Here is a 144,179-nt window from a genome sequence, read left to right on the forward strand (position 1 = left end):
CAAATGGCATCACAAGCCATTCATAAAGACCATTAGTAGTCTTAAATGTTGTCTTAAATGAATGTTATTGTAGTTTCTACAGAAGGTGCAATGTTTTTTGAAATTGTGGATTGTGAAAGAGAGGTAAAGGACAATCCTTTCATTGCAAACATTCTCATCCAAGCCATTGAGCAAGTTGGCCCTTTACATCTACTTGCCTTTGCATTGAGCCTCAAGTTCTATGTGAATCGATCCTCAAGGGGGGTATGACAAGAGTTGCCCCACTTAAGAGATTCTGAAGTTGCTAAAAGGTACAAGGGAGCCCTTCAAAGACTCTTTCCCAAGCTCCTATGACATGCAATGAGGTCTAAATTGAAGATTTTCGAGAGCACTGATGATTGTGGTCTTGAAGCTCTTAAAGCCAAGAACAATGTTGATGCTCATAAATGGGGGTGCTTCCATGGACAAATATACCAGAACTTGCAACCTATTGCCATCAAAATTTTCTCACAAGTTCTTTAATCTTAAAATTATAATTTCTAATTTCTTGTTGATAAATATTCAAAACTCGCCATGCTATACTTTCAAATTTGTAAATCTTGATAGGTTGTTAGTTCATCATCATCCGAGAGGAATTGGAACACATACTCCTCCATCCACTCAATAAAATGCAACCAATTAAAATCCAATAAGATAGATAACTTGGTCTTTGTGCATTCAAACTTGAAGCTCACAACTCACAAAGAGAATACCTACAAAAAAGGGGAGGCAAAACATTGGGATGTTAAAACCTAGACTGCAGAGTTGTTAATCCACTTTGATGCACTTGCAATTGATGATGGTGCTCATGAGATACTTAATGATGTTGAAGCTGATCATGAACCTATAGAAGTGATATTTAAGTTGATCCTGAGGCTGCAGATGAGAATACTAATGCTAGTGACACAATTGTGCTTGTAACCAGCAACTACCTAATGATGATGATTTCGTTTATGATTTTTGATAATATTTGATTGCATGACTGATTAATAATGTTGGCATTATTTTTTTTACACTAAAACATTGATATGGTGTATTCTGACATTTTGTCATGCCATTCCAATTAAATCATTAATATATGTGGCGGTGTATTTTGCTAAGTTGCATTAATATTAGCATAGTGGTGTATGAACTTATTTGCTACAACATATATATATTATTAAAAAAGAAAAAAAATCTTGGACAATCGAACCCAAAAAAAATTAAGTGAATTTCGAAGCCGAATATCGAACTCGCATTAGAACCGGAATCCGAACCAGCAGCTTAGTATTATTTCACTTAACACATAAAGTTACATCACTGGGCATCTAAATGTTACTTCTAGACTCCATCTTTGTCTCACTAACTTTGCAAAGAGGAATTTCTGTTTGTTGGTTGCATTCTTGACATAGTGATGGTTATGAAAGCTGCTCATTGTTGCAGAGTTAGTTTGGGGCTATTTTGTTGAGTGGCAACTTTGACAATGGTGTAGAAGCTCAACAAAGAGAAATAACCTCGAATCCATTTCTTTCCTATGTATTTTGATAACTTTGCTCTCTGAATAATGGTGGTCAATTCATATAATTAGCTTGTCACCTTGATTTTATGTTATTTTAAAAAAAATTAATACATTCATTTTGAAAATGTTTTGATTGTCTTTCTAATATTAACATTTAATATTTTTAAATACTTGATTTAGATTTAAATCATTTTTCACCAAATTTTGGGACAGGGGAATGAGGGGACAAGATGGGGGGGCAAAAGGCCTAAATTTGGGGATGGCAAGATGATTGATGGGGCTTGGAGCAGAGCTAATATAGATATAGTACTTCAAAAACTAGTTATTAAGAATGTATAAGAATCACATTTCAAATGAAACTGTGGTAAATTAGTAAAATAACAAAATTGAAAATACTAAATAGTAAATAGTAAAATACTAAGATATGAATTGTATGTGTCAAATATGACTGCTGATCATGACTGATATTTTATGAATAGTGATAGAGTCATTTACCACTGTTTATATGAAACCCTTATACACTGAGATTAACCATATATGAAAATGGAATTGGATAATCTGATAATCAACTCTTGAGCAAGTTTTTTTTTCTATTTTGCATTCTCTCATCCTGATGATGGATCATGGAGTGTGATCCGAAACGTTGATGCTAAAAATACTTACACAATAAAATCCATATATAAATTCACACATTTCAAATGAACTGTGGAAATCTAATAATGGTAACCAACTGTTGGATAAATATGACAGTAGCAATAAAAATGGAAACACCAACATAGAAACCCCAGTTCTGATTTTTATTTAGGGTAGCTAGTGTAATCACTAATCAGCAATAATGTATGCAAGACCAGCTGCAAACCTTCATAAAGCTAAAAGTGCTTTTCAGAAATGTGAAATTTCAAGTCTGGGGGCTTGCCAAGGGATGTAACAGTTTGACTAAACTTCTTTATCGATAACTTAACAGTAGAGTGAATCTCATTTAAAGCAAAATACTAACTAATAATTTTACAGACTATCATATAAGTTTTGAAAGGGTAGAAGTAGAAATCTTGATATTATTCACATCCCATTACACTGCAAATGTTTTCAGTTTTCACTAGTTTTCCGTCCTTTTAGATTAAGCTAAACACCAAAGATTCACTAGTATGGTTTTTAAAGTTCCCAAACAATGGGTGTAGAAAGTACAGTTCTTTTCATTTGGGGTTTGGATTAAGAGAAACCACTATCAATATCTCAATAAAGTTTCCAGGTTTCACAGCCATCAAGAGCTTTTAGGTTCCATTTCACAACCAAAGAAATATCCTTAATATACAAAATTTGTAGGGTATATTCTCCCTTGAATTCTAGGTTTGCAACTTCACTCTCAACTAACTGCAAGCCTCCTACCTAGGTTACCATCTAATCGAAGGAAAGCTCTAACCATTTTTTTTTAAACTACTTCATATGTGAAGAACAATACCAACCTTAAGGCAAACTTGAAATTTTCAGCAATAGACATGAAATTATTATGCCACTTATTCATTTGTTTAACCATCTTCTTCATCACAAGTGACCACATGTCCCTTTAGTGAGAACATAAGAAATTTGGATTTAAAGGTACACCACTTGTTTGGTCAAAGAACTACCCTATCTAATAAATCTTTGAAGCTCAAAAGGTGAGGACAACATGTAATATTTCTTAGGGTAAAATAAAGAACCCCCAAGGATAGTGAATAGAAACTGGTTAGGGTTCCACTCAGGTACGTATGGGTTTTCTTCTTTAAACCAGCAACTAGAAGTATGCAGATCTGCCAGTTATATGCCAGCAACGATTGTAAATGCAGTGGTAGCACCTTGTTATGTGCTTCATGTTGTGAAATCCAAGAATATCTTTCTTCAGTTTTTCATAGGTTGCCTCATGCTCTATGAAATCAGGATCTGGTTTAAAAACATCCAGACCAAATTCTTGATCAAGTTCATCTTCTAGGAAAACTTCATGTGTTAACTGATCCTCTTGCTCTACAAGATCCAATTCTGGATGCACAACTGGATGACCCTCAAACTTTGTTTTGCGAATTGCAAAAAGACCTTCAATTAAAAACTGCACTCGTTTGTTAATTTCCCCCTCATGGAGAATACCTCTAAATCTTTCAAAAATCCCATAGAGACCCTTGGGTGAAAGGTCTTGCAACAAAGATCCACATTCTTTAACAAACCCAATAGCAACCTCTACACTATCATCTGTAGAATTCTCAAGTAAAAGAGTAAGCAGTTCCAAGGCAATGATCTCATGTGCAACTTATTGATTCACTAAATGAGCTATGAATTTTGTTGCTACTATCAACAGGTGCTTGTCATTGCGCTTGTATGCCCTTTTAAGCTGTAATATAGTCCTTCGCAAGAGCAGATTACCAACTTCAAGAAACTTGGTGTTAACTACAGCAACCAAGGCAGAAAAAACATCTGTGAATCCAAGGGATGTCATTTGAGATTTCATACAGGACCTACAAAATAGACCCCTTCCACGGACCAGATTCTCTGCAAACAATTCTGGAATGATGGTCTTGATGTTGGATGCATTTACCTTATTTACCAACCCATTGATACTCTTTCGAAGGGCATCCCATGTCATCCGCTGGTATTCCACACTATTCTTATCTTCGACATCGGGCATCATTTGCGCCAGCTTGAATGGGGGAATGTAAACCCCCCCACTTCTTCCAGTACCTTTCTCCGTTCCTCTTACAGGACCCTCGCCATTCCCATTATGAGATGGAGCGGGCACACCAGAAATTTTCATTTCCACTGCCTGTTTGTCCTGCTTGTTTGTATTGCATGTCTCCTTATGAGACCTAGTTTTCTCATAACCATATTTTTCTTCAGGCTTCTCTTTTATGTGACTCCTCGTTTCTCTATATTTGTCAGGATCTTCGTGTCTTCTCTTGTTTATGTCCCTGTCCTTGTCCATCTCCCTACTTCTATGCAAGAGCTGCCGGTTGATCTTTTCTTCGCTGGAATCGACAAGCTTTTCTTTTTTGCGAGATTTTCTTTCATCTGATCGGTGCCTTCTGCCGCGATCCCTTTCATTCCTGCGTTCCTCGGGAGAAACCCTAATTCTAGAATTATCTTCCACGATCTTCTGCTTATTTCTCCTGCCTGTTCCAAACTTCTCATCCTCTCTATCCTCTCCCTTTCTGTCTTCTTCCACGGAAATTTCACCCTCTGAGAACTGCTTCCCTCATTCACCGTGTCTGCTCATGTTTGATGTCTCAGTTTGAATGGCCAATTCAGATTCTTGCCTACAAAAAAATTTAAAATACTTAATCACTAAATTTTCAAGCGTTTACAATAGAAGATTCAATTTTTTTCCAGATTTCACACAAACCAGGGAAGATGCTGTGAACTTACCTGGCAAGGAGAGCCTCAATCAAACAAACAAATCAAGAAAACTGGCTTTCGAACCCCTGCAGCTCAACTTGAAACTATAAAAAAAAACTCGTCTCGAAGATATACAACTGGCCACACGTCAAAGTACTTTTAATTCGGAAAAAATAGACATGCATATTCTTAAAACACCGTAATACGCAATACATTTTTTCCTCTAACTTTAAAATTTCAGAATTGTACAAATAAAATTAAACTAGCTTATATATACTTCTATATATATTATGCTGAGAGTAATCATTCTCGAGGAGCCTATTTTCATTTTCATAAATTCCAACTGTGATTAAAATAACATACAAGCCTCTTTGTTCTTTTGGGCCGAGTGAATCATCTCTTGAATGATTAGAATTCCATCCATAATAGATTTTCCTAGAACAAAATTTGTTTGTTCTTCAGAGATAATTTTTAGAAGAATTAAAAATTAATTAAAATTGAAATCTAAATCAAAGTAGAATATTATAACTAATTTTGAATTTCAATTTACATCTACATTTAAATCTAAATGAAAATGTAAATAAAAAATAGAAATCTCACCTGCAAAAATATTACTCCAAAATTTCAATTTACTCCTATTCAAAAACTCCAATCTAATCTTCTAATAACCTCCACCTCTTCCTTTGTGCAAAAACATAAAATGAAAATGAAATGAGGAGCCTTGGTTTTATAACTTCTGAGAGGCTCCTCATATCCCCAAACAGACGTCTCTTCACATTCCACGAATTTGTTTCAAATTCCCCAACTCCCCACAAAAAAAAAACATGAATGTGCATGCAAAATTATATTTAACAAAAAAAAAAACCATATTGAAATTATTTCCCCCTATTTTTTTGGGCCCTACTTTTTCGAGTCCTACTTTTTCGGGCCCTACTTTTTTGGGCCTATTATTTTGGCCTCATTTGGCTACCTATTATTTCGGCCAGCTATTATTTCAAGAATTCTTTTTTAATATTTAATTTGGAAATTTGTAACCACTCCCAATTCTTTTTTATTGACAAAGAATCTTGACATATTCCCGTGCTGGGCATTTTTGCTGCCATTGTATATAACGCCTCTCAGCGTAATAATAAAACAAGTCTCATAGAGTGGCTTAATATCTTTAGTTTTTATAAATCTAATTTTAACTTAATAAATTAATTATAATATTATAATATATTGAAAAAATTATATATAAATATAATTATTTATATATTATAAATAAATTATAATATGAAAGCAGTAATATTTTCATAATAATAATATTAAATAATATTTCTTAAATAATTATATAATATAATTTTTTAATTTTTTGAGCAACAAAAATTATATTATAATAAAATATAATATTAAAATATTAAAATTTAAATCAACTCACTTACATTTAAAAAACTTGCATATATAATATGCAATGTAATAGTTTGATAAGAAAATTTAAACAATGATTATTTGGAACACTAGAAAAAAAACTAAAATTCAAAAACTATTTAATAATAACATACATTATAAGAGAGCATATGTCGACTGTGGTATTTAGTTCAATATCTAAATATAGATAATATCTTTCTATTTGAATATTTAAGAATGATGTAAAAAAAATTAATTAATTGAAATAGACAATACATAATTAATATTTAAATGGTATATTTTGAGTTAAATTATTTTTGAATAAAAATTAAATAAATAGTTATATAAAAAATAAAATTTAACATTAAGAATATACTATTTTTAATTATTATAATTTAACAAATAAATCTATAATATATTTACATTTTGTAATTATTTCAATTTTATTCATGACTTTATATGTTAAATAATTATATTATTAAAATTATAATGCATTACATATACTTTTAATAGAAATAAAAATTCAATAAATCATAAATCATATCCAAGTGTAATTACAAATAAAAGTTATAGAATATTTTTCAATATTTTTATTAAAAACTATATTGACAGTTTTACTTATTTAATATCGTATAGTATACTAGCAGTCGCATGCTTTTGTACATGCAATAGTGGGCCAATAGGAAATGGGATTTAAGAGAAAAATGTAGAATGAACATTAAATAATGTAAATATAGGTTTTTTTTAAATAAAAATAAAAAAATTTAAAGATTAAAACATAGATATAAAATTTACAATATTTAAGAAATTTGAATATTGCTTAAGAAATGTGTTCAATAATTTCAATATTTTACAATTAAATTCAATTTATCAAATATGAAAAAAAAAAAAAAAAAAAAATTATTACAAAAAATTAATATGAAAAATACAAAACTAATAATATGAAAAATAGCGACATCTCTGACGAATATTCTATTAACTAAATAAATTATAGAAATTGAAAAAATAATATTTAACCAAAAAATTAAATTACTTAAAAAATAATAATTCAAAAACTAAAACTTAAATTAATTTAAAAAAATGAACAGTTTAATAAATAGAGATCACAACATAATCTAATGTGAGATAACAAGCAATTATTTCTTAAAAAACAAGTGTCATAGAGTGGCTTAATATCTTTAGTTTTTATAAATCTAATTTTAACTTAATAAATTAATTATAATATTATAATATATTGAAAAAATTATATATAAATATAATTATTTATATATTATAAATAAATTATAATATGAAAGCAGTAATATTTTCATAATAATAATATTAAATAATATTTCTTAAATAATTATATAATATAATTTTTTAATTTTTTGAGCAACAAAAATTATATTATAATAAAATATAATATTAAAATATTAAAATTTAAATCAACTCACTTACATTTAAAAAACTTGCATATATAATATGCAATGTAATAGTTTGATAAGAAAATTTAAAGAATGATTATTTGGAACACTAGAAAAAAAACTAAAATTCAAAAACTATTTAATAATAACATACATTATAAGAGAGCATATGTTGACTGTGGTATTTAGTTCAATATCTAAATATAGATAATATCTTTCTATTTGAATATTTAAGAATGATGTAAAAAAAATTAATTAATTGAAATAGACAATACATAATTAATATTTAAATGGTATATTTTGAGTTAAATTATTTTTGAATAAAAATTAAATAAATAGTTATATAAAAAATAAAATTTAACATTAAGAATATACTATTTTTAATTATTATAATTTAACAAATAAATCTATAATATATTTACATTTTGTAATTATTTCAATTTTATTCATGACTTTATATGTTAAATAATTATATTATTAAAATTATAATGCATTACATATACTTTTAATAGAAATAAAAATTCAATAAATCATAAATCATATCCAAGTGTAATTACAAATAAAAGTTATAGAATATTTTTCAATATTTTTATTAAAAACTATATTGAAAGTTTTACTTATTTAATATCGTATAGTATACTAGCAGTCGCATGCTTTTGTACATGCAATAGTGGGCCGATAGGAAATGGGATTTAAGAGAAAAATGTAGAATGAACATTAAATAATGTAAATATAGGTTTTTTTTAAATAAAAATAAAAAAATTTAAAGATTAAAACATAGATATAAAATTTACAATATTTAAGAAATTTGAATATTGCTTAAGAAATGTGTTCAATAATTTCAATATTTTACAATTAAATTCAATTTATCAAATATGAAAAAAAAAAAAAAAAAAAAAATTATTACAAAAAATTAATATGAAAAATACAAAACTAATAATATGAAAAATAGCGACATCTCTGACGAATATTCTATTAACTAAATAAATTATAGAAATTGAAAAAATAATATTTAACCAAAAAATTAAATTAATTAAAAAATAATAATTCAAAAACTAAAACTTAAATTAATTTAAAAAAATGAACAGTTTAATAAATAGAGATCACAACATAATCTAATGTGAGATAACAAGTAATTATTTCTTAAATAAATAAGAAAAAAAATACTTAAAAGTGGATATTTAAATCATAATCTTATGTGAACAAATTAGATTATTATTAATTTTTAATTTAAATAACAAAATGTTTACTAAAATATTTTAAATAGATTAATAAATATTATTTATTTAAATTAAATTTATTAAATATGAAAAAAAAATCATTTAAAAAACCCATCAAAAACTTTATTATGAAAAATTAATAAGAGAAATACCAAAAAAAGTCTAATAAATATTCTATTAACTAAATAAATTATAGAAACTAAAAAATAATATTTAAAAAAAAAATTAAACTAATATAAAAAAAAATTAAATTTTAAAAACTAAAATCTAAATCAATTTTAAAAATCAAAAGTTAATTGAATAGATCACAACATGAGCTAATGTGAAGATCACAACTAATAAATAGAAAAAAAGAAAAACAATAGTTAAAACTGGAGATAACAACTAATAAATATCAAAAAACTGGCTGATAAATAATTAACGGGAAGGATTTTCAATTTTTCAGTCAAACTCTTGCAAAATTTTCATCAAAAATTTAATTTCCGGGAACAAAGTTCCCACAAATAGCCTATCGGCTAAAATATATTAGAATAATATAATTATAAATATCATATTCATACTTATTTAATGGTTAACTTTAATTATATAATTAATTAAAGTTTCAATTTTATATGAAAATCTAATTATAATCTTAGTAAAATATCAACTACTATTTCTTTTCAATCTTAATCTTGATTTTAATCAAATATAATTGAATTGATTATTGTTGCCATGGATCTTTTACCTGCTAAATTGTAATAATTCCATCTATATTTTGAGTGAAAACAAGTTTGAACATATCAAACTTCAAGCTTTGAAAGGGCCAATTATCTATTGTATTTTTAATGACTTCCTGAACTTGATGCATCTGTTTTGTCTACGGCTTGTCCAACACTTTGAATTTTTTAAATCTGGTTCCCGAGTCTTAAGTTATCAAAGGTTAATGACGCCTTCCAAAACACGAATTTCATCTCAAAATCTTAACCTCTCCATCAAAAAAATGTTAAGATAAGTTTCCAAAATACGTGTTTTTAAACAAATTTTCAACCATTGACATCATCTAAAAAGGTTAAGGTTTGGGATCCAAAACATGTGTTTCATCTTAAAATCTTAACCTCTCCATCAAAAAGGGGTTAAGATAAATTTCCAAAACACGTATTTTGAACCATTAACCTTAACCTCTCATCCAAAAAGGTTAAGGCTAGAGGCTCAAAACACGTATTTCAAAAACAATTATTAACCTCATTTTTCTGAATGTTGAAAGATAAGATTTGAAAGAGGAGTCATCTCAAAGGCTTCTCTCTGATAGAAAATACATCTCAATCGTGAAAGAACGAAGATATTTCTTCAAGGTATTCGATAGAGGCTTCAAAAATCTAAAAGCAAGATAATGTGCAAAGAAATCATTGGGGAGAGAAATGTTGAAATCCTAAGAGCTCTCTTGGAAATAGATTTCCTCCTCAAGAAAAATTAGTAGGTGAAGATTATTGATTTACAAGGGAAAGTGATATTACTTCTCCATACAAAACCCATGATGTGCATCATTCCAAGTTATTTGGCATTAGATGACATGTACACAAAGATGCAAGGTAGCCATGAAGATCATGAAGAAGTGGTTTGGGTTGCGTTGTGTGATGAAGGAGAAAGAACAATGTTTGAAAGAGTTGTTGCAGATACTCCTTGGCCTGTGCTCCCTAATCCATGATTGATTAAATAGTCATTGGAACATTTTTTTTTTACTTCACTAAATTTACCATCATGGTGTGCAAGGGTGATGGTGGTGGATGGCAAAGGAAGAATATCCAACAAGGATGCTTTGGAGATGATAGAAAGGTGGCAGGTTCAATGGTAAGAAATAGTTGTGAGAGAACCTCAAGGAGGAAGCTCAAGTAGGAGTTAGGATGTAGCCCGATATGTAGGAGGCATGATAGTAAAGTGTGAAGTTGGTTATTGAAGAGTCAGCTATGAAAATCAATGAAGGAGACTAGAATTGGGTGCTTATGTATAGGAAGTCGGTTATTATTAACCTTTGATAATAAGAGAAGGGTGGTGGCTTTCTTTTCTATGTAGAAAGGTTGTATGGAAACCAAACCCCATACTTTTTATTTGATTGAAAATATCAACATGAGAAAAACATGGTGAAGCCATATGTTGGTCTAAGGAAAGCACTGGCCAAAGTATGAAGTTTATGACCTACTTGACAAAATACACTAGGATACAGAATTTCTACTCGTGATCGGGCACTCCACGTGACATGCTAATTATGTGGAAACATAAAGAGGACATGGAAACTAGTTGATTGATTGTCTAAAAATGATGTTATCCTTGCAGCTTGGGCAGTATAAACAAGGCAGGTGAATTGTGTGACCAAATTCCACACTAAAGAGTGTTCATCATGATTACAAATTTTGTATACATTTGGCAAAATAGATGCAACTGCAAGTATTCAGATGGATTTCATGATCAATAGTTGTCAAGATTCTACTAAGCAAAGCTACTAACTTGTTTGATAAAGTACCAAGGCAATATACATCATTACACCAATGCAATGGATGTTTCTTGATGTTGATAGGTTATTGTTAATCTAAGAATGTAATCTATTTGACATAATGACCATGCCCATATGATAGACTCCATAAGACATCTTTAGTAGATAATGGAAACATGGAGGTGTTTGATGTGGAGTTCATTATTACGACTAACAAGTTGATGGGTGTCGAGAAAGAATCATTTGACAGTGGTAGACCAAGCTTCAACTAGATTCATCAAGAGTTATAAATTGGGTATGGTGGGTCACGGTTACAAATCTTCATAAGAAGACCGACACTATACATACACATCGGGAGGTGCAGGATAGAAACAAATATAAAAGTATATACCAATCTCCCTTTTCTTGTAGCTGAGTCTCTACATAGCATTTCTAGAGCACCACGATATCAATCTTCATATACAGTTGAGGGATTACTTGATTTACAAAGTGATTCAACATTCGTCTCACAAATTTGTGAGAAGACAAATGTAGAGTAGATATAAGCACAATTGGAGAGATCATTAACCTAAAGTCAGTATTCGGTGCACTCATGTATGCCTCATGCTCTTGATCTCTTCATGAAAAGAGGATATATATTCATTAATAAAGTGATATAACTCAAGAATAAATCATTCAAATATCAAAAGGAGATCTATAAGGATTGATTATTCAATCTTCCTCTCGAAAGATGTAAGATTTTAGTTTTAGGTTATATTGGGTTAATTTTGTAGAGGTTAATTAACCTCACCCAAATCACGTATTTGGGAAGTAGTCCCTCTAGACACAAAGGAAGGCTGCATATCAACAGACTATCCAACTACTGTGAACAATTTACCACATACACTCCGTTGGGCTATTTTCAAGTGACAAATCTATTTATCAACAATTATAAAATGAATAGGTATGTTTAATATAGTTATAATTGTAATAAAATTAAATTTAAACTTTTTTTTTTAGCTTAAATGTATCTTAAGGTACATTTTTTAATATATATGTGATTAGTAATATTATATATTTTATATCATGGTAAATTTCATATTATATAAATTATAATTTTTTATATAATACTTGTTTTCAAATATGACACAATTATATATTATTTTTTGATCTAAAAATATAATTGCATACAAAAATTAAATTTAAAATAAAATAACAGAATCTAAAGTTTTAATTACAATAAGATAAAACTACAATGAAGAATAGTTTTAGGGAACTATACTAGTTAAAAATTGTAATTTTATAGTGTTTCCTATACAAGGTTAAATGGTTTAGTAAAAGTAGTAAAAACAAAAATGTTATTAAATGATGCAATAATACTAGCATAGGGAAAGTATGAATAAGACCTAAATAAATTAATAAAACTAAATAAAAGATATTTCTGCATGTAATCCTAAATTGTTGAATAGAAAATTTGAATCTATAATTTTTTATTTGTATATTTAAAAATGACATTTTAGAAAATATTTAAACCTATCCTTTTGAAAATAAAAGCCACAATTAGTTACTCTCTCCCCAAACTAATTCTCACTCTCTCTCCCCCGTACTCAAACCTTTTTAAAAAGTTAGGTTAGAGAGTTAGAGTTGGAGTTAAGTTGGAGAGTTTGAGTTAATGATCAGCCTTCTCACTCTCTCTCCTTGAACCCATACTCACTCTCTCTCCCCAAACCTTAACTTTTCAAAAGTTTGAGTTAAGATTTGAATTTCACCCCAATTTTTTTTTTGCCACCTCTCAATATTTCCAACAATCCCAACTCAAACTTTATTTTAGAGTATTTACCTCTCAACTTCTCTTCTGGAGTAGAATACACAAATGACAATGAGCTATTGACAAATATTTTGGAGAGAGAGTTGTGTGGCCTCATGAAACAAAAGCACAAGGAGTTTGACAAATAACTCCCATAAAGGTTCATATGCTTTCATATTCTTAATGTTAAACCACAATATGAAATGATGTAAAATGTGCAATTCAAAGTTCATTAAAATTTTGTAGATAATGGTTAAGCAATTCCAAATGTGAGTGTGAATGCCCTGAATTTGACAAAAAAATAGGCACATAGAGAGAGTGGTCCCCTCAAGATCTGATAATGGTGAGAAAATGACCCTAGGAGAATTCCAAATTTGAATAGGAAATACATATGCAACAATGATGGATTTGGTGGGTTATTGAGAATGAAAGAGAGACACATTGTATGGTAAGATAATAATGGTGAACATGCTCAAAGGAAAAATCAAATGGAATGCTCACTATTTGATGGCCTCCATTAATAGAAAGTTTGACACCTAGAATGCATAGTGGAAAAATAATAAAAGAAGCATCAACCTGTATGGTGAAATGCCCAAAGATAGTTTGGTATACCAAACTGATATGTATGCAACATATGGAATCATAGGCACAACATCAACCATATGTTTGACATAATGCATGCAAAGAATATGACGGGTATGGGGTTCTACGCATGAGGGAAATGTTTAAAATCCCCATGGAGGTGCTCGGTTAGATCAAGATATAGTTCTAGACATTTCCCTACTCTTGCAACAATCCCACAAGTAGTTGTCAGCAATTTATCCATACATGCAATCAAGAAACTCAAAAATTTGTCCACTATGACACATTCACGATGTCTAGGCATGATTTATCCACTATGACCCATAGGGAAATGTCCACTATGAACCTGGGGACTTCCAAATCTATCCACTATGACCCAGTCATGATGTCTAGGCATGATTTATCCTTTACAAAATCATTTCACATAAGTTTGACCATTTTTAACCTGTTTGGCAACTTTTGCACAATTGACATCTTTTTGACATCGTTTCCTAACTTTTTCCAATTGACAAGGTATACTCTTCAACCTATGCACAACGATGTAAAAATGTCATACAGGACAAGATAACTCAAAAACACACCTTTCTTGGTTTGCCATGGTATAAGACCCAAAACCCCTAACACCCAAAACATAAACAACCTAAAGCAAGAAAAAAAACCACCTGGAGTGAGTTGAACCTAGTCAAATCCACCTAGGAGCAAACCCAACAATGACCTTTTGAGGCAAAAACACACCAAATTGACTTGGCTAGGGTCAATGCAAGCCAAAAACCCAAAGGGTAGAGTTAGGACTACAAGTTAGCCTAGGTGCTCCTCCACCATACTCCCCTAAAAACAAAAAGTTCAATCCCCCCTTAGATTAAGCAAGTTGGAGTCTATGCCCAACCTTTTAAAGTCTACTTCCTTGATCCAAGTAACCTCTACATCTGCTTGGCCATGCCGCTTGACAAGATGTTCCCAATAAGTTGTGGTCCTAGTCTTCTTCTAGACCTTTGAATCAAGTGCTATGTCAGTTATTTATGGTGGGGGAGGAGTTAAATTTAGGTCTTCAACTACTTAGGTGACTTCCTTAAGTCTTTGATCAGCATCTGGAGCTGGACCTTTATACAAAATTAGGTCTACCACATTGAAGATAGGTGACAACCCATCTTCCTCGAGAAGTTATGCCTTGTAGGCATTGTTGCCATATTTGGCCAATATCTTGCATGGTCCGAACCTCCTCATTTGAGAGCTTGTGAGGGACCCCCTTCTGCAACTTGGCTTTCTATAAATGGACCATCACAAGGTGCCCAACTATGAACTATATTTCCCTCTTACTATCATCCATTTTATGTTTAAGTTTCTTAGTGTTCTTAATGAGAGTCTTCCTCACTGTTTCATGGAGCTCCCTCATGGAATGTGTAAAGTCTTCAACATAACCATTGCCTTGTCTCCCATCCTTCAACTCTCTTAATTCACACACACCTCTAGGGTGTAACCCATAAATGGTTTCAAAAGGGCCTTTACGATTCGACCTATTGAATGTGTCATTATATGAATACTCTGCTTGTCCAATGAGTTGGTCCCTAGACTGTCCATATTCCTTAGTAAGAGACCTCAGTAGGTTTCCAATAATCCTATTGATAACCTCATTTTGTACATCTATATGAATATGGTAGGCAGATCCAAAGCACAAATTTGAGCCTAACTTGTGCCACAAGGCCTTCCAAAAATGACTCATGAATTTGTTTCCCTATTTGAAAAAATACTTAAGGGTAGGCCATGGATCCTTGCCACCTCTTTAAAGAATGAGTATGCAATTTGGCAAGCATCATGTACTATCCTACAAGGAAAAACGTGTGTCATTTTACTAAATCCATCTACCACGATATAAATTTTATCAAATTCGTGCTTGGTCCTTGGTAATCCTACTACAAAATCCATGCTTAAACACTCCCATGGTCTGCTAGGAATTGGTAAGGACTGCTAGGAATTGGTAAAGACCTGCATTGAAAGATGTACCTTTTGCCTTTTGACACACCAGACAACACTCCACATATTGTCTAATATCCCTGTTCATTTTAGGCCAAAAGTAAAACATAGCAACTAGTTCTTGTGTCCTATTGACCCCAAAGTGACCACTAAGTGCCCCATTATGCTTTTATTGAATCAAGTTTCCCCTCATTGATCTCATAGGAACACATAATTATTAGAAATAGGGATTACTGGGAGGGAGGTGAATCAGTAATCTATAAACTTTAGTCACCAACTAGATATTATTTCTTACTTTAAACCATACATAACAAAGTAATAAAGTAATGTTGAATAGTAATAGTAACCATGCACAAAGATAACTCATAACACCATATTTTGTTAACTAGGGAAACCCTGGCCAAGGGAAAACCCCAGTGGGGATGATACCCACTAGATAATATACTGATATATAAGTTCCTTGTTAGAGGATGGACCCAGTTAGGAGTCAATGAGAAAATTTAGTATAAGGAGTCCTTGTTAGGATACTATGAATCCCTGTTAGAAGATTGTAACCCTATTAGGAGTTATGCCAACCCTGTTAGGAGTTGTAGTACAATAAATGCAAGATGAGCCCACTGCCCAAACATGCACTTCCAATTACAAGAAGAGTGCACTGGCCAAATGAGTAATCAGACTTCTGGAATAGGTATTGTAACTTCTTTTCAACTGATCTTTGATCTTCAGCTCGATCCAAGATCATGAAATAGCTTTTACAAAACTTTGCATATATCGCTTTCAAAAAGGTTCTCATCCAATTACTCAACATAACAATTACAAGATAACACATACAATCACACTTTCATCGCGAGATGTCCTTTACATAAATGCCATGCCCTTACACAAATTTTTTCCAGGTTGGCTAAGACCACAATACACTTTTGCAACTTAGATTAAACATCTAGGATGTTGACCGTAATTGGACAAGTAATTATTTTGTAAACAAAATAATCCTTTCCTTCAATTCTATTGTTTTGTTTCGCTAAAACATAAATATCTCTTTTTCATACAGTTTGTATTGACTTCCAAGGTTATACACATCACCGTCAACATGTATACAATTTTCATCTAATTTTGCTAGTCATAATTTGACATTAACAACAAGTTATAAATAAAACAATACACTATTGTATACCAAATTCATACTTAGAAAATTTTTTGAGTCCTAAAAGCTAAGTATCTTTATTTATGAGGTTTCATGTAATCACATACATCATCTATTGCCATAAATGATAATAATTACATATCTCCATTAGCCAATTGTCAACAATCTCCCCCTTTGGCATTGATGGCAACACTAATAACAAACCTCATTGATATGTCAACAATCTCCCCTTTTGGCATTAGTGACAAAAACACTTATTAGCCAAAACTAAATACCTTGTATTCATCACCACGTGATACTAACTTAGAAGAGTATACTATATTTTTTGAGATTTTTCAAAATTGATTTTGTAAGGTATGTATAATATACTATACATCCTTTTTTATATACATGTCTTACTAATCATTTCACACTTGTTACAAGTTCTCCCCCATAGCATATTTCTCCCCCATACTGTCTCCTGTCTTTCTCCTCATATTATGTGTCTCTCCCCCTTTTTGACAGTAATGCCAAAGAATTATTCTAACTTATTTACATAGAAACACCAAAATGGGATAAGAATTCAGAATGTATCTCGAGAATGATTGCCAAGGTTTTATCCCAATTTTCTTGCACAACTTTACATGTATGAAGTGTAATTTGTACCTTTGCTAATAGTTCAATAATATGGTCCACAATAGAGAAGCTATTATCATGGATTAGAGTTTTTGAAGGTACAATATGTTTTTGCATTGTATCCATGTTTGGAAGGATCATATTTTGTATGTCAATCAATGTTGATCTAATCCTTGCTTCTTCTCTTAGCAATTCAACTTGCATGTCTAACAAGAATCTTACTTTCTTGAAATGTGTAGAGCTTGAACTAGGGTCAAGTTGCAACTATTGAGCACTAGCCTTTACATCTATATCTATTTTGGACAATTTGTCCTTTATTTCCTTTGTAAACTTAGAGACATCACATAGTTTCCCAAAAAGTGATGACACATTTGAACATAATGATTCAAGATTGACCAAAATTATAGAAAGCTCTACTTGCTGAATGGCTATTTTCTGAGCAATGTGCTGCAACACTTTATTATTAAATTTATTTTCAGCCTTTTCCACTAGCTTATCTTGTCCATTAGTGTTCTCATTGAATTTTTGGACTACTTCTGCTAGCTGATACAAAATAGGTTGAGAAGAATCAATCTCAATTCCTATTGCCTCTGTCAAAATCTTCTTAGCATCTTCAATTATCTTATACTCTTTATCTCTCTCCTCTCTTGGTCTTTTTTGTTTAGCATTTTCCTTGAGGAGTTAACCAAATATCTGCATTTAGTCTAGAGTAAGCTTGTAAATATCCCAATTGGGGATTATTATTTCCTCATCTAAATTGATGTCTTCCTCTATCTCCTTTCCTTTCCCCAAAAATTTTGTGCTCGATTGACCCTTAGGCTCAACTATCCTTACACTTATTGCCTTCATATCCAAAATGGAAACAATAGTAGACATACTTGGGCTTGCAATAAAAATTGATAGTATATTAACTAAAGGAATACTTACATAAATACTTGAAGAATCCAAAATTGATGAAGCCAAAATTTTAGAACCCAAAACTAAAGTAGTCAAAGCTAGTGTGCTTAGCACTAAAATACTCAAAATTGAAGTAGCCAATGCATCCATAGTTGATGATGCCAACTTAGTTGATGAAGAAGGAGTCTATAGCTCAGTAGATGAAGTAGAAGTTACTTCTATCAATGATGTGTTGAGCTGAGTAGGGGCAAAGAGTGATTGGACATTTGATACATCACTAGTGGTCACAATCAAACTTGCTAAAGTTGTCTCCATACTTGATGTAGTCAATGGTTTTATTAGGGAGTGAGGAAGAGAGGCAATGACTCTTGTAGCTATTTTGACTGGGTTAGTCTCCTCATCATTTTGTTTTTCTTCCTCAGTATCCTCTTGCTCCTTGTATTCTTCGTAATCAACTGTAACAAAATGATTTGATCCTTCATCATCCTCTTCATCCTTGTCTTCAACATCATCATCATCATCCTTTACTTCAACTATAAATTCACTTGGTTTGTGAAGATGATAGTCATTTTTCAAAGTGTTTGTTTCATTACTAACAACATGCTCAATGTCCTTGATCAAAACTAGACAAGTATTTTTAACTTTAGAGTCAAATTTTCTTCATTTTTCTTTAATTAATCTTTCACCTTAGCATCTAATATGCTCGGTAATAACTGCCTCAAGGTTTGTGCATATATGTCTTTAACTATTTGCATAGCAAAATCCCATCTTGGCTTTATCTTTTCTAATAATTCACTAGGGACTTGAGAAGCGATCTGATCTAGTGAGTATTTCCACTTACAATTTGTCCTTTATTGTCCTAATCTCATATTTCAATGATTTAAAATTTGTTATCCCTACTCCTTCTTCCAATTGCTTTAACCTATCCTAGAAGTTGGGTGGAGATCTATTGAATATAATGTCACCTCCTTCCTTGTTAGCTTTCTTTTGTGATCTCCTTGTGAAGACAACAGTGGATGACTTTATTGGCTTGGTGATGATCACCTTGCCCTTTTTCTTCAAAGGCTCTTCTTTCTCAAATTATTCCCCATCCTCTGCTTCCTCCACATCCTCTACTTTCTCAGATTCTTTTCCCTCGGTTAACAAGAGAGGTGCACTTGATTTTAGCTTTGCTATCCTTCTCTTTCCTTTGTTGACCACCTATGGGAGTTTTATTTCAAGTTCAATCCTGGCCTTTGCTTCATCACATTTTCCAATGTAAGAGGCCTTAGGATCAACTGGTTCATTGACAATAGCTTCAATGATATCCTTTGTCTCATCAATATTCACCTCATAGCCAAGAGGTTTCACCCACACAATTCTAGGCTTAACTACCTAGATATACACCTTGTCACTATTTACCATGAAGCATACATCATCCTTGTAGTCTTCAACTAACTTGTTTAGAATTTTGAACCTATTGTTCACTTTCTCTTTGAATACATCAAAGTAGTTGTCCATGATATTGTTGTAGTTTTCACCCATCTCAACAATAGACTCATTTATTTGGTAGAGCACAGGCAAATCTTTTCTCCAAACTATAGTTCCTTTAGAAGGGAAAAACTTCTATACATAAAAGAATAGGCAGTTTAACAATGAACCAAACTTGTACCGGTTATTCGTTGATGTTCTTATGCTTTCCATGTTTTTGTTGAACTATCTAACAATAGTGGCAAGGTCATATGATAAGTTGTTCTTAACCACCTTGTATGCAAATCCATGGCTTCACATGACACACAGTTTAGTCAACTTGAACTGTATATCTTGTGTGCAATTACATGAATTCAAAATTTTAATTTTGCATTAGTGACACTACTGATTTTTATTCCTCTACCATACCAAATGACTACTGGTATTATGGTAAAATAGGGCATAAGAAGAAAGACTACTAGTCTCGAATGAAAAATGAAGGAGAAAAGCAAGATGGAGACAAGGAGGCAAATGTGGTAAGTAACACATCCAAAGAGGATGCTTTGCATTTGTCTTTAGAAAGTGTTCATGATTCATGGGTTTTAGATTCTAGTGCTTCATTTCATGCCACACTTCATAGAGGTTATTTCATTTATTATGTCCAAGGTGATTTTGGGCTTATTTATTTGGAAGATAATGAACCCTGTCAGATTGTTGGGAAAGGAAAAGTCAAGATTAAGTTGCAGAATAAGAATCATTGGCTACTACATGATATAAGACATGTTCCAAGGCTGAGTAGGAATTTAATTTTAGTAGGGAAACTCAATGATGAGGGTTGTGTAGTTACTGTTAATGATAAAAATTGGAAGGTTTCAAAAGGCTCCCTTGTAGTGGAAAAATGTGTGAAAGTAGGCACCTTATATCTTTATACATATCATATTATTCCTTCTACTTTAATTATTTCAAAGAAACAAAAATGTTCAGGAACAGTTGTTGTAGTTGAGCGAGGAGAACAAATAGCTACTCTAGATTTTGATACAGCATTGTGGCACAACAGACTTGGGCACATGAGTGAGAAAGCTATGAAAGTAATTCATTTAAAGAAAGTTTTACCAGGTCTAAAATGTGTTAATATGGATTTTTGTGAAAGTTGTGTGTATGAAAAATAAAAGAGAGTGAATTTTGTGAAGACTGGGAAGGAAAATAAAAGGGAGAAATTAGAGCTTGTGCATATAGATGTATGGGAAGCGGCTTGGGTATCTTCCCTTGGTGACTCTCATTATTATGTTACATTTATTAATGATGCAACTAGAAAAGTATTGGTTTATTTCCTTAGACAGAAATTTGATGTATTTAAAACTTTTAAGAAATGAAAATGCTTGGTTGAAAATAAGATTGGTAAGAAATTAAAATGTCTTAGATCTGATAATGGTGGTGAGTATTGCAGTCATGAATTTGAATATTATTGATCCACTAATGGTATTCATAGACAAAAAACTATTCCAAGGACTCCACAGAAAAATGAAGTGGTTGAACACATGAACATGACTATAATGGAGCATGCAAGGAGCATGAGGTTTCACGTTGGGCTGCCCTTACACATGATGGTGGAGGTTTTCAATACTATTGTATATTTGATTAATAGAGGTCCCTCTAGTTCATTGCGTTGTAGTATTCTAGAGGAAGCATGGACTGGTAAGAAGGTGAGTTAATCTTTTCACAAAACCTTCGGTTGTGAAGCGTTTGCTCATATATATTTTGAAAATAGAACCAAGTTGGAAGCTAAGTCAAAGAAATGTGTATTTGTTGGATATGGCATTAAAGAATTTGGTTAAAGACTTTGGGATTTTGAAAATTGTAAAATTGTAAGAAGCAGGGATGTCATATTCAATAAGAAAGTATTGTACAAAGATCTGTTGTAGAAACACGAGAAGAAAGAAGATGATTATGTAGTGCTAGATAATACTCCAAAAGATGATGTTCTAACAATTCCTCATGATGTGCAACAACTACAACAATAAATACCATAGACACTAGTGAGTGTTAGATGATCAACAAGGCTAATTAGACCTCCAGAAAGATTTTCTCTCTCTTTGTATTCTATTTTACTAACTGATGTTGGTGAACTTGAATGTTATGATGAAGCTATGTAGGTGGATACTAAGATTCAAAGGGAGTCTAGAATGAAAGATGAAATGGACTCTTTGTTGAAAAATAAGAAATGGGATTTATTCAAGTTGCCTACAGGTAAAAGGGCTTTACAAAATAAGTGGGTTTACAGGTTGAAAGAAGAGGATGGAGGTAAGAAAAACATCCTTTTACCTGTAAACCCACTTATCTCCATCCTCTTCTTTCAACCTATAAACTCACTTATTTTTTAAAGCCCTTTTACCTACCAGAAACTTGCATAAATCCCATGTCTTATTTTTCAACAAAGAGTCCATTTCACCAAGTTAGTTGTAAAAGGATTTGCATACAAAAAGGGCACTGATTTTGATGAGATATTCTCTGCTGTTGTTAAAATGACTTCTATTCACACTATTTTAAATATTGTAGCTATTGAAGATTTTCATTTGGAGTAGTTTGATGTTAAAATAACCTTTCTTCATGATGATTTGGATGAAGAGATATATATATATATATATATATATATATATATATATATATATATATATATATATATATATATATATATATATATATATATATATATATATATATATATATATATATATATATATATATATATATATATATATATATATATATATATATATATATGGCATAGCCATATGGATTTGAGGTCAAAGGTATGGAGACCTTAGTTTGTAGATTGAAGAAAAGTTTATATAGCTTGAACAAAGAACCTCGAAAATGGTATCTAAAATTTGATAGTTTTATGCATGAGCATGGATATAGTAGGTGTCATTTAGATCATTGTGTTTATTTTAAGAGATTGAATGATGATAGCTACATTGTGTTTATGTAAACTTCCATCCTCTTCTTTCAACCTGTAAACCACTTGTTTTGTAAAGCCCTTTTACCTGCAGGCAACTTCCATAAATCCCGTGTCTTATTTTTCAACAAAGAGTCCATTTCACCAAGTTAGTTATAAAAGGATTTGCATAGAAAAAGGGTATTGATTTTGATGAGATATTCTCTCCTATTGTTAAAATGACTTCTATTCACACTATTTTAAGTATTGTGGCTATTGAAGATTTGCATTTGGAGTAGTTTGATGTTAAAATAACCTTCCTTCATGATGATTTGGATGAAGAGATATATATTTCATAGCCATATGGATTTGAGGTCAAAGGTATGGAGAACTTAGTGTGCAAATTGAAGAAAAGTTTATATAGCTTAAACAAAGCACCTCGGCAATGGTATCTGAAGTTTGACAATTTTATGGATGAGCATGGATATAGTAGGTGTCATTCAGATCATTGTGTTTATTTTAAGAGGTTGAATGATGATAGCTACATTACTTTATGTTTATATGTTGACGATATTCTTGTAGCTGATCTGATGGACAGATCTAGACTAATTGCAGTATTGAATATTTAATTAAAAATAAAACTTAGCGGAAGTCTTAATACATTTAAAGTAAATGAAATTAAGCATCACTAACTCAAAAGATTGAAGTGAAATAAATAGAATTGAGAGAGAGAAGAAGATAGAAAGTGCAAACAAAGTTTGATTTCAGAGTTCGCCACAAATGTGACTACGTCTCTGGGTCGGCTCCAATAGAGTGCAACCGATCTGATTAATCTCCAAAAATCAATTACAAATGCACCAAGTCCATTCCTTCGAGCACTTCAGCAACAAAAAAACTCTAATGTACAAGAGTGGCTCAAAAATTTCCTTACAAGACCTCTCTATTCTTTCAAAACTTCACCAAAACCAATTTCTCTACAAGTCTCCTTCAAGAATTACAATAATTCTCCAACTTTGATTGCCTTCCAAAATGACATCCTACCCCCCTTTTTTATACAAAATAATTTTCCTAAATTGTCTCAAAACCAATTAAGGATATAAAACAAAACACCCCCTTCGAATAACCCCTTTGCCATTTTTATATTTTTTCATTTATATAATTTTGGGGGTTTATTATTAATAAAATAACAAATATATCCTATTCAAAGAGTAGGCGGTTTGTTTGTTTTAAACTCAAATAAAAATTATGCCCCACATATAACTAAAAGCAACACGTGGAACAATGGCCACATAGCTTTTACACCAGCGACAAGGTCGGGGGTTCAAATCTGCGAGTTGTTTAAACTAAACTTGGCGGCAAGAACAATTTAAATAGCAAATTTGACATTTTATGTTGAATGCTCCGTGTGGCCCAACAACCAAGTCTTATTTTGGTAAAGAGGTGGTTGGGGGTTCGATCCCCACCAGCCCAAGTCTTCCATCCACTTGCCAATGATGTGTAAATGCCACCATGATGTCATCATAATTCAACATGATATTTTTTTACCTCCAAAATTCAAATTCTCGTAACTTTCACATATGAAGTCCGTTTTTGACAAAACAAACGTTGTTGGAAAGCTTGTGATGAGATATTCATTTTGAAATCCACTTGTTGACCACTTTTGAGATGGTCTGATTTCAACCCTTATCTAGCCCTCTGGTCTTCCTGTTGACCAGAAGTTTGATCGAGCATAACTTGCACAAACGGACTCCTTTTTGCTCTGTTCAAGTTATGTTGGAATCAAGACGTTGAGATCCTTTTGATGGTGCAAAAATCAAGATATTTGAAGACACTTCAATTTTCACTAAAATTATCCACCAAATTAGGCCTCCCCACAGAAGACCTTTTGGACCTCCAAAAGTGACATTTACTCTGACATATAGTGAGGACTTGGCCTCCCCACTTGTCCTGTATCATCTGTACATCTGAATACCTGGCTCAAAAGCACAATAAAGACTGCAAAAATATTGTTGAACATAAACATTATTCTATCACTTCCATAAGTATCTACATCAATTGTCATAGCCACTAACCAACAAACATTGACTAGCATCAAGCTGAACAATAATGCAGAAATGAAAGAGAATAAATCAACAACATATCGATCCTTCACAATAGGAACATTTTTACCCAAGGAACCATCAATGCTTTCAATCATCATTCCCTCATGCTATACTGTGGGTACATCCTGCAACATCTGACCTTGGTTAGCTACTCCAAGTTCAAGTGTAGAGCCACCTGTACTGACAAACATAAGAGTTAACTCTTTACTTGCATTAATTACCCTCTTTAACTACCCTATGTTTGCAAAAGAATGATTAGTCTTAAACCTGTGAGAATGTACAATATACTAAATGCCATCTTTAAACAAGTGATAATGATTCTTTTCCCTGTAGAAAATTTCTTTTCTATCATAAAGATAAGGGCTACCAAGCACTATCGCACAGATATTCAGTGGAACCACATCAGACTGTACTTCATCCACAAACTTACTAGTGATTGTGAATCTTAAGGTGCATTGTCTTGTTACTTGCAACTTATCATTTTCACAAATCTAGCCTAGTGGATAAGGTTTCTTATGTAATGTGGTTTTCAATCCCAAGTTTCTCACAATACTCTCAGAAATCAAGTTCACTTGAGAACCACTATGTATGAGTGGATCAATTTTAGTGTTCTTAGCAAAAATCCTTAAATGAAAAGGCTCATTCCTTTTCTTATCCTCAAAAAATCATTTACTGTAGAAGTAGGAGCACAACTAGCAATAGAAATAATAGAAATAGGAGCTTTACCATTCAAACCCATAGCTGTTATCTTAGTCTCATCATCTGAATCTGAACCAAGATTCATAACAACATTTGCTGCTTTCTCCTTACCTTTCTATTTCTGATCAAATTTCTGAGCCCACTTAGGCTTCAATTCAGGATGCAACTTCCAACAATTTTCTTCATCATGACCTTTCCTGTCACAATGAGTGCAAGAAAGTTTCTCATACTTCTTAGCTATAGTTTCCTTCTTTCCTTCCTTTGTCTCTACATTCTTAGAAGATTTATTTACATCATTATCAAAAATATCAACAAAAGATCCTTTACCCCTTGACTCTAAGTGTGTAGCTTGAATAGACACTTCATCCAAATTACAAGGGTTCAATACCAAAATAGAATGTCTAAGGTAGGAATGAAGACCTCCTATGTACTTCAACAAGGTATCCTGGGTGTACAAAGGAACATTCAAAGCAATAGCGCTATTCCTGAATTAATGGGTGTACTCTTGGACAGTTTGACCTTTCCCTTGCCTAAACATTTGACAATCCATCATTAACTGTTGCATATGTCCTAGGGGATAAAACTACTTATTAAGAGCATTAACAAACTCTGCCCAAGTTAAAATAATTGTACCATGTTGTGAAACTTCTACCTTAGTCTTACTCTCCCACCAAGTTAAATTTGTACCTCCTAACTAAAGAGTTTAGACTTACAAATGCAATAATAGTCAACTGGGCTCTGATACCACTTGATCTGATGGACAGGTTTAGACTAATTGCAGTATTGAATATTTAATTAAAAATATAACTCAATGAAAGTCTTAATACACTTAACGTAAATGAAATTAAGCATCACAAACTCAAAAGCTTGAAGTGAAATAAACAGAATTGAGAGAGAGAAGAAGATAGAAAGTGCAAACAAAGTTTGATTTCAGAGTTCGCCACAAACGTGACTATGTCTTCGGGTCGGCTCCAATAGAGTGCGACCAATCCGATTAAACTCCAAAAATTAATTACAAATGCACCAAATCCATTCCTTCAAGTACTTCAGTAGCAAAAAAACTTTGATGTACAAGAATGGCTCAAAAATCTCCTAACAAGATCTCTCTATTCTTTCAAAACTTTACCAAAACCAATTTCTCTACAAGTCTCCTTCAAGAATTACAATAATTCTCCAACTTTGATTGCCTTCCAAAATGACATCCTACACCGCTTTTTTATACAAAATAATTTGCCTAAATTTGCTCAAAACCAATTAAGGATATAAAACAAAACACCCCCTTCGAATAACCCCTTTGCCATTTTTATATTTTGGCATTTATACAATTTTGGGGGTTAATTATTAATAAAAATAACAAATATATCCTATTTAAAGAGTAGGCGGTTTGTTTGTTTTAAACTCAAATAAAAATTATGCCCCACGTATAACTAAAAGCAATGCGTGGTGTAATGGCCACATAGCTTTTACACCCGCCGCGAGGTCGGGGGTTCAAATCCATGGGTTTTTAAAACTAAACTTTGTAGCAGGAACAATTTAAATAGCAAATTTGACATTTGTATGTTGAATGCTTCATGTGGCCCAAAGACCAAGTCTTATTTTGGTAAAGAGGTGGTTGGGGGTTCGACCCCCACCAGCCCAAGTCTTCCACCCACTTGCCAATGATGTGTAAATGCCACCATGATGTCATCAGAATTCAAAACAATATTTTTTTACCTCCAAAATTCAAATTCTCATAACTTTCACATATGAAGTCCGTTTTTGACAAAACGAACATCATTGAAAAGCTTGTGACGAGATCTTCATTTTTAAATCTATTGTTGACCACTTTTGAGATGGTCTGATTTTGCCCCTTATCTAGCCCTTTGGTCTGCCTATTGACCAAAACTTTGACCGAGCGTAACTTGCACGAATGGTCTCCCTTTTGATCCATTCAAGTTACCTTGGAATCAGGATGCTAAGATATTTTTGATGGTGCAAAAATCTGGAGATTTGAAGACACTTCAATTTTTAGTAAAATTATCCATCAGATCAGTAGCTGGGTCTAACATGGATCACATTAAGGGGCTAAAATATCAGTTATCACATGCATTTACATAGAGAATTTGGGGCCAACAAAACAAATCCTTGGTATGAAGATTTTTAGAGATAGGAAGAATAGGACATTGACACTATCTCAGGTTGATTATATTGAGAAGGTGTCACAATATTTCTTTATGGAGCATACTAAAGCTATCAGCACACCTTGACCTAGTCATATGAAGTTGATTAAGGAAATGTGTCTAAAGACATAAGAAGAGGAGGATAAGATGTCCAAGGTACCCTATGCTTTAGTTGTAGGAAGCATGATGTATGCTATGGTATGTACGAGGCTAGATATTGAACATATAGTGGGAGTCGTTAGTAGGTATATGAGTCATCCAAGAATTGAGCATTGGAATGCAATCAAATGGATTCTTATATATTTGAGAGGAGGATCTAATAAGTGTTTACACTTTGGAGGCTCTACTACTGATTTACAAGGATATGTTGACTCAAATTTGGTAGGGGATATTGATACTAGGAGGAATACTCCAGGTTATGTATTTACTATCGGTGGGGTAGTTATGAGTTGGGTTTCTAGGTTGTAGAAGTTCAATGATTTATCCATTATAGAGGCAGAGTATGTTGCTGCTAATGAGGAAACCAAGGAGATGATATGGTTTAAGTTCTTCCTAAAAGAATTGGGACACCCTTAGAGGGATAATTATTTGTTTATAGATAGCGAGAATTCCATTCATCTTGCAAAGAATTTAGCTCTGCATTGAAAGACAAAATACATTCAATTGTGGTACCATTTTATTCGATCAGTTTTGGATGATGGAGAGTTAAAGTTGGATAAGATATATATAGATGACAATCCAACATATATGTTTACAAAGATCATGACAAGGGAGAAGTTGAATTCCTCTTTAGCTTTGGTTGGTCTTCTAGATTGAACATAAATAAAAGAACAAAAAAGTTTAGGATGGTTTGATCTAGTGGGAGCCCCATGTGGTAGCAATATTGCTATAAGATCAATCTCCAAGGGGGAGATTGTTGTCTAGTGTGGAGTCTGATTAGTCCCCAAGTGGAAGATTGTTACTTTGTGGTGACTAATAAGAGAATTATTGTACATACTTCATAAATTCTTTGGGTTAGAAAAAAATTGGGGTACTATTCACCAATGGCACAAAATTTTGGGCTACTATTCGCCATTCACCAATGGCATAAAATTTTGGGCTAGTATTTGCCAATTGGCTATTGTTTATATTCACCAATTTATGGTTGACATGTTGTAACTAGTTTTAACCCTAAAGTAGAAAAAATACTTGTAAAAGGGTTTAGGGTTACGGATTGTAAGATAAGGTGTGATGCAAAAATTGGTTCTTGCAATGGATTGTACTTAGGTTGTGATCATTGGATCGTAATAACATTGGACTTGCTATTTGGTGGACATAGCCCAGGGTTTGGGTGAACCACATTAAATCTTGGTGTCTTGTGTTCTTTTTTGTGTGATCTATTATTTTTCTAATATTATTTATATTTGCATGTAATTTTTATTTCTGTTTGTGGTTAAATCCTAATAGTACAATATCTCCTATCATAAACTTTTGTTGTATAATCTTCTTATCAAACAGTTGTTTCACATGCATCTAATATTGTGTGATGTGATCCACAATTTCTTTCATTCTTCTTCAAGCTTTCTTAGATATAGGATCCTCTTCTCCAATCCATCTTTATAGATGTCATATTCAATTACTATCCTTAATTTGTTTGTAGCCAATTCTAGAGGTAAGGGAAGACTATCCTTCATTCCATAGACTAGTTCAAAAGGGGAAATTCCAATCGCTCTCTTTGGGGTCACTCTATCTGGCCAAAGGGCCTAATGAATCTTCTTGTGCTAGGACCTTTGATTATCTAATTCCATCTTTCTCACAATGTTCACCAAGTTCTTGCTACTAAATTTGGCTTGACCATTCCCTTGCGAAAAATAGTTAGACGAGTGGCTAACTGTTATGCCATATTCAAAACAAAACTTGGTGATTTCAATGGAAGAGAAATATGTTGCATTATCCATTACCAATTTAATAGGTATACCAAACCTAACTAGTTTATTTTTTTTTATGAATTCATAGACTACTTCGGAAGTGGTTTTTTTGTGGCCTTTGCTTCCACCCATCTTGTGAAGTAATTGGTTGTAGTGATGATGTAGGCGTGACTAGCACTAGATGTTGGGTTAATAGGGCCAATGAAATCAAGACCCCATTGTTGGAAAGGACCTTCAATTACCATGGGTCTGAGAGGTAGTGTGGCTAATTGGGGCGTACCTATGAACATTTTAAATTTCTTTGCATTTGGACACCCAGTAGTAGGCATCTTTAAACATTTTGGGCCAATAATAACACTATCGCAATATCTTAAAAGCAGTAACTGAGGATGAGAAATGCCCACTACATGCTTCATCATGAAATGGTTTCAACAATCTTTCTTGTTGTTGTTTATCTACACACCTCAGGAAAGTTTCATCTAAGGATCTTTTGAAAAGTTTATCATCCCAAATCACATACTTAGAATCCTTTAATTTTAGGTCTCTTCTTTGCTTTTTTTTCAACCTTTTAGGACGTTCATCATATGTTAGGAGGTATGTAATATTTTTGAACTAAGGGTCTTGTAGACTTACCACCAAAAACCAACTATTTCTCATCCTCTTCTTCAACATTTTTGTTCTCTGCTATAGCCTTGCATAAGGTGTTACCTCTCACTAACTTTGTAGGCTTAATTTTAATGTCATACTCTTGTGTTTTATATACCCATGTCCCTTTGGTATTGCACACTACATCTTGTTGAGTCAACACACTTTTTATTGCTATATCAAGTACATGAAGCACAAAATGAGAGTGTAGGATATAAAATCCAAAAAATTCAATGCTATGAACACAACATAAGCATGTTTTTCAATTTGAGAATATTTCAACTCATGGTTCTTTAGGGGTATACTCATGAAGGAAATAGGAGCTTTTATTCCTTCTTTATTATCCTACATGAGGATAGCTAACAAGGTGTGTTCAGAGGCATAACAATAGATCATGAAGTCTAGTTTGTAGTCAGGATGACATAAAACAAGAGCATTAGCAATGGTAGTCTTTATACTTTAAAAGGCTTATTTTTCAGCATCATTCCATTTAAAGCTTGAATTCCCTTTCATCATGTCTAAAATACACTTAATGGTTTCGAAAAAATTAGATACAAACCTTATAAGGAAATTCACTTGTCCAAAAAATGACTTAACTCCTATCTTGCTCACAGGTAGACTTAATCTTTGGATGGCCTCAATTCATTCAGAATCAATTCAGATGCCTTCTTGTGATACTAGATGACCAAGTAATTTTCCTTTTTTCATGTTGAAAATAGACTTCTTAGGATTCAAAGAGATTATGTGTTCTCGACACATTTGTAACACCTTCTTCAGATCTTCTACGTGATTTTTTCTCTTCTTTGAGAATACAATAAGGTCAACCAAGTATATAATGATGATTCTATCCTTCAAGTTGTATGCCTAAAATGTGAGCACACTTCTATGAATCATTATATTCAAGATTACTCAAGAATGAGGTCTCAAATGGCGACTCATAGCTCTCTAGTCATGGAGTGCAAGGGTTTTGCAATGGAGGCCCTCAGTTTGACCTAGTTCATGCCCACGCAAGTACACCATGAAATGAGAGATTCAAAGATCCAAAATGCATGCAAATGGAGATGAAAACTAATCTATATGATAACAATGCAAGAACAATGCAAAATCTAATCTATGAAAGCAAGATCTAATCTTATGAAAGAAAATATGACTCTAAACTAACATGCAAATGCAATGATAAAAGCCCATGATGAAAGCCATGGGTGCAAGAGAGAATGAGACAAGAAGATAGAAGTTCTCCACAAAAAGCTTTAGCATTCAAAAACTCCTTCAAAAATTGCTCTCCAAACCTACAGCATAACAATAACATTATCCGTGTCTAAAATGAGGAGAGGGCTCTCCCTTATAAAGGAATTTATGGAGGTGAGAGGCTTCTCACAACCAATATGGGATAATAGAGTTTGATCCATGTGAGACGAAATTCCACCAATGAGAAAAGAGAAGTAGTTGAGAAGAAAGTGAAAAGATAAGTCCCACTTAGAAATATGTGCTTTTAAGTGTAGAGATTAAATAAAAGAATTTATTTTATTTCCCTTTCATCAACAAGAGATATTTAAGTGGGATTTTTATTTAATTAAAAGGGAGCAAGTTCTTTTAATTAAATAGGAGATATTTAATTAAATTAAAAGAGGGATTTTTTTCTTAATTAATTAAATGCGGATGAATTATTTAATTAAAAGAGAGGTTTCCTTTTATTTAAATTGGGACTTCTTTTATTTAATTAAAAGAGGAGATTTTCTTTTAATTAAATAAGACTTAGGATAAAATGATCACCCTTAGAAATAAAATAATCAAATTTGATCAAGGAAATTGATTTTAATTGATTTAATAAAATATTGCAAACCATTAATTCAAGAAATTTGATAAATTGATAAATTGAATAATGGGGGCCCATAGTCTAGGCGACCATTTTAGGGTGTATACATTTGCCCCTCTTTGACTAATGTGTAATAGATTTGGGAACACATGTAGTCAAAGAAAGAAATTGAATCAAAGATTGAAATTAATAATTATTGCCCCCTCATGATCGAAATCGAAATGAGATAGAGGAGAGACAAAAAATTGATAAATTTGATCAAATCGAACAAAAGATAAGGTTCTTCATGTAAGATGAAAGATATAAGAATCATTGAACCAAGGTAGATCATCAAGCATGAAATATTTTGCCCCAAAGGTGATTTTAGAAGAAAAGAAGTGGGGGATAAAGAAAATGGAAGATAGGAGTTTGAAAGATATGGAAAGAAACTAGAAAGAAGAAAAGAAAATGCCCAAAAATCAATCAACTATTTAAGATAAAAATTTTGATTGAAATCATGAAAGAAGATAAGGAAATGAAGATCAAAACATGACCATAGTTGATTAAAAGTCCACAATAATGATGAAGGGAGAACCCTCTCAAACTCATAATGTAGCCTAAAAATGCAAACTAACATGAAGTCTAATAATGCAAGCTACATGAAAATGCAATGGTGTACTTGTAAAAGAGCAACTATAACATAGGATTTTGTGTTCATCATTCATTAAATAATCTAAAGAACTTATTTTCATCATTGGGCCATTATTAACGGACATCAAAAAAATCACACAATCATCACTAGTCACAAGTGCAACTATGAAGATACCTTTCTCATTTAATTAAATAATTACATTTAATTAATCAAGATAGGTGTATTTATTAAAAGTGATTTAATTCAAGGATTGGTTTAAAAGTGTATGATACGAAGAACAATTGCTAAGCTTTTAAGGACTATCTCTAGAACAGAGCTTAATCCCAAGGAATCCAGGCAGAGCACGTAGATACCTAAGATTGAAAGAATTTAGAAGATTATCTCCAAAATGGAGCTTAACCTTCAAGGATCTAGATAGAACACCTAGATACCTGAGATTGAAAGCATTTAGAAGATTATCTTCAGAGCAGAGCTTAACCTTCAAGGATCCAGATAGAACACCTAGATACCTGAGATTGAAAGCATTTAGAAGATTATCTTCAGAATGGAGCTTAACCTTCAAGGATCCAGATAGAACACCTAGATACCTGAGATTGAAAGCATTTAGAATATTATCTCCAGAATGGAGCTTAACCTTCAAGGATCTAGATAGAATACCTAGATACCTGAGATTGAAAGCATTTAGAAGATTATCTCCAGAACAGAGCTTAACCTTAAAGGATCCAGATAGAACACCTAGATACCTAAGATTGAAAGCATTTAGAAGATTATCTCTAGAACAGAGCTTAACCTTCAAGGATCTAGATAGAACACCTAGATACTTGAGATTGAAAGCATTTAGAAGATTATCTCTAGAATGGAGCTTAACCTTCAAGGATCTAGATAGAACACCTAGATACCTGCGATTGATAAAAGATAACAAGGTCCAATCATGAGTTGTAGAATCATCCCCAAAATGAGGTTTGATATTTAGGAGTCGAGGTTTAGACTATCCCAATACCTATCCATCGAACTCTAAGAATAATTTTTGACGAAGGTGGAGTAGAAGGTTTTGAAACCTTTTTAGGAAGATGTTCGGAAGAAGATGGAGTGGAAGCCTTTGGAAGCTTGAATGTCAACTTTTATTTGTTTTCAATATTCAAGTCCTTCATAAGAGACTTGGGAATCCATATAGATTTTGATTTTCATTAGATGCTTTGGAAGACATTTCTTCAAGAACATATTTAAGAACCCACATTATTTTTGGTTGAGCTCTTTGAATAGTGGACCTTTGTGGTCTCTTTTTTGTTTTTTCCTTCTTGACGTTCACATGTCAATTAGAGGAGACATAGTGAACTGTTGAGGATGGATTCATGCACTTCTCTTTGAGTTGATCATCCAAATTGCTTCCAAAGGACTTGGGACTTGTGGAGGAATGAGGCCAATATGACTGGTTTAGATGGAAAGGTGAATGTGAAGAGTTCAAGTATGTGTATCTTTGTTGATCTTGGGGTAGGGTAGGAGGAATGTGTAATGAGCTAGTAGTGGCAATATGAGATAGAGGAACATAAGGTCCCAATATGGATGGAAGACTTGAATGTTTTAGCTTGGATGGGTAGGGACCAAGGATAGATTTAGAAGATGTGAATGGACCATGAGTAGGGATATCAGCATCTTTAGAGTGAGCAATATGACCAAAGTCATCAATAGATTTATGAATAACTGTTATAGGAGCAATATCTTTGACGGGAGTATTTAAAGCTTGAGCATAGTTTGGAAGTGAATGTAGCGAGGTAGATTAAGAGAGCGAGGGAAAACTTTTCTCTTCAAAAGGAATTTTAGGTAACATAGGAAAAGTATCCTTCTCTTGGTCTTTTATAATCTCCTTAAGGATGGTGGAAGGAATATCTTGATCTTGCTTAGTAGAGGTGCATGACATGGGAGATGGAGGACTATGTGGCTTTTGAGATGGAGGAACGAGATCTTGGAAGACTTGAAAGGGGATGAAGGAATCTTGGTCTTGATCAACATTTGTTTCTTCATCATTTAAGTTGTCCTCTTGACATGAAACCAAATCCAAGGATGAGGAAGTATCTGAATCTATATTCGAATATATTTCTAGAGTCTCCATAATAGGCTCTTGAAGGGACAATGGAGGAATAGTTGGATTGGGGATAATAGGAGGAGCAACACATGGAGGTTTTGGATCTTTGCTTTGTGTAGTATGGGAGAGGTTTGCAGCTAAGTTAAGATTAGCTTGAGTTTCCTTTAAAGGTAGTCCTTGAGGGTACACATAGTCAACTAGGGGAGTAGTGAGTTCTTTTGGTGAATATGTGTTGGAAAGATTGGACAATTGAGAAAGTGGATGTATGTTGGAGGAAGTAGAAGTTGTGTTTGAACCGTTATTAGACATGGTTTCATGAGGTTGATCCTTCTTGAGAGTATAATCATTAGTAGTTGAGAGCTTAGATTTTTGAATTATACCATTGTCAAAGAGATCTTGGTTCTTGTTTTTCAGCTCCTTACAATGGGAAGTTTTATGTAAATTATGTCTATGATAGACACAATAGTTACTCATAAAGGAAACTCCTGCCAAAGTGAGCTTAGGTAAAGTAATGATGTTTTCTTCAAGAAGTTCTTCCAAGATTAATTCATAAGATTTTCTCAAAGGTGTGAAATCACACTTTGGTTTAGGTTCCCAAGGTTTGTTTTCAAAGATATTCCTAGATTTCTTGGGTGTATGTGAGGTCTTCTCAGATGTCTTGGATTCAAGATCACAAGAATGTGATTTTTGGTTGTCATAGGAAAAAGGGAAAATTTCTCTCAAAGAGAATTTGTTCGATGATATGTTTTCCTCTTCTTTTAGTATTTGAAGTTGAGCACTTATCATTTCAATTTGTTTCTTCATGTTTGTAATTAGAATCCCTTCTTCCTCACTAGGAATATTCGATTTAGCACATTTGTTGTTAGCCATTTTGATGTACTATGTTTCAAGTAGTGACAGCCAAGTTTTAGAACATAAGTCAAGTTGCCATAGTCATAGACAATGACAAAAAGCAAAAGCTTAGACAATGACCACACTAGAACTTAGTCTCAAAAAGGGTGAGATAATAACAAGAATGTTGTCCACTTAGGCACAAATGGTCTGATTTAAAGGCTAGAACAGCCACAGATTATGACCAACGTGACACAAGGTATGACAAACATTAAGAAATGAAGACCAAAGGTAACTTAAGAGACGAGACTAGTCAAATTTCAAGATGAAAGTCTTCAGCTAAGTGAAGTGCCACTATTTTAGGACTCTTTATAGATAGAGGGTAGATTTCAATCATTTTGAGTAAGCAAGTAGATAAACTAGCATGTAGAACAACAAGCAAGTGATATCAAGCACGTCTAAAAACAATGAGCAAGGGAAAAGCAACCTTGCGCATGAACAATCAAGTGACTTAGTTTGTGCTAATCACTAAGAGAGCTAATTATGTATATTTTCAAAGAGTTTTGCAATCATTGCACACATTCCTAGAAAATGAAAAAGTTTGGCCTCTCTAAAGTTTTTAGTAATGGTTTGACTCTACAACTTTTATGACTCACAGGGGTGACCTCCAATCTTGATGCACCAAGGTTTTGACACAGTCTGAGAACTTAATCTTCAAGAGCTGCTGGGGAGATCTAACAACCTACAATGAACCACATTCGTGGAGATTTCTTCCACAAGGACATTTATATAGCGATTGTCACTACCATGGCGAAAATGGCTATTACTACTTGAGGTTTTGTTAACGTAGTTTTCCCTGTAGAGGGATTGTCTGCTATGGTTAACCCTCTCTAAAGGTGACCAACTCACAATAGTGTACCATAAGGGGACTTAGCTTTTAGATCTTAATTTTTGACACCTTTTCACTTTTAGCCCAATCAAAGCAGAAAAATTAATCTGACACGCTAAACTAAGAGTATCTCTTAAAGATCTATGATATCAACTCCTGGTGATCTATCAACCTCTCCGGAGAAAGGATGCCTTAATCAACAAGTTGAAGATTCATCTATCTGTGAGATGCTCAAAGTATCCTCCCCACCTATAAGGAATCTGTCTTAGAGAGGAGTTTCACTAGGAACCCACTCCCTTAAGATCCATGAATAGTGTTCATGGGGTCTAATTACTATGTGTGTACAGATGTTAGTTCTCGAAAGCAAATCTATCCGAAAGCAACCAAAGAGCACAAGGTGGTACACTTAACACTTCAAATAATGCGAGTTGAGTCCAAAAATGGGAAACTAGTGAGTTCTAAAAAGCACAAAAGGGTTGCCTAGTGGAACATTTAACACTTATGTCCTATAGACCCCTCCCCGTTTAATGTGGTGTTGAGCTTGCAACCACAAGGTGGAACAAGGGGCCGGTGGATTAGTGAGTCCAATAACCCAAGATAGCTAATTAGATCTATCACAAGTAACTAAGCCTGCTAAATGGAAACTAATGGAGATCACAACCTAGTATCAAATTATGCATGTGTTGTAAAATGAGAACATGAAAGGAAATACACACACAAGCTTGACACAAGAGATGTTGGTTTTAGCTCCAAATGAAGTGTTATCAGTCAAAGAAAATTACCTGGTAATCCTCGCAACGCATCTTTTCTTTGTTGTACCTTTCATTTACACTTGATCGCTCGCTCGCAACGAACAAAGCAACAAACTTATGAATGCAATATATGTCAACTCATGCAAAATCAAGGTTAGATATGAAAATCTAATTTTTAAGAGTGATGATAGTTAGCAAGTAACCCAAATGAAATCCCACATTATGAATTGATTCATTGTAAAAATGAAATGCAAACTATTCATTCAATGCTTTTTTTTTTTCAATTGATTTTGACTTAGTCATAAAGATAGGATCTACATGATATGAATTCGGATCCAAAACTCAAAATACAAAAAAGTAACCCCTATCAAAAATTAGAGAGCTTTCCAAAACTACAAAAATTCTAAAAGGATCATTTAATTTGTGCCCTAGGGAGTTGTTTTGTCAAAATAGACCATTTTTTGCAAATCAAATTATTGACCCGTAATATGACCTCTAAAATTGAAACAAAAAGAACCAACTCTATTTGAAATTCCAAGAGATTTCCGAAACTATAAATGTTTCTAAAAAATTGTTAGATTGTGGTGACTGTTCAGGGCAGTAGCCGACATATTATGGCCGACATATGGCCAACATGTTATAACCCTAAAGTGGTTTAATACTTGTATAAAAAGGGCTTAGGGTTGGGTATTTTTCATAATATTGTGATACGAAATTGGTTCTTGCGGCGGTATTGAGCTGTAAGGGATTATGGTTTGTAATCAGGTTGTAATCACTGGATTATAATAAGATCGGACTTGTTGTTTGGTGGACGTAGCCCATGGGTTGGGTGAACCATGTTAAATCTTGGTGCCTTGTGTTCATTTCTGTGTGTTCTATTATTTTTCTGTTATTGGTTATATGTGCATGTAGTTTTTAGTTCTGTGCGTGGTTTATCCTAACAAGTGGTATCAGAGCAAGGTTGTCTTTCAGTTATCCTCTATAGAAAAGTCTCACGGTTAAGTGGGAGACTCACAGTTGAGTGGGAGCGATGGCAGATGAGGGTAAGTTGAGGGTTGACAGGTTTAATGGGCAGAACTTCCAGTTATGGAAGATGCAAATGGAAGACTATTTATATTAGAAGGATTTATGGAAGCCGTTGGAAGGAAAAGCCAAGAATCAGGGAACTATGTTAGAGGCTGAATGGGATCTTTTGGACAGAAAGGCACTCGAAAGCATTCGGTTATGCTTGGCACCATCAGTGGCATTTAATATTACAAAAGCAAACATGACAGAAGATTTGATGAAAACCCTAGCGACACTATATGAAAAGCCCTCCGCTTCAAATAAGGTATTTCTCATGAAGCGTTTATTTAATATGAAAATGGCAGAAGGTGGATCTGTTGCAGATCATTTAAATGAGTTTAATACTATTACTAGTCAATTATCTTCTATGGGTATCAATTTTGATGAATAAATTAGGGCTCTCTTGATTTTGTGTTCTTTGCCTGAAAGCTGGAATGGCTTGGTAATGGCCGTGAGTAATTCTGTTCCTGGATCTAGTACCCTAAAATATGATGATATTATTTCTGTCTGTGGTTTATCCTAACAAAAATCTGCTGATTTATGCCTAAAAATATTTTTTTTATGAAAATAAAGAAAATATCAAAAAAGATTGAAAAAAAGTTCAGAAAATTCTAAAAATTGGACTAAAGCTTCTTGGATATATTGTCGCCCTGCAAAAAAAATTTTAGATCAAAATATGCATCTGCTTGAAAGATATGAGCAAATCTTTCAAATACAAGATTTCTTTGAGTCTGCAAACAAATCTGCACAAAAACTAGCAAGCAAAGGTGGGTTGCAACACGGTGGGCGCCAGAAATGTATGCCTAAAATGTGAGCACACTTCTATGAATCATTGTATTCAAGATTACTCAAGAATGAGGTCTCAAATGGTGACTCATAGCTCTCTAGTCATGGAGTGCAAGGGTTTTGCAATGGAGGCCCTCAGTTTGACCTAGTTCATGCCCATGCAAGTACACTAAGAAATGAGATATTCAAAGATCCAAAATGCATGCAAATGGAGATGAAAACTAATCTATATGATAACAATGCAAGAACAATGCAAAATCTAATCTATGAAAGCAAGATCTAATCTTATGAAAGAAAATATGACTCTAAACTAACATGCAAATGCAATGATAAAAGCCCATGATGAAAGCTATGGGTGGAAGAGAGAATGAGACAAGAAGATAGAAGTTCTCCACAAAAAGCTTTAGCATTCAAAAACTCCTTTTTCAAAAATTGCTCTCCAAACCTGCAGCATAACAATAACATCATCCGTGTCTAAAATGAGGAGAGGGCTCTCCCTTATAAAGGAAATTATGGGGGTGAGAGGCTTCTCACAACCAATATGGGATAATAGAGTTTGATCCATGTGAGACGAAATTCCACCAATGAGAAAAGAGGAGTGGTTGAGAAGAAAGTGAAAAGATAAGTCCCACTTAGAAATATGTGCATTTAAGTGTAGAGATTAAATAAAAGAATTTGTTTTATTTCTCTTTCATCAATAAGAGATATTTAAGTGGGATTTTTATTTAATTAAAAGGGAGCAAGTTCTTTTAATTAAATAGGAGATATTTAATTAAATTAAAAGAGGGATTTTTCTCTTAATTAATTAAATGCGGATGAATTATTTAATTAAAAGAGAGGTTTCCTTTTAATTAAATGGGGACTTATTTTATTTAATTAAAAGAGGAGATTTTCTTTTAATTAAATAAGACTTAGGATAAAATGATCAACCTTAGAAATAAAATAATCAAATTTGATCAAGGAAATTGATTCGAGTTGATTTAATAATATATTTCAAACCATTGATTCAAGAAATTTGATAAATTGATAAATTGAATAATGGGGGCCCATAGTCTAGGCGACCATTTTAGGGTGTATACACAAGTAAGAAAAATATTTATTCATACACCTCTAAAAATTGATGTTGACATTAATAAGATTGAATGGTATTCTATGGTGTGCAAACATACCCCAAGGAGTGGTAAAAGTTGTTGTAACGCCCCGCCAAGGGACCCAAAAGAATTAACCTAAAGTTTTACTAAGTTTACTAAACATTTTTATTTTTATTTTTAAAGTAAGAATGTATAACAAACACATCAAACACATAGTAGCAGAAGCAATAACATGTAATCATCAACAAACATACATCACAAGTTACATTCCTTAAGGATCCCAAGACGTGGAGTCATATTTAAATTTAATTAATTCTAAGTCTAACAACTACCACGTACATATGAAAGAATAATCAGAAAGTCCAATCTACATAATATACATTTGTTCTGAATGCCTCTTGGCAAATTAATTTGAAATGCTCAATCATCCACTGTACATGTGACAGGGTATGAAGGGCTTAAAAGAATATACATATATAAAGATAAAGATACATCATCCTCAATTCCATGATACAAAGCACAGTAAAATAAATGAAATTATATACCATACATGATACATCCATCCATCGTAAAAAGATAAAACATCCACCATAAAATCTAACCTTTCATCATAATAATCCATGAACAAAATGAAGGTATAAGCCAATAGTAATACTCCAGCCACGGTGTCTCGAATGGATCTCAATAGTAAGAGTAAAAGCACTACCACCCGATCGCGTGGAACCTAGATGGTCCACTCCCACCACGGTGAGGAGATAGTCTCAAGTACCAAATAAGGTATCAAAACACAAAACACAAGTAATCTCTAAGTCTAGGAAATCCTAAAAGTATACTAACTCAAAGGTTCAACATAGATAGACATCTAGACCCAAAGGCACCACAAAGACAAGTAGGAAACCTACTATGCAAGCGGCAAAGTGTCATCACATGAATCACATTGGAAGTTACCAGAGCAATCCCTTAGGAATCTCGGGTCCCTAGTAATCCTGTGGCCATTAGTATCCTCTCGTACTAACGACGCATATTATGGAATGCAAGGTCGCAACCAAGCATTCTCTCTATCCCATCCTAGTCTGTAGTAGCACTCAAGGCATGGGAGAGAACATACAGCTATCTTATTAGGTTCATTTAAGTCAGTATTTAGGTGAGATGTTTTCACTTATTAAAACAAACAACTTACAATGAGTCATGCCCAGAGCCACTTCGGGTCTCCCGTCCCTCATTGCAAGCCACTTCCCGACACTACACATAGATAACCTACCCTAGGCTCATGAAATCAAAGAATCATAATAAAATCACCTCAGTTCTATACAAGCAACTAAAATCATCATAGATATAATCCACAATCATTATATCAGTTCTCCATGAGCAACTGAATAGCATCAAATAATACTCATAATGATCACCACAAATCTCTATCAGCATCTAAAGGCATCAATGATAAATCACAGTATTGAACGAAGACTCCAAAATGGTCAAGTCAAACATGTCACAACATGACATCATCAAGAGCATAGCAAGAAACTTCAATCCCATCGAGGCGACTGAAAAGCAACCCCAGGTATAACTGATCGATGATTCAAAAATGGTTAAGTCAGGGAACTCAAAAACATACACCTCCGCTTCACATAAGAAAATTGAAAAGCAATAATAACCAGTAAAAACATCCATATCATAGAGCACTCCATCACATTACCATGGTTGGGTTAAGAAAGATCGAGACCAAAACATCATAACATCACATTCACAATCCCGAGCCTCTGGTAACAACCTAAACTGGTCAACACTAGAACAAACCTCAAAACCCCAAAACACAAACAACATACATAAAACAAAACGTAGGTATCAAGTTTGGTTTGATTGATAATATACTATTGAGTTAGTGTAACATTTTAGTTTTTGGTTCAATGTATGATTCTAATTCAAAAGATTTCTTGATTACCCTACAGGTTGACCCATTTACTTGTTCGAATGAAACTAGAATTACCCTCCCATCATATTTTAAAAGTAATAATTCCACAATTTAATCACTTAGTATTCATCATTAATTACCTTTAATTAAATTTAATTTTAATTAAATTAATTAATAATTATAGATCTAACACACATATTAATATCTTCATTAATTATCAATTTATTTTTATATAACTAAAACCTTATTAATAAATGGATATTTACAAAACTTCTTTAAAAATGTATTAATAGATAAATTATTACGTGTTAATAAAACTATTCATAAAACATTATTATATATTAATAAAGTTAATATATATATTAAAATGATATATATATAATATTAAAATCTTTTAATAATTAATACAATTCAAATAATAATTAAAATTTTAATTAAAAAAATTATTTAAAAGTCGAATTGTAATCATGCATCATATAATCAAACTTTTAAAATTCAAAAAAAAATACAATAAGCGATCCCTTGAATCGTTGCGGCAGTGAAAGGACGGGTGGGGGTGTGGGTCAACGACCCCCCCCCCCCCCCCCCATATTAATATAAATTTTAATTTTTTTTATATATATATAAACTATTTTATCATAATTTTATATATATAAACTATAAATGTATATATTTTAATTTGATCACCACATTACTCTGATAGAGGAACTATTGCCAACTATCCAAATTTATTATTTAGAATTTTGTTTTTTAAAATTCGAACCCTTCCTAATTCAATTGTGTCTTCTTTAAGTTAGAAGATGAGGGTTCCTAATTAAATTTATTTATTTTTCTTCTAAACATAATTTAACAATACCCTATCGTAGATACAGAACCAAAGAATAGGAGATTCATGTAATGAAACCCAGAGACTTGATTTTAACACTCACAAAGAAGACAAGAATCTCAAATTGCATAATTTAACCAGTGATCAAAGCACAAGACCCTACCTGGTCCTGATGCTAATACGAAGTCCCTGAAACTGTGAGAGGATTTGCTTCTCTTCAATATCTTTCCTATAATTCTCTTTCTGAAATCCCCTTCCGAAAATTGTCTCCCAAAATTCTTGTCTCTAAAATTCTTTTCCCAAATTCCTTGTCCAAATTTGTGTGTGTCCAAAAAAATGAACCCCCAAAGTTGTGATAAGGAGTTTTCTCCTCAAATTGGGGCACTAATTGTGCATTCACCCGAGAGGACTCCTTGCTCCACTGAGTTAACTCTAAAATTAACTTTTATTAATCTTTGCTTTCTCTTTTTAATGCATATTAAATGAATCATTAAATAACTTTATTTAATTTTTCCACTTGACTTCTATTTTTAATCTTTATTACTTTTAAACCCATGCACACTTTATGAAATTAAAATAACATTATTATTTCTATTATATTCTCCTTTTAATTTATTTCTTAAATTTAATCTTATGCACAAGTCATGCGAACTAGAATCCTTTATTAAATAATTATATTTTCACTTTATTATAGAAACTTAATTGATAAAATATTTATTAACTCAAATAATAATAATATTTAGCATTTATTTAAAAAATGAACTCTAAATATATTATTATTAAATTAACTAAATATTATCACGTTCTAAATTTAGACTTAAAGCTTTTATCTCCAAATTTAATTCCTTATTATTTAATTAATTTCTCAATTAATTAAATGCCATTAAATATTAAAGTGTCATAATAATTCACATTAAATTAAATCATTAATTTAATCTTTTTAATTAAACTTAATTAATAGAAAGTACACCAAGGACTCATAAAACAACATACTAAAACCCATCATAGAAAAACACATACTAAATCAAACAAAAGGGTTATAACCATGAAATTACATCATTTGATGCATTCAGAGGGTACTCAACTCAGATACTTGTCCTAATTATCAATTAGGACAATCGGCTAAAGGGTTTAGGATTTGGACTTAAGAGTTTATCTCCCCTCTCTTACCATTGAGATAATGCAATAGGGTACGCTCATCCTGGCAATTCAGGGAAGTCGATACCCAGTACCTGCAACCTGCATAAAATTCACGCATGTACAAAAAAAATATTCTAAGCTAAACAGACAATGGCAAGAAGTGGTGCATTGTGTAGATCCTGACTAGCAAGTGACTACGACTCCCTTCCTTAACCACATCGGAAACACCATACATAAAGAAAGCAAACACGCACACCATACACATGTAGAATGGGGTAAGTATCCATAAGAAAGTACATGTGATAATAAACCATCTAACTAATCATCATCGATAATTGAAAACATTGAATAATCATCATACATGCATGAAATATAGAATACCAAGTAATCTCATCATATAATAAACTGAGTGTAAAACAACATCTGATAATCTCTAAAATAATAATACTAATCATTGAACATAAAATTGGCCTAAAAGAGTTTGGCAAGGATGACTGAAATGCAACTTAGGGGCAGGCACTACATCCACCCGCCCTAGACTTAGGCTTACTCCTGGAAGCCTACAACAAAAGAAAAGCTAAGGACATACTGTGCGGGTCCCATTGGACCCTTTCCCCTTGTAGGAGGATAAGATTCCACTGAGTACACTCTCTGGGCTCTACCCATGCCACCAACTGTAGGTTCAGAAGCTGCAGGTCCCTGGCCTGAGAATTGTGGTTTCCTTTGAGCGCAATGAGATGATTTGTGTCCACGTTGTCCACATGTGAAACACTCTCCATCAAAGGTCCTCTGAACTCTAGGTGCACTAGACTGCTAAAAACTACCCCCACTAGGATAAGACTGAACACTCTGAGATGGCCAATCATATTGGTTGGGCTTTTTGCGATGAGTCTTGTGATAGTTCTTAGCATTGGAACCATCACCACCATTCTGTGCTGGAGGATAAGTTCCTTCCTGTCATTGATTACCCCCTGAAGGAGGTTTCCTAATGCCACCTGCTCCTTAACACCCCCAATTAAACGGTTGTTCAAACCTCTAATGAAATTTTGTGGCAACTGTGCTGGGTTGTCACTGAATCCTAAAAAGGGCATGAGCTCAAAGAACTTGCGCTCATACTCTATAACGGTCATAGTGTACTATCTCAGGTTATGGAACTCATCTGCTCTATGATGCTTCCATTCCTCTGGTAGGAATCACTCACGGAAGCTCTCTAAGAATAACTCCCATGTCACACTATTCATGGTTAAGCCCAACTTCTTTTCCTCGATTGTCCACCAAGTGGCCCCAAAGAACTCCAGGTTGGTGATAGCAAACCTCGCTTTGACATTACTATCAAAGTCCTGCATAGCAAAAATCTTGTCAAGGGAAATAAGCCACTTCTCATCTACATATCCAGAACCCTACCCATTAAAGGGCTTGACCTTGGACCTCTGAAGGTCCTTCATCTGTGAAGATACAATGGATCTATGTCGATCGCTCAGAGGGCTCCTAGACCTAGGTCTATGCTCATGTCTTGCCCGATGTGCTCTCTCTTGATCATGAATAGGAGGTAGGCGATCAATGATGGTTTGCATCATTTGCCTCATGTCAACCTCCTCCGAGTCAGCATGCTCCTCTCTATGGTTCTCTTCCTAATGCTCACTGACATGCTCTTCCCTATTCTCTTCCTGAATGGGGCTCTCATGGATAGACTCATGAACACTAATATCTATGCCTTGTCCACGGCCAAGGCTACGGCCTCTAATGGAAGATCTCATCCCAGATACCATCCTACAATAATATCCAAGACACAAGATTCTATAATAATCATGAAACATACTACTGAAACACATATATAAAAGACACATGTTTTGCAAACAAGATAGTTTCAATTTTTAGTTTACCTATAATTTCAGTTTAAGTATAATTTCAGTTTTGAAGTCTAAGTGTTGAAGTATGAAAAATATGCGACTAATAGTTTACATCATGTTTCAGTTCAACTAGTTTCAAGTTTCAGTTTGATAGAGATACACATAACAGTTTAAAGTTTTCGTTCTTGTTCAATTAGTTAACACTAGTGGCGTTCCAATATACCCAGAGCTCCCAATGTAGAAACTTGGGCTCTGATACCATATGTAACGCCCCGCCAAGGGACCCAAAAGAATTAACCTAAAGTTTTACTAAGTTTACTAAACATTTTTTTTTTAAAGTAAGAATGTATAACATACACATCAAACACATAGTAGCGGAAGCAATAACATGTAATCATCAACAAACATACATCACAAGTTACATTCCTTAAGGATCCCAAGACATGGAGTCATATTTAAATTTAATTAATTCTAAGTCTAACAACTACCACAAATATATGAAAGAATAATCAGAAAGTCCAATGTCCATAATATACATTTGTTCCGAATGCCTCTTGGAAAATTAATTCGGAATGCTCAATCATCCATTGTACATGTCACAGGGTATGAAAGGCTTAAAAGAATATACATATATAAAGATAAAGATACATCATCCTCAATTCCATGATACAAAGCACAGTAAAATAAATGAAATTATATACCATACATGATACATCCATCCATCGTAAAAAGATAAAACATCCACCATAAAATCTAACCATTTATCATAATAATCCATGAACAAAATGAAGGTATAAGCCAATAGTAATACTCCAGCCACGGTGTCTCGAATGGATCTCAATGGTAAGAGTAAAATCACTACCACCCAATCGCGTGGAACCTAGATGGTCCACTCCCACCGCGGTGAGGAGATAGTCTCAAGTCCCAAACAAGGTATCAAAACACAAAACACAAGTACTCTCTATGTCTAGGAAATCCTAAAAGTATACTAACTCAAAGGTTCAACATAGATAGACATCTAGACCCAGAGGCACCACAAAGACATGTAGGAAACCTACTATGCAAGCGAGAAAGTATCATCACATGAATCACATTGGAAGTTACCCAAGAAATCCCTCAAGAATCTTGGGTCCCCAGTAATCTTGCGGCCATTAGTATCCTCTCGTAATGATGAGGCATACTATGGAATGCAAGGTTGCAACCAAGCATTCTCTCTACCCCATCCTAGTCTGTAGTAGCACTCAAGGCATGGGAGAGAACATACAGTTATCTTATTAGGTCCATTTAAGTCAGTATTTAGGTGAGATATTTTCACTTATTAAAACAAACAACTTACAATGAGGCATGCCCAGAGCCACTTCGGGTCTCACGTCCCTCATTGCAAGCCACTTCCCGACACTACACATAGATAACCTACCCTAGGCTCATGAAATCAAAGAATCATAATAAAATCACCTCAGTCCTATACAAGCAACTGAAAACATCATAAATATAATCCACAATCATTATATCAGTTCTCCATGAGCAACTGAATAGCATCAAATAATACTCATAATGATCACCACAAATCTCTATCAACATTTGAAGGCATCAATGATAAATCACAGTATTGATCGAAGACTCCAAAATGGTCAAGTCAAACATGTCACAACATGACATCATTAAGAGCATAGCAAGACACTTCAATCCCATCGAGGCGACTGAAAAGAAACCCTAGGTATAACTAATCGATGATTCAAAAATGGTTAAGTCAGGGAACTCAAAAACATACACCTCTGCTTCACATAAGAAAACTAAAAAGCAATAACAACCAGTAAAAACATCCATATCATAGAGTACTCCATCACATTACCATGGTTGGGTTAAGAAAGATCGAGACCAAAACATCATAACATCACATTCACAATCCCAAGCCTCTGGTAACAACCTAAACTGGTCAACACTAGAACAAACCTCAAAACCCCAAAACACAAACAACATTAATAAAACAAAACGTAGGTATCAAGTTTGGTTTGATTGATAATATACTATTGAGTTAATGTAACATTTTAGTGTTTGTTTCAATGTATGATTCTAATTCAAAAGATTTCTAGATTACCCTACAGGTTGACCCATTTACTTGTTTGAATGAAACTAGAATTACCCTCCCATCATATTTTAAAAGCAATAATTCCACAATTTAATCACTTAGTGTTCATCATTAATTACCTTTAATTAAATTAAATTTTAATTAAATTAATTAATAATTATAGATCTAACACACATATTAATATCTTCATTAATTATCAATTTATTAATATATAACTAAAAGCTTATTAATGAATGGATATCTACAAAACTTCTTTAAAAATGTATTAATAGATAAATTATTACCTGTTAATAAAACTATTCATAAAACATTATTATATATTAATAAAGTTAATATATATATTAAAACGATATATATATATAATATTAAAATCTTTTAATAATTAATACAGTTCAAATAATAATTAAAATTTTAATAAAAAAATTATTTAAAAGTCGAATTGTAATCATGCATCATATAATCAAACTTTTAAAATTAAAAAAAAAATACAATAAGCAATCCCTTGAATCGCTGCGACAGTATCATATACTGCTGGCCTGTTGTCGCAGGGTACTGTTGCGTCAGCAGTCCTTGCTGTGGCAGCAGTACTACTGCCGCAGCAGTACCTACTGGGACATACGGCAGTGAAAGGACGGGTGGGGGTGTGGGTCAACGACCCCCCCGCCCCCCCATATTAATATAAATTTTAATTTTTTTTTTAATATATATAAACTATTTTATCATAATTATAATGTTTGCAAAATAATTTTTTTTAAAAATAAATTTATTTATTTTATAAACTTTATACATATACTACATTTTATAACCAATTCTTTTCAAATATAAATTTATTTATTTTATGAAATTAATAATAATTTATAATTTATTAAACTATAAATATATATATATATTAATTTGATCACCGCATTACTCTGATAGAGGAACTATTGCCAACTATCCAAATTTTTAATTTAGAATTTTGTTTTTTTAAATTCGAACCCTTCCTAATTCAATCATGTCTTCTTTAAGTTAGAAGATGAGGGTTCCTAATTAAATTTTTTTCTTTTTCTTCTAAACATAATTTAACAATACCCTATCATAGATAAAGAACCAAAGAACAGGAGATTCATGCAATGAAACCCATCGACTTGATTTTAACACTCACGAAGAAGACAGGAATCTCAAATTGCATAATTTAACCAGTGATCAAAGCATAAGACCCTACCTAGTCCTGATGCTAATACGAAGTCCCCAAAACTGTGAGAGGATTTACTTCTCTTCAATATCTTTCCTATAATTCTCTTTCTGAAATCCCCTTCCGAAAATTGTCTCCCAAAATTCTTATCTCTAAAATTCTTTTCCCAAATTCCTTGTCCAAATTCGTGTGTCTCCAAAAAAATGAACCGCCAAACTTGTGATAAGGAGTTTTCTCCTCAAATTGGGGCACTAATTGTGCGTTCACCCGAGAGGACTCCTTCCTCCACTGAGTTAACTCTAAAATTAACTTTTATTAATCTTTGCTTTCTCTTTTTAATGCATATTAAATGAATCATTAAATAACTTTATTTAATTTTTCCACTTGACTTCTATTTTTAATCTTTATTACTTTTAAACCCATGCGCACTTTATGAAATTAAAATAACATTATTATTTCTATTATATTATCCTTTTAATTTATTTCTTATATTTAATCTTATGCACAAGTCATGCGAACTAGAATCTTTTATTAAATAATTATATTTTCACTTTTTAAATTATTTTAGAAACTTAATTGATAAAATATTTATTAACTCAAATAATAATAATATTTAGCATTTATTTAAAAATGAACTCTAAATATATTATTATTAAATTAACTAAATATTATCATGTTCTAAATTTAGACTTAAAGCTTTTATCTCCAAATTTAATTCCTTATTATTTAATTAATTTCTCAATTAATTAAATGCCATTAAATATTAAAGTGTCATAATAATTCACATTAAATTAAATCATTAATTTAATCTTTTTTAATTACACTTAATTAATAGAAAGTACACCAAGGACTCATTTAACAACATACTAAAACCCATCATAGAAAAACACATACTAAATCAAACAAAAGGGTTATAATCACGAAATTACATCATTTGATGCATTCAGAGGGTACTTAACTCAGATATTTGTCCTAATTATCAAGTAGGACAATCGGCTAAAGGGTTTAGGATTTGGACTTAAGAGTTTATCTCTCCTCTCTTACCATTGAGATAATGCAATAGGGTATGCTCATCCTAGCAATTCAGGGAAGTCGATACCTGGTACTTGCAACCTGCATAAAATTCACGCATGTACAAACACAATATTCTAATCTAAACAAACAATGGCAGGAAGTGGTGCATCGTGTAGATCCCGACTAGTAGGTGACTACAACTCCCTTCCTTAACCACATCAGAAACACCATACATAAAGAAAGAAAACACGCACACCATACACATGTAGTATGGGGTAAGTATCCATAAGAAAGTACATGTGATAATAAACCATCTAACTAATCATCATCGATAATTGAAAACATTGAATAATCATCATACATGCATGAAATAGAAAATACCAAGTAATCTCATCATATAATAAACTGAGTGTAAAAAAACATCTGATAATCTCTAAAATAATAATACTAATCATCGAACATAAAATTGGCCTAAAAGAGTTTGGCAAGGATGACTGAAATGTGACTTAGGGGCAGGCACTACAGTTGTCATATGTTGATCTTTCTCTTCCACTTCCATATGGTTTTATCTTGAGAAGCTATCAAGCATAGACAGCATTTTAGCTTTGGCTACTATTTGTAGTAGATAATCCATTTTTGGAAGGGCATAATTATCTTTCAAAGATGCCTCATTTAGATTTCTAAAATCCACGCAGATCCTTATCTCTCCATTCTTCTTTCTAACTAGTACTATATTTTCTATCCACGTATAGTGATGAATGGGGTAAATGATTATGGCCTTCAGGATCTTGTTGACCTCCTGAAATATGATGTCTACTACCTTGAAATTATAGTTCCTTTGCTTTTGTTAGAGAGGAGCTGCATTAAATTTCAAGGGGATCTAGTGTTTCATTTTTCCACCTTTGTAAGTTTTCAAATCTTCATAGCTCTAGGCGATTATTGTAGACACCTAAATCTAATTACACTACTTCAGTAATCCTATTTAGCTATCTCTAAAGGCATCATTAATTAAATTCCTATTTAATTAATCCTTTTCCATCCCCTAGCTGATTAATTTAATTAATCATCTATAGTCCTAATTGATAAATCAAATAACCTATTATTTATCAATTAAATCCTATTCTCCTATCTAATTCCAAATCCCAAATTTATTAAAATCACTTTAATAAATAAAACCCTCAAATCTAATAAACCCCTAACCTATCCTAAATCCTCCATTTAGCCTAATCCACCCCATCCACCCATACTAACTAAGCTTAGCCACTAACTCACCCACCCTCATGAATGCCATCCACTTGCACATAATTAACATCCTTAATCTAATCCTAACCCAAGCCTAATCCCCCCCTCCCCCCAACCTTATCACATTCCCTAAGTAAGCTTAAGACTTTCCTAAGCCAAGCAAAGTCAACAATCTCAACTCCCTCCAAAATATCACCACCAAGCCTTCATTGCTCTTTAAAACCCAATGAATGCCCTTACAAGCATTTATGAGGGCCATTTAAAGCCTTGAGCCTCCTTTGTTGACTCATCCATGCCCTTTTCTCCACCCACTCTCCCTGTCAAATGTGTCACTCTCTGATTGGTGCTAAACAAGTACAATCCATGTGCTCCCCTTTGAGTGCATCCTGACCCTCCCTCACCATCTTTCCATCCTTGCATCCTAGCCCTCCATCCCTAAAGCCTCTTGCCTATAAATTGAATCTCCTCCCTTCACAAAAAAATCCACATTCCATGCAAAGTTATAATGCTATTTTGAGAGCTCATAAACTACCAAAATACCATTATAATGGCAAAATCACTCCATGACTCCATTGTTGAAACCTTGTTTCACTCACCCCATCCATCCATTTGAAGTTTGAGCAATATTATTGAGCATAAATCTACATCAAAGGACACATCTACAACATCAAGGAGGCTTTTGAAGTGATCTTGCTCTTAGTTTGCACTCTCTTACACCTTTTGTCTAATCTTATATGGGAATATAATTTTATGTTTGTGAATGTTTTTCTTATTTCTAATGTTCTTTGCACACTAAATCTTGTTCTTCAAATACATTTTGATATTCTACAAAAATATGTTTGGCATCTTCCTTTTCCTTGGGTGAGTAACATTTTCTGATGTTGATCATTTTGGGACTTTACAGATCTCCAATATTTACTCCCTCATTTGCACTAGTGGTAGGTCCCTTTTCTATCCTCTTTTCTTTAGTGTAAGTATCATGCCTATTAAAACAATCTTTCTAATGACACGAAGTATGGGCAAACGATACTACCTTGTAGCTATATTACATCAGTCTCCTCTTTTTTTCTTTTTGCAAGGATATTCTTGGTTGATTTCATTAGGATGACTTTCTCGCATAGTTTCAACATCTTTTAGAAATAGCTATAGACATTTGTCATCTTCGAACACTTGTCATGCTTCTACATTGTTGGGGATGAAAAGTTTGTACACGATTTCTATTTGATACATTTTCTTCTTGAGTTTTGGATGAGGAAGTGGTAAGGAGGTAGAAATGGCCAGTGAATCTACCTTAGAGTTCATTTCCCTTGGGACTGATTTAATTGAGAATGCGACGAGCCATTTGATTTCATCCCAAAACCTAGTTTTGTAATTTTTCAATTTATGAGTGTTTACAAAGTACTACCCCTTGATTTGTCGCACAACAAGCTTTGCATCACCCTGAGCTTTCAATATTTTTATACATTTTTCCTTCATAACTATTATCCCAAGTAATAGGGCTTCATATTCCATTGTAATGTTCATGTTCCCAAATTCTAACTTAAATGCCAGGGGTTTAGGTTCTCCTTTAGGCGATATCAATATCACACCCACACCGAAATTAGATAAGGAACAACTTCCATCAAATTATAGTGTCCATACTGATGATGATTCTTTTTCTTCCATAAGAATTTGATCTTCTTTATTTTTGACTTTTTGGTCACTTGAAACATCTTCAGTAAACAACATATAGTTACCAAATACAAATTCCTGGTAGAGAATCTAATTTTTGGGGTCATCTGACTTTAGAACTATAAATTTTACTTTCTCCTCAAGTTCTATCTTTACTTTCTTGCTTCCTATGGGTATGACTACCTAACACCAATTCTATTTTATTTCTCCTCCTAGGTCTCTATAGAAACTTTTTCTTAGAAGCAATCCATAGTTGGCTGGAATATCTATGACTAGGATAGTTGGCAACTATTTCTTTTTTGGATGGGAGGTCAATGCTACTTGAGCATCCTTAATTTTTCCAAGTAGGGGGACATGTTTGGCATCCATAGAATAACATCTACCATGCACCTTACAAGTAAGAGTGAGGCCTAGAGCTTTAGCTACAAGATAAGGCATTACATTGTCCAAGGCACCCAAATCGATTATACAATTACTCAACTTGCACCCATTAATATATAATAATACGTAGAATGGATCTAGTTTCAGTCTAGGGAAAGTTGCTAGAACTATGGACTCTTCTTGATCAAAAAGGTTAGATGTTAATGAATTGTCTTCCTTTTTAGTGGTAATGTTATGGTTCAAGGTCAAATTATCTTCTTTGCAATGATCTACCAATCTTTTTAACTCGGAAGGATAGGATTTCAAACAGTTTATTGGGGAAATTTGAATCCTAGAGTCTTTAAAAAATTGGATGAAATCAAAAGAATTTTTTTTCTTACTTGATTGAGAGGTTGTGGTTCCTTGATCAATATGAATGGTACCTAAAAGAGAGGCACATTCACTTCTCGAGCTATGACTGAAAGACTGATTTTTGTATTTTTGGCTCCTGGTCAGTATTGTGTATGAGGTTCCATCAATCATTGCATAACATTCACCTTGTCTTTCTGAGCCCAACTCATACTCTAAAAATAAATTTCTAGAGTTTTTATTTGAGTACAAATATGAATTAGAACCAAAATTTTTAACATTCAACTTGTTAGTAGATAACAATTGCATCATACAGGTCGTTTCAGGACAACTTTCATTACCATGATCTATTGTTAAGTGGAAAACATACATGTTTCCTTTCTTAGGTGTAACTTCTATAGCCAATTTCTATAGCAAACTTGTAAGTTTTGGGAATTTTCCATTGGTATTCCTTTATCCAACAGAGACAAGTCATCTTCTAGTTCAACTACCTTCTTTTGAGCATCCATCAAATTCATGGGATGGGATCTCCTGAGGTCATAGTTGATATTTGGTGGCATGGAGCTTATGAAGAATATTTTCAAATTACCCATAGTAGGTCTATTAGTAGTATGGATTCTACAATTTATCTTATTTAAATTAGCATATTCTACAATTTATCTTATTGAAATTAGCAACAAAATCCCTATACTTATAGTATGTTGCTTCTTTATAGATGTCAATATTGGTGTAAATAAGTATTTACTTATTACACTTTAATTAAGTTTACTTAGGTTAATGCATTATTTTATTATTTATTAGTTTGACACCTAGGATTTTGCGTACTCTTATGAGTTTTCATGTAGACAACATAGTAGTTTGCACTCTTAATTAAGCATATGGTGTCTACAACATAATTTTACGTGCTACACCTTTGTAGTCTTATACTCTCATTATCACACTTACTCCTATGCTTAATGGAGGATAATCTACTCCTAGTGGACATGTGCTTGGTTGTAAGACTTATTAGTGTGCTGACTCCTAGACATTCTAGAAGCATTCTAGAGGCCTTTATATTCAGGCACTCCTAGTGTATATGTACATTACATAACATCAATTGAATATCATATTGTTATTTGATCATACTTTGGTCTATTCTATGCTTGTGCTTGAGTTCCTTGATCTTGGGTGATTTTTCCCTAAGTAAAATTCTTACATGGTATTAGAGCTGAAGGAATTTCTCTTCACATAGCCATTGGAGACCATCTTCTTGCCTCACCTCTCAGAGGACCTCAACCTAGATTTGGAGTATTATAGTCATTGGGAGCATCCAGAGCCAAAGTGGACCTCGCCATTATGTTTGGAATGTCAATTCAATGAAATTTGACTATAAATTTGCCTACCCTAGGCCATAGTCAAATTTGAGGCAATTTTTTTTTCAAACTGGTACCCGAAGGCCTTATTTGCAAATCTAGTATGATCATTTTTTAGATCTACAAATTAATTCTTCAAATCTGATTTAATTGCTCTGTAATTTCCATTTGCATTTTTCTACAAAATTTTAGAATTTTTTTTAGGCCTATTCGGCCTGCAGAGAATTTTTTTCGTAGGTACCAAATGGTGAAACCCCGGTCCCCATAGGAAATATTCACTATAAATATAAAATATTCCTTATTATTTTTGGTAGCCACATTAAACATCGGCCAACACACTAAAAATTTTCATTGATTTCCAGGTGGTTGTCACATCTTACTACCACTTTGGGAAGAGGAGGTTGTCACTATATCTAGAGATGCTTGGATGGTTGTACCTTTGCTCCTACTTCACTATGTCATGGCCCATTCAACCCATTTTCCAATTCGCTTGTAGATTATGGCCATTATCATATCTAGGTCTACTACAACTTCTTCATAAGATTTTGAATTTCTTGGAGCACTCCTTAGCTTAGTCAAGTAAGTGTTGCTATACATGTTCTGACCATTGCCTTCAACTCCTTCTACATCAATGTTAATCTTATACATTTTCACATGGTCAACTATCAATCTCTCAAAGGCTTGATCATGACTCTCGAACTCATCTTTGTAGTTTGCCCAATAGTCCTCAATGGTAGTAACATGTTTTATCATGCTCCCTATTTGCAAGACATCTCTGGCATACCCATTTGGGTCAAAAATGAGCCTTAGGACTTCATATGTGTCTCGCTTATATTTCTTCTCAAAAACTTTCATCATGTTTTTTGGCATTAGACTGGGTTTCAAAGGTGAAGGCTCTAACTTTCACAATGAATTCCTATCCTTTCTTGTTTAGGCTCTCGCTTAGTATATTCACTTGTAGGGCTTTCCTTTTGATCTCGATCAACATGATCATGTCGCTTAGATACCTTGGTAACTTTAAGGGGAATCCATCAAATGTCATAAGACACAAATATGAAAATGATGAGAACTAAATGAAGAAACATCCAAATTGACTAATGGAAACCAAGGCTTCTAGGATAAATCTCCTTTCTGAGCATCCCTGTAGCTCCCTACAAATCCTCATAGTAAATGCAGCATTCACCTTAACATATAATCTGAATAACTATTCTATAACTATAGACATGGATAGAATTCATAAGATTTAACATCATCAGGGAAAGTTTCTAATCTTGGGAGGCAAGGCCATAATTGGAATGAGGCCAACATATAAATCAAGAAGGAATACATGTAGAATGTATTATAGAACTTGGCTGCCTAGAGAGTATTGGACATGATTTTGCTTACCTCTTGAGCCCAGTCAATGTATTGGGTATTTGAGAAAATTACTTGAACTAAAAAGAAATATTGCTTGAAAAAATCCAAAGCTTATACCTTACCTTTCAACCTATGCAAGAGGACCAAAATATCAATTATTTTTGGCTTAAGGTTTTTCCCAAACAAGGTTTTGGGAACTTTACTCTTATCACTCCATGGTTTCTAGAACCGTGTTTTCCTAATTTATTTCCTCCAAATCATATTTTTAGCTACGAATTTTGAGATGGCTCCACCAAAGCCTAAATTGGGGAACTCCTCTTGCTCTGGCACCTGAAGGCAATTCACCATTGTTTCCCTATCAACTGAGATTAGCATTGTATCATCGAGTAGCACAATTTGCCTGGTTTCTAGGTTGTAGTGATGACTGCATTCATAAATAAACTCAAGGGCTTGGACCACAACCAAGAAACTAGTTGTTTCAACTAAACCACATCCTTGGGGATTCTTGATGATGGGATGAATTCATACAGATCTCAACCTTTTCTGGAAGTCTACCATGTCAAAGAAGTGAAAAGAAGTATCTGTGAAGTTCTGCAATACCAACTTAATCCTAGTTAACCCATCAAAACCCGTAAACTTGGTTGTCATGAGTTCATGAATGAGATTTTGAATTGAGAAAGTGAATGAGATAAAGAATGCAATCGTCATAGTTTTTTCAAAAGTTATATGTATTGATATAAAGAAACATCAAAGAAAAGTGGTAATTTATTCAACTGCTTATCCATCTATATATGAGAGTCTCAATTTATTCATTGATCTTGAGAATTCATGCGACACAAATAAATTTAAGGAAATACCAATTGGATAGTAAATGTGAGAGTTCAATGCACATCTAGAGGCCTTTTCACTATTCCATTGAACTCAATGGTAACTTTCTATATTTCCACTACTTATTTTTTTTGTTTTCCTTTCAGTTTTGAAAAGTTACCATTAGGGTACCCCGTTGAGGAAAATCTACTTGATGAGATCCTTGATATGTTTCTTCTTCTTTAATGTTTGATCCATTCCAGTATCATTGTAACATGCTCTGCATCCAATATAGAGGTTGGATTTAATCATTAACTTGATTTCTTTGAAAAATTGGAAAATTGTCTTCATGGGTTGAAAACTTGCCGAAGAGAAGACATTTTCCACTTTTCCACTGTTGCTTCCTTCTAAACCAAATATTCTGCAACAACATTTAAGGAAGCTAGGAATGCTTGGTTGAGATGTGAGGACCTATTTAAGAATCCTAAAATATCTTGTTATTCGCCTAAAGTTGTCTTGCAAAAAATTATCTTCATGGGTTGAAAACTTGCCGAGGAGAAGACAACTTCAAATTTTTCACCGAGGCTTAAATATTTAAGTATTAGCAAATTTGAACAATGCTTGGAGATCTTAACTTAGATTAGAATGTTGATTTATCTTGTAACCTTTCACCTTTGCATGTTTCTAATACATATATGTCTTTAAGTAGTTATTACAGGAAATCACCTTCATGGGTACGAAACCTACCAAGGAGAAGATATTTTTCATTTTTTTGCCAACGCCTGTTTATAAAAGAGTGGTATGTTGTGAGAAAATATGAAACATGATTGATCATCAAATGGGAAAATTTGATCTCTATCAAACTAGGTACTAACTTACTCGACTAGTAGATAATAAAATAAACACCCACCTGGCAAGAGGGAAAGAGAAGGTAAAAAGGAAAAATCAATAGAGGTCACCTAACCTTAGGGACTTAGACCTAGACTCAAACATGAATGAGGACTTCAATCACTTTTCCTACTAAACAATACTGACTTTTTCCAACTCGTTAGAAAACAAAAAGTGGGGCAACATAACTTTAGGAGTAGGCCAATTGAGGATGGCATCCACCTTGCTAGGATCCATCTTGAGATTCCCCTGAGACAAAACAAACCCAAGGTACACCAGTTCTTGCTTCATGAAGTCACATTTATCAAAATTTATCATTAGCTTTTCCTCGTGAAATTTCTTGAAAACAATTTTCAAATGCTTGATATGCTCCTCTTTAGTTTTTCTAAAAATAAAAATGTCATCTAGATATACAACAAAAAAATTACTAATGTAATCCTTCAATACCTTGTTCATAAGCCTCATAAAAGTAGATGGTGCATTTGATAAGCCAAATGACATGACAAGCCATTCAGACAAACCTTTTATGGTCTTGAAGTTTTTTTTCCATTCATCTCCTTTCCTTATCCTAATGTTGTGATAACCACTTTTAAGATCTATCTTGGTAAAGTATCTTGGTTTGTCTAAACAATCCATTAGGTCTTCAATCCTAAGTATTGGAAACATATACCTAATGGTGATCCTATTTATGGCTCTTGAATCTATACAACATCTCCAAGTTCTCCCCCCCTTCCCCCCACCCCCCCGCCCCCCCCCCCCCCCCTCCCATTACGTGCTAAAATAGTAGGCACAACAAAAGGTCTTATACTTTTGCTAATTAGGCCTTGGTCTAAGAGTTCTTGGATTTGCTTGGTAATTTCATCATTCTATTAAGGGGTTATTTTATAGCTAGCTTTGTTAGGAAGGGTGGCTCCTAGAATGAATTCAATTTGATGGCTAATAGGTCTCTTGGGAGGTAGGGTAACAACTTGTCCATAACTAGTAATTTCATTGTATTCTTCAAGCATTTATTGTACCTCTTTGGGTAACTTTTTTTCTTTCCTATCTTATCAAAAACTTCTTGTTTGGGCTTCAACAAGAGGGCATACCCTAACCCTTATCCTTTCTCCAATGTCTACAAGAAATCCTTTTCACCGGCTATGAGGACATTAGCACTTGTAAATTGCACCTCTCCTTCTTCTATTAAAGACTAAATCTTCAATGTTACACCATCCTTCTTGAATGTATGTGTATTGCCTGCCTATCAAATTGCCATAGCCTTCCTAGTAGAATGTGGCATGCATCCATAGGTAGAATGTTACATAACACCTTATCCTTATACCTCCCTATTGAGAATTCAATGGGTGCTTGTTCACTTGCAAGAACATGATGTCCTTTGTTGAGCCATATAACCTTGTAGGGATTACTATGTGGAATTCTTTTCATATTCAATTTTTTAGCTACCTCCTCTGACACAATGTTATCTGTAGAACCTAAATCTATGATGACCTTATCCACTTTTCTCATCATCTTTCACTTTACACTAAATAGAGCTCTTATTTGGCTTCATTGTTCCTTGATAGGTTCTTTAATTGGTGTTCTTCTTATCATTAGATTTCCCCCTTCTTCTGACTCAAATGATACATTAGATGGTTTTTTACTACTACTAGATTGTTTGTGCACAAAATTGACTCTTTTTGGACTCCCTTGGGAAGTAGATCCTTTATCAGGGTACCTATATACAAGGTGTCCCATCTGATTGCAGTTGTAGCACTTCATGGTTGCAAAGTAGGATCCTCTAGCTTGATTGTTGCTTCTTCTTCCTCCACCATTATTGTAGCTTCTTCCCCTACTAAAACCCCCACTATTGGAATTCCCTTCTCGTTGTCTAGTTCACTTATTTTCCCCTTGGTTTCTTGAGTTTGCACCTTGACTACCATACACTCTTTGATTCCTTCCATCCCTACCTCCACCTCTACCTCTAGATTTGGATTTTGATTTCTTCTTCTTTCTCTCTTCCATCTTAAGAGACAATTGGAAACATTTATGGACTATTGTAGGCATTCATAGACTGATTTCTTCTCGTATGTTCCACCTTAAACCACCTAAATACCTAGCCACCTTAATAGGTTCTTCTTCTTGAGTCCCTAATCTCAGACATAACTTATGAAACTCCTTAGTATAGGTCGCTACATCCATTTCTTGTTTCTTTAAGCTCTACCTCTCATTGTGTATTTGGATCTCATAGTCTTCAGGTAGGTATTGTTCCTTTACCTTTGTCACCATGGTTTTCCAATTTGAAATTGGTTTCTTTGCCATCTTCTCCCTTTCTTATTGGAGATACTTCTACCAGGTTATTGTTGACCCTCTTAGCCTATATTGGGCTATCTTAACCTTTTGTGCTTTAGTGACCCCCTTATGCTCAAAGTGGTTTTCCATCCCTTAAACACATTCCATCACCAGTTCAAGGTCCATCTTCCCACTGAACAAAGGAAATCCTTCTAGGACTTTTCAACCCAATGCCTTGATGGCTTTTAGAAATGGTTATTTAATGAAGGATCTAGTTTAGGAATGAGATCAATCTTCTCTTTACCCTTATCACTACTTTCACCTTCTTGGTCTTTCTTCTTAGCTTCCTTAAATACTTCCTCTAATTTTGTTTTCATTTCTCATATGGATTCCTCAAGGATCCCTCTCTCCCTTTTCTTACCCATTTCTTTTCCTAACTCTGCATTAGTCACCATTTTTGTCTCGCCTACTGATTCTTCCATTTGATACATCAAACTACAAGCCCAATCTTTTATGTCCCTGATACCAATCCAATATAATAGGATTGGTTCCACTAGCCCTTATCTTCACTAAGGACCTCCTAGGCTTCATTACTAGCCTATTAGGGTTCCCCTTTATCACCCTTATCTCAAAGGATTGCTAATTTACCCCCTACATCTCCCTATCTAATTACACCAATGAGTTTTCTACTTGCATTCTCAAATGAGTCACTTCAACATGCCTTCCAAACTCCCATTTTCACCAGAAATGATCCTTCCACCTTCGGTCATGTCCCCTAACTTGGGTAATCTAAGTAAATAATTATGAATAAATAAATATATTATTTCTTAATGTTATAATATATTAAAAGAAATATTGATATATTATTAATGGTATAATATATTATTAAATAATAAATATATAATCATTAAAAATATTATATAATTAATAAAAATAATAAAATACATAATTACAATATTAATATAATTAAAAATGATTATAAAGGACAAGTTAAGGGTTCACAATTCATTTCTAGAATTCTCACTGAGGCAATAGAATGTTGGGCAATGTGTCATGAACCTCTAAATAAGACCCAACAACTATACAACAGTAGGAATATGTATACCTAAACATTAAAATGTAATTAAATGATATAAGATAATAAAAATATATAATAATATCATTATCTATTAAATATAATTCTCTATGTCAACTACATATAATAATAAACATATTTAAGATGGCAAATTCATATTTCACTTAGATACTTTTATAAATAAATCAATTATAATCAATTAATAATCCTTATAAACTAACACTTTTATATTGATATTATTAAATCAATAACAAGTTGATACTTTAAGCTAAATAATGAAAACCATTAAAACAGATAAGAAAGATAATAATTATAAGACTATACATAGAAGAAGCCATTGTATAATATTATATAATCATTAAATATATATTATTATAATTGATATAATTTATATCATCTAAAATATAAATGAAATAAATATCATTTTAACTTTCACAAATTATAATAAATAAATATTGTTAAAAGTATATACTATATATTAACTAAAATGTTGACATATGTAAACTAGTTTAATGTATATGACATTTGACTCATACTAAGGGTCGCAACCATATAATCTATAAGGGATAGGAGGTATAAGATCAACCTAATTTTGGATAAGGAGAAATACCTTCAGCAAGGACAACATATTGGAGCATGAATAATTATCTTCTTGGGAATTTCATCAGCAGGCATACATCAAGCACGGGTATCTGGCTCAGCAGAGAAAATCTCAAATGAGTGGCAGATAGAGGAACCTGGATATACACCTAGAATCATTGGAGGAAAGAAATAGAGACACAATAGGAGAACAGATTGAACATTTGGTACAATGAATTAGGAGTTAGAATCTGATACTATTTACTATTTATTCAGCCAAACAGATTGGCAGCTGTCAACCTCAGATATCCAACAAAGGAAAACTAATTAGATCATTGAAAAAGCAACAATTATTACATCTTTACCTGCTATGCTTATAATCAGATTCACATAGAATCACAACATATCAGAACTTCCAAATCAGGTCTTATCTCGGCAATCGAAAGAATCACCCCCATAATATTATCAATCAGCAAAATGTGGCAAAAAGAATAGAAATAAAGAAAAAGTTGTAAATAAAAAAATGATCCTAAAAAGGGGTCATTACAATTGATACCTCTGTCATGTCCCCTAACTTGGGCAATCTAAGTAAATAATTACAAATAAATAAATATATTATTTCTTAATGTTATAATATATTAAAAGAAATATTGATATATTATTAATGGTATAATATATTATTAAAGAATAAATATATAATCATTAAAAATAATATATAATTAATAAAAATAATAAAATACATAATTACAATATTAATATAATTAATAATGATTGTAAAGGACAAGTTAAGGGTTCACAATTCATTTCTAGATTTCTCACTGAGGCAATAGAATGTTGGACAATGTGTCATGAACCTCTAAATAAGACCCAACAACTATACAACAGTAGGAATATGTATACCCAAACATTAAAATGTAATTAAATGATATAATATGAATATATATAAGATAATAAAAATATATAATAATATCATTATCTATTAAATATAATTCTCTATGTCAACTATATATAATAATAAACATATTTAAGATGGCAAATTCATATTTCACTTAGATACTTTTATAAATAAATCAATTATAATCAATTAATAATCCTTATAAACTAACACTCTTATATTGATATTATTAAATCAATAACAAGTTGATACTTTAAGTTAAATAATGAAAACCATTAAACACATATAAGAAAGATAATAATTATAAAACTATACATAGAACAAACCATTGTATAATATTATATAATCATTAAATATATATTATTATAATTGATATAATTTATATCATCTAAAATATAAAAGAAATAAATATCATTTAACTGTCACAAATTATAATAAATAAATATTGTTAAAAGTATGTACTATATATTAACTAAAATGTTAACATATGTAAACTAGTTTAATGTATATGACCTTTGACTCATACTAAGGGTTGCAACCATATAACCTGTAAGGGATAGGAGGTATAAGATCAACCTAATTTTGGATAAGGAGAAATACCTTCAGCAAGGACAACATATTGGAGCATGAATAATTATCTTCTTGGGAATTTCATCAGTAGGCATACATGAAGCAGGGGTATCTGGCTCATCAGAGAAAATCTCAAATGAGTGGCAGACAGAGGAACCTAGATATACACCTGGAATCATTGGAGGAAATAAATAAAGACACAACAGGAGAAGAGATTGAACATTTGGTACAATGAATTATGAGTTAGAATCCAATACTATTTACTATTTATTCAGCCAAACACATTGGCAGCTGTCAACCTTAGATATCCAGTAAAGGAAAACTAATTAGATCATTGAAAAAGAAACATTTATTACATATTTACCTACTATGCTTATAATCAAATTCACATAGAATCACAACATATTAGAACTTCCAAATCAGGTCTTATCTCGACAATTGAAAGAATCACCCCCATAATATTATCAATCAGACAATTGTGGCTACAAGAATACAAATAAAGAAAAAGTTGTAAATAAACAAATGATCCTAAAAAGGGGTCATTACACCTTCTAAAAGGATTGAAGGATTCATCCTAAGGGTTTTGGACCTCACTTATACTCTTGGTCTCAAAATCCATAATCTTCTTGACCGATTTCATCAATTTAGACCAAACTAGCTAAATTAGGCCTCTAAACTAGGTTATTGGGTTATACCATCAAATTTTTCTTAACAAGCTAGTAGTATAATTCAAGATCTAGATACCCTTTTGGGAGATCTTAAATATTTTTTTGGTTTCAAGTCTCCAACATATCTGTACACCTCGTTCCTATATAGGTGCCTAAAAATAAGGGTTTTAGGCCTTCTTGTCAGCATTCACTAGGGTCTATTGAAAACCTTAGCAAAATTGATCATGAAAACATGCCCTTTAACATGAGGCTTCCCTTCACATCCCTTCTCCTTCTAAAACTCATATATTGAACCACCTAATCCATTCAACCTACTCGCATCCACTTGTTATCTCTATGACCACCTAGCCATGCATCCAAGACTCAACTAGGGCATCACATTAAAAATGTTTTCATGATTTTCCAGGCCTCTCCTTTATGTTCTACATTGCCAAAGGGATACACTTACATATCCCCAAAAACCATAATGATTCCATTGTGAGCATTCATGGGTGAGCCATTTTCCCAAAAACAGTCAAAGCAAAAACAACGAACAGTTTATGTACAAATGATTTGCTAGCTATGCACAATTGAACTCTAAATAACTTGAAGTCTAAAATGAAAAGTATTATAACATCATGAAAAATAAGAATCCAACACAAAAATGAGCCTTTCAATCCATTGGTCTATGCATGCAATCAAGAAACTTAAAACTATCAAACTTTGAACTATATATCCTGGATTTAATTGCAAAGTTTTGCTTGTTACAACTCTCAACCCCTAGGATGGCTTCATTTCATGGTTTTATAAGTTTCCCAAGAGGTTTTAGATAGTTAGAATAACCATCAACCTCTTTCTTGCGTTATACAACTTTCCTGTCAAAAAGTTGTCAAGCAACTTTTCAAAATTGCTAGCAACATTGACAACTTTTTGCATTTTTTAGCAACTTTGATTTTATTCACCTAGGGACTTCCAAATTTGTCTACTATGATCCATTTATGATTTCTAGGTATGATTTAACATTTACAACACCAATTCACATGATATTAACTATTTTTTACCTATTTGCAACGTTTGCACAATTGACATCTTTTTGACCTCTTTCCCCAACTTTTGCCAAATGAAAAGGTATAGTCTCCAACCTATTCACAAGGATATAAAAACATCATAGAGGAAAAGATAACTCAAAACCACACCTTTCTCAAGTTTTTAGGTTATAATACCCACAACCCCTAACACCCAAAACACAAACAAAGTAAAGCAAGAAGTCCAAACTAGCTAGAGTGAATTGAACCTAGTCAAATCCACCTAGGAATTGTTGAAAACACATTGATACATGTATGAGAATGTGTTTCAATCATTGTTTTTTCATTGATGTCAAACCTATTACTTTATTATAAGACAACTACTTAGATGATTTGAGTTCTATCATTTTCTTGATTAATGAGGAGGTTTTGATCAAATGAGATAACAATAGCACCTAAAGGAAAGGTTGAGTTATCGTATGGAAAAGAAGTACAAGGATAATTTAAGACAATGATGATATAGTGCATTGACTATCTACTTAAGGTTGCAAACAATGGATACATTGATTAGGTCTAGAAGAACAAGTAAGAAGAATTGAGTCTGTCAAGCTTGACCGAGTGGATAGTAGGTGCTAAGCAAAGTTAGTGCAAGCCAAGACAAAAATCAATCGGAGCCGAGAAAAGTCAAAGTTTAGTGTATGCCAATTGATATAGTGTAAGCTGAGCAAAGTTTAGTTGATTTCAAGCACCAATAAACTTTAGTGTTTGTTGAGTTATCTAGTGGATGACAAGTGGAAGAACAGTATGAAAGTCGAGTGAAAACATATTATTGTTGATTGCCAGTATTCATGTTAAGTCATGGATTTGATGAATTTGAGCCAACTATTTTGTTTTCATGAATTTTGTGAAGCATGTGGAAGATAATTATGATGAGTTGGTTGCACAAAATTCATGCTAAACCATTTAAAGGCAAATTCAAAGAGGGTTGAAGGAGAAGTAGATTCATTTAATCCTACCTAACCCTAAAATGGATGATAGAGGATGAATGACAAAATATCTTAATTTTCTATTTATAGATATGGTTGATTAGAAGCAATGGTGGTCATGTGTGAGAGCCTAAGGAAGAAAGTCTATGATATTTCTTCATTTAGTGACCAAATAGAAGAGACTACTATTGGAAAAGAAAAGAAAGAAGGCTTAAGGGTACGGATGTTTGAAGAGTGAACAAATTATCAAATTTGAAGTGTGTGAAAGCCAAGTAGAATGGATGACTGAAATAAAGACTTGTAATCTACAACTATGTTGTAAGTTGTTATCAGATCAAAGCCTTATTGTTACTTTCTAATCATTGTACCAGTCTAGGGTAAATCCTCTGGATTAAGGTTGACTTAACAATAATTTGTAAATCCTTTATCTGGGTGACATTCCAAGTGAATGATCTAAAGTACCACTCCTAATAGGGTGATTGAAATCCTCTAACCAAGTCATATTTAACAATGTGTATTGTAACCTTTAACAAGGTTTGCCTTTCATAGGGCATCACTTCATAAGAGTGAGAATGAGTAGCATGTTACTTGTCGTTTTTTCCAAATTTGGTTTCCATGTAAACTTATTGTCTTAAATGTGTTACTAAATTTGTTATGTTTTATGCTTACATTTCTGCAAAGTTTATTTGATAGTGATCTACAAGTTTAAGTGATTGTATGATCTCTAATGGATGCATGCATGATGAATATGTTTTAAGGTATGGGTTCACTAAGCTATAAAAATTTTTATTTGTACATCTGAACCTTGGATAATTAATTCATCCCCCTCTCAGTTATTCTAAAGAATTTCAACAATTGGTGCTAGAGCCATCTACTTAAAGAGGACTAGCTTGAAGGCACTAGAAGCATAAGATCAAGATGTCAAAAAGACAGGTACCCAAGCTTAATAGAGATAACTTTCCTACATGGAAAAGTCTGATGAAGCTAGGCTAGGAGATCTTGGAGTCAATGCACAATCTACCATTGCTAATGCGCATGTCAATCCTACTAGAGCCCTAACTACTAAAGATCTGGAAAAGAAGAAAGAACACAACTAGGCCTCTGCCCTAAGATATGTCGAGTTCAATGATATCAAGGGTTGTAACGATGCAAAGAAAATGTAGGATGCCCTTTGCACCATTTATGGATATTTCATAGTGGTAAAGGAAAATTCAAAGATAAGTTACCTATCATGTGTTTTAATTGCAATGAGGTTGGTCATATTGCTACTAGATGTCTAGAGAAGAAGAACTACAAAGGTGGAGACAAATACAAAATTAGAAGAGAAGAAGACAACAAAGACTATAAAGACAAAGGAAAGAAGTCTTGCTGCATTGGGAAACCAAAGATGGATATGATGATCATGATGATGAAGTGGTGTATGTTGCAATGAAGGATGATTCTAATGAGGATGAGGCAACTGCACTAGTGTCTTGTGTGAACAAGAATGACAGATGGATCATTGACACTGGGTGTTCACATCACATGACTAAAGATAAAAGTAAGTTCATTACTTTGAATTATTATGGTGGAAATAGTGTAAGGTTTGGTAATGATGCACCCTGTCTGATAAAAGTAAAAGGTTCTATCAAACTCATAATTTTTTATATATGTGACAATGCTTATTATCTTGAAGGACTTAACTATAATTTGTTGAGTGTGTGAAAACTGAATAGCTCAGTTTGTAAGGTTGAGTTTTAGAACTAGATTTCTAAGATATATGATACTGATGGAAAACTAATGGGGAAAGGTGATCAAACTAGAGGTGATCTATTCTACCTTGATATGGATGATGCTGCTTGTCTAGTTGTAGAATTTGATGATGTGTGATTACGGCACAAGAGGTTATGTTATGTGAATTTTGATAAGTTGGTTAGTACCAGTAAAAAGAGTTAAAGGTTTGTCTAAGTTGAAGAAACCTGACAATATAAATTGCAAACAATATTAGTTAGGCAAAATGACAAAGTCAAGTTTTAAGAGTAAGACTCATATCTCTAAAGGAATATTGGATATTGTTCATACTAACTTGGGTGGACTAATTGATATGCAAAGCAACAAAGGTGATAAGTATATTATGCTATTTTTTGATGATTATTCTAGGATGATGACAATTATGTTTCTAAAATAGAAATATGATGCTTTCCAAACATTTAAGTGGTGCTTAGCAAGAGTTGAGAAGGAAATAGGTAAAATTCTAAAATTTTTGAGATTTGATAGAGATGGAGAATTTACATCAAATGAGTTTGAGATGTGTTGTAATGACAGAGGAATCAAAAGACAAACATCTACCCCTAGGACCCCTCCACAAAATGGAATTGGTGAAAGGAGGAACATATCTATAATGGACTATGCTAGAACACTCGTAATGGAGAAGAATGTTGCTTTGAAATACTAAAGAGAGCCTATAAGTACAACTATCTATACCTTGAACTATGTGTAACTCAAGAAAGGTACTCACTCAACACCTTTTGAACTATCGTATAGATACTCACCCAATGTAAAATATTTTAAGGTATTTGGAAGAAAATGTTATATTCTCAAGGATTCCAAGAATTTTAAATTTGATGCAAAAGGTGAAGAAGGTATATTCCTTGGCTATTCCACAAGAAGTAAAGCTTATAAGTGTTTAACACTAACAAAATTGTAGAAAGTGCAAATGTGAAATTTGATGAATATACAAATGTACATGAGGCTGAATCTATGAAGGAACTAGAGGAACATAAATCATTTGTATAATTTTATGAAGGTGTTCCTATTGATGAAGAAATTGTAAATCAAGTTGCAAATAAATAGTAAGTTTCAGTAACTGTTGAGTCACATACCATGAATGTCGAGTTGCATTTAGGAACCGAGTTACATTCAAGTGTCGAGTTACAAAATGAAGTTGAGGAACATTCTAATCCTAAGATTAGTGTACATGAAAGAGATGTTGAATTATCTATTAGAGAAGTAAATAGTGATTTAGAAGTTGATAGACCAATTGAGGAAAATAGGGAAAAATGAAGATTGTTAAAGTACGTTAGAAGACATCACCCCAGTGTGCAAATTATTGCAAATAAAGATGCAAGACCAATGACAAGGGACAAGTTGAGAAATGATATATGTTTTCATAGCATGCATGAACCTAAAATAGTGAAAGATGCCTTAGAAGATGTGGATTGGAGTAAACCCATGAAAGAAGAGATTGAGAAAATTGAAAAGAATAAGACATGGACTCTAGTTCCTAGACCAAAAGATAAAAATGTGATTGACACCAAGTGGGTGTATGGAAGCAAGTTAGATGAAAATGGTGAAGTCACAAGGAATAAGGCAAGATTAGTTTGCAAGGGGTATGCATAAGAAGAAGGGATAGACTATGGAGAAACATTCAATCCTATTGTAAGATTGGAAGGAGTAAGAAATTTGCTTGCTTACTCTACATATAAAGGGTTCAAATTTTATCAAATGGATGTTAAGTCTAAATTTCTGAATGAAATATTGGAAGAAGTTTATATAGAACAACCAGAAGGATTTGTTGATGCTAACGATAAAAACATGGTATGTAATCTATACAAAGCTTTATATGGTTTGAAACAAGCACCAAGAGCATGGTATGAAAGGCTTCACAATTATCTTGTGAAAATTGGATTTGAGAGGATTGATGATAACAAAAATCTATACTTTAAGATAGAAAAAGGAAATGGTATTTTAATATCTAAATTTTTTGTTGATGATATCATATTTGGAGGTCAGGATACTTTATATAAAGCTTTTGCAAATAAAATCAAGAAAGAATTGGAGATGTTTATGTTTGGAGAATCATTTGATGGCTATTAAGAGAATAATGCTCGATATCTGAAAGGAACATAAGACTATGGTCTACACTACAAGAAAAATGAGAAATTTGAATTGAGAGCCTACAATAGTGCTGATTGGGCTGAAAATATTGATGACAAAAAGAGCACTAGTGGAGGAGCATTTTCCTAGGAAAAAGGTTGGTTACATGGACTAGCAAAAAATAAAATTGCATATCTTAATCTATTGTTGAAGTTGAATATGTTGTTGTTACAATAAATTGTAAAAATATTGTATGGATCAAACAACCACTTAAAGGTATGACAGAAAAAATCATTGAACTAGTGATACTTTATTGTGATAATACAAGTGCTACTTTATTGTGATGCATACAAAGACTAAGCACATTGCAATCAAGTATCATTACTTGAGAGAATTAGTTAGATAAAGAGGTGAAGATGGAATATGTGAATACAAAAGAGTAAATAACTGATATCTTCACAAATGCATTACCTAAGGATACTCATGAGTATCTAAGAGGTAAACTAGGGGTGATACTCCTATCAAAGGCTATTTAAAAAGCATGAGAAGTTCCCTAAAATTGACATATGTTACACATTGATGTAGTGGATCTGACTTTAGGAGCTGTCTAAAGTAATCAAAGAGCTAGAGTTGCAAATCAATCACAAGCTAGGTGATAGAGGAAGAAATTGAAAATATTCATATCTGCATATTAAGATAACAAGTCTTTGGAATTATTGTCAAAGAGGGAGAAAGACAAAGAAAGGGAGAAATCTAGTAATCCAGAAAGGGAGATAGTGTACCTAATGATTATGTCTACCTAGTAAGAGGGAGATATAAGAAGTGATCAAGAGGGAATCATAAGGATGAGTGGATTTTTTGTTGATCAAAATAGAATTTTGTAATCTATACTAAAGATGAAATTTGATGATAGTGGGAGCAATTTCAATGCAAAGAATTATTTTATTTTTGTTGTTATTGTTGGTTGTACTGGTTGTACTAGTTTCCCATCACCAAAGAGGGAGACTGTTGAAAATAGATTGATACAAGTATTAGAATGTGTTTCAATCATTGTTTTCTCACTGATGTCAAACCTACTACTTGTTGGTAAGCCAACTTCTTAGATGATTTGAGCACTATCATTTGTTGATTGATGAGGAGGTTTTGATAAAATGAGATAACAATAACACCTAAAGGAAAGGTTGAGTTATGGTATGAAAAAGAAGTACAAGGATTAGTTAAGAAAATGATGATATAGTGCATTGATTATCTACTTAAAGTTGCAAAGGATGGATACACTGATTAAGTCTAGAAGAACAAGTAAGAAGAATTAAGTTTGCCAAACTTGACTCAGTAGACAGTAGGTGCCAAGCAAAGTTAGTGCAAGCCAAGTAGAAATTAGTTAGAGCCAAGCAAATTCAAAGTTTAGTGTATGCTGAGTGATACAGTATAAGCTGAGTAAAGTTTAGCTGATGTCAAGCACCAGTAAGCTTTAGTGTTTATGGAGTTATCTAGTGGATGATGAGTGGAAGAATAGTATGGAAGTTGAATGACAACATATTGATGTCAACTGTCAATATTCATGTTAAATCGTGGATTTGATAATTTGAGTTAAGTATTTTATTTTCTTGAATTTTGTGAAGTGTGTTGAAGATAACAATGATGAGTTGGTGTCACATAGTTTATGGGAAACCGGTAAACCATTTGGAGGTGATTTCAAAGAGGATTGAAAGAGAAGTTTCTAGAAGTAAAAAGAATGAAAAGATGGGTGAATCCATTTAATCCTACCTAACCCTAAAATGGATGATAGAGGAAGAATGAAAAAAGATCTTAATTATCTATTTATAGAGACAGTTGGTTAGCAGCAATGGTTGTCATGTGTGAGAACCTAAGGAAGACAAGGAGTCTAGGGTATTGCTTCATTCAGTGACTAAATAGAAGAGACTGATATTGGGAGGTAAAACAAGAAGTCTTAAGGGCATGGATGCTTGAAGGATGAACTAGTTATCAAAGCTGAAGTGTGAAAGCCATGCAAAATGGAGGATTGAAACATAGATCTGTAATTTGCAAGTGTGTTGTAACTTTTTATTAGATCAAGTCTTACTATTACATTCTAATCATTGTACTAGTCTAGGGTAAATCCTTTGGATGAAGGTTGACCTAATAGTCATTTGTAAATCCTTTAGCCCAGTGACATTTGAAGTGAATGATCTAAAATCTTCTAACAAGGCTCACTCATAACAGGGTGATTGAAATCCTCTAACCAAGTCACATTTAATAGTGTGCATTGTAACCATTAATAGGGTTTTCCTTGCACAAGGCATCACTTCAGAAGAGTGAGAATGAGTAGCATGTTACTAGTGATTTTTCCCAAATTGGCTTTCCACGTAGAATCATTGTGTCAAATGTGTTATTGAATGTGTTATGTTTCATGCTTACATTTATATAAATTTGATTTGACAGTAACCTACAAGTTTAAGTGATTGTATGATCTAATGGATGCATGAATGATAAATATGTTTTATGGATATGGGTTCACTAAGCTATGAAAAATTTTATTTGTACATCTGGACCTTGGATAACTAATTCACCACCCCTCTAAGTTATTCTAAAGAATTCCAAGAGGAACAAACCCAACAATGACCTTCTGAGGCCCAAACACACCTAATTAACTTGGCTAGGGTTAGTACAATCCAAAAACCCAAAGGGTAGAGTTAGGACTAGGAGTTAGCCTAGGTGTTCCTGCACCAGAAAGGAATAAATGTTGTCAATTATGTAGTTCAAGTGATTGTGGGGAATATAAGCAAAGCATGTGAGTATGTTTGACAAATGTCTAAACTACATTGCTATCAATGTCTCGGGTGACTATCTCACTGGGAAAGATACACAAAATTGTCACTAATGCCACCTTAGATAAGGATTCATGTCTTGGTGCCAACTAAGCATGCAATCTATTTGACATAATACCTTTGCTTCTAGAATGTTTGATTGTCAATGTATGAGTAGTCAAGTCTATGCAAAAAGAGATAGAAAGTTATCAATTGGTATTTGAAGTAGACAATTAGAAAGACTAATATTTTAATTAATAGGCTTATCCATACTCCTTTACCAGCCAACATAGCACAAACAAAATGAGAATGATGGCCAAATCTAGAGAATGTGGTACTTGTTAATGATATAGCTGTGAAGATACCCATTAAGAAAAATGTTGAGATTATGTGTTGCACACATTGCATAATATTGTTATATTGTATTATTTTGTTTTATCATGTAATGTTGTACCTAGAATCACCTAGATGAGCATGGAATATGGAGAGGCTCCCATGGGGCATTCTTGGTGTGTTGTATTGACACATTGTGATAATATTTGATGTAATTATTTAATATTGGGAAAAATAACTAAATGTCCATTATTAAATGTGGGGTCAATGGGTTAGGTAGCACATGTGGTTTATGTAACACAACTTGGTGGTTTTGTGGGACTTGCTACTATATAAGCAACCACAAGGGTAATTGTAGAGAAAAGACAAAAGAGGCAAAAGGGAAAAAAAGAAAGTCAAGCAAGACAAGGCTTGATAGGTTACCCAAGGGAGCATTTGTGAAGGTTGGAAGCATGGCATGGGATGTGTGGATTCATGTTTGTTCACATGGATTGCTTGGTTGTGACTATGGCTTTGAAGGCTTCCGTGGTTGTATTGCAATGGTGATTTTGTTGAAATACATGGTGATGGATGTTTTTGGAGGCTAGGTTTTTCTTTGATGAGGGTTTCCTAGCATATATCTTGTGTCACATTTTTTTGGTATGTTGTCTATTCTCTTGCATGTGTATTTTAAGTAATTATATGTTTTAGATATATTATGGGTTATGTGGAAACAATTATAATTTTTATTGCAAGTTTCCTTGCAACACATGCAATCAGATTCTATAGAAGTCAAAGGTTGATTTTGATAGTTTAAATCAAATAGATTGGATTTTAATGTTCTTTTGAAGAGATAACCTTGAAGATTTTTCCTGAGTTAGTGAAAGGACAATATTTCAAATTTTAAGATATTTGTGAAAGCAATTAGAGCACGATGGTTGGAGTTTTGCAACAACATATCACCACTCATCACACTCAAGTCATTTGAATAAGAAGTTGGGCAAGTAAAATAATGAAATACAAGTTCCAAGGCAAGGAGCCTCCTATAATATTGACAGGCACTCTTTTGAAGATATCAAACACAAATATGGAACACATTGATACTGCATATTTTTAGCAAGCAATAAGTAAAGAGGATAGATCACCTTTGGCATGAAAAACATTGGATTATCTACTAGCTCATGCAAGAGGACATTCACTTTCACTTTGGTGCACAAAACTAGTTAGTTCGAGAATTTACGAAAATATGTGATTGAAACTCTAAAGCCATTAAAAATTTAGAAGGTAAGGTCATAACAGGACTTAATCTGGTATCTATTTCCATTTAATCTAGATTTCCAGTGAGGGAGGAATTCATAGAGATCTCCAAAGAAGGTGCTTGAGGATATTTCCTTCAAAATAAAAATAAGTGTTTGAATATTGTTTCCAAAATTTGGTTAGATCAACTAAGGAAATGACAATCACAATTACCAAGGACTCTTCATAGGACACTTTCTAATAAAGATATTTCAGATATGATTTTTCTTCTTAGCATGGTGGTTGAGAATGAGATAACTAAGAATTTTCAAGATTGGATGTGTAAGAATTTGCCTTAGGGTAAAATTCACTGAGGAACTAAGAACTCAGACATAAGTAAACTGTAGACTACAAAGAGAGAGTACGATCAAAATGACAATATATTCATTCAATATGCATTGTGTGAGTACACTAGGAGTGCCTCTATATAAAGGCCTCTAAGATACATCTAGAATGCCTTGGAATCAGCTACATGATAAGTCATACAACTAGGCACATGTCCACCAGATATGGGTTATCCTCTATTAAGCATGGAAGTAAGTGCGATGATGAGAGGATAAGCCTACAAGGGTGTGACACACAAATCAACATTGTAGACAATATGTGCTAAAATTAAAGGAGTGTGAATAACTATGTTGTCAACATGACAACTTAGTGAATGATGCAAACTCCAGTGTTGTAGACACCATGTACTGAAATAAAGTTGCATACTTCTATGTTGTTAACATGACAACTCAAAAAGGTACACAAACTCCTAAGTGTCTCACAAAATAAAATAATAAAATAATGCAAAATAAAAAAAAATAATGCATTAACCTAAGCAAACTTAAGTAAGTGTAAATAATAAATATGTATTTACACCAACACCCCCCCTTAAGTTCAACTTAGGAGAATTCCTTTAAGCTTACAAAAACTAGGATAAAATGTACGATGGGTCCTAGCTACTAGGCCATGTTAGGGACCCATGTACATAATGAAATGCAATCACTCATAAAGCAAAAAAAGAGGGAAAATCTCATGGGAAAAATCCTCCCCCAGAAAGGGATATGAAAAGGGATACATGGATAGATGGAGTAATTAAGACCCCCCATTATGACATACATCCAATATATACAAAAGTGAAGAATGAGAAGAACTAAACCTCATATGAGGAAAAAGTCCCCCCATAAGAAATAAGAGGAAGAGAGACAAGGTAGTCCTCCCCCCCACACCACCCCCAAAATAAATAAAAAAGCAGAATGGTGACTAGTGAGTGCTACTCCAAGGAAGAAGTTGGTCCAAGAATGCAAAATGAAGTTCCTCCCCTTTGGAAGAAACAATGAAAAAGGTGAAATCTTGAAGATGTATGGTGGTTATAAAACGTGCTCAAGTATCCTTGTGTTGATGTTGATGTTCGCCCCTTCCAACTATGCTGAAAAGAATGAATGTAGATTTGCTAAGGACGCCTATTGAACCTATTCCAATGAACCAACTATCTCCTCAACTGACAAAGAGACCTCCTCCAATTGTTGTACATAAGGGTCCATAATCATGCCAACGTATAAATATTGATCATGTGGAGAATGGACATAACGGTCAGAGTGAGCCCTCGCAACCACTGTAGAAGGTTCATCTTCATTAATGAGAAGATGTGAATCATCAAGGCTATCTCCCAAGTCTATGGTGTGTGACTCCATAAAAAAACTTGCAATGTCTGCCATGTAGTCATCAACTGAAGCTTGAGCTGGAAGACAACATGTACCTTAATTTGCTAGACCTTTCACTATGGCAATGTATGCATGTGGACTATACTGATGACCTAACCTCTCATTGCAACTGTTGATAGAACCCCACATGTTTGAATCTGTTGAAGCATTATCACTAGTGTCACTATTAGTTTCCATTGTGTATGAAGTGCGCAGAGGAGTAAAGGATAAGCAGGGTGAACTTTCCCCAAAGTGAACATCCTTCTCCAAAAAGATTTCCGGAGACTCTAGATCCATAAGTTTGTAAACCTTCACATTGTCTTCATATCCTATGAAAGTACAAGGCCTAGGTGCTAGTGCCTTACATCCACTGGAAGATAGGTTTGCCCATGCTAGACAACCGAAGACTCTGAAGTGACTCACAATTGGTTTTCCATTGCACCATGCCTTGAAAGGAGTCTTCCCATCTAAGGCATTATGAGGAGACCTGTTAAGTATGTGAGTAGCACTGCTAATGGCTTCAACTTCAAGTGTTGGATCAAGAGACTTGTCTTTAATCATGCAACTTACCATGGTTTTGAGAGTACTAATCCTCATAGCTGCAACATTTGTCTTATGCAAACTAAATGTTGGTGGATTCTGAAGATCGATTCCCTCATGTTTGCAAAAGTCTCTAAGTCTTCTATCCACATATCTGTTATCATTGTCCACTTGTAGAACCTTGATGGCTTTCCTTGATTTGTATTCAACATGAGTCTTAAAGACTTGAAGCTTATGAACCACTTCATTCTTGTGATGAAGAAAGTAGACCCATGTGAATCTTGAAAAGTCATCAACAAAAGTAATGATGTAGCGTCTTTGGCTGACTGAAGTCACTACAAAAGGTCTAGCTAAAATCATGTGAACCAATTGGAGAACAACAGGTGCTTTGGAAGACTTCCTTTTATCATACTTCTCTTCGAGATGCATATCCATTGAACATGACGAACACTCTCCCTTAGAAAAGTTGATGTTAGGTAGACCTTTGACCATGTGTTTGAAGCAAAGTTGCTAAAGATAGAAAAATTCAAGATGACCAAACTACTCATGACATAGGTTAATGTGTGAATTAGAGTGAGTTAACAAGGCTTGAGAAGGAGATTTAGGCACAAAGTGGGAGAAGGAATAAAGCCTCTTGTCATCATTGAATTTTCCCACTGCAACCAATGAATCATCTCTAAGACTGTGCACCATTATTGAATCTGGAAGGAACTCAACTTTGTGACCATCTCCAAGGTGAGTGATTTGGTAAACTGATAGGAGATTGAAGCTAAGGTTTGGAATGTAGAGAACATCTTTTAATTCCCCATTGTCCATTTCCACATGTCCTTTTCCTTCAACTTCAATTTTAGTATCATCTCCCAGGAAGATGTGTGGTACCTTTGACTGCTTCAATGAAGAAAAATCTCCCTTTGAAGAACTCATATGATAGGAGGCACCTGAGTTGAGTATCCATTCCAAAGAAAAACTTGAATTTTACATAAGTGCTTGACCTTTACCCTTTGAAGAGGTTGGAGTAGAATCCTTAGAAGTACCTAGCACTTGAATTTTGTTCTTCCTAAGTAGGTTTTCCAACTCATCGATTCACTTAGTCTTGCAATGATGCTCATCATGATTTGGCTTTTTTCAATATGCACAAAAAAGTTTGTCCTTCTTTTCATTACTTCCCTTCTTGTTGGAAGAAGAATTGCCTTGCTGTGAGGATGACTATTGTGTCTCAGATTGTGATTTTTGCTTCCACTGCTTCTTGTTGTTGTTGCTAGAACTTTCCCCCTTGACTTGATTGGTGCTCATCACTGGCCATCAAGGCTTTGTTCTTTGATGTTGTGAGAAGTCCTAAGTCTATCAAGTGAGATTTTTCAACAATCAACATCTCTACAAATGTATCAAATGTGGGCTTTTGGTAAGTAGTCCCCATGGTTAACTTGTGAGTGTTAAAACTTGAAACAAAGGAAGCATACTCTGAAGGTAGCCTCTCTAGGATGTGATGAATCAACTTGTCATCCTTCATGGGATTTCCACAATCTTTAAGTAGTGCCCTATACACATTGGCTTTGTTGATGTAATCCTAAATTCTGTCAAAGTTCTTTGGATCCAAGAGAAGTAGATCATCCTCACTCTGAAATCCCTTTTCTTCATCCACCTTACCATATAATGATTCAAGTTTGTCCCATACAGGTTTGGATTCAGTACAACTAGCAATGTGAAAGAAGAGATCTCTATGTACACATCTCATGATAATTCCTAAAGCCTACTGATCTTATTTTTTTCCATTCAATGAGTTCTTTAGCATTATTAGGTTTGGTAATTGTAAAATAAACATAAAGATTGTAACCTTTTCCCACTAATATACTCCATGCAATACATTTCCATGTAGAATAATTGTGTGAAGTTAGAGATGGACATTTAGATGAACCCATGATGTAGAAAATGAAGAGAGCACAAAAGAGAGACACAAGAACAAAGTACACCCCCCCCCCCCCCCTTTCACTCAATCAAAAGACTCCCAAAAAAAGATGCTTTTGGCACTTTATAAGTATTGCATGTACAATGAGCCACTTGTCAAAATGAACGAAGTGGACTTTTCAATTTTTCTTTTACAAATACCTTTTGAGACTCAAATTTGTCACTGAGCAGTATAGCTCATATGTACAACAATTTTGTAAAGTAATCAAAGCTTTACAATGCAAAAAAACCCTAGTTCTAAAAGTGAGATTTTGGTCCACACAACCTAGAATTTGACTATAGATCTGGAAAGTAAATGAAAAATAATGCACTTTCAAAAAAAAAAAGAACCTGAAAAGGTGACTAGATGAGCCCGTATGGAGTGTTTGAAGTTGCAAAATGTAGGATTAAGCAGGTACAGTTGCCAAAAGATCCAATTTCTAAAAAATCCTTGCACCAAAACTAGAAAATAATACCATCACTAGAAAATTTAGGAAATTATACCCAATTTCAAAAAAAATTGCACCTGAATTGGAGTTCGGATGACCAAGTTATGGGCTTTCAAAGTTAGGCTGCCAAATCAAAAAGCAATCTAGAGAGGGGTCTAGCAGGAAAACTGCTATCTTAAAATTGATGTTCAAATGGCCATCACAAAAATTATAATAGGCCTAGTTTTGATGGTCATATGACCCTCAATTTTTTTCTTGTGAAATGATGATGTCAGCAAAAAATCAGCCTCCCTGGGTGACATGGCAACTGACTGGGTTCTTCATACAGTACGATATGAACATGTGTCATATAGATACAATAAAAACTTGTTGATGTGTTAGGTATAGTGCATAATTTTTTATGTGGCTATATGAATAGTGTTGTCTGTGTTGTATGGCTTACGAACATGGCAGATGTGTTAGCTAAGTAAGCATTGACTAGATTCTATGCACAGTTGTGGGGCAAATGTGTGTCCACTTGTCAATGTTCTGTGTGTCATGTAGAGGGTGGCAAAAAAATGTGCCAGGAATCACAAATTTTGTTGGAAACTCAAGGCTATGGGCCATAACTTTACACCATGGCCAGAAATTTTTGACAGCGGCCAGAGATCACTTTCCAATGGACAAAAATTGCATGCCGGGAAGACTGTTCAGTGGCCAGAGAATTTAAAAACACTACCAATAAAAGATTTGGTAGGTGCCAAAATTTTACAATCTTTTGTTCCACATTCATGGGAGAGTTGGATGCAAAGTGTATAAAAAACTATGCTTCTAATGTTTAAACACAAAGCAAGCCACGATTGAGGAAAAGGTTGTCGCAGTGTGTTTGGTTGTCTGTCATAAAGTTTGAGACTTGGCCACAGTTTGGTGAAGGCTTTCTCAGCCAAAATTTGATGCCAAATTATGATGAAGCCCCTAGATTTAATATTGAAGATGCCTGCTAAATATTCCTCTATGCAGGGTTGGGATATAACAACCCAGTACCCACAAAAGTTTCTTTGCTACCTGCCCAGAGGATTAATTTTTTTTTTGAAAATTGAAATAATTACAGAGATTAAATAAAAATACCATTTCTGAATTAAAAAATTACAGATCTAAAGATCATACCCGTGTTGCAAATCGGAGCCTTTAGGTGCCAATTTGCAAAAAAATTTGCCTAACGGTTGACTTTTGGCTAACGTAGTTGAGTTTATAGTCAATCTTCACCAAATTAGCATTTAGAACACAATGGCAAGTTTAGATCTAGCTCTAGATGCTCCCAATTTTTGCAATACTCTGGATTTGAACTCAAGTGCTAAAGCAACGATCTCAAACATCTATGTGATGAGAAAATCTCAAAGCTCTTATACCATGTATGAATTTTCCTTAGAGAAAAATTCACCTAGGAACTAAGAACTCACACACAAGCACAATTGTAGACCAGAAAGAGAGAGTATGATCAAAATGACAATATATTCATTCAATATGCATTGTGTGAGTACATTAGGGGTGCCTGTATATAAAAGCCTCTAAGATACATCTAGAATGCATCGAAATCAGCTACATGATAAGTCATACAACCAGGCACATGTCCACTAGATATAGGTTAACATCCATTAAGCATGAAAGTAAGTGCGATGATGAGAGAATAAGCCTACAAGGGTGTGACATGAAAATCAGTGTTGTAGACAACATGTGCTAAAAAGGGAGTGTCAACATCACAACTTAGTGAATGATGCAAACTCTAGTGTTGTTGATATTATGTGCTGAAATAGAGTTGTGTACTTCTATGTTGTCAATATGAAAACTCAAAAAGGTACACAAACTCCTAAATCTCTCACAAAATAAAATAATAAAATAAGAGAATAATGCATTAACCTAAGTAAACTTAAGTAAGTGTAAATAGTAAATACATATTTACACCAATAGGATGTTTTTATACATCAATACCATAACTATCAGAAAACAATTTATTGATTGGGGGGAAATGATGTGATGTAACACCCTAACCTTGCTTCCAAAACCCAAGCTTTCTCAGGGCTTCCTTAGGTCATTCACCTAACCCACTAGGGCTTCTACACACCCTATGCTTCCTAGGATCTTGCTCAAGAGATCCTATTCCTTCAATTGGAGGCACACCAACAAAGTAACATCATTGCTCACTAGCCTTCCCTAGTCCACCATCAACTCTCAAATCCACCTAGACCTCCAAGGGTGCTAACTAGTCATCTGTGGTTTCTTTGGACTCCTTCTAACATCCAAGATCCCAAACAATTCTGATATAATGGGCACATTCAACCCACAAGGCTTCAAACACCAAAATGCTCCAAAAAGGCTACTAGGAATTAGCCCTCCTAAATAGCCAGCAACAACATTTCTTGGAAAACTTCTTCACAACCCTATAAAAAAATTATATTTATGGATACCCTTTTCAAAGTTCCTCAAGATTATGTAATTTTTCAACCCTCAAACTGTCCGTACAACCAAAGTACAAAATTTGGCTAAAATGGGGGTTTCAAAGGCTTTATCGTTATTGTGATACAAAACCACCTTAGACACCTTTCCAAGACCTCTCCTTTGGATTGGACCAAGGTTAGACCTTCTCCTTAATCACTATGTGGTCAGATTGAGGCATTTTAACTCTCAATCCCCTCCATAGCTTGTTTTTCCAATTGTGATCCCTAACCAAGTTGCATTTGGCTTGCCTAGGGCATCACTTTAAAAATACTTTATATGCTTCCCATGGGATCTTATTTGCTGTACATAAGTTTCAAGGAGTCTAGTTACAAATCCAAAGAGGCCATACATTTTATATAGTGGGAAAAGGCCCTAAGATTCCATTTTTATTCGCTGCCCAGTTCAGAAAAACAACCTGCTAACTTACAAAATAATTTATTCAACCACACACAAATCTCTATAACAACACAAAAACTAAAAACAGAATTGAAGGACAACTAATAATAACACTTCAAACTTAGAAAAACCTAAATCTGATTTGTACAAAGCATGAAAAACACTCCAAAGCAAGAAATTGTTGTAATGTAGTAAAAATGTTGATTAAAATTCTTAAACTCTCATTTCTCCTTCCTCCAACCTCTTGAAAAGGTTGAGTTCAACCTAATATGGGCTTGGCATGGATGTTTCTAACTACTTTAAGTGGTTAAAGGTCTCCCACAAAGAAGTTGCTCTTTTTGCATAAAAGTTACAAAAGTTGTCAATGACAACTTTGCAAAAAAATGAGCAATTTTTGCAATTTTGCAAATTATCTATCCAAACTTTCTCTACTTGCTACCAAACTTTCCAAAAGGCTTAGGATGGATCCAAAACACCTAATAAGGACCCTAAAACACTTGCTTTCCCTATTTGGCCCTCAAAAACCAAAAATTCTCTATTGAGCCAAATGAGCAATTTTTAGCAATTAGGAGCAATATTACATTGTGGGGCTCTTATAACCTATCTAACCTCACCTTAGGACCTAGTTGATCCTATTATTAGACTAGTGATGTGGCTAGCATCACTACAAGCCAAAAATAAGGAAATACCTAGGTTTCACGCTTACCCAACCTAGGTGCTCGTGCACCTGTTGGATACAATTAAGTAATTGTGTATTGTCTTTGATGTTACACAAATGCCATATCAGTTATCAGATAGAGTCTACCGAGTTCTGTTGGTCAGGAAAATAGTTTACAGAGTCTACCGAGCTCAGTCGGTCAGTAAAGCCTTTTGTAGTGTATACCGAGCATTCCTGTATGTCACACGGTTAGTTAGTATTAACCGAGTTCACACGGTAAGCTAAGGAAAGTTTAGTTCTTACCAAGATCACTCGGGTATCAGAGGATTTTGTAGCGGATGGTTAGTGTTAACCGAGTTTGCACGGTAAGATAAGGAAAGCTTAGTTTTCACCGAGCTCACTCGGTAGTCGAAGACAGCTTTTACCGAGTCTAGTCGATTTCCAAAGGAAGTGGCAGGTTTACCAAATTCCTCGGTAATTGTAGTTTTTACCGAGTTCTGTCGGTTAACACAGGAAGCAATTTTTTTTTGTTCTAGCAGCGTCGGCCAGTGAAGAATTTTGTTTTGATTATTAGTTCAAGTCGACTTTGGAATATGTTTTGTCAAGTTGGTTAGGCCGACCTGGTATTATGTATAGTATATAAAGAGGTGCTCAAGATGCGGAAAAGTGTGGAATAGAGAGTGTATATGGATAGTGCAAGGAAGTGCAAGGAAGATACTTGTGTGTGCCTAAGCAGAGTTGAGTAGAGGGAAATCTTGGAGCTGCAAAGATATATTTTATCAGTAAGGATCTTGTGGAGCTAAACTGAGATCTGTATTCAGCAAGATAAGTTGCATGTATTTTCAGATCATTCATTGTTGCTTTCTAACCATTGTAACAGTGATTCCAAAATCTCCTAACAGAGTTGGTTTAACAGCCATTCCATAAATCCTTTAACAGGGTGAAAATTCAGTTGAATTGTTCTAAAGACCTCTTACAAGGCCACTCCTAACAGGGTGATTAAATCCTCTAACAGGGTCACACCTAACAGTGTGTTTTGTAACCTTTACCAGGGTTGGCTCCTAACAGGGCTCACTTCAGAAGAGTGAAAATTGGTGACTAGTTGCTAGTTGTTTTTCCCATATTGGGTTTCCACGTAAATCTGGTGTCTACTGTGTTCATGGTTACTTTCTTTTGCATGGTCGCTTATTTCAGTAAATGCTTAATAAATTAACTAAAAATCTATCAAGTTTTAAGCAGTAATTTATGTGTTTACCGAGTAGCAGAAACAACTAAGTTTAAGGCATCTTTGGGACTGTTGAATTTGTTTTTTGTGGTAACTGATTCACCCCTCCCCTCTTAGTTACCCCATCTTCATTTTCCAACAATTGGTATCAGAGCTTTTGGTGCTTGCAGGAGGAGATTTCAAAGATCTAAGCCAAAGATCAAGATGTCTTACAAGAGGGAAATCCCAAGGCTTAACCAAAACAACTTCTCAGCATGGCAGGGATTAATGAGACTTCATCTAGCTTCCATTGGTGACACTGGTCTGAAATATCTTGATGAGAAATATGTAGAACCATCAGGTACATTATCAGTCAATGACATTGCTATAAAGAAGACTCATAACATTATGATGATTGATATTGCATCTGCCTTGAGTTATGAAGAGTTTGATAATGTCAAGGACTGCACTACTACCTATGAAATGTGGGAAAGACTGAAAGAGATCTATGGTGGAGATGACAATGTCAGAAGAGCCAAAGCTGAAAGTCTGAGAGGACAATTCGATCAGATGAAAATGAAAGAAGATGAAAACATTGCCAAATATGTTGAAAGAATTAAAGCATGTGTCAGTGCTATCAAAGCTTCTGGAGGAAGTATCAATGAAGAGACAGTCATAAGTAAGGTTCTTAGAACTCTACTTCCAGTTTATGCCATCAGGGTATCAGCCATTCAAGAAAGAAGGTGTGAGGCCAATCACAAGATAAACCTAGAGGCCATAGTTGGAAGATTGACAGCATTTGAACTAGATAATTTTGATAATTATGTTCCAGCTGCAAAGAACATTGAGTCTGCATTTGAAGCCAAGCTTTCACTCAAGGACAAAGGGAAGAAGAAGAAGGAATCTCAATCAGAGAGTGAAGATCAATTAGATCAGAGTTCTGACAGTGACCTTGAAGTAATTGAAGCTCTAATTGCAAGGAAATATTCAAGAAGAAGAGGTAAATACAAAGGTAAAGTACCCCTAATCTACTTTTCATGTGAAGAAGTCGGTCATATTGTTGCAAGGTGTCCAAATAAGAAAGATAAAGATGAAAAGAAAGATAATAAATGGAACAGTAAGAAAGATCTCAAATCATTTAAGGATAAAAGTAAGAAATCATGTTTTATGGCTAAAGATTCTAATGATGAAGAAGAGGATGAGATTGTTTACACTATTGTAAAAGATGAATCTGACAATGAAGAAATGGCACTCATCTCTCACATAAGTAAGAATGATACATGGATCATTGATAGTGGCTGCTCACATCATATGATTGGAGATAAAACAAAGTTTGATCAATTTGAAGAGTATGATGGTGGCAGTGTAAGATTTGGAAACAATGAACCTTGTTGCATCAAAGGAAAAGGAAGAATCACTCTAACCCAGGAACTTGTATGTGCTAATGCTTATTGGGTAGAAGGCCTAAAGCACAATTTGTTGAGTGTGGCACAGTTACTCAAAAATGGACTCAAAGTAGAATTCATCCAAGGCAAAGCAATACTGCTGAACGGTAAAGGAAAGCTGATTGGATCTGGTACTCAAACTAAAGCTAACTTGTTCTATCTTGAACTTGGTGAACATTCATGTTTTATTCCTCAAGTAGAAGAGAGTTGGTTATGGCATAAAATATTATGTCATGTAAATTTTGACAATTTGGTAAAGATAAGAAAATTCAAGAAAGTGAGAGGCATTCCTGATTTAAAGAAACCAGAGGTCGATTTATGCAAGAATTATCAAATTGGAAAGATGGGTAAGTCTAGTTTCAAAAGCAAAAATTATCAGTCTGAAGATTTATTAGAAATTGTGCATACTGACTTATGTGGACCTATTGGAACTGAAAGCTATACTGGAGAAAAATATTTTATTCTTTTTGTTGATGATTATTCAAGAATGATGATCGTCATGTACCTAAGGAACAAATCAGAAGCATTTGAAAAGTTCAAATGGTATTTGGCAAGAGTAGAAAAAGAAACAGGGAAAAGATTGAAATGCCTAAGGTCAGACAGAGGTGGTAAATTTATTTCACATGAATTCAATAACTTTTGTATTGAAAGAGGAATCAAAAGATAGGTTTTAGCACTAGGTACTGCTGAATAAAATGGCATAGCTGAAAGAAGGAACAGATCCATCATGGATTGTGCAAGAACCTTGATGATAGAAAAGAATGTCGCTATCAAATACTGGAAGGAGGCTATCAGTACAGCAGTTCATACCTTAAACCGAGTACAGTTGAAAAAAGACTCATTCAAAACTCCCTATGAATTATGGTATGGCTATAAACCCAATATAAGTTATCTGAAAGTATTTGGAGGCAAATGTTATATCTTGAAAGAATCTAGAAAAGGTAAATTTGATGTAAAAGGTGATGAAGGTATATTTCTTGGATACTCATGCAAGAGTAAAGCATATAGATGCTTGAACTTATCTACTCACAAAGTCATAGAAAGTATACATGTGAAAGTTGATGAGTTTGCAGAAAAGACTGAAGAAGAAAGCAGAAGAGAACCAGAAGATTACAAAAGATTTGTCTTCAGTGAACCAGATATAATATCAACTACATCTGAGAATCAGAAACCTTCTTCTACCGAGTCATCACTAACCGAGTTGCAGAAAACATCTACCGAGCCAACATCTACCAAGCCAACGTCTATCGAGTCAGAGAATACCGAGTTAGAGATTACCGAGCCAGAGGTAACCGAGCATGTGCATACCGAGCTAGTTGATACCGAGCCAGACCAAACCGAGCATGAAGGTGAAATGCAAGAAGATAACAACAAGATTCATCCAAAAGGAAAAGAACCTGTTCTAGCCAAGTATGTCAAGAGACATCATTCAATAGATTAGATCATTGGAAATAAATCTAAAGGAACCATCACAAGAAGTAAGTTGAAAGGTACTTGTTTACATGCTGATTTTGAACCTAGAACTGTCAAAGATGCATTAGAAAATGATAATTGGATTGAAGTAATGAATGAAGAAATAGAGCAGATAGAGAAAAACAAGGCATGGACTCTTGTACCCAGGCCTAAAGACAAAAATGTAATCGGTACAAAGTGGGTTTTCAGAAATAAGTTAGATGAAAATGGTAAAGTATCAAGAAACAAAGCTAGATTAGTGTGCAAAAGATATTCTCAAGAGGAAGGCATAGATTATGGAGAAACTTTTGCTCCTGTTGCTAGATTGGAAGGTGTTAGAACCTTATTAGCATATGCTGCTTACAAAGGATTTAAAGTTTATCAGATGGATGTCAAGTCAGCATTTCTAAATGGTATACTGGATGAAGAGGTCTACATTGAACAACCTGAAGGTTTTATAGATCTAGATAAAAAGAACATGGTTTGCAAATTACACAAGGCACTATATGGTCTGAAACAAGCCCCTAGAGCATGGTATGAAAGATTGCATAGCTATCTTATTCAAATTGGATTTCAAAGAAATAATGATAATAGTAGTTTGTATATCAAGGAAGGACCAGAAAATAAGATTGTCCTGGTAGAAATATTTGTAGATGATACTATTTTCACAGGGAATGATGATCTTTGCAAAGAATTTTCAGAACAAATGAGCAAGGAATTTGAAATGTCAATGTTCAGTGAAATCAAATTCTTTGTTGGACTTCAAATTCAGCAGAACAAGAATGGCATCTACATCACTCAAGCAAAATACATCAAAGAGATATTGAAAAGGTTTGGTATGAAAGACTGTAAACCAGTTGGAACTCCCATGTGTACTGGACTAAAACTTACAAAAGAAGATGATTCAAAAGAAATAGATCAGACATTGTATAGATCTATGATTGGAAAGTTGCAATATGTAGTTCATACTAGGCCAGATATTGCTCTTGCAGTTGGAATTGTGGCAAGATTTTCAGCCAAACCAAGAGAAAATCACATGATGGCAATCAAGAGGATAATGAGATATCTGAAAGGAACTGAAGATTATGGATTATGGTATAAATTTGGAGGAAACCTAGACTTAAAAGTGTTTACTGATGCTGATTGGGTAGGAAACCTTGATGACAGAAAAAATACAAGTGGAGGTGCATTCTTTCTTGGAAAGAGGTTGGTTTCTTGGACAAGCAAAAAGCAAAATTGTACATCTCAATCAACAATAGAGGCAGAGTATGTTGTTGCAGCAGTAAATTGTTCTAATATTGTTTGGTTCAAGAAATTGCTACAAGGCATGAAGATGGAAATCAAGGAACCAGTTGTCATGTTTTGTGATAATACAAGTGCAATCAACATATCTAAGAATCCAGTAATGCATTCTAAGACTAAGCACATTGCAATCAAGTATCAGTTTGTTAGAGAATTGGTACAGGACAAGGAAATCAGATTGGAATATGTCCATACAAAGGAACAGATTGCTGACATATTCACAAAGCCTTTACCTAAGGATGCATTTTTTTATCTCAGAGGTAAGTTAGGGGTCATTCCCCTATCTAAAGTTCACTAAAAATAAGTTTTAGTGATGCATCAGCTCTTACAAAATTGAACAATCATCAGTTGATGCAGCAAATCAAGGAAATATTGCATATGAATCAGTACTAAAGGTACAATGAAATTCATTGAAATTGGATTGTCTTTGGCATGTGTTGTCAAAGAGGGAGAGTTTTACTATCATATCTTTCTGAAATTTGATTATGTAATTCCTTCACAGAGGGAGATTACTGTAAGAGGGAGAGTTCTCTATCTTAGAGGGAGAATTGTTAATTGTGTTGTGTTGCTGTAGACTTGCTTTCAAATTTCATTTCTGCTATGACATGTTGTGTTGCCATCAATGCCAAAGAGGGAGATTGTTGAATACAATTAAGTAATTGTGTATTGTCTTTGATGTTAGACAAATGCCATATCAGTTATCAGACAGAGTCTACCGAGTTTTGTCGGTCAGGAAAATAGTTTACAGAGTCTACCAAGCTCAGTCGGTCAGTAAAGCCTTTTGCAGTGTATACCGAGCATTCCTGTATGTCACACGGTGAGTTAGTGTTAACCGAGTTCGCACGGTAAACTAAGGAAAGTTTAGTTCTTATCGAGATCACTCGGGTATCAAAGGATTTTGTAGCGAATGGTTAGTGTTAACCGAGTTCGCACAGTAAGCTAAGGAAAGCTTAGTTTTCACTGAGCTCACTCGGTAGTCGAAGATAGCTTTTACCGAGTCTAGTAGGTTTCCAAAGGAAGTGGCAGGTTTACCGAATTCCCCAGTAATTGTAGTTTTTACTGAGTTCTGCCAGTTAACACAGGAAGCAATTTTTTTTTGTTCTAGTAGCGTCGGCCAGTGAAGAATTTTGTTTTGATTATTAGTTCAAGCCGACTTTGGAATATGTTTTTTCAAGTTGGTTGGGCTGACTTGGTATTATGTATAGTATATAAAGAGGTGCTCAAGATGAGGAAAAGTGTGGAATAGAGAGTGTATACAGATAGTGCAAGGAAGTGCAAGGAAGAGACTTGTGTGTGCCTAAGCAGAGTTGAGCAGAGGGAAATCTTGGAGCTGCAAAGATATATTTTATCAGTAAGGATCTTGTGGAGCTAAACTAAGATCTGTATTCAGCAAGATAAGTTGCATGTATTTTCAGATCATTCATTGTTGCTTTCTAACCATTGTAACAGTGATTCCAAAATCTCCTAACAAAGTTGGTTTAACAGCCATTCCATAAATCCTTTAACAGGGTGGCAATTCAGTTGAATTGTTCTAAAGACCTCTTACAAGGCCACTCCTAACTGGGTGATTAAATCCTCTAACAGGGTCACACCTAATAGTGTGTTTTGTAACCTTTAACAGGGTTGGCTCCTAACAGGGCTCACTTCAGAAGAGTGAAAATTGGTGACTAGTTTCTGGTGGTTTTTCTCATATTGGGTTTCCACATAAATTTGGTGTCTACTGTGTTCATGATTACTTTCTTTTGCATGGTCGCTTATTTCAGTAAATGCTTAATAAATTAACTAAACATCTATCAAGTTTTAAGCAGTAATTTATGTGTTTACCGAGTAGCAGCAGCAACTAAGTTTAAGGCATCTTTGGGACTGTTGAATTTTTTTTTTGTGGTAACTGATTCACCCCTCCCCTCTTAGTTACCCCATCTTCATTTTCCAACAGCACCATACTCCCCTCCAACAAAGAACTCAAGGTGGATCAATTTGCAACAAATCTAGAGGTATGCCAACCTTCTTGAACTCTATCTCAGCAACCCATGTAACCTCTGAAACTAGTTTTTCCTTCCATTTGATGAGGTGTTCCATGTACACCTTGTACCTTGTAGTCTTCTTTACCTTGAGTCTAATACCTTTTCTACCTCCAACTTGTTGTTTGTAGGTAATGCAGTAGGTTCAAGATCTTCATGAACATTTGGGCTGATCTGAGATGAGTCACCTTTGTATGGCACCAAGTCTTGCACATTAAAAATAGGGGATATGCCCAAATCGGAAGGTAAATCTACCGTATAGGCATTTTCTCCATTTTTAGCCAATATTTTGCAAGGCCCTACCCTCTTCATTTGTAGCTTAGTAGGAATACCTTTTTGAAGCCTTGCTTTGTTCAAATGGACCATCACATAGTCCCCAACAGCAAACTAAAAATCCTTCTTCTTTTCATCCACCTTGGCTTTCAGTTTTAGAGTGTTTTCTTGAAGACACCTTAGTTCGCACACAACTCTTGGATGGATGCCATAAACTTCAAAAGGACTTTTTCTGGTAGTCCTATTCTTGCTATCATTATAGGCATATTCTGCTTGTGAGATGATAACATCCCAAGTCTGACCATACTCCTTAGTTAGGCATCTAAGAAGGTTACCTAAAGTCCTATTAACAACCTTAGTTTGACCATCAGTTTAAGGATGGTAAGCTGAACCAAAAGACATGTTAGTGCCAAGCTTATTCCATAAAGTCTTCCAAAAGTGACTCGTGAATTTCACATCTCGATCTGACACAATGCTTAATGGAAGTCCATGAATCCTTACAGCCTCTTTGAAACAAAAATGAGCTATATGACTTACATCATTAGTTGTCTAACATGGAATGAAATGCCCCATTTTACTGAATCTATCAACAACAACATAGATGCTATCATATCCTTGCTTAGTTTTAGGCAAACCTACAAAAAAATCCATACTTAACAATGTCATGGTCGTATGGGAATTGGAAGAGGCTGATAAAGACCTGCATTGCTCATTCCTCCTTTTGCCTTCATACACACCATGCATTGCTCCACATACTTGGTTACATCTTTGACCAATTTAGGCCAATAATAGAACCTTTGCACTAGTTCTATTGTCTTGCTAATACCAAAATGCCCACTCAAGCTACCATTATGCTTCTCTTGTATTAGGTTCTCTCTCATGGAACCTCTTGGAATACACAACTGATTAATCTTGAAAAGTAATCCATTTTGCAATGTGAATTCTAAAAATTGCTATGGAAGTGATTCTCAAAATCAGTACATACCTTGTATGCATCAGCAAAGTCACTGTCTTCTTTATAGAGGTCCTTAAAACACCCTATTCCAATTCTTTGGAGCTGAATCTCTCAAATAGTCAGGACTCTTCTACTTAAGGCATCGACAACCTTATTTAATTGCCCCTTTTTATGCTTTATGGTTAAGGTGAAAGCTTGCAAATACTCCATCCATTTCAAGTGCTTGTTACTTGGCTTCTCTTGTGTATTAATATAACTAAGGGATTGGTTATCAGTAAAGACAACAAACTCTTTAGGCAGCAAATAGTGTCTCCACTTCCTAAGACACTGGGCTAAGGCATACAATTCTAGATCATAGGATGAGTATTTCTTCTTAGCTTCATTTAGCTTCTCACTATAGAAGGCAACTGGTATACCTTCTTGACTCAAAACCCCACCCACTGCTAGGCCACTTGCATCACACTCTAAGGCGAACAACTTTTCAAAGCTAGGCAATTGTAGGATGGGTTGAGTGGCTACTTGCTTCTTCAACATATCAAAGGACTTTTCAACTTCTAAGGTCCACCTAAAATTAGACTTAACTCCCCCCTTTATGGTACCAAGTAAGGGTGCACAAATACCACTGAAATTTCTAATGAATTTCTTATAAAATTGGGACAATCCATGGAAGCTTCTTACCTTAGTGGTAGTGGTAGGTGTAGGCCGACTTAGGATAGCAGCAACTTTCTCCTTGTCCATCTTCAATGTTCCTTTAGACACCACAAAGCCTAGATACACTAACTCTTGCTTGGAGAAGTCACACTTCTCAAGGTTGATAGCTAGCTTCTCCTCATGAAGCCTCTTCAAAACCGCTTCTACATGCTTGACATGTTCCTCTTTGGTCTTTATGTAGATGAGGATATCATCCAAGTACACCACCATAAATCTGCCTATGAAGTCTTTGAGCACTTCATTCATGAGCCTCATGAATGTGCTAGGGCCATTGGAAAGACCAAATGGCATCACAAGCCATTCATAAAGACCATCAGTAGTCTTAAATGCTGTCTTAAATGAATGTTATTGCAGTTTCTACAGAAGGTGCAATGTTTTTTAAAATTGTGGATTGTGAAAGAGAGGTAAAGGACAATCCTTTCATTGCAAACATTCTCATCCAAGCCATTGAGCAAGTTGGCCCTTTACATCTACTTTCCTTTGCATTGAGCCTCGAGTTCTATGTGAATCGATCCTCAAGGGGGGTATGACAAGAGTTGCCCCACTTAAGAGATTCTGAAGTTTCTAAAAGGTACAAGGGAGCCCTTCGAAGACTCTTTCCCGAGCTCCTATGACATGCAGTGAGGTCTGAATTTAAGAGTTTTGAGAGCACCGATGATTGTGGTCTTGAAGCTCTTAAAGCCAAGAACAATGTTGATGCTCATAAATGGGGGTGCTTCCATGGACAAATATACCAGAACTTGCAACCTATTGCCATCAAAATTTTATCACAAGTTCTTTAATCTTAAAATTATAATTTCTAATTTCTTGTTGATAAATATTCAAAACTCGCCATGCTATAATTTCAAATTTGTAAATCTTGATAGGTTTTTAGTTCATCATCATCCGAGAGGAATTGGAACACATACTCCTCCATCCACTCAATAAAACACAACCAATTAAAATCCAAGAAGATAGATAACTTGGTCTTTGTGCATTCAAACTTGAAGCTCACAACTCACAAAGAGAATACCTACAAAAAAGGGGAGGCAAAACATTGGGATGTTAAAACCTAGACCACAGAGTTGTTAATCCACTTTGATGCACTTGCAATTGATGATGGCACTCATGAGATACTTAATGATGTTGAAGCTGATCATGAACCTGCAGAAGTGATATTTAAGTTGATCCTGAGGCTGCAGATGAGAATACTAATGCTAGTGACACAATTGTGCTTCTAACCAGCAACTACCTAATGATGATTATTTCGTTGATGAGTTTTGATAATATTTGATTGCATGACTGATTAATAATGTTGGCATTATTTTTTTTACACTGAAACATTGATATGGTGTATTCCAACATTTTGTCATGCCATTCCAATTAAATCATTAATATATGTGGCGGTGTATTTTGCTAAGTTGCATTAATATTAGCACAGTGGTGTATGAAATTATTTGCTGCAGCATATATATATATTATTAAAAAAGAAAAAAAATCTTGGACAATCGAACCCAAAAAAAATTAAGTGAATTTCGAAGCCGAATATCAAACCCGCATCAGAACCGGAATCCGAACCAGCAGCTTAGTATTATTTCACTTAACACATAAAGTTACATCACTGGGCATCTAAATGTTACTTCTAGACTCCATATTTGTCTCACTAACTTTGCAAAGAGGAATTTCTGTTTGTTGGTTGCATTCTTGAGATAGTGATGGTTATGACAGCTGCTCATTGTTGCAGAGTTAGTTTGGGGCTATTTTGTTGAGTGGCAACTTTGACAATGGTGTAGAAGCTCAACAAAGAGAAATAACCTCAAATCCATTTCTTTCCTATGTATTTTGATAACTTTGCTCTCTGAATAATGGTGGTCAATTCATATAATTAGCTTGTCACCTTGATTTTATGTTATTTTTAAAAAAATTAATACATTCATTTTGAAAATGTTTTGATTGTCTTTCTAATATTAACATTTAATATTTTTAAATACTTGATTTAGATTTAAATCATTTTTCACCAAATTTTGGGACAGGGGAATGAGGGGACAAGATGGGGGGGCAAAAGGCCTAAATTTGGGGATGGCAAGATGATTGATGGGGCTTGGAGCAGAGATAATATAGATATAGTACTTCAAAAACTAGTTATGAAGAATGTATAAGAATCACATTTCAAATGAAACTATGGTAAATTAGTAAAATAACAAAATTGCAAATACTAAATAGTAAATAGTAAAATACTAAGATATGAATTGTATGTGTCAAATATGACTGCTGATCGTGACTGATATTTTATGAACAGTGATAGAGTCATTTACCACTGTTTATATGAAACCCTTATACACTGAGATTAACCATATATGAAAATGGAATTGGATAATCCGATAATCAACTCTTGTGCAATTTTTTTTTCTATTTTTCATTCTCTCATCCTGATGATGGATCATGGAGTGTGATCCAAAACGTTGATGCTAAAAATACTTACACAATAAAATCCAGATATAAATTCACACATTTCAAATGAACTGTGGAAATCTGATAATGGTAACCAACTGTTGGATAAATATGACAGTAGCAATAAAAATGGAAACACTAACATAGAAACCCCAGTTCTGATTTTTATTTAGGGTAGCTAGTGTAATCACTAATCAGCAATAATATATGCAACACCAGCTGCAAACCTTCATAAAGCTAAAAGTGCTTTTCAAAAATGTGAAATTTCAAGTCTGGGGGCTTGCCAAGGGATGTAACAGTTTGACTAAACTTCTTTATCGATAACTTAATAGTAGAGTGAATCTCATTTAAAGCAAAATGCTAACTAATAATTTTACAGACTGTCATATAAGCTTGAAAGGGCAGAAGTAGAAATCTTGATATTATTCACATCCCATTACACTGCAAATGTTTTCAGTTTTCATTGGTTTTCCATCCTTTTAGATTAAGCTAAACACCAAAGATTCACTAGTATGGTTTTTAAAGTTCCCAAACAACGAGTGCAAAAAGTACAATTCTTTTCATTTGGGGTTTAGATTAAGAGAAACCACTATCAATATCTCACAAAAAGTTTCCAGGTTTCACAGCCATCAAGAGCTTTTAGGATCCATTTCACAACCAAAGAAATATCCTTAATATACAAAATTTGTAGGGTATATTCTCCCTTGAATTCTAGGTTTGCAACTTCACTCTCAACTGACTGCAAGCCTCCTACCTAGGTTACCATCTGATCGAAGGAAAGCTCTAACCATTTTTTTTTAAACTACTTCATATGTGAAGAACAATACCAACCTTAAGGCAAACTTGAAATTTTCAGCAATAGACATGAAATTATTATGCCAATTATTCATTTGTTTAACCATCTTCTTCATCACCAGTGACCACATGTCCCTTTAGTGAGAACATAAGCAATTTGGATTTAAAGGTACACCACTTGTTTGGTAAAAGAACTACCCTATCTAATAAATCTTTGAAGCTCAAAAGGTGAGGACAACATGTAATATTCCTTAGGGTAAAATAAAGAACCCCCAAGGATAGGGAATAGAAACTGGTTAGGGTTCCACTCAGGTACGTATGGGTTTTCTTCTTTAAACCAACAACTAGAAGTATGCAGATCTGCAAGTTATATGCCAGCAACGATTGTAAATGCAGTGGTAGCACCTTCTTATGTGTTACATGTTGTGAAATCCAAGAATATCTTTCTTCAATTTTTCATAGGTTGCCTCATGCTCTATGAAATCAGGATCTTGTTTGTCCCGCTTGTTTGTATTGCCTGTCTCCTTATGAGACCTAGTTTTCTCATAACCATATTTTTCTTCAGGCTTCTCTTTTATGTGACTCCTTGTTTCTCTATATCTGTCAGGATCTTTGTGTCTTCTATTGTTGATGTCCCTATCCTTGTCCATCTCCCCACTTCTATGCAAGAGCTGTCGGTTGATCTTTTCTTCACTGGAATCGACAAGCTTTTCTTTTTCGCGGGATTTTCTTTCATCTGATCGGTGCCTTCTACCGCGATCCCTTTCATTCCTGCATTCCTCGGGAGAAACCCTAATTCTAGAATTATCTTCCATGATCTTTTGCTTATTTCTCCTGCCTGTTCCAAACTTCTCGTCCTCACTATCCTCTCCCTTTCTGTCTTCTTCCGAGGAAATTTCACCCTCTAAGAACTGCTTCCCTCATTCACCGTGTCTGCGCATCTTTGATGTCTCAATTTGAATGGCCAATTCAGATTCACGCCTACAAAAAAATTTAAAATACTTAATCCCTAAATTTTCAAGCGTTTACAATAGCAGATTCAGTTTTTTTTCAGATTTCACACAAACCAGGGAAGATGCTGTGAACTTACCTGGCAAGGAGAGCCTCAATCAAACAAACAAATCAAGAAAACTGGCTTTCAAACCCTTGCAGCTCAACTTGAAATTATAAAAAAAAACTCGTCTCGATGATATACAACTGACCACACGTCAAAGTACTTTTAATTCGGAGAAAATAGACATGCATATTCTTAAAACACCGTAATACGCAATACATTTTTTCGTCTAACTTTAAAATTTTAGAATTGTACAAATAAAATTAAACTAGCTTATATATACCTCTATATATATTACGCTGAGAGTAATCATTCTCGAGGCGTCTATTTTCATTTTCATAAATTCCAACTGTGAGTAAAATAACATACAAGCCTCTTTGTTCTTTTGGGCCGAGTGAATCATCTCTTGAATGATTAGAATTCCATCCATAATAGATTTTCCTAGAACAAAATTTGTTTGTTCTTCAGAGATAATCTTTAGAAGAATTAAAAATTAATTAAAATTGAAATATAAATCAAACTAGAATATTATAACTAATTTTGAATTTCAATTTACATCTACATCTAAATCTAAATGAAAATGTAAATAAAAAATAGAAATCTCACCTGCAAAAATATTACTCCAAAATTTCAATTTACTCCTATTCAAAAACTCCAATCTAATCTTCTAATAACCTCCACCTCTTCCTTCGTGCAAAAACATAAAATGAAAATGAAATGAGGAGCCTTGGTTTTATAACTTCCGAGAGGCTCCTCATATCCCCAAACAGACGTCTCTTCACATTCCACAAATTTGTTTCAAATTCTTCCACTCCCCACAAAAAAAAAGCATGAATGTGCATGCAAAATTATATTTAACAAAAAAAAAAAATCATATTGAAATTATTTCGCCCCTATTTTTTCAGGCCCTACTTTTTCGAGTCCTACTTTTTCGGGCCCTACATTTTTGGGCCTATTATTTTGGCCTCATTTGGCTACCTATTATTTCGGCCAACTATTATTTCAAGAATTCTTTTTTAATATTGAATTTGAAAGTTTGTAACCGCTCCCAATTCTTTTTTATTGACAAAGAATCTTGACATATTCCCGTGCTGGGCATTTTTGCTGCCATTGTATAGAACGCCTCTCGACGTAATAATAAAAAAAACAAGTGTCATAGAGTGGCTTAATATCTTTAGTTTTTATAAATCTAATTTTAATTTAATTAAATAATTATAATATTATAATATATTGAAAAAGTTATGTATAAATATAATTATTTATATATTATAAATAAATTATAATATGAAAGTAGTAATATTTTCATAATAATAATATTAAAAAATATTTCTTAAATAATTATATAATATAATTTTTTAATTTTTTGAGCAACAAAAATTATATTATAATAAAATATAATATTAAAATTTAAATCAACTCACTTACATTTAAAAAACTTGCATATATAATATGCAATGTAATAGTTTGATAAGAAAATTTAAAGAATGATTATTTGGAACACTAGAAAAAAAATTAAAATTCGAAAACTATTTAATAATAACATACATTATAAGAGAGCATATGTCGACTGTGGTATTTAGTTCAATGTCTAAATTTAGATAATATCTTGCTATTTGAATATTTAAGAATGATGTACAAAAAATTAATTAATTGAAATAGATAATATATAATTAATATTTAAATGGTATATTTTGAGTTAAATTATTTTTGAATAAAAATTAAATAAATAGTTATATAAAAAATAAAATTTAACATTAAGAATATAGTATTTTTAATTATTATAATTTAACAAATAAATCTATAAAATATTTACATTTTGTAATTATTTCAATTTTATTCATGACTTTATATGTTAAATAATTATATTATTAAAATTATAATGCATTACATATACTTTTAATAGAAATAAAAATTCAATAAATCATAAATCATATCCAAGTGTAATCAAAAATAAAAATTATAGAATATTTTTCAATATTTTTATTGAAAACTATACTGACAATTTTACTTATTTAATATCGTATAGTATACTAGCAGTCGCATGCTTTTGTACATGCAATAGTGGGCTGATAGAAAATGGGATTTAAGAGAAAAATGTAGAATGAACATTAAATAATGTAAATATAATTTTTTTAAAAATAAAAATAAAAAAATTTAAATATTAAAACATAGATATAAAATTTACAATATTTAAAAAATTTGAATATTGCTTAAGAAATGTGTTCAATAATTTCAATATTTTACAATTAAATTCAATTTATCAAATATGAAAAAAAAATTCAAAAAATTTATTACAAAAAATTAATATGAAAAATACAAAACTAATAATATGAAAAATAGCGACATCTCTAACGAATATTCTATTAACTAAATAAATTATAGAAATTGAAAAAATAATATTTAACCAAAAAATTAAATTAATTAAAAAGTAATAATTCAAAAACTAAAACTTAAATTAATTTAAAAAAATGAACAGTTTAATAAATAGAGATCACAACATAATCTAATGTGAGATAACAAGTAATTATTTCTTAAATAAATAAGAAAAAAAATACTTAAAAGTGGATATTTAAATCATAATCTTATGTGAACAAATTGTTAGAATCTGAAAAGATTAATAACCCAGAAAACTAGTGCAAAAAGTAAATATCTAAACTATGAATGCAAATGATACAAAATCAAAATAGCATCATGGAGTTGGTCTCCAAGAGAGTAATGCAAATGCTGGAAGCAAAATAGCATTAAGAGGATGCAAAAATAAGAGATACAAATACAAGCCAGGTAGCATGCTTATATAGGCAAGAAAGAGAGAGGAGGTGGCAACACCAACCAATGAGGAGCAACCATCTATCAGACTAAAGATAGCAAAGTATCTTCCCAAGATAGCTAATGGATGCTCACATGTAGGAAGGTGACACCTCACAACCATTCACCTAATAAGACATGCTTTATTAACCTAAGCGAGATTATTAAAAGTGGAAGAAAAACCTAGCAAAATAGGAAAAAATAAAAAACTACACTAACACCCCCCCATAAGCGAAGCTTAGGTGGATGTAGAAATGGGTCCCGGCAACGAGGCCATGTTAGGTACCCAAGTACAATGCAAGAAGATGCAACCTCTGAAAGTGGGGAAAGAGAGAAAACCACAAGGGAAAAACCCTCCCCCAAAAAGAGGTAAGAAACTAGTGAAGAACTGAAGAAGTCTCCCGCTAGGGAAATTGTCCCCTAAAATAGGAACAAGGCGTGATCATGAAGAAGCAGCATCACTGAAGCATGAAGAACCGCAAAACTCTGTCAAAATGCTGATCTGTAGAACCCCCATGGAAATAGAAGGCACGAACCATCAACCAAAGGAACCTCCATGGAAATAGAAGGCACGAACCATCAACCAAAGAAGCATAGAACAACAATATAACCTCCCCTTAAGGTAGGTGAGGTGACAGGCAGCTGAAAAGATGGGCCAAAAATCTCCTACAAAACAGGAGCCAAACTCATCGAGAGTGAGGTACAAACACAAATAAAGGCATGTGTCATTGACACTGCATGAGGAATTAGAGAAAGAGAGCCTATAAGCGGCAAACAACTATCCCCCCCATGGCACTTTATATAATAGTGCGAGTACAACGAATCACAATGATGAAAAGGATCCCAAAATGCAAGAGTGGCACTTTATCTCAGTGCGTTGCATAAAGATGCTTACAGTGAATATCAACAATGATCAGAAAAAACATAAGGCTAAAACAACAGAAGGTAAAGCCCAAAACAAAGCAACTGAAGCAACAAAATCGATCTCCGGAGCTGAAACAAACAGAATATCCACCAGAATGCTAAAATGCAAAAGACTAAATAGGATGTGTCTAGAATAGAATCTGGAACAACAACTAGCATCATTGGAAAGAGCACAGAAAGAGCTTTCCAATGATATAAAGAAGTCCAAAATTGGAGATCGGAAGCTCAAGATACGCCTCCCGGAGTGCAAAATAGAACATCCAGCTTGGACTACCATAACAGTCAACCAAACTGAATCAAAACTCAAAAAAACCTATACCAGCATCTCCGTCTTGGAACCAGCTTTTCAGTACTTCTTTCAGATCGGAAAAATACCTCCGTATGCAAAAGTTATGGCCAAAAAACCACAAGTAGGTCCAAAACCAAATAGAAGCAGAGTGCAAGCAAGGAAGATGACACACCGCTGACGTCAGTATTTGAAGGGAAAAATTTTGACGGCCTGTCAGCCATAACTGCAAAAAGTGCCACGTGGCAGTGCCACGTGGATGCCACGTGGCGGACAGGCTGACGTGGCAGGGGCCACGTGGCAATGTGCCTCGTGGCACTCGTGCCACGTGTTAGGCGTGGACTCGCTGAAATGCCACGCGGGCGATGACTGTAGCTGGTTACTCAGCGGAGAGGCGGAGGTGGCCACAGTCGGAGCGGAGGTGGCCACAATCGGAGCGGAGGTGGCAGAACCAGGAAGAGCAACCGGCGGAGGAGGGCGGAAAGGTGGCGCAGGAGTGGCCCGCGGGCGGCGCCGAGCCGCAACGACCCAGCGGCGGCGCTGCCGGTGGCAGCTGCGCGGCGACGGTCGCTGGGTGGTGCGCCGGTGGCCGCCCGGCGGAGCGCCGAAAATAAATATATATTTTTTAAAAATGCCGAGATCGTCCGTACGACCGTACGGAAGGGCCTGCGGGTAAAAAAATTTTGCCTCGTGGAGCTCTGTCTCCAAAAATGACAAGTTTTATATGAATCCTGATTGCAAATGACCTTCCGGATCCAATGGTGATGTCCGTTTGGGCTGAAAGTGCTCCGAAATTTCACTGATCCCCTGATTTGAAGAAAAATTGCATTCAAATCTGCGACCGCCAACGGAGAGGGGTATGGCTGTAGCTTTGCATGCTCAATTCTGAAAAATATAGAGCTTGCATACAAAATCTAAAAGATACCCAGATGGTGTTTCGGGGCTGCAAACAAAACCCAGAAAGCGTTTTTCTTTTTGATGAACATAAGATGTTGTTGTAGTGTAAAATCAAACGCCTTTAACAATAAAAAATGGCTCCAAAAATCAAAAAACGACCCCAGCAACTAAAATATAACATGCAAATGCTGGATCAGCTTCTTAAGTCCATCAATGACATGCTGGAACCTGCAAAACTGATTGAAAACTCCAAATATGCAAGTTGGTTGTCAGATTTGAGATTGAAACCCCAGAGAAAAATCGTTTTTGTCAAATCTTTTCTGATTCTCAGGATCATCCAAAGATGCAAGAGAAGAGCATACTTCGTTTTTCAAAAAACTAAAATAAAGTTTATTTGCCCCCCCCCCGAATCTCTCAAATAAGGAAACTAAAATCTACTCTTGCACATAGAAAAGCTCTGATACCATGTTAGAATCTGAAAAGATTAATAACCTAGAAAACTAGTGCAAAGAGTAAATATCTAAACTATGAATGCAAATGATACAAAATCAAAATAGCATCATAGAGTTGGTCTCCAAGAGAGTAATGCAAATGCTGGAAGCAAAATAGCATTAAGAGGATGCAAAAATAAGAGATACAAATACAAGCCAGGTAGCATGCTTATATAGGCAAGGAAGAGAGAGGAGGTGGCAACACCAACCAATGAGGAGCAACCATCTATCAGACTAAAGATAGCAAAGTATCTTCCCAAGATAGCTAATGGATGCTCACATGTAGGAAGGTGACACTTCACAACCATTCACCTAATAAGACATGCTTTATTAACCTAAGCGAGATTATTAAAAGTGTAGGAAAAACCTAGCAAAATAGGAAAAAATAAAAAACTACACTAACACAAATTAGATTATTATTAATTTTTAATTTAAATAACAAAATATTTACTAAAATATTTTAAATAGATTAATAAATATTATTTATTTAAATTAAATTTATTAAATATGAAAAAAAAATCATTTAAAAAACCCATCAAAAACTTTATTATGAAAAATTAACAAGAGAAATACAAAAAAAGTCTAATAAATATTCTATTAACTAAATAAATTATAGAAACTAAAAAATAATATTAAAAAAAAAAAAATTAAACTAATATAAAAAAAATTAAATTTTAAAAACTAAAATCTAAATCAATTTTAAAAATCAAAAGTTAATTGAATAGATCACAATATGAGCTAATGTGAAGATCACAACTAATAAATAGAAAAAAAAAAAAACAATAGTTAAAACTGGAGATAACAACTAATAAATATCAAAAAACTGGCCGATAAATAATTAATGGGAAGGATTTTCAATTTTTCAGTCAAACTCTTGCAAAATTTTTGTCAAAAATTTAATTTTCGGGAACAAAGTTCCCACAAATAGCCTATCGGCTAAAATATATTAGAATAATATAATTATAAATATCATATTCATACTTATTTAATGGTTAACTTTAATTATATAATTAATTAAAGTTTCAATTTTATATGAAAATCTAATTATAATCTTAGTAAAATATCAACTACTATTTCTTTTCAATCTTAATCTTGATTTTAATCAAATATAATTGAATTGATTATTGTTGCCATGGATCTTTTACCTGCTAAATTGTAATAATTCCATCTATATTTTGAGTGAAAACAAGTTTGAACATATCAAACTTCAAGCTTTGAAAGGGCCAATTATCTATTGTATTTTTAATGACTTCCTGAACTTGATGCATCTGTTTTGTCTCCGGCTTGTCCAACACTTTGAATTTTTTAAATCTGGTTCTCGAGTCTTAAGTTATCAAAGGTTAATGACGCCTTCCAAAACACGAATTTCATCTCAAAATCTTAACCTCTCCATCAAAAAAAGGTTAAGATAAGTTTCCAAAATACGTGTTTTTAAACAAATTTTCAACCATTGACCTCATCTAAAAAGGTTAAGGTTTGGGATCCAAAACATGTGTTTCATCTTAAAATCTTAACCTCTCCATGAAAAAGGGGTTAAGATAAATTTCCAAAACACGTATTTTGAACCATTAACCTTAACCTCTAATCCAAAAAGGTTAAGGCTAGAGGCTCAAAACACATATTTCAAAAACAATTATTAACCTCATTTTTCTTAATGTTGAAAGATAAGATTTGAAAGAGGAGTCATCTCAAAGGCCTCTCTATGATAGAAAATACATCTCAATCATGAAAGAACGAAGATATTTCTTCAAGGTATTCGATAGAGGCTTCAAAAATCTAAAAGCAAGATAATGTGCAAAGAAATCATTGGGGAGAGAAATGTTGAAATCCTAAGAGCTCTCTTGGAAACAGATTTCCTCCTCAAGAAAAATTAGTAGGTGAAGATTATTGATTTACAAGGGAAAGTGATATTACTTCTTTATACAAAACCCATGATGTGCATCATTCCAAGTTATTTGGCATTGGATGACATGTACACAAAGATGCAAGGTAGCCATGAAGATCATGAAGAAGTGGTTTGGGTTGGGTTGTGTGATGAAGGAGAAAGAACAATGTTTGAAAGAGTTGTTGCAGATACTCCTTGGCCTATGCTCCCTAATCCGTGATTGATTAAATAGTCATTGGAACATTTTTTTTTACTTCACTAAATTTACCATTGTCGTGTGCAAGGGTGATGGTGGTGGATGGCAAAGGAAGAATCTCCAACAAGAATGCTTTGGAGATGATAGAAAGGTGGCAACTTCAATGGTAAGAAACAGTCGTGAGAGAACCTCAAGGAGGAAGCTCAAGTAGGAGTTAGGGTGTAGCCCGATATTTAGGAGGCATGATAGTAAAGTGTGAAGTTGGTTATTGAAGAGTCAGCTATGTAAATCAATGAAGGAGACTAGAATTGGGTGCTTATGTATAGGAAGTCGGTTATTATTAACCTTTGATAATAAGAGAAGGGTGGTGGCTTTCTTGCCTATGTTGAAAGGTTGTATGGAAACCAAACCCCATACTTTTTATTTGATTGCAAATATCAACATGAGAAAAACATGGTGAAGCCATATGTTGGTCTAAGGAAAGCACTGGCCAAAGTATGAAGTTTATGACCTATTTGACAAAATGCACTAGGATACAGACTTTCTACTCATGATTGGGCACTCCACGTGACATGCTAATTATGTGGAAACATAAAGAGGACATGGAAACTAGTTGATCGATTGTCTAAAAATGATGTTATCCATGCAGCTTGGGTAGTATAAAAAAGGAAGGTGAATTGTGTGACCAAATTCCACACTAAAGAGTGTTCATCATGATTACAAATTTTGTATACATTTGGCAAAATAGATGCAACTGCAGGTATTCAGATGGATTTCATGATCAATAGTTGTCAAGATTCTACTAAGCAAAGCTACTAACTTGTTTGATAAAGTACCAAGGAAATATACATCATTACACCAATGCAATGGATGTTTCTTGATGTTGATAGGTTATTGTTAATCTAAGAATGTAATCTATTTGAAATAATGACCATGCCCATATGATAGACTCCATAAGAAATCTTTAGTAGATAATGGAAACATGGAGGTGTTTGATGTGGAGTTCATTATTACGACCGACAAGTTGATGGGTGCCAAGAAAGAATCATTTGACAGTGGTAGACCAGGCTTCAACTAGATTCATCAAGAGTTATAAATGGGGTATGGTGGGTCATGGTTACAAATCTTCATAAGAAGACCAACACTATACATACACATCGGGAGGTGGAGGATAGAAACAAATATAAAAGTATATACCAATCTCCCTTTTCTTGTAGCTGAGCCTCTACATAGCATTTCTAGAGCACCACGATATCAATCTTCATATACAGTTGAGGGATTATTTGATTTACAAAGTGATTCAACATTCGTCTCACAAATTTGTGAGAAGACAAATGTAGAGTAGATATAAGCACAATTGGAGAGATCATTAACCTAAAGTCAGTATTCAGTGCACTCATGTATGCCTCATGCTCTTGATCTCTTCATGAAAAGATGATATATATTCATTAATAAAGTGATATAACTCAAGAATAAATCATTCAAATATCAAAAGGAGATCTATAAGGATTGATTATTCAATCTTCCTCTCGAAAGATGTAAGATTTGAGTTTTAGGTTATATTGGGTTAATTTTGTAGAGGTTAATTAACCTCACCCAAATCACATATTTGGGAAGTAGTTATTAACCACAGAAGGGTAGTTCTTAACCTCCATCTCTATATAAGGAATCGTCTTACCTTTGTCTAGGGACTTCTTTTCTAATTTTTGAATAGGAGAAGACTTAGATTACAATTTTAGTGATAAGATGATATTTGGAAAGTGTGTACAAATTTTATCTTTGTAATTGAAAATTCCTCTTAGGTTCTTGGTGCAAGAAAATAAAGGAAAATGTTATTTGAGTTATTTTCTTTCAAAATCTAAATTGTTAAAAATATTGGTTCTCTTTGCAGTGATCATTTTCATGGTATTGTGCAGATGTTTATGAATCTTTTCATCAACATTGTGCTAGTGGTAATTCTCAAGCATTCATCTTGATTGTTGTTATTAGCGGTTTAAGTTAGTCCAGGAAAGCTTTGAAGTTGTGTGGTGCATTTTTCATCAATGGCTTTCTATTGATCTTTTAAAGTTTGATTTCATCCTTTTTTGAAAACTTCAAAATTATATCTTACGAGGGAGTTGCCCCTGTAAACACAAAGGAAGGCCGCATATCAACGGGCTATCCAACTACTGTGAACAATTTGCCACATACACTCCGTTGGGCTATTTTCAAGTGACAAATCTATTTATCAACAATTATAAAATGAATAGGTATGTTTAATATAGTTATAATTGTAATAAAATTAAATTTTAAAAAAAAAAGTTTTTAGCTTAAATGTATCTTAAGGTACATTTTTTAATATATATGTGATTAGTAATATTATATATTTTATATCATGGTAACTGTCATATTATATAAATTATAATTTTTTATATAATACTTATTTTCAAATATGACACAATTATATATTATTTTTTGATCTAAAAATATAATTCCATAAAAAAATTAAATTTAAAATAAAATAATAGAATCTAAAGTTTTAATTACAATAAGATAAAAATACAATGAAGAATAGTTTTAGGGAACTATACTAGTTAAAAATTGTAATTTTATAGTGTTTCCTATACAAGGTTAAATGGTTTAGTAAAAGTAGTAAAAACGGAAATGTTATTAAATGATGCAATAATACTAGCATAGGGAAAGTATGAATAAGACCTGAATAAATTAATAAAACTAAATAAAAGATATTTCTGCATGTAATCCTAAATTGTCAAATAGAAAATTTGAATCTATAATTTTTTATTTGAATATTTAAAAATGACATTTTAGAAAATATTTAAACCTATCCTTTTGAAAATAAAAGCCACAATTAGTTACTCTCTCCCGAACTAATTCTCACTCTCTCTCCCCCGTACTCAAACTTTTCAAAAAAGTTAGGTTAGAGAGTTAGAGTTGGAGTTAAGTTGGAGAGTTTGAGTTAATGATCAGTCTTCTCACTCTCTCTCCTTGAACCCATACTCACTCTCTCTCCCCAAACCTTAACTTTTCAAAAGTTTGAGTTAAGATTTGAATTTCACCCCAGATTTGTTTTTGCCACCTCTCAATATTTCCAACAATCCCAACTCAAACTTTATTTTAGAGTATTTACCTCTCAACTTCTCTTCTGGAGTAGAGTACACAAATGACAATGAGCTATTGACAAATATTTTGGAGAGAGAGTTATGTGGCCTCATGAAACAAAAGCACGAGGAGTTTGACAAATAACTCCCATAAAGGTTCATATGCTTTCATATTCTTAATGTTAAACTACAATATGAAATGATGTAAAATGTGCAATTCAAAGTTCATTAAAATTTTGTAGATAATGGTTAAGCAATTCCAAATGTGAGTGTGAATGCCCTGAATTTGACAAAAAAATAGGCACATAGAGAGAGTGGTCCCCTCAAGATTTGATAATGGTGAGAAAATGACCCTAGGAGAATTCAAAATTTGAATAGGAAATACATATGCAACAATGATGGATTTGGTGGGTTATTGAGAATGAAAGAGACACACATTGTATGGTAAGATAATAATGGTGAACATGCTCAAAGGAAAAATCAAATGGAATGCTCACTATTTGATGGCCTCCATTAATAGAAAGTTTGACACCTAGAATGCATAGTGGAAAAATAATAAAAGAAGCATCAACCTGTATGGTGAAATGCCCAAAGATAGTTTGGTATACCAAACTAATATGCATGCAACATATGGAATCATAGGCATGACATCAACCATATGTTTGACATAATGCATGCAAAGAATATGATAGGTATGGGGTTCTACGCATGAGGGAAATGCTTAAAATCCCCATGGAGGTGCTCGGGTAGATCAAGATATAGTTCTAGACATTTCCCTACTCTTGCAACAATCCCACAAGTAGTTGTCAGCAATTTATCCATACATGCAATCAAGAAACTCAAAAATTTGTCCACTATGACACATTCACGATGTCTAGGCATGATTTATCCACTATGACCCATAGGGAAATGTCCACTATGAACCTAGGGACTTCCAAATCTATCCACTATGACCCAGTCATGATGTCTAGGCATGATTTATCCTTTACAAAATCATTTCACATAATTTTGACTATTTTTTACCTGTTTGGAAACTTTTGCACAATTGACATATTTTTGACATCATTCCCCAACTTTTTCCAATTGACAAGGTATACTCTTCAACCTATGCAAAACGATGTAAAAATGTCATAGAGGACAAGATAACTCAAAAACACACCTTTCTTGGGTTGCCAGGGTATAAGACCCAAAACCCCTAACACCCAAAACATAAACAACCTAAAGCAAGAAACCAAGACCACCTAGGAGCAAACCCAACAATGACCTTTTGAGGCCAAAACACACCAAATTGACTTGGCTAGGGTCAATGCAAGCCAAAAACCCAAAGGGTAGAGTTAGGACTACAAGTTACTAGGTGGTCCTCCACCATACTCCCCTAAAAACAAAAAGTTCAATCCCCCCTTAGATTAAGCAAGTTGGAGTCTATGCCCAACTTCTTAAAGTCTACTTCCTTGATCCAAGTAACCTCTACATCTGCTTGGCCATGCCACTTGACAAGATGTTCCTAATAAGTTGTGGTCCTAGTCATCTTCTAGACCTTTGAATCAAGTACTATGTCAGTTATTTTTGGTGGGGGAGGAGTCAAATTTAGGTCTTCAACTACTTAGGTGACTTCCTTAAGTCTTTGATCAGCATCTAGAACTGGACCTTTATACATAATTAGGTCTACCACATTGAAGATAGGTGACAAGCCAACTTCCTCGAGAAGTTCTGCCTTGTAGGCATTATTGCCATATTTGGCCAATATCTTGCATGGTCCGAACCTCCTCATTTGAAAGCTTGTGAGGGACCCCCTTCTGCAACTTGGCTTTCTATAAATGGACCATCACAAGGTGCCCAACTATGAACTATACTTCCCTCTTACTATCATGCATTTTATGTTTAAGTTTCTTAGTGTTCTTAATGAGAGTCTTCCTCACTGTTTCATGGAGCTCCCTCATGGAATGTGTAAAGTCTTCAACATAACCATTGCCTTGTCTCCCATCCTTCAACTCTCTTAATTCACGCACACCTCTAGGGTGTAACCCATAAATGGTTTCGAAAGGACCTTTACAATTCGACCTATTGAATGTGTCATTATATGCATACTCTGCTTGTGCAATGAGTTGGTCCCTAGACTGTCCATATTCCTTAGTAAGAGACCTCAGTAGGTTTCCAATACTCCTATTGATAACCTCATTTTGTACATCTATATGAATATGGTAGGCAGATCCAAAGCACAAATTTGAGCCTAACTTGTGCCACAAGGCCTTCCAAAAATGACTCATGAATTTGTGTCCCTATTTGAAAAAAATACTTAAGGGTAGGCCATGGATCCTTACCACCTCTTTAAAGAATGAGTATGCAATTTGGCAAGCATGATGTACTATCCTACAAGGAACAACGTGTGTCATTTTACTAAATCCGTCTACCACGACATAAATTTTATCAAAGTCGTGCTTGGTCCTTGGTAATCCTACTACAAAATCCATGCTTAAACACTCCCATGGTCTGCTAGGAATTGGTAAGGACTGCTAGGAATTGGTAAAGACCTGCATTGAAAGATGTACCTTTTGTCTTTTGACACACCAGGCAACACTCTATATATATCCCTGTTCATTTTAGGCCAAAAGTAAAACATAGCAACTAGTTCTTGTGTCCTATTGACCCCAAAGTGACCACTAAGTGCCCCATTATGATTTTATTGAATCAAGTTTCCGCTCATTGATCTCTTAGGAACACATAATTGTTAGAAATAGGGATTACTGGGAGGAAGGTGAATCAGTAATCTATAAACTTTAGTCACCAACTAGATATTATTTCTTACTTTAAACCATACATAACAAAGTAATAAAGTAATGTTGAATAGTAATAGTAACCATGCACAAAGATAACTCATAATACCATATTTTGTTAACTAGGGAAACCCTGGCCAAGGGAAAACCCCAGTTGGGATGATACCCACTAGATAATACACTGATATATAAGTTCCTTGTTAGAGGATGGACCCAGTTAGGAGTCAATGAAAAAATTTAGTATAAGGAGTCCTTGTTAGGATACTATGAATCCCTGTTAGAACATTGTAACCCTATTAGGAGTTATGCCAACCCTGTTAGGAGTTGTAGTACAATAAATGCAAGATGAGCCCACTGCCCAAACATGCACTTCCAATTACAAGAAGAGTGCATTGGCCAAATGAGTAATCAGACTTCTAAAATAGGTACTCTAACTTCTTTTCAATTGATCTCTGATCTTCAGCTCGATCCAAGATCATGAAATAGCTTTTACAAAACTTTGCATATATCACTTTCAAAAAAGTTCTCATCTAATTACTCAACATAACAATTACAAGATAACACATACAATCACACTCTCATCGCGAGAATTCCTTTACATAAATGCCATGCCCTTACACAAAATTTTGCCAGGTTTCCTAAGACCACAATACACTTTTGCAACTTAGAGTAAACATCTAGGATGTCGACCGTAATTGGACAAGTAATTATTTTGTAAACAAAATAATCCTTTCCTTCAATTCTATTGTTTTGTTTCGCTAAAACATGAATATCTCTTTTTCATACAGTTTGTATTGACTTCCAAGGTTTTACACATCACCGTCAACATGTATACAATTTTCATCTAATTTTGCTAGTCATAATTTGACATCAACAACAAGTTATAAACAAAACAATACACTATTGTATACCAAATTCATACTTAGACAAATTTTTGAGTCCTAAAAGCTAAGTATCTTTATTTATGAGGTTTCATGTAATCACACACATCATCTATTGCCATAAATGATAATAATTACATATCTCCATTAGCCAATTGTCAACAATCTCCCCCTTTGGCATTGATGGCAACACTAATAACAAACCTCACTGATATGTCAACAATCTCCCCTTTTGGCATTAGTGACAAAAACACTTATTAGCCAAAACTAAATACCTTGTATTCATCACCACGTAGGAAATTGAATCTAGTTTCTAAACTATAAGGCCTTATCTAGATAAAAAAATTATTTGATTGGTCAAAAGTTTGGATTTTAATGTAGTGCTACAAAAATTTTAGGGCAAAAATAAAAAGTAGGTGTATGTCTGACCACCTTAATCATAATCAAATGATACTATTTTTAAATATAATTTTAGATATAAAAAGTAGACTCATGCCTGGATGTGATGCATATTTTTGGCAACTTTTATTCAAATAAATAATTAATTATGAATTTTCTACTATACTATTTTCAGAATTAAAAAACTCTCGTGTCTGACCACCTTAACTAGTTCAAAAAAAATCAAAATTAAGTTTTTTTTTTTTTTTCTTATACTAGTCAAAGCATAGAATGTGATGCATCTTTTGGATTTCACAATTATTATATGGTTTGAAAGTTATAGCTATTTTTCAACCAGTATGTCAATCAACACTTTGTAGCTAACTCCATTAGAAAATAAGTAATAATTACTTACTAAACTCATAATTTGACAAAACGTACATTTATGAAAAGCTAAGAACATTCTTAAGAAACCCTTTTCATTACATCAGGATAGGTGGAAAAAAAGTGGGAATAGATTTTGAAATTCTTTGAGGCATTTCAGAACTACATATTTTTCAGATCGCCACTTTTTGGCACACCATGATCCTACACATACCCACTTTCTGAATGGCTATTTGCTGAGCAATGTGCTACAACACTTTATTATTAAATTTATTTTCATCCTTTTCCACTAGCTTATCTTGTCCATTAGTGTTCTCATTGAATTTTTGGACTACTTCTGCTAGCTGATACAAAATAGGTTGAGAAGAATCAATCTCAATTCCTATTGCCTCTGTCAAAATCTTCTTAGCATCTTCAATTATCTTATACTCTTTATCTCTCTCATCTCTTGGTCTTTTTTGTTTAGCATTTTCCTTGAGAAGTTAACCAAATATTTGCATTTAGTCTAGAGTAAGCTTGTAAATATCCCAATTGGGGACTATTATTTCCTCATCTAAATTGATGTCTTCCTCTATCTCCTTTCCTTTCCCCAAAAATTTTGTGCTCAATTGACCCTTAGGCTCAACTGTCCTTACACTTATTGCTTTCATATCCAAAATGGAAACAATAGTAGACATACTTGGGCTTGCAATAAAAATTGATAGTATATTAACTAAAGGAATACTTACATAAATACTTGAAGAATCCAAAATTGATGAAGCCAAAATTGTAGAACCCAAAACTAAAGTAGTCAAAGCTAGTGTGCTTAGCACTAATATACTCAAAATTGAAGTAGCCAATGCATCCATAGTTGATGATGCCAACTTAGTTGATGAAGAAGGAGTCTGCAGCTCAGAAGATGAAGTAGAAGTTACTTCTATCAATGATGTGTTGAGTTGAGTAGGGGCAAAGAGTGATTGGACATTTGATATATCACTAGTGGTCACAATAAAACTTGCTAAAGTTGTCTCCATACTTGATGTAGTCAATGGTTTTATTAGGGAGTGAGGAAGAGAGGCAATGACTGTTGCAGCTATTTTGACTGGGTTAGTCTCCTCATCATTTTGCTTTTCTTCCTCAGTATCCTCTTGCTCTTGTATTCTTCCTAATCAACTGTAAAAAAATGATTTGATCCTTCATCATCCTCTTCATCCTTGTCTTCAACATCATCATCATCATCCTTTACTTCAACTAGAAATTCACTTGGTTTGTGAAGATGATAGACATTTTTCCAAGTGTTTTTTTCATTCCTAACAACATGCTCAATGTCCTTGATCAAAACTAGACAAGTATTTTTAACTTTAGAGTCAAATTTTCTTCATTTTTCTTTAATGAATCTTTCACCTTAGCATCTAATATGCTCGGTAATAACTGCCTCAAGGTTTATGCATATATGTCTTTAACTATTTGCATAGCAAAATCCCATCTTGGCTTTATCTTTTCTAATAATTCACTAGGGACTTGAGAAGCGATCTGATCTAGTGAGTATTTCCATTTACAATTTGTCCTTTATTGTCCTAATCTCATATTTCAATGATTTAAAATTTGTTATCCTTGCTCCTTCTTCCAATTGCTTTAACCTATCCTAGAAGTTGGGTGGAGATCTATTGAATATAATGTCACCTCCTTCCTTGTTAGCTTTCTTTCATGATCTCCTTGTGAAGACAACAGTGGATGACTTTATTGGCTTGGTGATGATCACCTTTCCCTTTTTCTTCAAAGGTTCTTCTTTCTTAGATTCTTCCTCATCCTTTGCTTCCTCCACATCCTCTGCTTTCTCAGATTCTTTTCCCTCGGTTAACAAGAGAGGTGCACTTGATTTTAGCTTTGCTATCCTTCTCTTTCCTTTGTTGACCACCTATGGGAGTTTTATTTCAAGTTCAATCCTGGCCTTTGCTTCATCACATGTTCCAAAGTAAGAGGCCTTAGGATCAACTGGTTCTTTGACAAGAGCTTCAATGATATCCTTTGTCTCATCAATATTCACCTCATAGCCAAGAGGTTTCACCCACACAATTCTAGGCTTAACTACCTGGATATACACCTTGTCACTATTTACCATGAAGCATACATCATCCTTGTAGTCTTCAACTAACTTCTTTAGAATTTTGAACCTATTGTTCACTTTCTCTTTGAATACATCAAAGTAGTTTTCCATGATATTGTTGTAGTTCTCACCCATCTCAACAATAGACTCATTTATTCGGTAGAGCACGGGCAAATCTTTTCTCCAAACTACAGTTCCTTTAGAAGGGAAAAACTTCTATACATAAAAGAATAGGTAGTTTAACAATGAACCAAACTTGTACAGGTTATTCTTTGATGTTCTTATGCTTTCCATGTTTTTGTTGAACTATCTAACAATAGTGGCAAGGTCATATGATAAGTTGTTCTTAACCACCTTGTATGCAAATCCATGGCTTCACATGACACACAGTTTAGTCAGCTTGAACTATATATCTTGTGTGCAATAACATGAATTCAAAATTTTAATTTTGCATTAGTGACACTACTGATTTTTATTCCTCTACCATACCAAATGACTACTGGTATTATGGTAAAATAGGGCATAAGAAGAAAGACTACTAGTCTCGAATGAAAAATGAAGGAGAAAAGCAAGATGGAGACAAAGAGGCAAATGTGGTAAGTAACACATCCAAAGAGGATGCTTTGCATTTGTCTTTAGAAAGTGTTCATGATTCATGAGTTTTAGATTCTAGTGCTTCATTTCATGCCACACTTCATAGAGGTTATTTCATTGATTATGTCCAAGGTGATTTTGGGCTTATTTATTTGGAAGATAATGAACCTTGTCGGATTGTTGGAAAAGGAAAAGTCAAGATTAAGTTGCAGAATAAGAATGATTGGCTACTACATGATATAAGACATGTTCCAAGGCTGAGTAGGAATTTAATTTTAGTAGGGAAACTCAATGATGAGGGTTGTGTAGTTACTTTTAATGATAAGAATTGGAAGGTTTCAAAAGGTTCCCTTGTAGCAGAAAAACGTGTGAAAGTAGGCACCTTATATCTTTATACAGATCAGATTATTCCTTCTACTTTAATTATTTCAGAGAAACAAAAATGTTCAGGAACAGTTGTTGTAGTTGAGCAAGGAGAACAAATAGATACTCTAGATTTTGATACAGCATTGTGGCACAACAGACTTGGGCACATGAGTGAGAAAGGAATGAAAGTACTTCATTTAAAGAAATTTTTACCAGGTCTAAAATGTGTTAATATGGATTTTTGTGAAAGTTGTGTGTATGAAAAATAAAAGAGAGTTAATTTTGTGAAGACTGGGAAGGAAAATAAAAGGGAGAAATTAGAGCTTGTGCATATAGATGTATGGGAACAGGCTCGGGTATCTTCCCTTGGCGACTCTCATTATTATTTTACATTTATTAATGATGCAACTAAAAAAGTATTGGTTTATTTCCTTAGAAAAAAATTTGATGTATTTAAAACTTTTAAGAAATGAAAATGCTTGGTTGAAAATAAGATTGGTAAGAAATTAAAATGTCTTAGATATGATAATGGTGGTGAGTATTGCAGTCATGAATTTGAATATTATTGATCCACTAATGGTATTCGTAGACAAAAAACTATTCCAAGGACTCCACAGAAAAATGAAGTGGTTGAACACATGAACATGACTATAATGGAGCATGCAAGGAGCATGAGGTTTCACGTTGGGCTGCCCTTACACATGATGGTGGAGGTTTTCAATACTATTGTATATTTGATTAATAGAGGTCCCTCTACTCCATTGGGTTGTAGTATTCTAGATGAAGCATGGACTGGTAAGAAGGTGAGTTAATCTTTTCACAAAACCTTCGGTTGTGAAGTATTTGCTCATATATATTTTGAAAATAGAACCAAGTTGGAAGCTAAGTCAAAGAAATGTGTATTTTTTGGATATGGCATTAAATAATTTGGTTAAAGACTTTGGGATTTTGAAAATTGTAAAATTGTAAGAAGCAGGGATGTCATATTCAATAAGAAAGTATTGTACAAAGATCTGTTGCAGAAACATGAGAAGAAAGAAGATGATTATGTAGTGCTAGATAATACTCCAAAAGATGATGTTCTAACAATTCCTCATGATGTGCAACAAATACAACAATAAATACCACAGACACTAGTGAGTGTTAGATGATCAACAAGGCTAATTAGACCTCCAGAAAGATTTTCTCTCTCTTTGTATTCTATTTTACTAACTGATGCTGGTGAACTTGAATGTTATGATGAAGCTATGTAGGTGGATACTAAGATTCAGAGGGAGTCTACAATGAAAGATGAAATGGACTATTTGTTGAAAAATAAGAAATGGGATTTATTCAAGTTGCCTACAGGAAAAAGGGCTTTACAAAATAAGTGGGTTTACAGGTTGAAAGAAGAGGATGGAGGTAGGAAAAACATCCTTTTACCTGTAAACCCACTTATCTCCATCCTCTTCTTTCAACCTATAAACCCACTTATTTTGTAAAGCCCTTTTACCTACTGGAAACTTGCATAAATCCCATTTCTTATTTTTCAACAAACAGTCCATTTCACCAAGTTAGTTGTAAAAGGATTTGCATAGAAAAAGGGCATTGATTTTGATGAGATATTCTCTCCTGTTGTTAAAATGACTTCTATTCACACTATTTTAAATATTGTAGCTATTGAAGATTTTCATTTAGAGTAGTTTGATGTTAAAATAACCTTTCTTCATGACGATTTGGATGAAGAGATATATATATATATATATGGCATAGCCATATGGATTTGAGGTCAAAGGTATGGAGACCTTAGTGTGTAGATTGAAGAAAAGATTATATAGCTTCAACAAAGCACCTCGAAAATGGTATCTAAAATTTGATAGTTTTATGCATGAGCATGGATATAGTAAGTGTCATTTAGATCATTGTGTTTATTTTAAGAGATTGAATGATGATAGCTACATTGTGTTTATGTAAACTTCCATCCTCTTCTTTCAACCTGTAAACCCACTTGTTTTGTAAAGCCCTTTTACTTGTAGACAACTTGCATAAATCCCGTGTCTTATTTTTCAACAAATAGTCCATTTCACCAAGTTAGTTATAAAAGGATTTGCATAGAAAAAGGGTATTGATTTTGATGAGATATTCTCTCCTATTGTTAAAATGACTTCTATTCACACTGTTTTAAGTATTGTGGCTATTCAAGATTTGCATTTGGAGTAGTTTGATGTTAAAATAACCTTCCTTCATGATGATTTGGATGAAGAGATATATATGTCATAGCCATATGGATTTGAGGTCAAAGGTATGGAGAACTTAGTGTGCAAATTGAAGAAAAGTTTATATAGCTTAAACAAAGCACCTCGGCAATGGTATCTGAAGTTTGACAATTGTATGGATGAGCATGGATATAGTAGGTGTCATTTAGAGCATTATGTTTATTTTAAGAGGTTGAATGATGATAGCTACATTACTTTATGTTTATATGTTGACGATATGCTTGTAGCTGATCTGATGGACAGATCTAGACTAATTGCAGTATTGAATATTTAATTAAAAATACAACTTAGCGGAAGTCTTAATACATTTAAAGTAAATGAAATTAAGCATAACAAACTCAAAATATTGAAGTGAAATAAATAGAATTGAGAGAGAGAAGAAGATAGAAAGTGCAAACAAAGTTTGATTTCAGAGTTCGCCACAAATGTGACTACGTCTCTGGGTCGGCTCCAATAGAGTGCAACCAATCTGATTAATCTCCAAAAATCAATTACAAATGCACCAAGTCCATTCCTTCAAGCACTTCAGCAGCAACAAAACTCTGATGTACAAGAATGGCTCAAAAATTTCCTTACAAGACCTCTCTATTCTTTCAAAACTTCACCAAAACCAATTTCTCTACAAGTCTCCTTCAAGAATTACAATAATTTTCCAACTTTGATTGCCTTCCAAAATGACATCCTACCCCCCTTTTTTATACAAAATAATTTGCCTAAATTGTCTCAAAACCAATTAAAGATATAAAACAAAACACCCCCTTTGAATAACCCCTTTGCCATTTTTATATTTTGGCATTTATACAATTTTGGGGGTTAATTATTAATAAAATAACAAATATATCCTATTCAAAGAGTAGGCGGTTTGTTTGTTTTAAACTCAAATGCCAATGATGTGTAAATGCCACCATGATGTCATCATAATTCAACATGATATTTTTTTACCTCCAAAATTCAAATTCTCGTAACTTTCACATATAAAGTCCGTTTTTGACAAAACAAACGTTGTTGGAAAGCTTGTGATGAGATCTTCATTTTGAAATCCACTGCTTGATCACTTTTGAGATGGTCTGATTTCAACCCTTATCTAGCCCTCTGGTCTGCCTGTTGACCAGAACTTTGACCGAGCATAACTTGCACAAACGGACTCCTTTTTGCTCCGTTCAAGTTATGTTGGAATTAGGATGTTGAGATCTTTTTGATGGTGCAAAAATCAAGATATTTAAAGACACTTCAATTTTCACTAAAATTAGCCACCAGATTAGGCCTCCCCACAAAAGACCTTTTGGACCTCCAAAAGTGACATTTACTCTGACATATAGTGAGGACTTGGCCTCCCCATTTGTCCTGTATCATCTGTACATCTGAATACCTGGCTTACAAGCACAATGAAGACTGCAGAAATATTGTTGAACATAAACATTATTCTATCACTTCCATAAGCATCTACATCAATTGTCATAGCCACTAACCAACAAACATTGACTAGCATCAAGCTGAACAATAATGCAGAAATGAAAGAGAATAAATCAACAACATATCGATCCTTTACAACAGGAACATTTTTACCCAAGGAACCATCAATGCTTTCAATCATCATTCCCTCATGTTGTACTGTGGGTACATCCTGCAACATTTGACCTTGGTTAGCTACTCCAAGTTCAAGTGTAGAGCCACCTGTACTGACAAACATTAGAGTTAACTCTTTACTTGCATTAATAACCCTCTTTAACTACCCTATGTTTGCAAAAGAATGATTAGTCTTAAACTTGTGAGAATGTACAATATACTAAATGCCATCTTTAAACAAGTGAATGATTCTTTTCCCTGTAGAAAATTTCTTATCTGTCATAAAAATAAGGGCTACCAAGCACTATCCCATAGATATTCAGTGGAACCACATCAAACTGTACTTCATCCACAAACTTACTAGTGATTGTGAATCTTAAGGTGCATTGTCTTGTTACTTGCAACTTATCATTTTCACAAATCTAGCCTAGTGGATAAGGTTTCTTATGTAATGTGGTTTTCAATCCCAAGTTTCTCACAATACTCTCAGAAATCAAGTTCACTTGAGAACCACTATGTATGAGTGGATCAATTTTAGTGTTCTTAGCAAAAACCCTTAAATGAAAAGGCTCATTCCTTTTCTTATCCTCAAACAAATCATTTACTGTAGAAGTAGAAGCACAACTAGCAATAGAAATACTAGAAATAGGAGCTTTACCATTCAAACCCATAGCTGTTATCTTAGTCTCATCATTTGAATCTGAACCAAGATTCATAACAACATTTGTTGCTTTCTCCTTACCTTTCTATTTCTGATCAAATTTTTGAGCCCACTTAGGCTTCAATTCAGGATGCAGCTTCCAACAATGTTCTTCATCATGACCTTTCCTGTCACAATGAGTGCAAGAAAGTTTCTCATACTTCTTATCTGTAGTTTCCTTCTTTCCTTCCTTTGTCTCTGCATTCTTAGAAGATTTCTTTACATCATTATCAAACATATCAACAAAAGATCCTTTACCCCTTGACTCTAAGTGTGTAGCTTGAATAGAAACTTCATCCAAATTACAAGGGTTAAATATCAAAATAGAATGTCTAAGATAGGAATGAAGACCTCCTATGTACTTCAACAAAGTATCCTGGGTGTACAAAGGAACATTCAAAGCAATAGCGCTATTCCTAAATTCATGGGTGTACTCTTGGACAGTTTGACCTTTCCCTTGCCTAAACATTTGCCAATCCATCATTAACTGTTGCATATGTCCTAGGGGATAAAACTACTTCTTAAGAGCATTAACAAACTCTGCCCAAGTTAAAATAATTGTACCATGTTGTGAAACTTCTACCTTAGTCTTACTCTCCCACCAAGTTAAAGTTGTATCTCCTAACTAAAGAGTAGCTAATTGGATCCTATCAATATCATCTAATAGGTTCTAGACTCTACAATAGACTTCAACTTTTTGAATCCAATCATCCAATTTTTCAGCATCAAGTTCACCACAATACTTAGGCAAGTCAAATTTTACATCTAGTTTGATCTTAGGCTTATACCCACTCTTGAAAGGATTAAAAGAAGTAGAATGAGGAGAAGATGGAGAAGAAGGAGAAGATGAATAAGATGATGAAGAAAAGGACGAAGGTTCAGGAGGCTCACTACCACCTCCTACTCCTTTGGCTTTGCCATCCTTTAATGAGGATTTTGCTTCCTCCTTCTTCTTAGCCTTATTTTCCTTTCTCAATTGTCGTTCGTGTCTCTCTTGGAGAAGAATTTCCACTTTAGAGTTCATCTCAAGGAATGCTCTTCAAAATTTTTGCTCACTGATCTCATCAGGAACCTCCATTCCAGAAGTTGACATCTTTTGAAATGTCCTACGCTTCTCGATCTAAGGATTAAATTCTTCAAGTTTGCCTTCACCCTTTTGAATCCTAGATCTTGTTAGCATTCAAGAAAACAACTGCAATAATAGTCAACTGGGCTCTGATACCACTTGATCTGATGGATAGGTTTAGACTAATTGCAGTATTGAATATTTAATTAAAAATACAACTCAACGAAAGTCTTAATACATTTAACGTAAATGAAATTAAGCATTACAAACTCAAAAGCTTGAAGTGAAATAAACAGAATTAAGAGAGAGAAGAAGATAGAAAGTGCAAACAAAGTTTGATTTCAGAGTTCGCCACAAACGTGACTATGTCTTCGGGTCGGCTCCAATAGAGTGCAACCAATCCAATTAATCTCCAAAAATTAATTACAAATGCACCAAGTCTATTCCTTCAAGCACTTCAGCAGCAAAAAAACTTTGATGTACAAGAATGGCTCAAAAATCTCCTTACAAGATCTCTCTATTCTTTAAAAACTTCACCAAAACCAATTTCTATACAAGTCTCGTTCAAGAATTACAATAATTCTCCAACTTTGATTGCCTTCCAAAATGACATCCTACCCCCCTTTTTTATACAAAATAATTTTCCTAAATTGGCTCAAAACCAATTAAGGATATAAAACAAAACACCCCCTTCGAATAACCCCTTTGCCATTTTTATATTTTTTCATTTATACAATTTTGGGGGTTAATTATTAATAAAATAACAAATATATCTTATTTAAAGAGTAGGTGGTTTGTTTATTTTAAAATCAAATAAAAATTATGCCCCACGTATAACTAAAAGCAATGCGTGGTGTAATGGCCACATAGCTTTTACACCCGCCGCGAGGTTGGGGTTTCAAATCCATGGGCTACTATTCGCCATTCACCAATGGCATAAAATTTTGGGCTAGTATTTTCCAATTGGCTATTGTTTATATTCACCAATTTATGGTTGACATGTTGTAACTATTTTTAACCCTAAAGTAGAAAAAATACTTGTAAAAGGGTTTAGGGTTAGGGATTGTAAGATAATGTGTGATGCAAAAATTGGTTCTTGCAATGGATTGTACTTAGGTTGTGATCATTGGATCGTAATAATATTGGACTTGTTATTTGGTGGACATAGCCCAGGGTTTGGGTGAACCACATTAAATCTTGGTGTCTTGTGTTCTTTTTTGTGTGATCTATTATTTTTCTAATATTGTTTATATTTGCATGTAATTGTTATTTATGTTTGTGGTTAAATCCTAATAGTACAATATCTCCTATCATAAACTTTTGTTGTCTAATCTTCTTATCAAACAGTTGTTTCACATGCATCTAATGTTGTGTGATGTGATCCACAATTTTTTTCTTTCTTCTTCAAGCTTGCTTAGATATAGGATCCTCTTCTCCAATCCATCTTTATAGATGTCATCTTCAATTACTATCCTTAATTTGTTTGTATCCAATTCTAGAGGTAAGGGAAGACTATCCTTCATTCCATAGACTAGTTCAAAAGGGGAAATTCCAATCGCTCTCTTTGGGGTCACTCTATCTGGCCAAAGGGCCTCATGAATCTTCTTGTGCTAGGACCTTTGATTATCTGATTCCATCTTTATCACAATGTTCACCAAGTTCTTTCTACTAAATTTTGCTTGACCATTCCCTTGCAAAAAATAGTTAGACGAGTGGCTAACTGTTATGCCATATTCAAAAAAAAACTTGGTGATTTCAATGGAAGAGAAATATGTTGCATTATCCATTACCAATTTAATGGGTATACCAAACCTAACTAGTTTATTTTCTTTTATGAATTCATAGACTACTTCGGAAGTGGTTTTTTTGTGGCCTTTGCTTCCACCCATCTTGTGAAGTAATTGGTTGCAGTGATGATGTAGGCGTGACTAGCATTAGATGTTGGGTTAATAGGGCCAATGAAATCAAGACCCCATTGTTGGAAAGGACCTTCAATTACCATGGGTCTGAGAGGTAGTGCAGCTAATTGGGGCCTACCTATGAACATTTTAAATTTCTTTGCATTTGGACACCCTGTAGTAGGCATCTTTAAACACTCTGGGCCAATAATAACACTATCGCAATATCTTAAAAGCAGTAACTGAGGATGAGAAATGCCCACTACATGCTTCATCGTGAAATGTTTTCAACAATATTTCTTGTTGTTGTTTATCTACACACCTCAGGAAAGTTTCATCTAAGGATCTTTTGAAAAGGTTATCATCCCAAATCACATACTTAGAATCCTTTAATTTTAGGTCTCTTCTTTGATTTTTTTTCAACCTTTTAGGACGTTCATCATATGCTAGGAGGTATGTAATATTTTTGAACTAAGGGTCTTGTAGACTTACCACCAAAAACCAACTATTTCTCATCCTCATCTTCAACATTTTTGTTCTCTGCTATAGCCTTGCATAAGGTGTTACCTCTCACTAACTTTGTAGGCTTAATTTTAATGTCATACTCTTGTGTTTTAACTGCCCATGTCCCTCTGGTATTGCACACTACATCTTGTTGAGTCAACACACTTTTTATTGCTATGTCAAGTACATGAAGCACAAAATGAGAGTGTAGGATATAAAATCCAAAAAATTCAATGCTTTGACCACAACAAAGCATGTTTTTTAATTTGAGAATATTTCAACTCATGGTTCTTTAGGGGTATACTCATGAAGGAAATAGGAGCTTTTATTCCTTCTTTATTATCCTACATGAGGATAGCTAACAAGGTGTGTTCAGAGGCATAACAATAGATCATGAAGTCTAGTTTGTAGTCAGGATGACATAAGACAAGAGCATTAGCAATGGCAGTCTTTATACTTTAAAAGGCTTATTTTTAGCATCATTCCATTTAAAGCTTGAATTCCCTTTCATCATGTCTAAAATACACTTAATGGTTTCGAAAAAATTAGATACAAACCTTATGAGGAAATTCACTTGTCCAAAAAATGACTTAACTCCTATCTTGCTCACAGGTAGACTTAATCTTTGGATGGCCTCAATTCATTCAGAATGAATTCAGATACCTTCTTGTGATACTATATGACCAAGTAATTTTCCTTTTTTCATGTTGAAAATAGACTTCTTAGGATTTAAAGAGATTATGTGTTCTCGACACCTTTGTAACACCTTCTTCAGATCTTCTACGTGATTTTTTCTCTTCTTTGAGAATACAATAAGGTCAACCAAGTATATAATGATGATTCTATCCTTCAAGTTGTATGCCTAAAATGTGAGCACACTTCTATGAATCATTATATTCAAAATTACTCAAGAATGAGGTCTCAAATGGCGACTCATAGCTCTCTAGTCATGGAGTGCAAGGGTTTTGCAATGGAGGCCCTCAGTTTGACCTAGTTCATGCCCATGCAAGTACACCATGAAATGAGAGATTCAAAGATCCAAAATGCATGCAAATGGAGATGAAAACTAATCTATATGATAACAATGCAAGAACAATGCAAAATCTAATCTATGAAAGAAAGATCTAATCTTATGAAAGAAAATATGACTCTAAACTAACTTGAAAATGCAATGATAAAAGCCCATGATGAAAGCCATGGGTGCAAGAGAGAATGAGACAAGAAGATAGAAGTTCTCCACAAAAATCTTTAGCATTCAAAAACTCCTTCAAAAATTGCTCTCCAAACCTGCAGCATAACAATAACATCATTCGTGTCTAAAATGAGGAGAGGGCTCTCCCTTATAAAGGAAATTCTGGAGGTGAGAGGCTTCTCACAACCAATATGGGATAGTAGAGTTTGATCCATGTGAGACGAAATTCCACCAATGAGAAAAGAGGAGTGGTTGAGAAAAAAGTGAAAAGATAAGTCCCACTTAGAAATATGTGTGTTTAAGTGTAGAGATTAAATAAAAGAATTTATTTTATTTCCCTTTCATCAACAAGAGATATTTAAGTGGGATTTTTATTTAATTAAAAGGGAGCAAGTTTTTTTAATTAAATAGGAGATATTTAATTAAATTAAAAGAGGGATTTTTTTCTTAATTAATTAAATGCGGATGAATTATATAATTAAAAGAGAGGTTTCCTTTTAATTAAATTGGGACTTATTTTATTTAATTAAAAGAGGAGATTTTATTTTAATTAAATAAGACTTAGGATAAAATGATCACCCTTAGAAATAAAATAATCAAATTTTATCAAGGAAATTGATTTTAATTGATTTAATAAAATATTGCAAACCATTAATTCAAGAAATTTGATAAATTGATAAATTGAATAATGGGGGCCCATAGTCTAGGCGACCATTTTAGGGTGTATACATTTGCCCCTCCTTGACTAATGTGTAATAGATTTGGGAACACATGTAGTCAAAGAAATAAATTGAATCAAAGATTGAAGTTAATAATTATTGCCCCCTCATGATCGAAATCGAAATGAGATAGAGGAGAGAAAAAAAAATTGATAAATTTGATCAAATCGAACAAAAGATAAGGTTCTTGATGTAAGATGAAAGATATAAGAATCATTGAATCAAGGTAGATCATCAAGCATGAAATATTATACCCCAAAGGTGATTTTAGAAGAAAAGAAGTGGGGGATAAAGAAAATGGAAGATAGGAGTTTGAAAGATATGGAAAGAAAATAGAAAGAAGAAAAGAAAATGCCCCAAAATCAATCAACTATTTAAGATAAAATTTTTGATTGAGATCATGAAAGAAGATAAGGAAATGAAGATCAAAACATGACCATAGTTGATTAAAAGTCCACAATAAAGATGAAGGGAGAACCCTCTCAAACTCATAATGTAGCCTAAAAATGCAAACTAACATGAAGTCTAATAATGCAAGCTACATGAAAATGCAATGGTGTACTTGCAAAAGAGAAACTATAACATAGGATTTTGTGTTCATCATTCATTAGAGAATCTAAAGAACTTATTTTCATCATTGGGCCATTATTAACGGACATCAAAAAAATCACACAATAATCATTAGTCACAAGTGCAACTATGAAGATACCTTTCTCATTTAATTAAATAATTACATTTAATTAATCAAGATAGGTGTATTTATTAAAAGTGATTTAATTTAAGGATTGGTTTTGAAGTGTATGATACGAAGACCAATTGCTAAGCTTTTAAGGACTATCTCTAGAAGAGAGCTTAATCCTAAGGAATCCAGGCAAAGCACCTAGATACCTAAGATTGAAAGCATTTAGAAGATTATCTCCAAAATAGAGCTTAACCTTCAAGGATCCAGATAGAACACCTAGATACCTGAGATTGAAAGCATTTAGAAGATTATCTTTAGAGCGGAGCTTAACCTTCAAGGATCTAGATAGAACACCTAGATACCTGAGATTGAAAGCATTTAGAAGATTATCTTCAGAGTGGAGCTTAACCTTCAAGGATCCAGACAGAACACCTAGATATCTGAGATTGAAAGCATTTAGAAGATTATCTCCAGAATGGAGCTTAACCTTCAAGGATCTAGATAGAACACCTAGATACTTGAGATTGAAAGCATTTAGAAGATTATCTCCAAAATGGAGCTTAACCTTCAAGGATCTAGATAGAACACCTAGATACTTGAGATTGAAAGCATTTAGAAGATTATCTCCAAAATGGAGCTTAACCTTCAAGGATCTAGATAGAACACCTAGATACCTGAGATTGATAAAAGATAACAAGGTCCAATCATGAGTTGTAGAATCATCCCCAAAATGAGGTTTGATCTTTAGGAGTTGAGGTTTAGACTATCCCAATACCTATCCATCAAACTCTAAGAAGAGCTGTTATAAGGTTGATCAATTGATGAAAAGATAAGATCGATAGAAAAGATGCCAGATAGAAGTGAACAAGATGCCCCGAGTGATGAGATGCCCTAAGTGACGAGGACATAAGATGGGAATGAGATGACCCGAGAAATAAGTATTCAATGATGTTATCATCCTACCCCCTCAGGAGAAAAATCGAAAGATGATACACTAGAAATATGATGTGAAGCAGTATATCAATTTTGAGATTCAATAGAATGTAGAAGAAATCAGAATGATCTAAAGAAAAGATGAGGAGATCAGAATGATCGGAAGAAATTGAAGAGATCGGAATGATCTAAAGAAATGTGGAAGTGTATCCAAAGTGATTTTGAGGTCCAAAAGTCCAAGTTTGATTTGAAAGGATTCCAAGAATTGCAAAAGTATCAAAACAATTTGGATTGACCAAAATTCTAAAATGCATTTTTGAGCTACTCAAGTGTGTCAAATTTTGAATTTGATCCCCAAAAAAATGGGTTCTAAGTAGCCAAAGTAGCCAAAAGAGTGATTAATGGATCATTTGTGCAGTCGTGAAGAACATGATACTTTGAAGAGATCAACAATCCCTCATCAGAGAAGGTGAAAGTAGATTCACAATTGAATCACATGCTTATACAAGTGAAGTATGCAATGCGAGACTATGTTAAATGTATCCCTAGGTCTGGTTACCAAGCCTCAATATTTAATCATCACCAGATATAGAACAAAGCTCGTAGGTCATACAATTCCCACTGACATTGCAATCATGGAAATATGAATATAACATACCTTATTGGTTTGTTGAGATTAAATGTAAGCATTCGAGGCACAAGAAGCTAGAATGACCAGAACAATTGTCCCTTTTAAGGTAGCAAGTTAACATAAGCATCAAAGCATAAATGGTAGGATGACCAGAATGTTGCTTGCATGACAGGCACACCAAACACATAGGAGATCCCTCTTATGCTAAGAATTCAGTCCATGGATACATGAGCAGGAAAAGTAGGAAAGCAAAAGCGTGAAAGTGACTGTATAGAATAGCCAGAAGATGCACTGCAAGATGACGCATTGGGAACAAGAGGCGCCTATTTACCAGGTTTCCACCTTCTTGCCAGAAATGTTTCTTCTTTTGCTACCATGATGCCTATTTCTACATTTTCACCAATGACGCTTTTCTATTTTTCAATTTTTTTTGTATTTTTCTCTTTTTTTGATTTTTTTGTATTTTTTTAATTTTTTTTCTTTTTTTGTATTTTTTTGAGATGTTTCAATTTTTTTTTGGTGTTACCAAGGCGCCTATTGCTAGGTTTTCACCAGGATAACTATTTTTTTTAGGACTTTTTTTGATTTTTAGGATTTTTTTAGAGATTACTAACTCTAAAGAAGAATCACCTTGATTTTTTTCTAGTGTCTAGCAAGGTGTAGGATGAGATGTACTAGCAAGCTGGTGGATAAGCAGAGATGGAAAGACAAGGAGTATGAAGCGATGAATGTTACCCTCAAGGAAAGTCTTCACAAGATTACCCAAGCTAGGGAAAATGATAACAATATAAGCTCATGGTGTAGTGAAGGGTTTCGTGTAGGTAATCCAAGAAAGTGACCATGTCAAGAGATTGCTAAGAACTAAATTTTCTTCTTTCTTTCGTTGATCAAGACCAAAGGGTTCACCAAATATGATAGCAAAGTTTTTTATGGAGGTTATGAGTGAATGACTTTAGGAATGAGAACGTCTGAAGGATAAGCAAGATCATGATAGGATGTCATGGATGGAAGAATTGCACATGATGCTTGTTTACCAGGTTTTCATCATGGTACTTGTCCAAGGTGCCACAACAAGTGGTTTTCACCATAGGACAGATTTATTTTTCTTTACTTTTGCTAACAAGGTGCCATAAGAAGTGGTTTTCACCAAGGCACTTTTTCATTTTTTTTTATTTTTATTTTTTTGATTTTTTGATTTTTAGAGTTTTTGGAAAGAATTCAAGCCTTTCTCAAGTGAGATAGCACTCCTATAAGAAAGATAAGTTATGATAAGCCAAATCCATAGCAAGGTACGCTCAAAGATGTTGATAAGGTAATGGAGGGAGATAGTCGAAAAGGTATATGGAGGACAAGGTTTAGGCCATGGATGAGATAAATGGGATGGAAGGATAAAAGGGGAAGTATAGAAGGTGGAGTGGATAGGGTATTGAAAGGGATGTGCAAGAGGAGAAGAAAAAGTGGGCAAGATCAACATTGACACGCACCTTGAAGGGTAGTGGAATGATGGAGGAAATATGGATGAAATAGTATGAGATTTAGATGTATGAGCTGGGGGAATAATTTTTGAGGAAGGTGGAGTAGAAGGTTTTGAAACCTTTTTAGGAAGATGTTGGGAAGAAGATGGAGTGGAAGCCTTTGGAAGCTTGAATGTCAACTTTTATTTGTTTTCAATATTCAAGTCCTTCAAAAGAGACTTGGGAATCCATATAGATTTTGATTTTCATTAGATGCTTTGGAACACATTTCTTCAAGAACATATTTAAGAACCCACATTATTTTTGGTTGAGCTCTTTGAATAGTGGACCTTTGTGGTCTCTTTTTTGTTTTTTCCTTCTTGACGTTCACATGTCAATTAGAGGAGACATAGTGAATTGTTGAGGATGGATTCATGCACTTGTCTTTGAGTTGATCATCCAAATTGCTTCCAAAGGACTTGGGACTTGTGGAGGAATGAGGCCAATATGACTGGTTTAGATGGAAAGGTGAATGTGAAGAGTTCAAGTATGTGTATCTTTTTTGATCTTGGGGTAGGGTAGGAGGAATGTGTAATGAGCTAGTAGTGGCAATATGAGATAGAGGAACATAATGTCCCAATATGGATGGAAGACTTGAATTTTTTAGCTTGGATGGGTAGGGACCAAGGATAGATTTAGAAGATGTGAATGGACCATGAGTAGGGATATCAACATCTTTAGAGTGAGCCATATGACCAAAGTCATCAATAGATTTATGAATAACTATTATAGGAGCAATATCTTTGACAGGAGTATTTAAAGCTTGAGCATAGTTTGGAAGTCAATGTAGCGAGGTAGAATAAGAGAGCGAGGGAACACTTTTCTCTTCAAAAGGAATTTTAGGTAACATAGGAAAAGTATCCTTCTCTTGTTCTTTTATAATCTCCTTAAGGATGGTGGAAGGAATATCTTGATCTTGCTTAGTAGAGGTGCATGACATGGGAGATGGAGGACTATGTGGCTTTTGAGATGGAGGAACGAGATCTTGGAAGACTTGAAAGGGGATGAAGGAATCTTGGTCTTGATAAACATTTGTTTCTTCATCATTTAAGTGGTCCTCTTGACATGAAACCAAATCCAAGGATAAGGTAGTATCTGAATCTATATTCGAATATATTTGTAGAGTCTCCATAATAGGCTCTTGAAGGGACAATGGAGGAATAGTTGGATTGGGGATAATAGGAGGAGCAACACATGGAGGTTTTGGATCTTTTCTTTTTGTAGTATGGGAGAGGTTTGCAGCTAAGTTAAGATTAGCTTGATTTTCCTTTAAAGGTAGTCCTTGAGGGTACACATAGTCAACTGGGGGAGTAGTGAGTTCTTTTGGTGAATATGTGTTGGAAAGATTGGACAATTGAGAAAGTGGATGTATGTTGGAGGAAGTAGAAGTTGTGTTTGAACCATTATTAGACATGGTTTCATGAGGTTGATCCTTCTTGAGAGTATAATAATTAGTAGTTGAGAGCTTAGATTTTTGAATTATACCATTGTCAAAGAGATCTTGGTTCTTGTTTTTCAGCTCCTTACAATGGGAAGTTTTATGTAAATTATGTCTATGATAGACACAATAGTTACTCATAAAGGAAACTCCTACCAAAGTGATATTAGGTAAAGTAATGAGTTTTTCTTCAAGAAGTTCTTCCAAGATTAATTCATAAGATTTTCTCAAAGGTGTGAAATCACGCTTTGGTTTAGGTTCCCAAGGTTTGTTTTCAAAGATATTCCTAGATTTCTTGGGTGTATGTGAGGTGTTCTCAGATGTCTTGGATTCAAGATCACAAGAATGTGATTTTTGGTTGTCATAGGAAAAAGGGAAAATTTCTCTCGAAACAGAATTTGTTCGATGATATGTTTTCCTCTTCTTTTAGTATTTGAAGTTGAGCACTTATCATTTCAATTTGTTTCTTAATGTTTGTAATTAGAATCCCTTTTTCCTCACTAGGAATATTCGATTTAGCACATTTGTTGTTAGCCATTTTGATGTACTATGTTTCAAGTAGTGACAGCCAAGTTTTAGAACATAAGTCAAGTTGCCATAGTCATAGACAATGACAAAAAGCAGAAGCTTAGACAATGACCACACTACAACTTAGTCTCAAAAAGGGTGAGATAATAACAAGAATGTTGTCCACCTAGGCACAAATGGTCTGATTTAAAGGCTAGAACAGCCAGAGATTATGACCAATGTGACACAAGGTATGACAAACATTAAGAAATGAAGACCATAGGTAACTTAAGAGATGAGACTAGTCAAAGTTCAAGATGCAAGTCTTCAGCTAAGTGAAGTGCCACTATTTTAGGACTGTTTACAGATAGAGGGCAGATTTCAATCATTTTGAGTAAGCAAGTAGATAAACAAGCACGCAGAACAACAAGCAGGTGATATCAAGCACGTCTAAAAACAATAAGCAAGGGAAAAGCAACCTTGTGCATGAACAATCAAGTGACTTAGTTTGTGCTAATCCCTAAGAGAGCTAATTATGTATGTTTTCAAAGAGTCTTGCAATCATTACACACATTCCTAGAAAATGAAAAAGTTTGGCCTCTCTAAAGTTTTTAGTAATGGTTTGACTCTGCAACTTTTATGACTCACAGGGGTGACCTCCAATCTCGACACACCGAGGTTTTGACACAGTCCGAGAATTTAATCTTCAAGAGCTACTGGGGAGATCTGACAACCCACAATGAACCACACCCATGGATATTTCTTCCACAAGGACATTTATATAGTGGTTGTCACTACCATGGCGAAAATGGCTATTACTGCTTGAGGTTTTGTTAACGTAGTTTTCCCTGTAGAGGGGTTGTCTACTATGGTTAATCCTCTCTAAAGGTGACCAACCCACAATAGTGTACCATAAGGGGACTTAGCTTCTAGATCTTAATTTTTGACACCTTTTCACTTTTAGCCCAATCAAAGTAGACAAATTAATCCGACATGCTAAACTAAGAGTATCTCTTAAAGATCTATGATATCAACTCCTGGTGATCTATCAACCTCTTCGGAGAAAGGATGCCTTAATCAACAAGTTGAAGATTCATCTATCTGTGAGATGCTCAAAGTATCCTCCCCACCTACAAGGAATCTGTCTTAGAGAGGAGTTTCACTAGGAACCCACTCCCTTAAGATCCATGAATAGTGTTCATGGGGGCCTAATTACTATGTGTGTATAGATGTTAGTTATCGAAAGAAAATCTATCCAAAAGCAACCAAAGAGCACAAGGTGGTACACTTAACACTTTAAATAATGCGAGGTAAGTCCAAAGATGTGAAACTAGTGAGTTCTAAAAAGCACAAAAGGGTTGCCTAGTGGAACATTTAACGCTTATGTCCTGTAGACCCCTCCCCGTTTAATGTGGTGCTAAGCTTGCAACCACAAGGTGGAATGAGGGGCTGGTGGATTAGCGAGTCCAATAACCCAAGATAGCTAATTAGATCTATCACAAGTAACTAAGTCTGCTAAATGGAAACTAATGGAGATCACAACCTAGTATCAAATTATGCATGTGTTGTAAAATGAGAACATGAAAGGAAATACACACACAAGCTTGACACAAGAGATGTTGTTTTAGCTCCAAATGAAGTATTATCATTAAAAAAAAATTACCTGGTAATCCTCGCAATGCATCTTTTCTTTCCTGTACCTTTCATTTACACTTGATCGCTCGCTCGCAACGAACAAAGCAACAAACTCATGAATGCAATATATGTCAACTCATGCAAAATAAAGGTTAGATATGAAGATCTAATTTTTAAGAGTGATGATAGTTAGCAAGTAACCCAAATGAAATCCAACATTATGCATTGATTCGTTGTAAAAATGAAATGCAAACCATTCATTCAATGCTTTTTTTTTTTCAATTGATTTTTGACTTAGTCATAAAGATAGGATCTACATGATATGAATTTGGATCCAAAACTCAAAATACAGAAAATTAACCCCTATCAAAAATTAGAGAGCTTTCCAAAAATGCAAAAATTCTGAAAGGATCATTTAATTTGTGCCCTAGGGAGTTGTTTAGTCAAAATAGACCATTTTTTGGCAAATCATATTATTGACCCATAATATGACCTCTAAAATTGAAACACAAAGAACCAATTCTCTTTGAAATTCCAAGAGCTTTCGGAAACTATAAATGTTTTTGACAAATTGTTAGATTGTGGTGACTAATCAGGACAGTAGCCGACATGGTAGCTGACATATTATGGCCGACATATGGCTGACATGTTATAACCCTAAAGAGGTTTAGTACTTGTATAAAAAGGGCTTAGGGTTGGGTATTTTTCATAATGTTGTGATACAAAATTGGTTCTTGCGGCGGTGTTGAGCTGTAAGGGATTACGGTTTCTAATCAAGTTATAATCACTGGATTGTAATAAGATTAGACTTGCTATTTGTTGGACGTAGCCCATGGGTTGGGTGAACCACGTTAAATCTTGGTGCCTTGTGTTCATTTCTATGTGTTCTATTATTTTTCTGTTACTGGTTATATTTGCATGTAGTTTTTATTTCTGTCCATGGTTTATCCTAACAAGTGGTATCAGAGCAAGGTTGTCTTTCAGTTATCCTCTGTAGGAAAGTGTCACGGTTAAGTGGGAGTCTCACAGTTGAGTGGGAGCGATGGAAGATGAGGGTAAGTTGAGGGTTGACAGGTTTAATGGGCAGAACTTCCAGTTATGGAAGATGCAAATGGAAGACTATTTATATCAGAAGGATTTATGGAAGCCGTTGGAAGGAAAAGCCAAGAATCAAGGAACTATGTCAAAGGCTGAATGGGATCTTTTGGACAGAAAGGCACTCGGAAGCATTCGGTTATGCTTGGCACCATCGGTGGCATTTAATATTACAAAAGCAAAGATGACAGAAGATTTGATGAAAACCCTAGCGACACTGTATGAAAAGCCCTCCGCTTCAAATAAGGTATTTCTCATGAAGCATTTATTTCATATGAAAATGGCAGAAGGTGGATCTGTTGCAGATCATTTAAATGAGTTTAATACTATTACTAGTCAATTATCTTCTATGGGTATCAATTTTGATGAATAAATTAGGGCTCTCTTGATTTTGTGTTCTTTTCTTGAAAGCTAGAATGGCTTGGTAATGGCCGTGAGTAATTCTAATCTTGGATCTAGTACCATAAAATATGATGATGTGATCGGTGTTATTTTAAGTGAGGAAACTCGTAGAAAATCCTCAGGTGGATCTACATCAAGAAGTGCTTTAAATGCACAAAGCAGGGGCAGAACGACTGAAAGAGGAAGTAACTCTGGAAATCATGGAAAATCAAGAGGAAAGTCAAAGGGGAGGAGGTCTCAATCGAGAGGACCAAATGATTGCTAGTACTATGGGAAACCAGGGCACAAAAAGAAAGATTTCTAGAATCGAAAGAAAAATGAATGAGATAAATCAAATGGAGACAAGGAAGCAAATGTGGTAAGTAACAAATCCGAAGAGGATGCTTTGCTTCTATCTATAGAGACTGTTGATGATTCATGGGTTTTAGATTCTGGTGCTTCATTTCATGCTACACCTCATAGAGGTTATTTCATTGATTATGTCCAAGGGGATTTTGGGCTTGTTTATTTGGGGGATAATGAACCCTGTCAAATTGTTGGAAAGGGAAAAATTAAGATTAAGTTGCAGAATGGGAATCATTGGCTACTACATGAGGTAAGACATGTTCCAAAACTAAGTAGAAATTTAATTTCAGCAGGGCAACTCGGTGATGAGGGTTGTGTAGTTACTTTTAATGATAAAAATTGGAAGGTTTCAAAAGGTTCCCTTGTAGTAGCAAAAGGTGTGAAAGTAGGCACCTTATATCTTTGTACAGGTCATATTGTTCCTCTCTACTTTGATTGTTTCAGAGAAAAATGAATATTCAGGAACAATTATTGCAGTTGAGCAGGGAGAACAAATAGCTGCTGTAGACTCTGATACAGTGTTGTGGCACAATAGACTTGGGCACATGAGTGAGAAACGTATGAAAGTACTTCATTCAAGTAAAGTTTTACCAGGTCTAAAATGTGTGAATATGGATTTCTGTGAAAGTTGTGTGTATGGAAAACAAAAGAGAGTGAGTTTTGTAAAGACAGGGAAGGAAAACAAAAAGGAGAAATTAGAGCTTGTGCATACAGATGTATGGGGACCAGCCCAGGTATCTTCCCTTGGTGGCTCTCATTATTATGTTACATTTATTGATGATGCAACTAGAAAAGTATGGGTTTATTTCCTTAGAAAGAAATCTAATGTATTTCAAACTTTTAAGAAATGGAAATGCTTGGTTGAAAATGAGACTGGTAAGAAATTAAAATGTCTTAGATTTGATAATGGTGGTGAGCATTGCAGTCATGAATTTGAAGATTATTTCTCCACTAATGGTATTCATAGACAAAAAACTATTCCAAGGACTCCACAGGAAAATGGAGTGGCTGAACGCATGAACAGGACTATAATGGAGTGCGCAAGGAGCATGAGGTTGCATGCTTGGTTGCCCTTACACATGTGGGCGGAGGCTATCAATACTGCAGTATATTTGATTAATAGAGGTCCCTCTACTCCTTTGGGCTGTGGTATTCCAGAGGAAGCATGGACTGGTAAGAAGGTGAGTTATTCTTTTCTCAAGACCTTCGGTTGTGAAGCTTTTGCTCATATAGACTCTGAAAATAGAACCAAGCTAGAAGCTAAATCAAAGAAATGTGTCTTTTTTGGATATGGCATTAATGAATTTGGTTATAGGCTTTGGGATTTTGAAAATCTTAAAATTATTAGAAGTCGGGATGTCATATTCAATGAGAAAGTGTTGTACAAAGATCTGTTGCAGCAACATGAGAAGAAAGACGATGATTATGTAGTGCTGGATGATACTCCAAAAGTTGATGTTCCAGCCATTCCTCATGATGTGCAACAACTGCAACAAAAAATACCACACACACTAGTGAATGTTAGACGGTCAACAAGGCAAATTAGACCTCCACAAAGGTTTCCTCCCTCTTTGTATTCTATTTTACTTACTGATGCTGGTGAACCTGAAAGTTATGATGAAGCTGTGTAGGTGGATACTAAGATTCAGTGGGAGTCTGCAATGAAAGATGAAATGGACTCTTTGCTAAAAAATAAGACATGGGATTTGTGCAAGTTACCTGCAGGTAAAAAGGCTTTATAGAATAAATGGGTTTACAGGTTGAAAGAAGAGGAAGGAGGGAAGAAAAGATTTAAGGCCAGGTTAGTTGTAAAAGGATTTGCACAGAAAAAGGGAATTGATTTTGATGAGATATTTTCTCCTGTTGTTAAAATGATTTCTATTCATACTGTTTTAAGTCTTGTGGCTACTGAAGATTTACATTTAGAGAAGATGGATGTTAAAACAACCTTTCTTCATGGTGATTTGGATGAAGAAATATATATGGCTTAGCCACAGGGTTTTGAGGTCAAAGGTAAGGAGAACTTAGTGTGCAAATTGAAGAAAAGTTTATATGGCTTGAAGCAAGCACCTCGGCAGTGGTATCTAAAATTTGACAGTTTTATGCATAAGCATGGATATAATAGGTGTCATTCAAATTACTGTGTTTATTTTAAGAGGTTGGATGATGATAGCTACATTATTTTATGTTTATATGTTGATGATATGCTTGTAGTTGGGTCTAACATGGATCATATTAAGGGGCTAAAATGCCAATTAGCACATGCATTTGCTATGAAGGATTTGGGGGTAGCAAAACAAATCCTTGGTATGAAGATTTGCAAAGATAGGAAGAATAGAACATTGACGCTATCTCAAGCTGATTATGTTGAGAAGGTGTTGCAATGTTTCTCTATGGAGAATGCTAAAGCTGTTAGCACACCTTTACCTGGTCATTTGAAATTGACTAAGCAGATGTGTCCCAAGACACAGGAAGAGGAGGATAAGATGTCCAAGGTACCCTATGCCTCAGCTGTAGGAAGTTTGATGTATGCTATGGTATGCACTAGGCCAGATATTGCACATGCAGTGGGAGTCGTTAGCAGGTATATGAGTCATCCAGGATTTGAGCATTGGAATTCTGTCAAGTGGATTCTTAGATATTTGAAAGGAACATCCAATAAGTGTTTACACTTTGGGGGCTCTACTACTGATTTACAAGGCTATGTTGACTCAAATTTGCTGGGGATATTGATACCAGGCGGAGTACTACAGGTTATGTCTTTACTATTGGTGGGGCAGTTGTGAGCTAGGTTTCTAGGTTACAAAAGATTAATGCTCTCTCCACTACAGAGGCAGAGTATGTTGCTGCTATAGAGGCAGCCAAGGAGATGATATGGCTTCAGTTCTTCTTGGAAGAATTGGGACATCCTCAGAAGGATAATTATTTGTTCACAGATAGTCAGAGTGCCATTCATCTTGCTAAGAATTCAGCTCTGCATTCTAAGACCAAACACATACAGTTGTGGTACCATTTCATTCAGTCAATTTTGAAGGATGGACAGTTAAAGTTGGAGAAGATACATACCAATGACAATCCAGCAGATATGTTGATAAAGGTTGTAACAAGGGAGAAGCTGAACTCCTCTTCAACTTTGGTTGGTCTTTTAGATTGAACATGAATAAAAGAATAGTAGAGTCCAAGATGGTTTGATCCACTGGGAGCCCCATGTGGTAGTGGTATTTCTATAGGATCAATCTCCAAGTGGGAGATTGTTGTTTAGTGTGGAGCTTGATCAATCCCCAAGTGGGAGATTGTTAGATTGTGGTGACTAATCAGGGCAGTAGCCGACATGGTAGCTGACATATTATGGCCACCATATGGCCGACATGTTATAACCCTAAAGAGGTTTAATACTTGTATAAAAAGGGCTTAGGGTTGGGTATTTTTCATAATGTTATGATACGAAATTGGTTCTTGCAGTGGTATTGAGCTGTAAGGGATTACAGTTTGTAATCAGGTTGTAATCACTGGATTGTAATAAGATCAGAATTGCTATTTGGTGGACATAGCCCAGGGGTTGGGTGAACCACGTTAAATCTTGGTGCCTTGTGTTCATTTCTGTGTGTTCTATTATTTTTCTATTATTGCTTATATTTGCATGGTTGGGTATTTTTCATAATGTTGTGATACAAAATTGGTTCTTGCGGCGGTATTGAGCTATAAGGGATTACGGTTTGTAATCAGGTTGTAATCACTGGATTGTAATAAGATCGGACTTGCTGTTTGGTGGACGTAGCCCAAGGGTTGGGTGAACCATGTTAAATCTTGGTGCCTTGTATTCATTTCTATGTGTTCTATTATTTTTCTGTTATTGGTTATATTTGCATGTAGTTTTTATTTCTGTCTATGGTTTATCCTAAAAAAAATCTGCTGATTTATGCCTGAAAATATTTTTTTTATGAAAAATAAAGAAAATATCATAAAAGCTCGAAAAAAAGTTTAGAAAATTCTAAAAATTGGTCCAAAGCTTCTTGGATATATTGCCGCCCTGCAAAAAAAATTTTAGATCAAAATATGCATCCGTTTGAAAGTTATGAACAAATCTTTCAAATACACGATTTCTTTGAGTTTGCAAACAAATCTGCACAAAAACTAGCAAGCAAAGGTGGGTTGCAACATGGTGGACGCCAGAAATGTATGCCTAAAATGTGAGCACACTTCTATGAATCATTATATTCAAGATTACTCAAGAATGAGGTCTCAAATGGTGACTCATAGCTCTCTAGTCATGGAGTGCAAGGGTTTTGCAATGGAGGCCCTCAGTTTGACCTAGTTCATGCCCATGCAAGTACACCATGAAATAAGAGATTCAAAGATCCAAAATTCATGCAAATGGAGATGAAAACTAATCTATATGATAACAATGCAAGAACAATGCAAAATCTAATCTATGAAAGCAAGATCTAATCTTATGAAAGCAAATATGACTCTAAACTAACATGCAAATGCAATGATAAAAGCCCATGATGAAAGCTATGGGTGCAAGAGAGAATGAGACAAGAAGATAGAAGTTCTCCACAAAAAGCTTTAGCATTCAAAAACTCCTTTTTCAAAAATTGCTCTCCAAACCTGCAGCATAACAATAACATCATCCGTGTCTAAAATCAGGAGAGGGCTCTCCCTTATAAAGGAAATTATGGGGGTGAGAGGCTTCTCACAACCAATATGGGATCATAGAGTTTCATCCATGTGAGACGAAATTCCACCAATGAGAAAAGAGGAGTGGTTGAGAAGAAAGTGAAAAGATAAGTCCCACTTAGAAATATGTGCATTTAAGTGTAGAGATTAAATAAAAGAATTTGTTTTATTTCTCTTTCATCAATAAGAGATATTTAAGTGGGTTTTTTATTTAATTAAAAGGGAGCAAGTTCTTTTAATTAAATAGGAGATATTTAATTAAATTAAAAGAGGGATTTTTCTCTTAATTAATTAAATGCGGATGAATTATTTAATTAAAAGAGAGATTTCCTTTTAATTAAATGGGGACTTATTTTATTTAATTAAAAGAGGAGATTTTCTTTTAATTAAATAAGACTTAAGATAAAATGATCAACCTTAGAAATAAAATAATCAAATTTGATCAAAGAAATTGATTCGAATTGATTTAATAATATATTGCAAACCATTGATTCAAGAAATTTGATAAATTGATAAATTGAATAATGGGGGCCCATAGTCTAGGCGACCATTTTAGGGTGTATACACAAGTAAGAAAAATATTCATTCATACACCTCTAAAAATTGATGTTGACATTAATAAGACTGAATGGTATTCTATGGTGTGCAAACATACCCCAAGGAGTGATAAAAGTTGTTGTAACGCCCCGCCAAGGGACCCAAAAGAATTAACCTAAAGTTTTACTAAGTTTACTAAACATTTTTATTTTTATTTTTAAAGTAAGAATGTATAACACACACATCAAACACATAGTAGCGGAAGCAATAACATGTAATCATCAACAAACATACATCACAAGTTACATTCCTTAAGGATCCCAAGACATGCAGTCATATTTAAATTTAATTAATTCTAAGTCTAATAACTACTACATACATATGAAAGAATAATTAGAAAGTCTAATGTCCATAATATACATTTGTTCCGAATGCCTCTTGGCAAATTAATTTGGAATGCTCAATCATCCACTGTACATGTCACAGGGTATGAAAGCCTTAAAAGAATATACATATATAAAGATAAAGATACATCATCCTCAATTCCATGATAAAAAGCACAGTAAAATAAATGAAATTATATACCATACATGATACATCCATCCATCGTAAAAAGATAAAACATCCACCATAAAATCTAACCATTCATCATAATAATCCATGAACAGAATGAAGGTATAAGCCAATAGTAATACTCCAGCCATGGTGTCTCGGATGGATCTCAATGGTAAGAGTAAAAGAACTACCACCCAAACGCATGGAACCTAGATGGTCCACTCCCACCACACTGAGGAGATAGTCTCATGTCCCAAACAAGGTATCAAAACACAAAACACAAGTACTCTCTAAGTCTGGGAAATCCTAAAAGTATACTAACTCAAAGGTTCAACATAGATAGACATCTAGACCCAGAGGCACCACAAAGACACGTAGGAAACCTGCTATGCAAGCGGGAAAGTGTCATCACATGAATCACATTGGAAGTTACCCGAGCAATCCCTCAGGAATCTCGAGTGCCCAGTAATCCTGCGGCCATTAGTATCCTCTCGTACTGACGAGGCATACTATGGAATGCAAGGTCGCAACCAAGCATTCTCTCTACCCCATCCTAGTCTGTAGTAGCACTCAAGCCATGGAAGAGAACATATAGTTATATTATTAGGTTCATTTAAGTCAATATTTAGGTGAGATGTTTTCACTTATTAAAACAAACAACTTACAATGAGTCATGCCCAGAGCCACTTCGGGTCTCCTGTCGCTCATTCCAAGCCACTTCTCGACACTACACATAGATAACCTATCCTAGGCTCATGAAATCAAAAAATCATAATAAAATCACCTCATTCCTATACAAGCAACTGAAAACATCATAAATATAATCCACAATCATTATATCAGTTCTCCATGAGCAACTGAATAACATCAAATAATACTCATAATGATCACCACAAATCTCTATCAGCATCTTAAGGCATTAATGATAAATCACAGTATTGATCGAAGACTCTAAAATGGTCAAGTCAAACATGTCACAACATGACATCATCAAGAGCATAGCAAGACACTTCAATCCCATCAAGGCGACTGAAAAGAAACCCCAGGTATAACTGATCGATGATTCAAAAATGGTTAAGTCAGGGAACTCAAAAACATACACCTCTGCTTCACATAAGAAAACTGAAAAGCAATAACAACCAGTAAAAACATTCATATCATAGAGCACTCCATCACCTTACCATGGTTGGGTTAAGAAAGATTGAGACCAAAACATCATAACATCACATTCACAATCCCGAGCCTCTGGTAACAACCTAAACTGGTCAACACTAGAACAAACCTGAAAACCTCAAAACACAAACAACATACATAAAAAAAAATGTAGGTATCAAGTTTGGTTTGATTGATAATATACTATTGAGTTAATGTAACATTTTTGTTTTTGTTTCAATGTATGATTCTAATTCAAAAGATTTCTAGATTACCCTACAGGTTGACCCATTTACTTGTTCGAATGAAACTAGAATTACCCTCCCATCATATTTTAAAAGCAATAATTCCACAATTTAATCACTTAGTATTCATCATTAATTACCTTTAATTAAATTTAATTTTAATTAAATTAATTAATAATTATAGATCTAACACACATATTAATATCTTCATTAATTATCAATTTATTAATATATAACTAAAAGCTTATTAATAAATGGATATTTACAAAACTTCTTGAAAAATGTATTAATAGATAAATTATTACGTGTTAATAAAACTATTCATAAAACTTTATTATATATTAATAGAGTTGATATATATATATTAAAATGATATATATATAATATTAAAATCTTTTAATAATTAATACAATTCAAATAATAATTAAAATTTTAATTAAAAAATTATTTAAAAGTCGAATTGTAATCATGCATCATATAATCAAACTTTTAAACTTAAAAAAAAATACAATAAGCGATCCCTTGAATCACTGCGGCAGTATCATATACTGTCGGCCTGTTGTCGCAGGGTACTACTACATTAACAGTACCTGCTGTCACAGTAGTACTGCTGCCGCAGTAGTACCTACTCCTACTGCACCAATTCTTTTCAAATATAAATTTATTTATTTTATGAAATTAATAATAATTTATAATTTATTAAACTATAAATATATATATTTTAATTTGATCACCACATTACTTTGATAGAGGAACTATTGCCAACTATCCAAATTTTCAATTTAGAATTTTGTTTTTTTAAATTCGAACCCTTCCTAATTCAATCGTGTCTTCTTTAAGTTAGAAGATGAGGGTTCCTAATTAAATTTTTTTTTTTTTCTTCTAAACATAATTTAACAATACCCTATCGTAGATACAGAACAAAAGAACAGGAGATTCATGCAATGAAACCCAGAGACTTGATATTAACACTCACGAAGAAGACAAGAATCTCAAATTGCATAATTTAACCAGTGATCAAAGTACAAGACCCTACCTAGTCCTGATGCTAATACGAAGTCCCCAAAAATGTGAGAGGATTTGCTTCTCTTCAATATCTTTCCTATAATTCTCTTTCTGAAATCCCCTTCCGAAAATTGTCTCCCAAAATTCTTGTCTCTAAAATTCTTTTCCCAAATTCCTTGTCCAAATTTGTGTCTCCAAAAAAATGAACCCCCAAAGTTGTGATAAGGAGCTTTCTCCTCAAATTGGGGCACTAATTGTGTGTTCACCCAAGAGGACTCCTTGCTCCACTGAGTTAACTCTAAAATTAACTTTTATTAATCTTTGCTTTCTCCTTTTAATGTATATTAAATGAATCATTAAATATGATGCAGGAGCATCCAAAGGTATAAGGGCAATCCTGTGTCACCAAAAAAAATGTACTTAGACTTAGTTTCTGTTTCATGTCTTTACATTTTTGGATACCCATTTGGCTCAAATAAAGGTTCCAACTCTCATAGTTCAACTATCAGTGCATTTGAAAATCTTGAAAAAATAGGAGCATGCAATTTGGCCATCATTTTTGTGACCTAGAAGGTGTGACTTGGCCAGATGAAGGCTCAAAAAATGGGGGACGAGCAAAGCTTGTCCATAGGGCTATAGAGCGCTTCGAGAGCTTTTCAAAAATGTAAACAGTTCGTCAATCGGAGCTACAGTTCAAAAGTTATGCCTCCCGAAAGTTCGGCTACCGTTTCTAGATTCTTCTAGATTTGCACCAACTTCTAACACGGCTTCTGGAACCTTCTATTTTGTCGGTGGATGCCTAATAGCACTTTCTAGAATGTACTCCTAGTCCTTAACCCTCTGGGGTCTATTTAAGGAGATTTTTGGCATTGTAAAAGGCAGTTCGGATTGGAGTTTGAGAGGAGGTGCTAATAGGAGAAATATTCTCCAGATTTATGCTATTGTAAGCCCGTAGGGCATGTTTTGAAGCTTATTTTCTTTGCACTGTTTGTACTAGCATATTTTCTCAGTTAATATAATTCCCCCTTTCTATTGTGTCTATTCTATTGTTGGGTTGTGTCACCATCAAGTGGTATTAGAGTGGGTTTTCCTGAGTGTGTAGACAGAGCGCCGACTGTGAGGTAGTTTGCACCAGGACTGTGTGGTTGTGGGTTCGAGTTAGAAGATGCCTCCATGAAGAGAGCATGGTGGAAGGGCCAGAGCTATTGATCCTGAGGAGGTTAGAGCCCTCCAGAGACAGGTACAAGAATTACAAGAGGAGCTTCGTAGAGGAGCAAATATTGCTGCAGATGACAATAGTGAGGATGATAATGAAGAGGAAGTAATGGAAGTTGATGGGGAAGTTCTGAATCCTGTAGAGGAAAGGCTTTTTAGGGCCATTACTAGGTTTGGGAAAAGACCTACAATTGAAGTGGGTATATTTTCAAGAAATTTGAAACTAGATGAGTTGATCGATTGGATCATTGAACTGGACGAATACTTTGAGTATGAGGATATAAGGGACCTAGATAGGGTTAAGTTTGCAAAGGCCAAACTAAAAGGCCATGCAAAAATCTGGTGGCAAGAGGTTCAACTGGAAAGACTTAGAAGAGGAAAGGAGAAGATCACAAGATGGGATCGCATGGTGGACAAATTGAAGAAGCAGTTCATTCCTGTGGACTACGAGCTTGATCTGTTTAAGAAGATGCATGGGTTAAAGCAAGTAGGAAGATCAGTCCAAGAATATATAGAGGAGTTTTACCGACTCCTAATTAGAGCGGGGCATGCAGAAGCAAATAAGGAGAAGGTTGCTTGTTATATCAGTGGGTTACGATCTAGCATCCAGGAGGAACTAAGTCTGGTAAGAATGACCAGCGTTGAAGAAGCATACCAGTTTGCCCTACGAGTTGAAGAGAAGCTGAGTAAAAGGTTTGAAGGAAGACAAAGAGGGCACGGTCAAGGAGGAAGGGGAAGCGGTAGATCATCTGGAGGCCGCAATGAAACTCAAAAGAAAAATGTAGATGAGGGTACTAGCAGGAACCAGAGGAATGAGGATTTCAACCGCTTCCGTGATCAAGACTTTGGAAATCAAAGAGGAAGAGGTAGAGGACATGGAAAAGGAAGAGGAGGCTTCCATGGTACCTGTTTCCATTGCAATGAAGAAGGTCATCGTGCCTTTGAATGCCCTCAACAACAAGGAAGGATAGATAGGAGAGCTGAGGGCCAAGCTAGGGTTGCTCATGTGGATGAGGATGCACAATCATCACATTCAGAGGATGCAGAAAAAGGAGAGACCTTGGTAAATGAAAGAGTCCTACTAAGTGGTGAAAATGAACCAGGACAACGGAGGAGTTTGTTCTGTACCAAATGCAAGTGTGAGGATAAATGTTGTGATGTGATCATTGATGGTGGTAGCACTGATAACTTGGTATCATAAGAGATGGTCTCTAAGCTGAAGCTCAAGAGGGAGAAACATCCCCAGCCCTATCGAATTTCTTGGGTAAAAGATGATCATAAGGTCCTAGTAAGTGAACAATGTTTAGTAAAATTCAAAATTGGGA

At 34.1% G+C, this 144,179-nt stretch overlaps 1 pseudogene; it reads right to left on the reverse strand.

Moving 5' to 3' along the window:
* Nucleotides 1-3,287: 3,287 nt before the first annotated feature.
* On the reverse strand, nucleotides 3,288-100,577 carry LOC149559566 (uncharacterized; annotated as a pseudogene).
* Between the last annotated feature and the right edge of the window lie 43,602 nt (nucleotides 100,578-144,179).

The sequence above is a fragment of the Cupressus sempervirens genome, chromosome 5 (genome assembly GCF_028749045.1).
Source record: "Cupressus sempervirens isolate cs-2001-9-10 chromosome 5, ASM2874904v1, whole genome shotgun sequence".
NCBI classification, from domain to species: Eukaryota; Viridiplantae; Streptophyta; class Pinopsida; order Cupressales; family Cupressaceae; genus Cupressus; species Cupressus sempervirens.